This window comes from Malus sylvestris, chromosome 9 (assembly GCF_916048215.2).
Source record: "Malus sylvestris chromosome 9, drMalSylv7.2, whole genome shotgun sequence".
Classification (NCBI taxonomy): domain Eukaryota; kingdom Viridiplantae; phylum Streptophyta; class Magnoliopsida; order Rosales; family Rosaceae; genus Malus; species Malus sylvestris.
The window spans coordinates 6,429,582-6,551,477 of NC_062268.1; the positions used below are offsets into that span (position 1 = coordinate 6,429,582).

Consider the following 121,896-nt stretch of genomic DNA (forward strand, 5'->3'; position numbering starts at 1 on the left):
ACCTTGAAATTGGTAAAGATGTGTTCTTCTAGTTATAAGCTTTAAATTGAGACTAATTTCATGAGTTTTGATTAAGAAATGACTGAGATATAAGGATTTTAAGATTTTTCAGTTTCCAGCAACGGCGACTGTCGCCGGAGTTCGAAGGTAGGGGATGACGGAATATTCCATCAACTGTGACGGAATATTCCTAACGGTAACTAACGGCGTTGGTTGATTTTAACGGAATATTCCTTAAATTTAACGGAATATTCTTAACGGCAGTTAGGCCTCAGTTAAGGTTTGGCCGGGCGTGGGGGTACGTAGGGCCGTGCCTCCGTCGGTGCGTGGGTGGTCGGAAAATTTTTCTAAAAATATGGGGATGTTCGTGAGGTTGTGTAGATCACGTTGGTATATTCAAACATCCTATTTGAACATTATATGAGAAGTTATTAGCTAGTATTGGTTATGTGTTTTAAATTAACGTTTTTATAGTTGTTTCACATATAGGGGAGACTTATCCCGAGGAAGAGCGCAGTCAAGGGCGACTCGAGGGCTACGACCCTTCGACATACCAGTGAGTGGGCTTTTGGTTTTAAGTAAATATGTATATGCTTGGTATTTTTCCCAGAAAATGCATTTAAATGAATTATGACTTAAATTGCCATGCCAAATATTTTACATTTAGAATATGCATATGATGTTTGCTTATATATGTAATTGTGGTGCTGAGGATGGTCAGGTAAGTCTCAGGTGAGTTTATGAATTGTGAATGTGAATAACGGTTATGATTAATTGAGTAACATTGAGCTCATAAACCTGTACTGTGGTGTTAGTGATTTAGCCAGAGATAGGGCACATGCCTGTTTATAATGTCACCTCCCGCACCATATGCTCACATGCCTGTTTATAATGTCACCTCCCGCACCATATGCTCACATTCGATCCAATTTAGGTGCACAGTCTTGTCGTAAAGACCATTATAGGTGGTTTCGACTCGTAGGTGACTAGCGATTTATCGCACAGTTATAATGAAAATGTAGTAATGAGCATAATTATATTACACCAAGTCATGTCGTACAAACCATTACAGTGGTTCCGACTTGTGTGCAGTGTAGTGTCGTATAGGTCACTTGTAGTGACTCCGGCTAGATTAACTAATGAGCTATAAATTCAGCCATACAGACTTCTGCAGGGGTTCCGGCCAATATGTTATTTTCCATGAATTTATTTTCACCTGAGTTACTTATTCTATTTTATATTTTGGCATGACATATTTATGTTTATGATTATGTGAAGTATAAATTGATTGATATATATATATATATATATATATATATATATATGTATAGTTATATTCCATTTCTGGGAAAGTTATACATGTTTTATGGCAAGGGGTTAGAGCATTTGATAAATGAAATGGTTTTGAAAAGCTTTGTTTTTGCCTACTCACACTTTCTGTTTTACGCCCCTCCAGATTTTAGGTAAGCTTGTCCGTTGGTGGCTTGCAAGGATTGAACGGAGGTTTTGACAAAATATCACAATGTAGGACATCTTTGGGTGTCGTTTAATTAGTACTTGTTTTCTGGACTGAACTTAGGCTATTTATGCTTTGATTGTGAATTCACTCATATTCTAGCACTCCTCTTAGTTAGTACTCTTATGAATTTGTTTTTATTTATTCGTCTTCTCTATTATTATCATTGTTTCCGCACTGTGCACATGGTTACGTCACCCTCACGTGACGGCCATCATACCCTGATTCGGGTCGGGGTGTGCTCGCAATGCTATAAATGTTTTAGATCTCAAGGATCCTAGGCAGTGTTTGCTTTGAAGAAAGCTTAGGGTTGTAGCTGAAGACCTGAGAGAGTTTCTGAAGAGCAATTGGTTTGTGTTGAAAAGCAGTTAGATTAATTGAAGAACCACTTAAGGTTTGTAAACATAGAGATTGACAATTGACGAAAATGCTTAGTTTGAAGGCCTTTGGTCTTATTTATAAGCGGCTGGGGAAGAGCAACCTTGATCATATAATTGAGCTGGTGCAAGGGTAGATCAATCATTTGATGCTGACAAAAATTGCAATTCTTGGTTGCTGGCCTCCGCTGGGAATCTGGGACTAACGTGTCTGGTGGCATTTTCCTGGGGGACCAGCGTGTCTGGTGACTCGTTGTTGGCCTTGTTACAATCATTGCACGCTTATTGCGCATGACACCAACGTGTCTGGTGACACATCCCTTGTTGTTTAAGGAGACGAGAGATTATCAGGATTGGTCGTCCATATGATAGATGCGCTTCGGATGGGTAAAGTGCGAGCCCTCAAACAATTGTGGAATAGTGAAAAGCGGTATCCAGAGCCTTAGGGGATTATCCTACGTTGGGCCTTAAAGTCGGTGGGCAGTTGTCGCATGACTCCTATAAATATAAATAGATTGATTTCATAGTAGCCTTATTTTTATTTATAGTCCAAACAAGAAGAGTCAAAATTAAGACATCTTGCTTATCACTAGACTAAATTGAGAAGCTCCGAAGGGATCTAAACCTAAACATCACACAAAATGGAAGATTTAAAACAAAAACGAACAAAAAATTCTCAAAATTAGGATTTCTTATTTGTATTTTTGGATTTGGCTACAATAAATATAAGTTTGTAGTATGTCCCTAAATTTTCATCCACTTTATTTTAGTGTCATACTTGATCAATATTATCTTTTTCATACTTAATTTTTTATTCTAAATGTTTGAGCCAATGTCGGTACTTGATCAATAATGCATCAAATACCGACATTGGCTCAAACATGTAGAATAAAAAATTAAGTATGAAAAAGCTTCCGGTTGTAAATTGTCAGAAATGAAAAAGCTTTTGGATTTGCAGACATGATCTTCATTTTCAGAAGAAAAAGAGGTGGGGTGTGAATTAGTCATGTCCCATGTGAATGTAACGTGCTCTTCTCATACTTTCAAAGAAAAAATATATCTTGAACGATATTATTTTCTAAAATACGTAGAGGTATATTTTTCTAAAATATGTATACGTACGTCAACAGTGATCATCTCACAAAATAATGTTTTATTTTTCAGACGAAATTGTGTATTGTTTTGGTAAAATGAAATATGATTATATATATGATTTTGTGTGCATCTGTAATTTTAATACCACTGAATGTTTGACATCCGTTTGCAATTTTTTTTGTAAAGAAATTATAAAGGAATATAAAAGGCCTATTCCTTTTGAGCTGGGTTGCCTGCCCTTCATTATCATTTCCAGTTCCACATGATCTGGTTTAGAGTAGTTCCAGCCTTGCTATTCACAATGAAGGGGAACACAATTTAATTGGGTCACAGACTCACAAACGACCATGCAACTTGCAGGCTAGATGTATACAACTACAAGATTTGTGGTTATAGATTAGGGTTTAAGTTTGAAACTGAATTGTAGGGTTGCAGTACTAGCTCAAATGGATAACATGTGAACAAAGCACAAGGAGAACGAGAAGTTCTTAGGTAGGGCAACTCTACACACAGGGCCATTGGGTCTTATGGAAGAAATGCAAGAGCAATCATCATAGCGGGAGAAAGTTGTCTTATGTGACATGGTGAACTTGCATGCCATAGAAGTATATAAAGAAGCAAAGAGGATATATTCATGTTTTAGGAATTTTTTTTTTTCATATGTGACAACTCTAAAGAATTTTTATGAGTGAACAAGCTTTTTCTAGAGCCAATGCAGATGAACTTTTTCAAGTGACAACCAAATTTCTCTAATTGACGTTCATCCAAAACTCACTATTAACGACAATGATCAATGGTGCTTTATGTTATATGTACCATCATTTTTCAAAAAAAAAAAAAAATGCTTATCTTCTCTTCAACATCATATTGAGACAACTGCATAAGGAGTTTAAGTAACAGACAAGTTTGGTTAAAGCCTAATCTTATGCCATGATTTGTGTTCTTAGAAAGAAATCTTAAATCCCCACACTTTTAAAAGTTTTAAGTAGGGTTGCTTTCATTTTTGCCAGAATTGTCATTGCCAACCGTAGCTTAGTTGTTAGCTTATCCCCATCTCCTTTACTTTTTCCCTTCCCTCTCTTCATTTAAATCATCATATTTGTGATCGATTCATAACGGAACGAGTAGAGTATGTCTATGCGTCTAGAGTTAGATTCAACTACATCATACAACATACGCCATTAGGCTCAGCAAATCACAACACTTTAAACTTGATATTTATATCAAAATAAAAGGATAGAGATCCCTGCCGAATTTCACCCCACCAAATCCTAAGGATCTGGAGATCTGGATTCTTGAAATTTGATCCAACGGCTACAAATAAGGAGCCTTATAAAAGTAATAATAATTGTAACCGTTTGATCAAATTTCAAGAGTCTGAATCTTCGGATCCTTAGGACTTGGTGAGGAAGATCCCGCTGGATCTCTGTCCAAAATAAAATATATAGGAAGAGAAAAAGAGGAAGGGAAAAAGGAAAAAGAAGGCGGACAAGAAAGATAGCACGGACGGGGAGGTGAGTGTGTGTGTAGGGTTTGTGGTAGATGGGCAGAAGAACCGAAGGACAGAGGGGGGAGGGAGGGAGGGAGGGAGGGAGGAAAGTTGGGCAAGTTGGCAAATTTTATTTACATCGTCATTACTTTGAGGGTGGGACATTCGGCCAGGGCACGTGTCCCGATTTTGTGTCAGTTTGGTGTGTGCCTTTCTGTCTTTTCAACTTCGAACAGCAACACCGGTTCCAGGTTCACACTCTTTCAGTCTTCACTCCGTAATAATGGACTTGATTCTCTTCTTCTTGTATCTCGCCCCTCTCATTGTTTTTTAATTTAGACCATTCAAAAATAAATTTAATAACTTAGAGCTGTGTCACATATTTAATGAGTTTTAAATTTAAATTTTTTCTAGTTAAAATAGTCATTAATATTGATGTAATTTTTTATTTTGATTTCTGATTGGTAGAAATGATATTGGAGTTTATCTACTGTAAATTATTTTGATTATTCTACAAAAAATCTATTAATATTATTGTTAAATTGTCATGTGAAATATCACGTGACCCACCTTTTTAAGCATATTTTTACCAAATCAACTTATCCACTTAGCGAGGATATTGACATGTTTTTTACGGAATGACCCATAATTTACGATAAACAGACTTAAGATCACTTCTATCAAATTTCATTATTATGAATCAAAGTAATGAGTTATACCAATTTCATAGACTATTTTAGTTAAAAAGTTTTTTTTTTCCATGTGGTTTTTGTTCAACAATCTTTCATCTTTTCCACCATTATTCACATCGGAAAAGGATTCTCGTCGGATCTTTTTCCTAAGGATTCTAGGAATTCTGTGATTGTATATGTTCATCGTATATCGTGCGGTTAGAAATTATTTAAAATTAAATATAAATAGTACTTAACAAAAACTGATCACGTATAATGAATATACACGATCCCAAAATCCCCAAGATTTCATTCACATCATCGCTTACCCTCCTCCTCTTCCACACATCACTCATGGTACATTTGATGGGATTTGGATCCTCTCCTGAGCTCAGCCTGCTGAGCTTCATGATCAAATCACACGAACTATTGGATTTTGATTCAATAGTTACAATTATTATAACTTTTAGAGGAGTTCTTTTTTTTTAGCTGTTGAATCAAAATTCAACTGTCTGTATGATTTGCTCAGGAGGCTCATAAGGTTTAGCTCAGGAGAGGATCCAAATCCTATTTGATGGAAAATTTTGATGTTCGTAGTTTGTGGATTCAATTGGATTTGACCAAAAGCATTAAAAGCAATAAAATAATTAAATATGAAGCACAATTTCAAGTCCTTAGATTTTTTTTTTCTTTGTAACAGTCTAAATTAAAAGGAAGGGGTGAGAAGAAGAGTAGTGAGAGAGAAGGGAATCATCCTCCCATAAAAATAACATGTAAAAATAAATGTATTTTTGTGATATTTTTCGTGTTTTTTTACCGTCAGTAAACATGTTTATGAACTGGATGATAACGATTAACCAATAACCAGGTCAAAGTCTTGAAAACAATGCAATATAACATAACTTTTGAGACAAATAAGAGCACAAAGTTAACTAATAAAAGATAAAACATTTGATTTAATTACCAAAATATACTTACTGCTAATACAAATTTATTCTACAAATTGACATAACACAACAAATAAGAAAAACACCCTTAAAACAACTTGCATGTAGCGAGACTACAAAACACAATAAACTCATGCAGAGTTTTTGGAATTCTTATAAAGAAGGCAAAAATGGGCTAACCAAAACAAAAACCACAGACGAAGAACACCACTTGTTGTGATTAAGAGCTGCCACCAGAGTCGACCACGAAATAGACACTATAGCTAAATAAAGCACACCACAATGGTGCATGCGAACCAATTGCCCCAAAAAACTTAAAAGGTCAGGGTTGTCACCAACTCAAAGCCAAAGTATCAAGGGTACGGGAGATTTCTCTTTTTCCTCTGATCAGGATTTTTTTTGGGGTGTGCTATCCACACATCCTTGATAATTTCTGTCCGTTGATTTTCTTCAATTCATCTGATCCGACGGTTGGAAATTAAAAATGTGTGTAAGAAGTAAAATGAGGTATGTGTATATCACATCCTTTTTTTTTCCTCTAGGTTTGAACGTATTCTAATCATGATTATGATGATTACAAAATTTAAATATTTTGACTATAACTTTCAATCAAAATATAATTGAAGGGATACTAAGTTAAGAAAAATAAGTCATATATAAATCAGGGTTCAATGATACATTATAACATTGTACTTTTCATTATTTACATTTTAATTAAAAATTTAACTTATTTTGATTTCTTACAAACAATTTTTTTGTTGAAGACTTATTACAAGCATAAAAATTTGAATTTCATTTTTCCCGTTGAAGTAACAAATTGTGCATCATAAAAAGAGATTTTCATTATTTCAATTTTTTAGCCTTTTAGGTGGGAAGAAGAAAAAGAAAAAGGAAAGAAGTGAAAAGAAAATGGGGATAAGGATGATTGGACGCGCCATGAGGAAAGGGTCATGAACAGTGGAAGTTGCATCATGAGGTTGATTTCAATCATCGTTTCACTCGGGAGGTGCACGGCTACTCCACAGTAAACTTCACTCTCTCTCTCTCTATCTCTCCTTTCTGTTCTGCCCTGCTTTTGCAATTAATGCACCACCTTCCTTCCGATAAATTTTTTAGGAAGATCAGTACACGAGATAGTACATCACGTGTTATTATATAAATAATAGGATATGTATGCTAAAAAGTTTATAATTTAAAAAATAAAATTTTCCTCGACTTCTATTAAAACACGTAATGTACTACTTGTGTTCCGTCCTAATAAAAAATTTCTCTTTCCCTTGAGATCCCTCCAGTCTCCACCATATTAGGCCATCTCCAACCGAAGGCTGGCCAGATGGCTCATTTGAGCCCTCTAACCCTCCAAGATTCTCCAAGATATTAATATTTTAATGAATAGTACATGACCATATTTGCCTCCGTCTCCAACCGAGGGCCAGAGGGCCAAAGGGCTCGTTTTAGCCCTGTCACAAAAAACCGTCTCCAACCGAAGACCAAAGGACCATAGGATCAAACATAATTTATTATTTAAAAACTACAATTTAATGTTGTATAAATGACCTAGGAAGTTCTACGAAAAAAAAACTACATAATTTATTAGTAATCACCTCTCTCTCTCTCTCTCTCTCTCTCTCTCTTTGTTTCCTTCTGTTCTGCTCTGCTCTGGTTTTCGTTACTCTGATCCCAAAGCTCCAATCTTGGCAAGCAAAATTCAAACAATAAGGTAAAAAATTTACTACCCTTTTCTCAGTTTTTCTCACACACTCTAATTTTACTTCTAATTTTGGATGGTTTGTTTGTTTCATCACTAAACAATTTGCTTTCCATTTGTCTCTGACCATAACGTTCTTCTTTATTTGTGTTTTTTTATTTATTTGAATTGAAACTTGAGTGATTTGGGGTAATAATCACAGAGCAATCAAACATCTGCATGTGCAACTTCTCTCTCTCTCTGTGCACTCCAATCCATTTACTTAGATATCTCATTTGAATTCTGATTTCTGCTGGGTAAAAATTCAGGGGGAGAGAGAGGGAGGGAGAGGGAGAGAGAGAGAGACAGTTAAACATCTTAAATTTCATATTTTTGCTGCTTGGCTTTGTAAAAGACTGAAACCTTCACTGCATTCTCATAGAAAACTAAACATACCATTGGATTTTGATGGTTGTTTGTGATTTGGGTTTTACTGCTCTGTTTGCCCCCTTTTAATAATCATGTAATATTTGAGTGATCTCTTCTGCTCAAAAGTTTAAGGACTTTCCTTGATCTTTTCTCAGGAACCAAACAAGGATTAACCCTGCGTATGCTTGTTTGTTTGTTTGCTTGTTTGCTTGATGATGATATTTGGCAAAAGATCATTCCTCCTCGTCTTTTTCCTGCTTTTTCGAAATTTGCTTTCTCTCTCTCTCTCTGATTTCTCTCTAGTGGGAAAACAACAGTTCGTACCAATTTCATTGTTGCCTTTACCTCTCTCTCTCCCCCCCCTCCCTCCATCCGAAACAGGTCCGTTGACCGGACCCTATGCTTTGTTTGGTTGCTGTGAAAGTGGAGGAAAATTTAAAATATACTAAAAAATTCCAAGTTGTCAAGAATATCTCGTTCTGGTTTTGCTTAATTAGTATCCAATTCAAGTCAGATAAGCTTGATTGTTTCTGCATATGTTTGTGGGCACATATAATTGAGGTAAGATTTTCAATAGTCTCAGTGTTCTTCTGGTTTTTTGCATCTCTGTGCAGTTCTGCTTTATTAAGAATCTTTTAAGCGACATATGTTTATTTTACTTGTATTGTTGAATTTTGATGAGTCCGAATCGCATAGCTGGCCGAATACAGGGTATTTTCATGTTGTATGGTGCATTTCTTGGTTTCTATCTATCCGATTTTACGTGGTGCGTTTTTATTTTGGGGTCTGAATCTCATAGTCGGCAGAATACAGGGAAAATTTCGTGCTTTTGTGGTGCCATTTCTCTGTTTTTCTGTCTCCGTTAACCTCTGTTTTTTATCAAGCGATGTTCGAATCTAATTTATATTATAATCTACTGGTCTTTGCTTTCTATTTTATTGGATCAATTTGCTCAAAATCCTAGTTTATTGAAGGGCAATAGGATCAGGAGAGGATAGACTTACTAAGTATATTCTATTCCTTGTTTCACATGGAATTGTGTTTTTTTAATACATTTCGTTTGATTTGTTTAGTTCTTTACATGCAGCCATTTTTGCATTCTGTGTTGCCAGAATTAAACAAGTAATTAACTAATGTCTTCTTGTTCGGCTCAGCTGGTTTTATCATGGATTCGCGTTACATCCACGGATTTCATTTGACCAAGATAAAGTGACCTCATTTTTCTACATGGGCTTGTAAAGTGGCTGGTGGTTTGGATGTGTGGGAATCTTTGGTACTTGGATAGTCATTTGCTCGGTTGACCATTTGTGACGAATTCCAGAATTTCATGTGAGATCTGGTTGGCAAAAGTAGGACTTATCCCTCGTTAATGTCTTCTTTGTTGAGCTGAGGAAATGGGGGGTTGTGTTTCGACTAGTAGTCGGAGTACTCGTAGTAGCAGGAGCAATGGAGAGAGGGTTGCGCAGACAGGCCTGGGGATTGGATTTTGCGGCCAAAAGAGAACGAAGAAGACATTCTCTGACCATTCATATACTCTTCAGAACTTACACACCTTACCCAACCGCATTTTTACCAACGGAAAGAGTCAGACTTCTTGCATATTCACACAGCAGGGCCGCAAAGGCATAAACCAGGATGCCATGGTTGTGTGGGAAGTAAGTGTTTCTCCTCTGCAATTGAAATACTAATTGAACATGATGGTAGGTAATTTCTGAACTCTTGATTTTATAATCTTTTGAAGGATTTCATGTCCGATGATGCGATCTTTTGTGGTGTTTTTGACGGCCATGGTCCGCATGGCCATCTTGTTGCTCGTAAAGTAAGGGATGCATTGCCTGTGAAGCTGCTATCCTTCTTGTATTCATATCAATCGAGGTTAAAAGGGTCCAGTACAACATGTTTCAAAGGGAGCGTGAAGAAGTCAGATGGTGGAGATACTGAGAAGGATGGTTCGGCTGAAGAAAAATTGAATTTATCATGGAGAGACGCTTTCCTGAAGTCATACAAATCCATGGACAAGGAGCTGAGGTCCCATCCGAATTTGGATTGCTTCTGCAGTGGTAGCACTGCTGTCACTCTAGTCAAACAGGTACGGCTGCTAACACCTTCTGCACTCTTAATTTTTTCCCATTTTGTTTGCTTTGTTCTTGATTGCTTCACTCTGCAGGGGTCAAATCTTTTCATGGGTTATATTGGGGATTCTCGAGCAATCCTGGGATCAAAGGACAGTAGTGATTCCATGGTGGCAATTCAGTTGACTGTTGATTTAAAGCCCGATCTCCCAAGTATGAATCATATATATTTCTCCTCATCAATGTTTTGTTTGCCTGCTTGTTTTTTAACCTTACTTTGCTGGTGTTATGTAAAATTTGGTAGGGGAAGCTGAAAGGATCAAACGATGCAAGGGTAGGGTGTTTGCTTTGCAAGATGAGCCTGAAGTGTCTCGAGTATGGTTGCCTTTTGATGATGCCCCTGGCTTAGCAATGGCTCGAGCGTTCGGTGATTTCTGTTTAAAGGAGTATGGAGTGATCTCAATACCTGAGTTCTCACACCGGATACTTACTGACAGAGATCAGTTCATTGTTCTTGCTTCTGATGGGGTAAAAATTTCGTCTTATATTATATCCTCCTGTATTCTCTACAGTTTTTTTCACTACTTTTGTTCTTTTTGGTTCAATGTTTGTAGATGATTTCAATGTGGAAATACTGGCTTTAATAATGGCCTATGGGCCTCCTTATAATCTGCAAAGAAAACTAGAAAATCATATAGGAATCATACAACAATGAGGAATATCAATTTTTGCTCGAAATGGCTTCCAGGAACCAACCGTGAAGTGATAGAATTACAAACATGTCTCATTTTAAGCATGATCAGGGAATTGTGGATAGATAACGTGAGATGTAAAAATCCAGTAAGAAAGTCTTAGGCATCTTGATTCTTAAAACATGAGTGAGAAAAGAGTGCTCACGTCTAGTGTGTTCTTGCTACTTTACATGAGAAGGCGATGATACATGTGAAGTGGTTCCAACCTACGAGGACTGCATTGCTTGTTACTGTCCTGATTCCCTGCTAGCTCAGGGAACCTAGGCAAGCCGGAGATAACATAATTGACATTTAAATGATTGCTGCATGTCGACGAGTACTGCTCTGCTTATTCATGTCCTGCTTTGCACGTAATTTTTAACCTTGTTATGTCTTTCTTAATATAACTTCTCTCAAAGACGTTTAACTTGTAACGTTTCAGGTTTGGGATGTCTTAAGCAATGAAGAGGTTGTTGAGATAGTATCCTCCGCCCCAAGCCGGGCATCGGCTGCAAGGACTGTGGTGGACTCAGCTGCTCGTGAATGGAAACTCAAATACCCAACTTCGAAGATGGATGACTGTGCAGTTGTTTGCTTGTTTTTGGATGGGAAAATGGACTCAGAATCTGATTACGAGGAACAGGGTTTTTCATCTGCAACCATTCAAAGCAATCACTCTGGCAATGCAGTTGAATCAGATGATGGCCAGAAGTCCGAGCCATCTTTGCAGAGGAATTTCACTGTCAGATCATCTGATGAAAGTGATACTTATGGTCGACTACCGGTTGAGATTGAAGGGAATGAAGAAACAGTGGCAGCTGAAGATCAGAACTGGTCGGGTTTGGAAGGCGTGACGCGCGTGAACTCCCTTGTTCAACTTCCTAGATTTTCCGAGGAAAGGCCTTAGAAATTGTGATTCAAATATAAACGAAACCGGCCAGCGTTTGTTGTATTATGGGATATTTTTTGCCTCATTAAAATCCAAAAGAATGATAAATCTTTCTGGGTTTCCATTTCCTCAGCATTTGTTGTAGAAGGCACAAAAAGTAAGGAAACTGTTCTTATCAGGCAACTGAGGCAAATATAATTGTCTCTATGTTTCTAAGTTTTATGTACATTCTTTAGTCCAGATCAGATCTAGATGCAGCCTAGATTTTAATGTTCTACATGTCTTCTGTAAGTGTATGCAATACATTACTCAACCGAACGTCTACTTATAAATGTTTTTAATGAAACGATCATATCTGCCGGTGTCAAGGATCCCGCAGCATCATGTACGCAGCACGTTGATGCATTGTAGGATTCAGCTTTTGAACTGTCCAGACCCATTGCTGCCTATAACAAGATGCACATCTTGAATAAAGCCATACTATTATTTTAGGTGATCAGGTAACCATTTTCAGATAATGTGCATTTAAATTGTGAAAAACACCCTGCTAAAGATAAGTGGTAGAGGGCAACTGGTAAAAACACCACCTCTTTCCTTTCTGTGAACTTTTAGTCTAATGTCACTCGAAACTTTAGGCCTTGTTGCAGCTTTTGTCACCTACAAAATAATGGAAGCAATATGCCAAGTTTGAGATGCACATCAAGTTTGAAAGGTATTTTGAAGTCTGAAATATCAATCCACGTCAAGTTTGAGATGCACATGCAACCTTACGGATGAAAAAATAGACGAAGTTGGTCATAAGTGGCAATTACAGCATCAAAATTGAGGTGACAAATTACTCAATTTTCCAATTCAGTGGCATATTTTTGCAGCAATACCTTGCGTAAAGCGGGAGCCTTGTGCACTGGGTACGACCTAACATACAGGTGATATTTATAAAATTTGTTCTATGGCAAATAACTGATACAACAATAATAAAGGAGTAGATTGGAAATTGCAATGTGGAAAATGATCCCATTAAATACCTTGCCAGTGAAGAAAAGAAAAGGAACAAACCAGAAAGACGAAAAAAAGGGCAGTTCTGCAAAAATAAAGATGAAACCTTAAATTGCAGGCTCTTTGATTCACATTCACAGAGGAAAGAGGCGGATCTGCACATGATTAATGGCCGCAAGAGTTGCTGGTACGTATTGGCAGATTTTAATATGTTTAATGTACACCTCAATCTTGGTAACCAAGAAAACACCCCCGAGTTCTTGCAATCACTATTCATCAACTTTTAAGCGGACCACATTCTTAAGAATTATAATCATTTTAATTTTTCAAGTTTATTTGAATATTAGTTTGAGAATTATTTTACTCCTTAGTTTTTTTCCTTTGTTAATAAAACAAGAAATTGAAAAAGTGTGGGTTTCCTCTTCAAATTCGTAATCAAATATCTAAGGTTCAGGATTCAAATAATTTATTCGATTTCGGTTCCTTTCTTCCTCTATTTCAAAGTTCTTTTATTCTCCGATTTCCGTTAAGTAAACATATGCCCAATAAATTTCTCTGAAGTTCTGAGCGCAGATGTTAAATATAATAAGGAAGGGCATCTACATGTTGTTTTCTGGAATTTTTGCAAGACCCCACAGTCCTTTAAGTGTCAAAATTATCGACCTAAGAAAAACCCAACTCATCACTTCTCTCTCCATGCACGTGTACATTTGTATACATTTGTATACGGGTTTTTGAACTTTAATCTCTCAAGAAGATTAAAATAAAATAAAAACCTGGTGTTATATTAAATATTGATTTTAGTCCCTAATGTGCCCTTAATTCAAAATAATTAATGTGCATTTTATTTAATGTCTCCCATTAAATATTTAAATTTATTAATACACAAATTTTAATTTATTTTTTGACCAAAAAAGAGTTTTTTAATTTATTAATTTTATTTAACATTCTTCAAACTTGAAAGACTCAATTAATGTACATAAATGCTAGTACCGAAATATATTATATTGAACTAATATATTTAAATGTTAGTACCGAAATGTATGTACCTAAATATATGCACCGAAATGTATTAATATTAAATTAATATACCTAAATGTATGTACCGAAATGTATGCACTGAAATGTTAGTACCGAAAATGTATTATATTGAATTAATGTACCTAAATGTTTGTATCGAAATGTATGTACCGAAATGTATGCACTGAAATGTTAGTACCGAAAATGTATTATATTGAATTAATGTACCTAAATGTTTGTATCGAAATGTATGTACCGAAATGTGTGTACCTAAATGTATGCACCGAAATGTATTATAATGAATTTAATATACCTAAATGAAGAAGATAAAGTACATCAAAATATATTGTATAACAAAAATTAGTTTATCTAAATGTTCACAACAAAATATATTACGATAAATGAAATGAAAATAAAAATTATAATGAAATAAAATTAATACATTAAAAATTAGAAAGAAAAAGATAAATAATTAAAAAATCAAAATATAATTAATAAATGAGGTTATTAAAGTATCAAGGGACTAAAATTAGATTTTGATCTTACTCATGGTTTTAATCAAAAAGTCATCTTTGCCGAGGATTAAAATGAAGTTTTCTGTTTGTATATCTCCTCTCTATCCATGGCTTCGCCTAGAAACTCTGGCAATTAACTCACCGCTGACAGTTCACCCAACTTACCAAAAATCCTCGGCTATAAGAAGAGCCCTTCTTTCTACATTCCAAATCACCAAGCTAACTGCAGCAAGAACTACCCTTCTCTCCCATTTCTCTCTCCCCGGTTTCTGCAGCATTGCTCCGATAATGGCTTACAAAACCCGCTCTTCGGTTCTCACTCTCATCTCCATTTCCGTTATCCTTCTTGCCCTAGTAGGTAGAGCAGTTTCCGGGCGAAATGTCCCGACAACCTCCAACAAAGATGACAAGAAACAACCTCAGTGGTTTCTTGACCATGACAGAAGTTTTGTCATTCCCGGCATTGGGCGTGTGATGCTACCACCACTGTATAATGTATCACCTTATGCTCCACCCCCTAGCATCGGCAGCCCTGGTGGAAGTGTGGGAAGCCCTAGTAGTGACGACTATGTTCCAGGCGGTGATGACACATACATTCCAAACCCCGGTTATGAGGTTCCAACCCCCGGCAATGGTGGCGGGAGCCCTACAGGTGCTCCAACTCCCTGAATTCGTTGGGCAATGAGCTTTGAATGAGCGCGCTAGGTCATGATTCTGTATCCGTCGACTAGTTGTATGTGTCTTTTTCTTCTTCTGTCTATTCAGGTTGAGAGAGCTAGAATCTTGAGAGACCAGCATGCTGCTTCTCTAGCTTCAAATAATAAAGTAGTTAAGTAAATAAATCTATGTTTTGCTGTTTTTATTCGGTAGTTCCACTTCTAGTGTGAATCAATGAATGCTGGTCAGCAGCTGTTATTCTCTTTACTCTTTAAACATGTTTTTGTGTTTGCAAGTATGCGTGTGAGAGAGAGGGAGCTTACTTTTTCGGCAATGATTTTTTCACGCTAGTGTTTGCAAGGTTAGGAAGTGAGTGCGGAAATCACTTCCCAACTATTTTTTTTGTGCAGACCAAATATTTTTACAACTAGACCTAAATTACACCAGAAAGCAAAAAGGATATGTTCAAATTCGACATTAATTCCAAAGTCAATCAATATCTAGGTTTGTCAAGGAATTAGTAAAGCTAGAAAAAAAATTCGTCAAATTAATAAATGGTTAGGTGAGGAAAGCCTTGGCACAACAGAAAACTAACTCTTTTATGACCCAAAGGTCACAGGTTCGAGTCATGGAAGCAACATCTTTGCAAAGCAAAGGTAAGACTGCGCACAATACACGTTCCCCCGACCATTGCTAATAAATAGTTAGGTGTGCCATCAATCAAAGATTAGATAAAGACCCCACTTGTTAACTTCAATTTGGTATGAAAGCAATTCACAAAACACCTTCTAGTTCTTAATAGAAAGACATAATCCATCATCTTAATTCATATATGAATGTTACACTTGTTATGTGATGTTCCCAGAAGTTTAGCCATAAAAAACAACTGTTTCTAAATTTCATTGGATCAAAAGGGAACAAGATTTTTTCGATTCACCCGGAAACATCGTGAATTTAAGTTTGTGAAATCTGAATTCAACCAAGCCAACACCCGTAAAGTTATTCCAGCTAGGACCTGAACCTGTTACATAATCCTGCAGAAATGTTACTAAACGAAACAGCTGCAAATGCATAAACAACTGCTATAGTTACTAATCAATATCCTAAAGTGAAGCCTGTATATGTTTCTAAGTTGGAATCACAAGCAATCTTCATTTTCTCGATCGAGCCCTACGAACATTCAACAACATTATACTGAAAAATGTTCAGAAACTAAAGACGCATTGGTTTAGATATAACCATAAGCCAATTGACGCGAAACGGCATTTAAATCTGAGTGCATTTCATTAATCCTAGTCAAGTAAGTAGGGAAATGACCAGTTGAAAAAAACTGGTACACAGGACCAGCTCCTCTTGAAAATAGTCCACCTGAAATTGATTTTCTTCGTCCTCGAAAAATCTAAAGAACTGACAAGTTTATTGTTTACTTGGATTCATAACAACATGTGCACAAACTTACCATATTTGGCATTCATTAGCCGTATTTATGCCTAGAATAAATACCAGCACCAATCACAGAATTTTCACATTGAACACCAGCCGTCAAATTCAACAACTACCCAGATGAGAACAAATTGCAACTCCACAGATACCAAACTTCATTTTAGTTTCCATGAATTCAAAGTCCTATTGATACCTCTACCTATCCATTCAATTACAATTACAACTGCCGACCTCGCCTAACCAAGTTGGCTAAAGCAGTGTGCTTTCTCATCTCCACCCAAATTCAAATTCTTTAGATTATAATAGAATATCGCTCCCATAAAAACAACATTACATTTTGCAACTAAATACAGACGCAGTTACTCAAGCTACATCCAATTACATCATGGATACAAATTAAAGTTCGACATTTATTAAATTAAGCTATCTATTTAGCTGCTCCTTCAATTAATTATCACAAAAAAAGAAAAAAAAAAACTTTTGGGTACCCAAATCAACAAAATGGGTCGGACGGACCCACGACAATCAAGAAATTGCAGGAGGAACCCATTACACAAATTGCATTCAGAATACCAAAAATTGAGGGAAAAAAAACATCAACGAAATTGAGAGGAGGGATCGGAGGATCAACCTGCATTCGAAACAATGCCGGTGTCTAGAGAGAGAAAAAATCGGATGCAATCTTGAAGATGAGGAAGCAGAGGAACGCGAAGAAGATCGAGAGGAAGAGGTAATCCACGAAGACGAAGAACTCGGTGGAGCCGTGGCTCCTGTTCTTCTTATTCTTCGCGACGCTGGCGTCCTTAGATTCTTGGCGCAATTCTTCGACCTTCGCCATTGTTGTTTTCTGACCCGGTTCAGGCGATATCGGATCTAAAAAGGGGTACCGGGATCGAGGTGCAAGAGAATTTTCAGATCTGGGGTTCGTTCTGTAATTTCAAAAATTTGGGGGTGCTGCTACTTGTTTGAGGGAGGCAGAGGAAGTTGGTTTCTGTTAACGGCAGTCGGATCCCGCGCGATTTGTGAAATGTTGGGTGGTCACGTGCACTGCATGTGATGTACCAAGGAAATGGCCCTTTTAACGCCACATTGGATTAAAAAAATGTTCGATAGTAATGCCCGAATGAGATCTATTCGGTAAGAACCACCGAACATGTGAAGGATTTCGATGAGGACTAGATTTCTCTACTTTGGAAGGGGATATTCGAATTTAGACCTAGGTTGTAGCAGAGAGTGTTATTTCACAAACTGAGCTACAAATCCCTTGCTAAAAATAAGGACGAAACTTGGCTACTTTCTTTGTGCAATTTTTTTTATGGTGTGTTTTTGATGAGTTATCTCTACATGTGTCAAATTATAAATTGCTAGAATGACAGATGGTTATGTTCAATTTAAAATGTCCTAATTTAAAACTCATAAGTAGCAATTCTTATTTGAATGGTAATTACAGTTTGACACGTGCATAAAAATATTTGTCTTAATATTTAAATAAATCATTGCAGCATATACGTGAAACTGTGATTTGTAAAGAAGATGAAGCTCATTCCGAGGAAGAAGCCAAAGCAGTGGTCTCAAAAATCGCCGAAAAAGGCAGTCATTTCAACATCAAGAAACACAAAGTAGTTACAAAATCTCATCAGTCATTTCAACATCAAGAAACATCAAGTAGTTACAAAATCTCATTCTTCTTACTCTTCTTTATGGCATTATTATTACAAGTATACAGTTTCTCCAAGCTACAACATGAGTTGCAGTACCTGTTGAAATTTACAGCTACTCCAATGAATATACATAGCACGAGATCGCCAGGGGGAGCTGACTGAATTTGAGAATGAATATAGAACACATTTGGCAGAAAAATTATTCTTCGTATCGTATATGTTTGGTTAGGATAACCAATAATTGCTTGTCTCCCAAGCTGCATAGCTCATGCTGCTTCCTATTATATTGTGGTCTGCACAGCCATTGAATGATGATCTCCCCTAACAACTACTTTCCTCGCAGTTCTCGTATAGAAATTTTACGCTTCCAAACACTAATAGGGTGGAAACAGTGGTTATTGCGGTGGCTGTAGAAAACCGTCTCAGTACCATGCTTTTCAGAATTTAGTCCTGCACACGGAATCATGTATTCATTATTTGAAGATTTCATTGTTGGACCCAAACATGTATTAAGATTCTGAAATAGGCCCTACAGTAACAGCTAACGTGATGTACCTTTGAAGAACTGCTTGACGAAGAAGCAGAATCTGCACCAGAAGATGCCTCGGATAAACTGGAATCTGCATTCTCATTTGAATAACTGCCCAAAGAAAATTTAACCAGTGAGAAATGATATTACACATATCGAAATTAACAGGCCTACAAAATAGGGCAGCCTACCCTTATCAGGGTAGGGGTTCCCACACAGAAATTCTCGCCATATAAAAGAAACTAAGATTGGAGGCTTACGTTGAGAGAATAGTAACCCAAATAAGCTCCACACAGTCCACCCAAAGAAGCCTTTGTTCAACAGGGATCAGGCCATACGTAACCACATGAGCAAATGGCCAAAGTTTCCATCCCGCCTGTCATGCCAATTTACTCAGGAATATAAGTAGGTTAACACTTACAATATACCAATCAAACCCGTATTCATAGAAACTCAAACCACAAGAAGCATTTAGATCAAATATCGAAGTCATAATAATTTCTGCTTAATTTTAGTTGCTAGGTTCAAACATAAACTATAATCTGAAAAATTATATTCATGTTTTTACTATCCACCCTCGACCCTTGTCTATACTTTTTTTAAGGTATCACGTTAACCTCTGCTGGTATGACTGTATGCATACAAGTGAAAGAAACAATTACTACTTTTGGAGACCACATTAGCTCAAAATTCAAATGTTCTCTTCTTTTAGATATACTTTTGTACTTTACCGACGTATGGAAGTTCTTTTACCTGTTATTGTTACATGATATATTAATAAAATCAGCAGCATATGAAGCAAAACAAGCTATGATAACTGGGTCAGAGAACTTAAATCAGGTATAAGTGAAGAGATCCTCCTCAAGTGTTTTTACAGAAATCCAACTCTATCTGGTAAAAAAATAATCTCCCAATCCATTCAAAACAAGCAAAATACAATCACAAAAACAAAAACAAGACATTTAAAACTGATAAGGAAGATTTAGAAGAGTTTCTTACTGTCAGCATTGGCACAAATGTAGCCCTCAATTCATCAAAAATCTTGGTTGGGGACTCAAAACGCAAGAACCCCAAAACCACAAAATAGATGCTGTTCCAAATCGCTGACCAGACTGTTTGATCAAAGGCTATTTTGGCAGGGACCACCCACCAATCCTCCAAAGGAAAAAGAGCCTGAAAATCGGAGTCAATAAGTTTAGCAATTCATAGAAACTCATCAAACAAGCCAGAAATAAGCAAATATAGACCAGAATTCTCACCTCACAAAATTGGTAATAAAAATGGGAAAGGGATCCATGGAAAGTAAACCCAACAAGGCCCGATCTGAACATGCGTTTCCGGTCAAAATCCAAAAGTGGCTTCCCTTCAAAACACTTCACATACAATAGGAAAGAACTAAGAAACCATAAAAACAAGCCATGACTGAGACGAACTTTATCCAATCTTATCTGAAGACGGTGAAGAGAGACTTACTTGGGCAATCCAATCTCCTAGAGTATAGACAACCCCACTTATCACCATTTTGGCAAAAACGGGATTTGCTTTCAGAGCCTGTTCATATGCAATCCAATTGTGTTCCGGTACATATCTTAGTATCTCATAAAGTGTCCATCCCTGAAATACTTCTCAAAAATTAAGCCTTGACATCCAAAATACAACAAGTTACAGAGACAACCACCTTATTCAATATAGAGAAGAAAAGAACTCGATTTCGATTCAGCTCATCATTCAAACATGTATAGGTTAACTTAAGAAGTATTAAGGATCAACCCATTCCAAAAACAAAGCTGAAGACTTCAAGCAAATTAACAAATTAAGCCAAACAACATAACCCTTTAAACCTTCTTCAGCTTACTTGCATCAAAATCCATGAATTCACAGATACCAATTTCAATTCGGTTCATCACTCTACTAAAAGATGTTCCAAATCCAGCAGAGAAACTTAACTAAGTATCATTAAAGTATTAAGAATCAACCAATGCGAGAATTAAAGCTGAAAACTTTAATCAATTAATCAACAAATTAAGATAAAACCCTTCAAAGAGTCATATGAGCATCATTATCCATGAACACACAGACCAATATATTTACATATATACATACACACACACATATGAATGAGATCACTTACATGCCAATAATCGTGGTCGATTGTGAGCAACTTAGAGACCGCAAAGGTCCCAAATCCCAGAACAATCAACGCATTAATTGCTCTGCTCGTCAGCTTATCCAAATCATCCCCCTCTCCTTTCTCCTCCGACGATGTCGAAAGAGCCTGAAACTCTTCCGACCCATTAACCAGTAACCTGCTATCTTGCTCCTCTGCAAGTTTTTCCTTCAATGGAACCACCTCTCTGTCCTCCGTGAGCGACCCCACAATCCAGCTTCGTTTTTTCCGGGTCGGGAAGCCCGAAAGCCTTGGTGGGTCGGGTTTGCTGGAGGCTTGGGTGCAGAAGAAGAGTGAAAGCGAGTTGGGTTTGTGAGATTGAGCAGCAAAGGAGGAGGTTGAGGGTGAAGGGAGGTTGTGAGCTGCGATTATGTTTAGAGTAGACATTTGTCGGGTTAATCGACAGAGCTTTCGGAGAAATTGAGGAAGTTCAACGTAATGTAATGTCTATGATTTTACGTGGGAGTTTTTGGGACTGAAATGTTTGCTTCGTTGATCGAAAAACATAACACGAGTCCTGGATTTCTGAGTGGAACAGAGAAAAGGATCGTGCTTGCTTTCTTTACCATACATTTACACATGCTTCTACTGTTTTCCGTTTGACTTTTGAAACGCGAAAGTCTAACACGATCAATACGAATTTTGACACAAGAAACAAATGTTAATATTATACCATCGGCAACTTTCAATTTAGTTTCATCATACATATCTAAATTCTTGATTAATTTATTTTATTTTTCCTTTGCCGCAATAAAAGATTAAAGAATATAGACTCAGCATGGTTAGTTCTCTGTACACGTGACACGAGTTTGGAGGAGAAGAACAGCTATTCTGAGTTAGAAGTGATACAACAAATAAATTTGCCTTGCTAATTTATTTCGTCTTATTTATGGCATGATACAACAAAGTTCATGGAGTTCTGCTACATTCTTCAGGGCCAAAACGCAACGTCCTTCTATCGAGATCGTATATGAAACGCTGATTTGTTTGCTGGTATGCACCTATTACAGTATCATCACTTTCGTTGAACATTGCCGGCAAAAATACTCTCGCCTGTCCGACTGCCCGGTTAGATCAACAAAAAACGCTGCCTGAGGCTGCAACAGAAGATCAGCACCTCTCAAATGGAATGTGATTGTTGGAAGGTTTATATATCCTTCTCTTTTAACCGTTGATCTTTGGTAGCACAAATTGAAGTCTTCTCTATGAATCCTTGTTAAATTACGATACCTAGAGAAGTAATTCACGAGTGCTTGTTCCAAGATTTCGTAGGTGGTTGAATAATTCCTGAGTAAGCAGTTCCTGTATCTATTAGTGTCCCACCACGAAACTGCGGCCTCCTAGCAAAATGTTCGGGTGGGATATGTAGACGCGAACTTGCAACACTAATGTCTAGCATGTTCAGAAAGTAAGGAGTAAGTCTACCAAATTTTACTAACTCAGTCTGTTGAAAAGATGGTCTATTGGGTATGTCTGCACCAAATCTCAAATATGTGTTGCGACTGTGATGGTCATAGGGGATTCTTTGGAGGCAATGTGAGAACCAGCCTTCGGAAATAGAACCAAATTGGCTGACAAGAGAATGAGGTGACCATCCCAAGCCTAATATTCCAGCGACATTACCTCTCTTCACCATAAGCACCCATACCTATCTGATTAATAATTTAATACCACAACTGAAAATTATATTTGGAACCCTTTCACTCCGCTTTGAGTTTGATTCAAAAGTAAAGGTTTTGGACGCAAGATAGCCTTCGGTTGTAGCCTCATTGTCATACACTATATGGTATGAGCAAAAGTTTCCGATACATTTTCCAGGAAAGCAAAGGGGATGACGATCACAAACAAGTTTTCTATGAGAAGAGGATTGCGATTGATTGAAAACAGGTTTGTTTTGGTGAAAGCTGTGGTGCCCTGGATCTTTACATTCTTGGCATTGTAGCCACATAAGGTCACTCCCCGTGTCCATGTCAAGAAAGTAAGAAATGGGCTGTGACATCCTGAATGCCTATGCTCTGATGCTCACTTGCACCATGAACGTAGCGCCCTTCTGGTAATCAACTTTCGGACGCACAAAATTAGTACCTGAGTTAAAATTGATGGGCTGTAAACGTTCATTCCTTACACGCGGGCTTTTGATTGTAGGAGGTTTTGTGTTCTTTTTTGCTGGTGCGAGGTTAGGTTGGTAAAGAGGTGACTCCGGGGAGTCGCGATGGATGAGCTTAATAGTCAACCCCTAGTTTTGCATTTTCGACTCCTGGAAACAAAATAATTGATGACATAATGTATAGATAAAGATGTTAACCATAGTACAAGATCATTGAGAAACTTACAGAGAAGATGATAGAGGCGTAGAGAAGAAGATAATAGTTTGAGAGAGAAGTCAAAGTTTAGAGAGAGAAGGAAATCTTTTCATATATTTCACTTAATGTTTGTGAGCAAATACAATCCCACATATATTGGATGAGATCTTATTACATGATCTTTATCTTCTAACTATATCTCTTATCCGTACAAGATAGACTAACCAACTCTTGTAATCTAACCTTTGATATTATGAAAAATGTCATAATCCTGATGGTTTAGTTATATACTCTAACATCCCCCCCTCAAGCTCAGGTTTGGATAAACCAAGCATGAGGTTTGAACAATGTGTACTGAAAAGAGGTGCACTAAGCCCCTTAGTAAGGATATATGCAAACTGTTCTTGGGAAGAAACAAATTGTACTAGAAGCTTCTTGCTTGCCACCCTTTCACGAACAAAATGAACATCGATCTCAATATGTTTGGTCCTCTGATGTTGAACTGGATTGAAGGAGAGTACAATGGCAGACATATTATCACAAAACAGAATTGGAGTATAGGAATGTTGATCTGCAGAAATGTAAGCAACTGTTGAATCCAATCTAATTCTGCAGCTGTGGAAGACAATGCTTTATACTCAGCTTCGGTTGATGATTAAGATACAGTTTGCTGCTTCTTTGAAGACCAAGAAATGGGGTTGTTTCCCAGAAAGACAACTAAGCTAGTAGTGGATCTCCGATCATTAGGATCCCCAACCCAATCAGCATCACTAAAGACTTTAATTATCAACTCACCTCTGCTATAAGTAATCCCATGTGACAGAGACCCTTTAAGATACCTCAAGATTCGTTTTACTGCAGTGAAATGAGATATCATAGGTGCTTGCATAAACTGACTAACCTGATGCACAGAGAAGGCAATGTCAGGTCTCGTAAAAACAAGATATTGCAGAGCACCAACAACACTTCTATAAGGGGCATGATTATTAAAGGGATGTCCATCATCCTTAAGAAGCCTATTGTAAGGCAAACATGGAGTTGCTGCAGGTTTAGCATCCATCATCTCAGTCTTCTTCAACAGATCAACAACATATTTCTCTTGAGACAAAAACAAACCTTTTGAAGATCTGGAGATTTGAATACCCAAGAAAAAATGTAAAGAACCAAGATCCTTGATATCAAATTCCTTAGTAACCTGTTGTATTGCAGAAGTGGCACTCTCAGTAATTATAATATCATCCATATATAGGAGAAGAATCACAATTGAGCCATCAACATGTTTGACAAACATTGAGGAATCAGAATAAGTGTTTGTAAAACCCAAGTATGGCAAAAACTGAGTAAACCTGTCATTCCAAGCCCTTGAAGCTTGTTTAAGTCCATAGAGAGACTTATGTAATTTACAAACCAAGTAAGGATGTTTAGAATCCACAAATCCGAGAGGTTGAGACATATAAACCTCATCTTGCAATATGCCATGAAGAAAGGCATTCTTCACATCTAGTTGTCTCAAAAGCCAATTGAATTGAGCTGAAAGAGCGAGAATCAATCTGACAGTTCTCGGTTTTACAACTGGGCTAAAAGTTTCCCCATAATCCAACCCCTTTTCTTGACTAAAGCCCTTGACAACTAGCCTAGCTTTATGTCTAACTATATTCCCATCAGCATCCTTTTTAACTTTAAACACCCATTTACACCTAACCAAATTCTTGTGAGGTGGAAGATAAACTAAACTCCATGTTTTCTGTGAATAAAGAGCATTGAGTTCTTCTTGCATTGCATTAAACCACACTGGAACCTTCAAGGTAGACTTCTATGTAGCAGGCTCGGTAGTAGTCAAATCTACCACTGTTAAACTATTTGCAGAAGCAAAGAGAACCTTTTTCTTCATAATCCCACTCTTAGATCGAGTTTGCAGAGGATGTAGATTCAGTGATGGAATTTCAAGAACAACTGGAAGACTTTCAGAACTATAATCAGGTACCATAGGAAGTAGAGAACCTTGTATATCAATAGACTGTGGTGGGATGGGTAGTGGAGGTAATGAAATAGGTAGTGGTGTTGAAGGATGAATTGTTGGTGGTGTAACTAGGACATTTTGCAAGTTAGGGAACATAACAGGTAAAGCGGTAGGAACACCAGCTTGTGTTGGACATCGTGATTTAGAACTAAAAGATCCATAAGGAAAATCAATTTCATTGAAAATGACATGTCTTGGTATGTATATTTTCCCATGGTTTAGTTCATAACATATGTAACCTTTATAAGTGGACGAATATCCCAAAAAAATACATTTTGCAGACTTAGGTTGTAATTTGTTGCTGTTATAGGGTTTCAAAAGTGGAAAGCAAGAACATCCAAAAACTCTAAGATGGTGAATTTCAGGAATGGCATAATACAAAAGTTCAAATGGTGATTTACTTAGGAGAATTGGAGATGGCATTCTATTTATCAAATAAATGGCTGTTTGACATGCAAAAGTCCAGAATTTAGAAGGCAAATTGGCATTTTGTAACAGTGTTATAGCAGTTTCAACTATGTGTTTATGTTTTCTGTCAGCAAAACCATTCTGTTCAGGGGTATAAAGGCATGATTTATTGTGAGAAATGCCTTGTTTGCAAGAAAAGATTGCATAGGTTTACCAATGTACTCTCCCCCCCCCCATCACTCTGTAATATTTTTATTTTTTTTTAGAATTGAGTGAAGACAAATTGATAAAAAGAGACAAATACTGAACAAATGTCTGATTAATTGATTAATGGAAAAAGCCAACAAAATCTTGTACACTCATCAACAAAGATAGCATAGTATTTGAAACCATCTACAGATACATTAGGTACAGGTCCCCACAAGTCACTATGCACAATTTCAAAAGGTATAACAGACTTTGCAGAAGCAGGAGAGAATGGAAGTTTACTAAATTTGCCTTCTAAACAACTTTGACAAACAATAGGAGACACATCTTGTTTAACAGCAACATTAGACTTCCTAAGTATAAGAGAAGTAATCGGATTTGAAGGGTGACCTAGTCTGCAATGCCATAAGGTTGAATTCACAGTATGTCCAAGGAAGGCAACAACTTGATTGGCTTGAAATTGAGGTGATTGGCTTGATTGTAAAGCAGGGAAAGAAGGAATTGGATATAATCCATTGTTGCAAAGCCCTTTATACAAGATTCTCCTTGTGGCCTTGTCCTGAATCCAAAAGCAATACGCATCAAAGATCAACCAACAGTTGTTGTCAAGACATATTCTTTGAATTGACATTAAATTATGAGACAATTTTGGCACATAAATAACTGAATTCAATTTAATAGGCTGTAAAGATGGCCTAAGAAGTGAATTCCTAATGTGAGAAACTTGCAAACCTTCACCATTTGCAGTTTGAACAGTCTCATTTTGTGGATATGGAGATGCAAGAGAAAGATTGCTGAGATCATTGGTCATATGATTGGTTGCTCCATAATCAGTCAACCAAACTTATGGAGAGACTGGATTGGACATTGCATAATGCATGGAGGGCATGGCATAAGAAGTAGAGGCATTCATGGATGGAGAAACATTTTGAGACATCATATTCATCATAGGAGACATGTTAGACGGAACCATATTCATCATGGAAGGCATATTGTTCACATCCTGAGACTGCAGATAACCAGGAAAAGTAGTGTGCATTGCTGTCATTTGAGATTGAGGAGGTCTGTTTTTATTTCTATAGAAACAAGTCTTGGCTGTATGATTGTCCCTATCACAAATTTGGCAATTTTCAGAAAATGAGGAAGATTCAGTATTTCTATAAACACATGTGGCAGCAGTGTGACCATGTTGAGAACATAATTGGCAGCTGACATTAGGAGATGATACACCATTATTACTCTGAGAAGGATTGCCAAGAATGCCAGGTGCATAATCATAAAGAACAGGTTTAGAATTATAGTATCTTTGTCCCTGATGATTATAAAATTTTGGTCCTTGAAAATTCCCATTTTTACCTTTGCCCTTGAACTTAGACTTGAAACCTCCCTGAAATCCAGAAGAAGAAGCACCAGAATTGCCATGAAACCCATTTGTATTTTGAAACCCAGAATTGAAACCTCCCTAAGATCCAGAAGAAGAAGCACCAGAATTAGAATCATGGTTCTTTGCATACATTGCAGTAGGAAATGACAGACATTGGCTACTCTCAATAATGGCTTCCTCTGCAAGTAATTATGCACGAAATTCTTTAAGACAGATCACATTTTCCCTTCCACGAATTACACATCTGAATGTATTATACTCTGCAGACAAACCATTCAAGGCCAAGATAACAATGTCCTCATCCTCAAAATTAACCCCTGCTGCATCAAGGTAGTCTCTTGTTTCTTTAATCCTTTGGAGATATTGGGTTAAAAAATCTGCACCTTTTTTGATAGTCTGAAGATCAAACTTGAGTTGAAAGATTGAAGTTTTACTAACAGTCGAGAATCGTTCTTGAAGTCAAACCCATAAATCTCTAGCACTGGTACTACCAATGACACAAGAAATGGCAACAAATGACAGTGTTGCATTGATGAGTTGCATAATAGCCTTATCATGCATCTTCCAGACTTTGTATGCATCCGATTCGATTCTTGAATTAGAACCAGTGCATGTAACCTCAAACTAAGTTGAAGCAGGAGATGAGAATTGGGAAGGACATGAATTTGTACCATCAACAAAGTCCACAATCCCATAGCCTTCAAGCATTAATTGCATCTGAAAATGCCCCAAATAATATATGCAAGTTCAAAGCACAGTCCTCACAACCATAGTAGTAAGGACGCAGATTGCTGTTCTTTAACAAACAAAAAAATGTGGGAGGTTTCAGATTTGATGCTTCAAGCCGGTAAATCTACTTGACTATGATCTCGAGCAAATTGAAATCCCTCATAATCTCTCCAGATCCAGAAGAGGTAAATAACTTTGGCTTGCCATCCCTTTTTTAAAAAGAAAGAAAGCACAGTACTCACGATAATCTGGAATTGTTATCTGGGAATGTAATCTTACTATCTTTCCTTCCTTGTCTAACCCCTTCAATCAAAAGAGGCAATCAAACATAAGAACTAGAGTTGAGGAAACAGAGTGAGAATCGAAGAAAGCCGAAAAGTTAGTAAAACCATGCATATATTATTGGCTTATTTTGAGCATTGGAACTCAATTTCGATTCCATTTTACTCTCTGAAACTCAAAAATCAACACTTTACTCATTGAAACTCAAAACTTACAATTTTACTCATTGAAACTCAAAACTCATCACTTGACTTCTTGAAACTCAAAATTCTTTGTAGATTACCTTGTTTCTATTTTTTAAAGCAAGTTCATCCATTTAAACTTTAGAATTGGTAATATGCTAAATTTTCCTCTGAAATAAATGAACAGTAAAGAAGGAAAAAGAACCATCTTCTCTTTTGACCAATCACCTCCATTAAGAACATAAAAACATAAGAAATAATGAAATCAATGAATCTAATGAAAAGGTGGCCGAAGATGGAGGGGGAATGGGTATATGTATGGACAACGATTAGAGAGAGAGAGTGGTCAGAGAGATGAAATCCAGGAATTGTTTTTGCTATTTTTCTTACTTTTCCTTTGTTTCAATATACAATGTTTGAAAATAAATTTTTTTTGGTTTTGATCTATGTCACACCATTTTATTGGTCATGTGAGCTTTTATAGTTGTGCCACGACAACCATAAGTGGACCTTAATTGTGTCACATAAGTAGACTTAACAAAATAAATAGAAACAAGCCAAAGTGGAGTGAATACTGAATTTCAAGGGCAAAGCGAGATCGAAATTCAGTTCTGCAAAGTGGCGACTTTTGAGTTTTATGAGGTAAAGTATGATCGAAAAGCTAAAAATAAGCCTATATTAGTTTGTAAACAACCAGAAACAAAGCCCAGCACACGGTAACTGGGCTTATGAATATTTGAAGGTTGAAAAATAGAAAGTAAAAAGCCCAAATAAATATCTGTAAGCAACCAACCCCAAAAAAAATAAAAAATAAGAAAAACACAGCTAGAAATGTAAAAAGGTCCCACCGAGATTTGAACTCGGGTTACTGGATTCAGAGTCCAATGTCCTAACCACTAGACCATGGGACCGTTGCGAGTATAATCTTTGAACTGGATTTTAATATACATTCCGACTTCAATCTTCACATTCACCGTTTCAGGCTTTCAGCTCCACTCGCTAAGCACACGGGCGAACAGAACACCGGAAACCCTGACGAGAAGAACCCTACTGAGACCTCCCCTTTCTCTCTCAGCAGCCCGTATTCTTCCTCCAAGACCTCCCCGTCCGTATAAAAATGGCGGGTCTTCATCAGAAGCTTCGAATTCTTACTCGGTGTCAAGTTTCAGCTCAAATCCGAGATGGGTTTTCACCAACTCTCTCCCTCCTCCCGAATGGGTAGAACCTTTCAATGACGTCTCTGACGTAGTGTCAAACAGACAAAACTTTGATCCATTTCCTTGGGTCGCTCAAATTCTCAATCTTTTAGATGGGTCTCCAACGATGGAGGCTAATTTAGACTCTTACTGTCGCACATTCTTGATCAAATTGTCTCCTAATTTTGTTTCGTATGTATTGAAATCTGTTGAGCTTCGTGGGAAGCTCGAAACTGCCTTGCGATCTTTTCTTGGGCTGGTAGGCAGAAGAAATATCATCAGAAGCTTGAATGATATGAGTCTTTAATTGAACTTTTATATGTGTGTGGTGATTTGGACCGCATTCGATGTGTTCTTGTTAAGCTTAAAGAAATGAACTTTTTGGTGACTTCTCTGGAATCGAATTCTTTGATTAAAAGCTTTGGATGTCTTGGGATGGTTGATGAGCTGTTGTGGGTTTGGTGTAGAATGAAGGAGAATGGGATTGAGCCTAGTTTGTATGCTTATAACTTTCTATTGAATGGTTTGGTGAATTCGATGTTTATTGAATCAGCTGAGCGGGTTTTTGAGGTTATGGAAGGCGGGAAAATTGCACCGGACATTGCGACTTATAATACAATGATCAAAGGGTATCGTAAGGGAGGGAAAACCCAGAAAGCAATGGAGAAGTTTAGAGCTATGGAGGGGAGGAATGTGGAACCTGATAAGATTACTTATATGGCTTTAATACAGGGGTGTTATTCAGAAGGAGATGTTGCTTCGTGTTGTGGAAAAACTGATGAAGCATTAGCACTCTTTAAGAAAATGGAAGAGGAAGGTTGTGATCAGATGGTTTATACATACACAATACTCATCAGCGGACATTTTAAGGGCACAGAAATGAAGAGGCATTGAAGCTCTGGGACACGATGATTGATAAGAGCATCACACCGAATGTTGCTTTCTTCAGGGCCCTCTCTATATGGGTTTGTCTCTCAGGGCCCAGCCAAGGTAGCCAGAGCCTGCAAGATTTTGGATGAGCTAGCGCCAATGGGTGTAATTCCTGAGACAGCTTTTGAAGATATGATCAATGTGTTATCCAAAGCTGGCCGTGTCAAGGAAGCTTGCAACTTGGCCAATGGAATTGTGGACACAGGTAGGGAAACACCAGGACGAATCCGAACTGTTCTAATCAATGCCTTGAGGAAAGCTGGCACTGCAGATTTAGCTATGAAGTTGATGCACAGTAAGATCGGTATTGGGTATGACCGAATGGGTAGCCTCAAAAGGAGTGGAGTTCCGAATTCTCTTTTACAGTTAAGTCTTAGCAAATCTGTATTTCTACGAAACTTTGTTTAGCTAATTCAAAGATAGCACCATATATCGCTTACCATCAAAAGATGTAGAATTGATGTTCATTCTCCAATCCTCGTATATTATACCCTTCAATTTATTGCAGAGTGAAGATTTTTAATTTCATTTCTACTATTATATTCAAAGTTATTTTATTCAATTTTTCGTCAACTTAAATCACTTAACATACTTTAGAATGTAATACTGTCATTTTCTTGCCTGTAAGCCCTGAACATTTCATTAGACCAAAGTTAACTCCATACACTATTTCTTTATGAAAAACTACCAATCTACCCTCCAATGTGTATCACATGCAAGTAATACGACTTAAATTAATGAAAAATTGAATATAGTAGCTTCAAATATAATGTTAGAGATGTAATTGACAAATTTTTATAATTCAATGACTGATTTTTCTAAAAAAAAATATAGTTTAGAGACCTAATTTTCACTGAGGTGATAATTCAAGGCCTAAATTAGCAGTTCACCCTAATAAAAATTTCGCAGGAAAAATCTAATCCTTTTTCCTTTTTGATCAAGGGCGAGAGGGGAATTAAACTTGGAACCTGTTTTCACATTTTGAAGAGAAGTAGCTTAGTAATATGTCAAACTATTAATTGGTAAAAGCTGTCATATTCGAGAACTTCGGATTGGTCCTTAGGTAGCTTTACTCTGGACTCTGGAGGCAATCAAAGATTAAAATGACCTAATATTGACCAGCATATTCGACAAAGTAAATAATGAATCGAGTTGTTATCCTCCTCCTCACGGGGGTCTACCACCCACCCACCCCCGAAAGTGTAAAAAAAGAAGAATTGTAGGTGATTTTCAGAGTTCCATCAATGACTGTTAGAAACTTTAGCTCCTCAAGGTTTCTTAAATAATAAAATTGCAGAGTGAAGATTCAACCAGACGGGGATAGTATAAACTCTTAAATAAGCAACTTGATAGAGATTTTTACCATATGTAAAAGTAGAAATAAAAACACTTAAAAATACTTGCAAGAAAACAAGGTAGTTGTAGTATAAACTGCTCAAACAAGGTCGTTTTTCATAGAGATTGATTGAATAATTTACGTAAATACCAAATCTTAATTAATTATTTGAAAACAAAGTTTGGAAGAGGTTGATTTTATGATCTAAAATATTAAAAATGAATTTTAAATTAAAACAATTAAAGAAATTAGCAAAGTAAAGAAAACAAAAGAAAGCATTTTGAAAACCAAATTATAAAAACCTAGGGTTCTACCATCACCTTAACAATTCTATGTAGATTTACTAATTACTTATGAATTACCTATGCAACTTTGAAGGTTAGGTTTTCCTAATGCATATTCTACTCGTGGTATTCAAGCTATAACGTATATCAAACATGCAATCCGTTTGTGTTATTCATATCAAATATAAACATGCAAGACTCATTACGCTTTGTGAAAACCCTTTGAAAAACCATGCAACCCCAAAGACGTGGTATTCATCCTAGGTGAAATTGAAATTACAACTATCAATCTCAAAAAGCAATATTCAATTCCCCGGTGGTATTCCGACCGAATTGCATTCGATTACTTATCTAAACATCCTAATGGTCGCGAATCATTAAAACACAAAGATAGTTTAAAGCACAGTCATTAATAATTCAAAGCATGCATGCATAATATCATAAGCAATTAAACAGAAACTACATATTCATGCTAAGGCTCAAGGAATCGTCCTAGCAAATGGAAATTAGTTACGAGCAACCATAAAACAAAAGGAATTTTATTGAAATAGAAAAAAGGATAGAAAACACCTTGAAATACAAATTGTCAAAGTCTAGATAAGTTTTCCAAATTGATGCCCCTCTTTCTAATGGCTAAATAGCCTTATTTATACTACTACAAAATAAAACCCTAAAAAGTCTTAGAATGAAACTAGGAAACATAATAAAATAATATAACTAGGAAATAAAAGGTTTCCTATTTAAATCGAAATTCGAACTTCTCAGAAAATCATACTTTTGACCGACCAAATCAACTCCGATTTGGTTCCAAAAGGTCTCTATTTAAATCTTGAGATGTCCCCTACAAATCCTCAGAAGGAATCTTCCTCAAACTATGCCATCTTGACCTTCAAAATACCCAAAACGTCCAAACACGTCAATCTGGGAAAGCTGCGCGCTGGGTCTTTATTTCATTACCACGGTCAAACGTCTTGGTAGAAAAATTTAAAAATTCGATACAATCATCTTGAAAGATTCACGAACATCCTTCAATTGAAATCACTCCAAAATTCATCCGTTCGATCATTTTTTGCTCTAGAGGAAGTCAAATGTCATACATTGAAAATATATAACAATATCAAAATTCTACCAAAATAACTAATAAACTATAACTAAAATTAGAGTAAAATATATGGTATAATATGGACTCATCACAACTCAAATGAGTGATATTCAATATATTACTTCCTAAGTTTTATCTATTCTAAGAATTATATTTCCAAATTAATTTCTTGTCATGGTGTTCATTCCGCCTTGGTGCCATTTCATTTTCAGGGTATTTTATAGATAATCGCTTTTACTGCTAGTGCTAGAAATCTTCAAGCTCACAAAATGCACAAATATGAAGGTTCTCATTCGACTTAATGTAGGAGTTCTTAAAAAGTGTATAGGAACCTTCATATTTGTGCATGGGTATTTTATAGTTAATCACTTTTCCGTTATCATCCATTTTGAACTACTAAAGAACAATGGATAACGGAAAACTCAAAAACTGCATGAACATGGTAAAGAACAAAGTTATCATCCATTTTGAACTAGTGAAAGAGATGGCAAGTTTGTATTGCAAGTTGCAACTGTACTGAAGTTATGAGACTTATTGTTCCTGCAGGTGAAGGTCCATACCCAAGGAGTGGAGTTATCGATCTGTGTTCCCCTTTGAATGCCTGTCAAAATCAAACCTTCAGCCCGGATATTTTTGTGGCTATGTCACAATGAGCATCTACACTGATGCTTTGATGAAACCGGGATAAAGGATGGGTCCCCGAGAGCAAGTTGAAGGCGGTGTAGAGATGCTTATAGGCAAGGAAGAAAATATCGGTGATATCGGAAATATCGGTAGTCCGAAAACACGGAAATATCGATGGAAATATCGGTAAAATATCGATATCGATAAAAATTACATGGAAACCACGGAAATTGTAAGAAAAACTTGGAAATTTTTATTGAAACTTTGCAGGATGTTTATTTAGTCAATTATCTATTAGTTTATCACAAAAAATTGGAAGGAAATGCATTGCATGATGGATTTAACTGATTTAAGTTGATTATATAGCAAGCTGGCAAACATTGTAAGTGTAGAAAATATGTAGTAATTAATAAAATAAGTTTAAACACACCATAATCATTTATATATAATGAATTAGTACAATATTTTACACTTTATACATTGTATGGTAAGATACATGAGTGACTTAGCATCACATAGAATGAACGTGGTGAGTAGTTCAAAAGTAGATACTTGAAAAGAAATTAATCAAATTTTAGTATGATGTAATTATTTGGACTTGATTTAAAATAGAAATTAATCATATATAATATATGTAACTGAAAAAAAAATAATCAAATTTTAATATGATGTAATTATTTGGATTTGATTTAAAATAGAAATTTATCATATATAATATATGTAACTGAAAAAAAATAATCAAATTTTAATATGATGTAATTATTTGGACTTGATTTAAAATAGAAATTTATCATATAGAATATATGTAACTGAAAAAAAAATTAATCAAATTTTAATATGATGTAATTATTTGGACTTGATTTCTCTTTATACATATATTCTTCTTCCTATTTTCTAGTATTTCAGTTTAGTAAGTAATTTTAAATTTCGGAGACGAAATTCTTTTAAGAGGGGTAGATTGTTACACCCACCCCCAATTTAAATTGTATTTTCATTTATCTTACTTTTAAAATTATTTTTTGATCTTAATAGGTGTGCCCAGGGCCCACCTTGCTTTTGTGTCACCGTCTCTCTTTTCTCTCAGATCTCTCTTTTCCCTCACTCTCTCATCTCTACCGTGCTCTCTCTCTGCACTCTCTCTGCACTCTCTCCTTCTCCCCGTGAACCAACCCACACGCCACACCCTCACTTTCACACCACTTAAACGGCGACACCCCCTCATCGCTCTCTGCACTCTCTCCTTCTCCCCGTGAACAACCCTCATTCTCCCTCTTCGCCCTCTCTGCACTCTCTGCACTCTCTCCTTCTCCCCGTGAACAACCCACACCCTCACTTCCACACCACATCAACGGCGACACCACCTCATCGCCATCTCCGTCTCTACGTCTCTGTCTCTGCCTCGGTCTCTCCGTCTCCGTCTCTCCCTCAGTCTCTCCGTCTTCGTCTCTGCCTCGGTCTCTCCGTCTCCGTCTCTCCGTCTCCGTCTCTCCCTCGGTCTCTCCGTCTCCATCTCTGCCTCGGTCTCTCCGTCTCCGTCTCTCCCTCGGTCTCTCCGTCTTCGTCTCTCCCGCGATCTGGATCCTTCTTCTTCGATCTGGTTTCTGGATCCTTCTTCTTCGATCGGGTTTCTGGATCCATCTTCTTCGATCTCTCTTCTCCCAAACACACACACACACAGAGATCGCCGTTGATCGTGGCTCAGGCGAAGTCAGAGGTGCGCCGCGGAGCAAGGATCGTTCGTATTCCGCTTCGTCAGGTGAGATTCCATGAAACCCTAAACCCTAATCTCTCCGACTTCACCTTGCCTTGAATCGTTTGTATATTTGTGAAATCTGATGTATATTTGTGAAATTAATGTTAAGATTTGTGTTTTTGCAAGGTTTTTGGGACGAAACCGGCCCGGGAATCGCCCCACGGTCTCCGGCGTTCTTCTCCGACGTCGCCTCGGATTCCGATTCCACCGTCCATGGATATTTCGCCGATAATTTCCAAATATTGCGATATTATCGATATTATCGATAATATCGCGATATTTGGCCGAAAACCCCACGGAAACCAGTTAAAATATCGCCGACCGGAAAAATCGATATTATCGGCGAAATATCGCCGATAATATCGATATTTAAATCTGTGCTTATAGGCCAAAATCTGGTATACCCTACATGTATCAGCCGTTACTTTCATCATTTGCAAAGATGCTTCTCTTTCTAAGCCTCTACTTTGTGCAATTGTCCTTTGTTGTTTGAATGTGGCTTTTTATCTTGATGTCCTTAGACCATCTCCAATCCTGACCTAAAATCTAAAAATATTTAGCCTATAAAATTTAGGTTTTAGCCCAGAAACAGCTTTTCTACTCCAACCATTTTGGCCTAAAATTTTAGCCCCAGATTATCAAAAAATGAATTAAGGCTATTTTTTTTAAATTAACTTTAAAAAAAAAAAATTATGTAGACTATCCAAAATTAATTTTATGAACATTTTAATCTAAAAATATTTAAATTCCGATAAATTTTGAAAAATCACTAAATCAATACATGAAAATCATGATAAACCACATAAACTTAAAAAAAAAATTATTCTAGCCGTTGGAAAAAAATATTTAAATTCCGATAAATTTTAAGATTATTCTAGCCATTGGATTTAAACTTGGACCGTTAGATCTTTTTTTTTTACCGTTAGATTTGATTATATTCGATTTAAGCCGTTGGATTTAATAAATATATAAATATAAAAAAAATTGAATGTGGACCGTTGGATTAACCAACGGTCCAATTACCACCACCACCCGATGAAGAAAAGTAGTCGTTGGCTACAGGACAAGGCCCACTTTTCACTCTCATCCATGGGTCCTAACAGCTTTTGTGGGCTAAATTTGTGACCTATATTTACCTTCATTTTAAGTTTTAGGTTTTAGGTTTGGTTTAGGTTTTGGGTTGGAGTGGATTTGGGGGGGGGGGGGAAGGGGAAAATTTAGGTTATAAGCCACTATTGAAGATGGTCTTAGAATTTTGGTCATCTGGTTTGAATCCTTTTCAAATTTGGTTTTTTTTTTTTTTTTTTTTCCTGCTGTTTTCTTGCACCGAATTTGAAGTTTAAACTGCTAACTGAAAAACTTTGCAATGTTATAACTTTCGGGTTTTGGAATGCAGAGGGATTCACATACAACATAGAATGGAGCTGAACTTGTAGTCCATTTTTTTGTTGACTAATGTCATCTGTAATAAGGTACATTTATGTAGACTTGGCACAAAGTCAAGCGCAGTGACGTTCCAAGATTCATACAACCGACCCCACATAGTACGATAAGACTTTGTTGTTGTATCTTTTGTTCTGATTCTTCTTATTGGCAAAGATATTGTTTCTTCTTCGTTGTCATCCTCTTTGTAGCACCCACCCCCTTTTCCCTTGGAACAAAGTGCCCCTTTTCCTTTGGAACAAAATGACGTATCAACTCTTGGAAAAATAAAAGTCGGTGCTTGCTAGTGACATCTCTGGACAATAGCATACAACAAGTGAGTCACCAGCTAGTGGCAAATTGCAAATGAATAATATCAGCCATACAAATGGTCACGTTAATTTTGTGTATCTAATTGATGATTCTCCCATCAGTAATGTCATTATATTAAAATCTAATCATTCTTAATGATGTTCTTGCAGAAAACTAGTTGAAATTGTCCTTTTGTTATTGCAAGAGTTTTCGTAATGTTCTTTCGTATGAATTTGTCCTAATTATTTACTGATACAAGATGATTTCACATACATGTTATGAGAGGGAAGTTAGAACAAATCACTCTAATGCTCTACTTAATTACTAATGATTTGTGATTATAACATGATAAGACCCTTCATAGGGTCGGGGAAGCCATATTACAGCAAAGCTAAAGGCAATATGCTTTGAGCCAAATCGTAAACGAAGAGATAAAGTGAGAGGGAACAAAGTTAAACATCACATGTTAAATCACAAAGCGACTTTAAGCAGAGTATTACATCAAGAGATTTTATCAACTAATCAAAGTTCATTAGCACCTTTTTAATTAATCATTGGGTTTATTATTATATCAAGTGAAACCGTTCCGGAATCAAATAAGATTTATTTTTGTGAGAATGATTTTACAGATATCGTGATTTGAGTGATCCTACATAAGTTTCTCTCCAGCAAAATTGAAACCCCCATGATCTAAAAAAGGATTCTGGCTTCTGATTGAGTGGCTCGTAAACTGACACTCAGATGCTTGATTAAATTCATTCTTCAAAAATAATAATCTTCTGGACAATATCAATTGCATCAGCTTTTAACAGGTGTGCACATGACCACAAATAGTGATGTGACATGGAGAAAATGAAGCTACAAAATTTGTGTACGTTGATGAAGATATAAACGGTCATAAGCACTAAACACATTTAGGAGGCAGGGACCAACTGAGAATTGAAGCTTTAACCACAGCCAATTATGGATTATCCACCAAGAAACGTGGGACACTTCACCATAATCTGCACTAATGCGGGAAGTGTTCGTATTTGCAATTTGTTATTTCTCCACTGTCGTTATTTTATTTTATATTTCTAGTTTTGGGATGGATAAATCAAAGGATAATAAAAAAATATAACGAAAAAAGATTGGGACCCTAAGTATACTTTAATGAGAGTACGATTTTCATGCTTATCAATTTTTTATGTTCTAGTCTTCAGTGGATAATTTAAAGAAGAATAAGAAATAAACTAGATGTGTGAATATAACTATTTTCCATTCCATGATTTTAAATTGCATTGTCTTGATCTTCCATCCTAGTAATTGTGGGTTGTCGACTAGCTAGTCTGGAAGGGAACCCTAAACCCTAGATTTGTAATATATACTTGTTTCGTTTGAGTGACATTGATTAAACTACTTGACTATAATAGATTTAAGTGACTTGTAGATTTGATCAATGGAGTTGTCATGGTAGTTAGGCAGGGTGTTGATCGTTTAACCTCATGTCATATTGTAGAAAATCTTCAATATCATCGTTATATATCTTCATGTCAGTATCTCACTTATAGCAGTACCTCACTCATTATATTATAAATAAGACATTCACATAAAGATATATTCGCTGCGAGATAATTGATTTAGTGTCCACCTACATCTGTGCCACAATGTCATAAAATCCTTATAACAGAAGGGAAAATAGCTAGAGCATGGTGCTGTAAGCCAAGCTGTCAACGTTGCTGATTGACTTGGTCCCCTGCAACCCTTGTCCCCATATCTTATCATTCAAATCTCTCTCTCTCTCTCTCTCTCTCTCTCTCTCTCTCTCTCCTGAAAAGGATGACACTCTGTATGCCTTGTGGTTTACAAACCATCGTACAATTCTAAGATCGATGGAGTAGAGAGAGAGAGAGTTGTGCAACCAACATTAGAAGGTTGGTTGAATTTTTGAATAAAGAGGTTGGTTGAATTTTTGAATAAACGACAGGTTCCATAGATAGATTGGTTGGTTTTTGAATATATTTTGTGGTCGTTTCTGAATATATGTTGTGGACTATATAATCATACGCTACATGCTACAAATTTAGTAGACCTCCAATAAAGATTGTAAGCTGTAACGACTTTGTTCTTTGTTTTTTATTTTTTATACATTATTTCCTCTTCTGAAAACCCAGCAGCCACAAAAACTTCTCCAATGGAACCATCTGTATGTGGAGAAGACGACATCGTTAGGTGGTTTGAGGACGTGACGGAGAAGGCAGGTTCAGTTCAAACGCAGACGCTCTGGCGGATACTTGAGCTGAATTTCGAAGTGGAATATCTCAAGAAATGGTTGGGGGACATCGAAATCCAAGAGGTAGATCCATGTCTGTTGGAATCACTCTACACTTCTTTGGTGCCTCTTGCTTCACATGCAGATTTAGAGCCTTACATTCATAGAATTGCAAATGGGGAATCAGGCCCCATTCTCACAAAACAACCTATAACTACTCTCTCCTTAAGGTTAGCTTCTTAATTATATTCATAAAAGTTGAGATGTGTTTCAATTAGTCCTAGTAAATATACTAACTAGGATCAAATTAGAATATTGCTAGAATAAAATAGATTTTTTTTTTTGTTCTGTTGGATTCAAGGAATAAAACCATTACCTGTATATGTTCACACTTTGTAGAAGGGTCTAATGGTCTCCTTTGGTTACATTTTCCCTAGTTCTGGAACCACAGAAGGAAGACAAAAGTACGTACCGTTTATGCGCCACAGTTCACATACCACTCTTCAAATTTTTAGGCTGGCTGCAGCTTATAGATCAAGGTTTAAACTTTGTCTCTTAAATTTCAGTCCAGTATTCGAATTCATTAGACTGTCATATATGAAGGTAGCTATTTTTACAGCTTTTCATATTTATATGAAGTTAAAAACCTTTATATTTACAATTATATGTCAAAAGCACTAGTTAGAATAATATTCCAAAAGTATTAATTTAAACTTGTTTAACCGTGACTCTTTAATTTTACTTTCTTCGTCTTAATCGTAGGGTTTATCCGACGAGAGAAGGAGGGAGGATCTTGGAATTCATATACAGCAGTAGACAATTCAAAACCAAGGGAGGATTAACAGCAGGAACAGCCACAACTCACTACTACGCCAGCCCAGAATTCAAAATTAAACAAGAAAAAACCAAGTCATTCACTTGCAGCCCCGAAGAAGTCATTTCGAGCGGTGACAGCAAGCAATCAACATATTGTCACCTTCTCCTCGGCCTCTTCTTCTCCGAGCAAGTAGAGTTCATAACCTCCACCTTTGCGTACAGCATAGTGCAGTCCTTTATCGCCTTCGAAGAGCTCTGGAAGGAGTTGTGCATTGACATTCGAGACGGCACTCTTAGTAAACGAATCAATTTCCCCAAAGTGCGAAAAGCTGTCTTGGATATCATCTCCCCAAACCCAATTCTGGCTTCGAAAATTGAAGCTTGTTGCGAGGAGCTGGAGGATTTGGATTGGTTTGGTCTGATTCCAAAGCTTTGGCCCAATGCCAAGTATGTGTACTCTATAATGACAGGATCAATGCAGCCGTATTTGAAAAAACTCCGGCGATATGCAGCGGAAGTGCCGCTAGTAAGTGCAGAATATGGATCAACTGAGAGTTGGATTGGAGTGAATGTGGATCCTTGTTTGCCTCCGGAGGATGTGACATTTGCAGTGGTGCCGACTTTTTCCTACTTTGAGTTCATACCACTTCATAGACAGAAGCAAGATTACAATTTGGTCATTGATGATTTCATAGAAGATAAACCAGTACCATTGTCACAAGTCAAGGTTGGACAAGAGTATGAGATTGTCCTCACTACTTTCACTGGTAAGCAATCACTGGTGTTTTTCTATGTTTCTCACATTCTTTTCTTTTTCTTACACAAACCCGTAAAAAAAATCAAATGACAAAAATACATACTGGTGTCCATAAATTATTTCTTATAGTCTAATTCTACATAGTAAAACCCTAATACCCAAATAGAAGCATGTACTATTTAGATCTGCATGAATTTTTCTTTATCATCCTTAATAGTCTAATTCAACTTGTTGTTTCAACAAAAGTGATCACGTGCGAGAAATTGAATTATCAAAATACTCTTTACAAGTGGCGACTTTTCATTATATAACAAAATCACTTCTTTTTGTTTTGTTTTTTTGTTTTTTTTATAATTTGGTAAACTCTATAACAAAATCACTTTATACCCTTAAACTGCACATTTTTAGGCATCGATCATTGGTACATGCCATCCTACAACAAACCAAAGCTTAATGAACACACACATGTGGACTGTCGATTATTTAAATATCAGCGCCAATCGTAGAAAAATCTGGTCCCCTTCCCCCCTTGACACGTGGGCCACAAGTTGCAATTTGGAAAAATTAGGCACTTATAAACTTATAGGGTACGTGGACAAAATTAAGTCCACAATATCATGGACAAAATAAAAATGCTATTGATACCAATATTTTAAACCATTTTTTTCAAACCACATTGCGAATTCTAGATCCCTAGTGGGATCTTCATGATGATGGAAATAAAAGCAAAATTTTGTTTTTTTCTATACCTCTAAAAAGACTTGAAATTTGTTAATGTACGTTAATTATTTCAATTGGTTAGGATACTGTGTTTGTTCTCTTTGTATTCAAGTTCAAATTTAGTTTTCTATAAATTGTTTTTTGTATAACATTGTATTTTTGCTCTCTATATTTTTCAGGACTTTATAGGTGCAGGCTAGGAGATGTGGTGGAAGTGGCAGGTTTCCACAATGGAACTCCAAAATTGAACTTTATATGCAGGAGAAAGCTTATATTGACAGTAAACATAGACAAAAACACTGAAAAGGACCTTCAAATGGTGGTGGAGAGAGGGTCTCAACTATTGAGCAAGTCCAAAGCAGAACTGATTGACTTCACAAGCCATGCTGATGTGCTGACCCAACCAGGCCACTACATAATATACTGGGAGATCAAAGGAGAAGTTGAAGAGAGGGTTCTTGGTGAATGTTGCAGAGAAATGGATGCATCTTTCGTGGATCATGGTTACGTTGTCTCGAGGCGAAGTAATTCGATCGGACCTCTAGAGCTTCGGATTGTGGAGAAGGGAACGTTCAAGAAAATTTTGGAATATTTCATAGGAAATGGATCGGCATTGAGCCAATTCAAGACCCCTAGGTGCACTAGCAACAAGGTGCTCTTGAGCATTCTCAATTTATGCACCACTAAAAGGGTTTACAGCACTGCATATGCTAATTAGCAACATTATTGTATTTGGCAAACGGATATGGAGGGTTAAATTCTTCCGGATCAGATAAGTTACATGTCAAAATCATGAGTTTGGATCAGAAATAAAGTTTAACTTTATCTAATGTCGCCAATTTATTTGTAAAGTTTTTGTGCACATTCAATGTATAGACATTCCTATAAGTGAAGGATAAAAACGACAACTTCTTCAAATTATAACACATAAAAGTAAAACCTTTTGTTAAGAAAACAATAGAGGATATATTAGTGTTAGTCGCGGATTTTGACAAAGTTACCATTCAAACTTGTATAGTTTCTTAGGATTTAAATATTAATGGACCCCTTCGTATACAACAAGCACAACCACTACCATGAATTTTGAGGATGAGCTAGGGGTGTTCGTGGCAGCAAATTGTGGGAATTTTGAGGATGTCTTCTCTCCTCTTCAGTCGGAAGCTATGGCTTTCAGGGAGGGTTTGGCTTGGGCAGTTGATAGGGATTTTCAAGATTTATTTTGAGACTGATTCCCTTCAGATTGTGGAGGCGTTGGGGGATCCTACTCACAATTTTTCATCAATTAGACAAATTGTGGAGGACACCAAATCGCTACTCCATTCAATCACTGAAGCTGCTATCGTTACCATACTCGCCGCAATGCAAACTTAGTTGCCCACCGACTTGTACGGATTGGTCTCTCTCTCAGAGGCAAAGCTGTGAATGGAATAATTCTCCTCCTACTCCAAGTGTAGTTACTGACTTACTTGTAGAAGAAAGTGTAAGGCCTTGGAACAGGCTATGGATGAAACGATGTATTGCAACTCTTTGATGAAATGAAATTTGCTATCGTATCTTTTTGAAAAGAAAAAAAAAAAACATCAGCACTAATGTGTACTAGTGTTTTTTCTTCATTTTAATGAATATAAACTAAAATTAGACTAAAATGATAACATAGATTTTAGCAAAACTATATCTTATGTATATTGGAAACCAAAATGGCCCCATCTAAAACAAAATGTACCTAAAGCGTATTGATCAAGGTTCTAAAAAACATTAGGCGCTAGTCGGGCGGTGGCTAGCTGGCCTAGCGCCTAGGTGGCTAGGCGGCGCCTAGGCGGATTTAAGTAAATCTATTGTATTTCGTGTAAATAAGTGTCTATTTATAATTAAAATATATATAATTTCATCATAAACTAGAAAATAGAATGACATATATATTATGAATTATTGGAACATAATGAAAACATGAGGAGCAAACATATAATGTGTGTTTATTTAAATGTTCAATAAGTCTCTTAAAATTTATTGGAAATAATAAAATGCAAAAAGAAAGTTATCTATTTTCTATCTAAGTGAGTCACAACTTAGACAGGTGTCTAGGCGGGTTTGGGTGGTCTAGGCAGGCACCTCAAAAGGTCTAGACGCCTTTTTTTAATTTTCATACGTCTAAGCATTAATCGGGATTTTGGCCAGCTGCTTAGCACCTAGGTGGAGCCTAGGCGGCACTAGGCAAGGATTTTTAAAATAGTGATATTGATACATTTAAAATCAAACGTACCGCAGAAACACAAATGTAAGTAATAATTGTTTAAAAAAAGAGTGTGATATCTACACACCCCTTTTTACTTCTCCCACATCTTTTTGGTTTTCGGTCGTCACATCGGATGAATTGAAGAAGATCAACGGATAGAAATTAACAAGGGGTGTGTGAGAAGTAAAAAGGGGTATGTGGATAGCACAACCCTTTAAAAAAACATACCTAAAACTCATTGGTATATGTTTAAAACTAAATGCATGTCTCTTTATAAAAACAAAGGAAAACTAATGAAAATGACTTGAAAACTTTGAGTTTTAACGTTAAGGACAAAATAAAGGGTAAAGTGAATAGTACCAAGATTGATTTTTAGTGTAAAAATATAGTTTTTCGTTAAAATGAACAATATCGGAAGTTTTTTGTTAAAGTTCCTTAAAAACACAAGTGTACCCATATATATACAAACCAAAGGTCATATATTAAACAAATGCATAGTTTCTGAATTTTCACCATAGTTAAGTTTTGGATTGGTCCATAAAAACGGAAACAGATCCTCTCTGGATTTGAGCCTAAGGATCAATAGATCCGGGTCATTGAAATTTGATCAAACGACTACAAACAGGGAGCTCCCCTAAAAATTATAATAATTATAGTCATTGGATCAAATTTTAATGGTCCGGATCTATTGATTCCTAAGCTCAGATCTAGAAAGGATCTGTGTTCCCTAAAAACGTAGTTAGATTGGATATGCGGGACTCACATGAGTCACATCATTAGATTAATAATACATACATATATATATATATCATATATGAAACAAATGCATAGTTTCTGTATTTTCACGATATATTAGTTTTGGTCCTAAAAACATAGTTAGATTGGATATGCGGGAGTCACTTATATGTCACATCATTAGATTAATGGTAAAAAAAATATATATATATATATATATATATATATTTTTTTTTTTTTTTTTTTTTTTTTTTTACATAAGTAAACGGTGGAGAATATCAATAGTGCACATTTTGTTAAACTCATGGACCTCAATGAACAAATGTTTAGAGCCACTAGCCCTCTCTCTACCACAGTGATGGAGAGGAGTGTTGCTCTTGCATCATGGTTTGGGTTCGAATCTCGTTGACTCTTTAATCTAACATTCAATCTAACAAATCTATCTATTGACACAAAAAAAAAAAAATAGTATAAGGACAAATTGAAAATTAAGGTGAAAGTTCAAGGGACATAAAGAAGCATAAAAGTGAAGGAGAAACAAGAGGAGTGTGATATCCCGTCTCAAAATTATTATTTATTTATTTTACAGTTTTGGAAAAATGTTTTCAATGGTATTTTGTCATTTTAATAATTACTTTGGTGTTTGGAGATGGGTTTAGAATATATGGATAAAACTTGATTCCATGAGCATTTAAACAAAAAATCGTTCACAAATCGAAATTAAACGAAGAAGTTACGAGCCTTGAAAGTGAACAGTCTTTACCGACAAAATTGGCCGTCTTCCGTCCACTTTTAGACCTTGTAGTAGTACAAAAGTTGTTTCTCATGTTGAGATACATATGGCTGTAAAACTTGGTAGGATTTGGAATTAGTTGGAAAACTAGGTTTCTATTCGTCGAAAACCAATGCGTGCATGCACTGCGATGCGTGGGAAATTCAAGTGACCTAGATTTTGGAAATTGAGGCATTTTCAATGTTCTAAGGAGAAATTTTTAGTTGTGACGAGAATACAAGTGGTACACCACGTGTTTTAATAGGAGTGGTGGAAAATTTTATTTTTTAAGTTATTAACGTTTTAGCACACATATTCCACCATTTGTATAGTGACATGTGATGTATCACCCCGTGTACCGATCACACTAAAAAATCTCTCTGTTCCGAGCCCATATATATTATCCGTTTATTCAAACAAATGCGACGATTTGATTATTCAAATTTTTAGTTCGTTGTACCTTCACTATCCAATCTACTTGTATCACAGATGAATTGAATTACCAACCTACATCAACAAGTTTTTTGTTGTTATAAACATATATTTTTGTTTGTGATTTTTAAATGTTTTTTAGTTCACTTAAGTCATGATTTTACACTCATATGCATATTTTATGACCGAAAGGTCACTGGACCAAAATGCTAAGGATTCTAGTAGTAGAACAACCTTTTGCAAAGCAAGAGTAAGACTGTGTACGGTAGACATTTCCCTCCCACCACCCCACTTCCTTTCCCCTGATTCTTGCAAAGCAAGGAGCTTTGTTGGTTCGGGGTTGCTATTTTTAATGCATAAATATTACATTTTTTTTCTTAGGCACTGGGTAAATTCAAGACATTTACAGATTTTAAAATTTAATTTTGAGTAAATGATGGATAAAATGTAAATATATTTTCTTTTTTATTATAAAGAGCAAAACGGGAATAAGAAAAGATTAACTAAACCTAAATTGATAAGAACATGGATTTTTTTTTTTTTTTTGTCAAAGATAAGAACATGGAATTGGACTCAATTCAAAAGTAGAATGTTTTTGTACCTAGATCTAAATGTCCCTTGTGATTCGGAAGAAGTTGATGGGTTTGAAAATCGAATTTAATAAAAAAAAAAAAGCATAAAAGGTACAAAGACCTCAATTACTTGACTCCTTATGTTCCTCATCTCTTACGTTGAAAAAATACACACTACACTACAATGCTCCTCCAAGTATCACAGAGATGGGCAACGGGCACCAGGCAAGAAGAAGCTAATCGCAGGAAGAAGCTTCCAAAGTATGCCTGGCTACATGGTGTTTGATGTAAAAATAGCATACGATCATGTGATCATTTCTATTTTTGAACAGTTGTTTTCATATATGCTATTGAATTTATTAATAAAACCTACATGTAGGTTACAAGTTCCATAGTTCGACCTCCTCATTTTAGCCAAACAAATCACTTTGCCACTCCCCTCACTTAATACCACCACTGAGAAGCGAAGTTCCTTCGAGCTTCAAAGTACTTCGTCCAAAAACACACACTTAAAAGAACATTCAAGTTCTATGGCTGTACGATTAGCGTTTTGTATTGCATTTTTGTGGTGTTTTAGGAAAATAGATTTGTAATGATTGAGTAATTCATTTGTAGAGTTCGTGTGGTGCATTATTGACAATTAAATATAATGCTAGTCCCATCTCCAAACATAGGGCTTTCAGCTCACGTTTTTTTTTTATGGGGCTCGCATTGGCCTGCAGTACTATGATCAATAATGCTAGTCCCATCTCCAAACATATGATCATTTATATTGACATTTGGCGTGGGTAGTGAGTTATTTAGTGAGATATCGATGCCAATGAGTATTGGTTGCTAATCTTGGTACTGCATTCAATTGATGCTGCAGCTTGAAATTATTGTTGAAATTAATTATATAATGCTTTTCCACTTGAGTTTGAATTTTCTTTCCCAAATTTAGTTGCAAGTGATTTTTGAAAAATAAAAATCTCACTATAGAAAAATGTTAAACCAATTTTAAAGAACAAAAAATGCAAATTCTAGGAATCGTTCATTAGACCACGTAACTGTGCAACCACTCATGAAAATAAGGTTTTCTCTCCCGTAACTGTCTATTCGACTGATTTTGATCATCCTCGGCCTCTTCGTACACAATGGTCTATTTGTTTGGACAGCATTAAAAAAGATAACTTTCTACGCCTCTCACATATATCAGAAGGAAATGTTGTCATAGAAAAATTTGTTAATATGGGTTTATTTTCTCCAACTATGGTATGGCATGATTCTCCTCCACCGACAGTTCGTGCTGTTTTGTTTTTGGATTATGCTGGTTTTCATGGCTTCCTCCTCTCAAATAAATGTGCATCTGGACGTACAAATTTGTCTCACATTTTTTTCCCTAACCTTGTGGTGTTCCTCAACTGGTTTTGTAGGTTTAGACCTTTAGGTTTGGCTTTAGAGAGGTTAGATTTTATGTCCCCCCCCCCCTCCCCCTTTCCTTGTACCTTTATTCATTTTGATTATAAAGGAGGTAAGGTTTATGTTCCCCCTTCTTTTTCATGTTCTTTTTCTTCTCTTTTTCTTGTATTATGAGGGGTAAGTTTTATGTCCCTCCTGACTAGGTGAACTTTTTTTTTCGTTATCAATAAAATTTCTCTGGTACCGCCGAGGTTTTCTAAAAAAAGAAATAGTTTTTCTCTCGCATATGGCCTATCTTCTCTTCCCAACCTATGATCCCACATAATTATCTATTCTAAAATTGAGGAGGAATTTGATTATAGCTTAGCTACAGTCAAATTATTGTCCCTTAATTTTGCCTTATTTACACTACTACCACCAAATCTATGGCTGGGTTGGGTTTAGGCTGCTTTTTTTTTTCATAGGCTTCGTTGGTTTTCTGTAAAAGTCCAGCCCTCAGTCGGTTAATGACAATTCAGCCCATCAAAGGTTAAAATTCGACGGTGGGGATGATGTGTTTGGAAGGGCAATTTTGTCCTCTAATGTTTTGAGCGAATTAGGGGCAGGTTTGGCTTCGTTGTCATTCGATGAGGGTTTCGGGGATGGAGGATATGCCGCATCTGAGATAGAGAGAGATGGGAGACAGAAAAAGAAGACATACATATCGCCATAGGGGGAGGGATTTGTGCGATTTGCAGAGAGAAAGATGTGGGGTCCGTTGCAGAGAAAGAATTTGGGATGATTTCTACAAGTGATTTTAGGGATTTGCAAAAAGAGAAAAGAGATGGGACAACAAGCTATAGAGAGAGGTGTAGATTGAGGCACTGTTTCTCTTCTTCTCCCCATTTAAAACCCCATCCATCTTTCTCTTATTCTTCTTCTTCCTTGCTCTTCAGAAAATCCCACCTTCTGGGTTTAATCCTTATTTCTTTCTCATCCTAAATATGTGCATGTCGGAGCTCCGGATTTTGATATGAGACTTTTAAGGTATGTTCTCGGTGCTTATCTAGTGGGTTATCATATAACACATACACACAACCAGGGATGTAGACGTCTATGGTCATAGGACACAATTGAGGATATTTATGACATACCCCTAGCTTCACTAGCCTGGGGCTAATGTCGGTGTGATATGTTATATGTATATGTTCCTTCTCTGACGTAACCCAGAGTCGTACAGCTTTACCTTTAGGTGATGGACCCTATGTTTCTTCTCTGGCGTAACCTGGAGTTGCACAATTTCACCTTCGGGTGATGGACCCACTGCATATACATATATCTCTTATCTGGCATAACCTAGAGTCATACCGTTTCACTTTTGGGTGATGGACCATGATTTCTTCACTAACGTAACCCAATGTCGTACAGCTTGACCTTAGGTGATGGTTATGCCTTTGGGCCACTATGATACCCTTAGTTGAGTACATCACTGATGAGATTACAGAGGTTTTACGGATTTGCCTTCAGGCGGCTATATTTCCATTACTGAGCACTGGTTTATACATATATGTTTTACGAATGATTTTTATGGCATGCTAGAGTTTTCAGAAAACCTATTACGTAGTATTATATGTGTGAAACCCCACCCCCAAATTCTATTGTAATTTCACAATTCACTTAAAGGTATTTTGAACTTTACATTTTCACCCCTCGCTATTCTACCCAATCCGAATCCACTTTCCAGATTCTCTCCACTCCCCCAACTCACCCTATCTCTCTCTCTTTCTCTCTCTCTCTACCCAATCCGAATCCACTTTCCAGATTCTCTCCACTCCCCCAACTCACCCTATCTCTCTCTCTTTCTTTCTCTTTCTCTCTCTCTCTCTCTCTCTCTCTCTCTCTCTCTCTCTCTCTCTCTCTCTCTCTTTCAGCTCTCACTCTCTCCCCGATCAAACCCATATACCTATGCACGCCCTTAAAGGCACCTCAACTACGACACAGCAGCAACACCACCCTCGTGGACCTCCCCTCACTCTCCCTTGTCTCTGTGAAGCCCTGAGACACCCAAAGAGCACCCAAAACCAGGTCCGGTGAACCTCCGCAATTCTTGAGCTAAACCTAGCCACCTTCGGCCATCCCACAATGAATCGAATGTAAGAAAACGTTTCCCCTCACCTTGCACTTCATTTTCGTACCTAGATCGTAGCCTAGGGTTGAGTTTCGACGGCGATCGGAGCTCAAGAGGCTCCAGCCTTCTTCCCTGACGAGAAATGAGCCTTTTAGCCCAAACCTAAAAAGACCAAACCCTTCGGGCCTTGGCTTGTTTAAACCCAACCCAAATCCTGTTAGTTTATTTATTTTTATTTTAGTTTTATAAAAACCCAAAACCCTTTTATTTTGGGCCAGACCTTCAAGCCCAAGGCCCAATAGAACCTAAACCCATAACCTTTTAGGCCATGTGTAGCTTAGGCATTTGGCCCAAGGAACCAAGCCCAAACCTAATCAAAACCCTAGCCCAGCCACGTGGGTGCTTACCGATGTTGGTGCGTGGAGTACACGCGTGGCGGCGATGGCAACGACACCAGCGACGATGGCACCGGCAAATTTTCCAACAACTTTTCCTGCCACCCACGGCGGCGCGTGGTGGCCCATGAAGGTACCCGAGGTCCTCATTTGTATTTTTCGACGTCCCGAATCCGTTTATGGCATCCGTTTTTCGAAATTTAATCGTTTGAGTGTAGTTTTGTTAATTGTACCCTTTATGTGCCTAGGTGTGAATATTAGCGACGATTTCGTCTTTCCTATTTGTATGGCTTTTCGACAACGGAGTATCTGTGAGTGAACCCCTTCTAAAATGCATGTTTTAATAGGAGAAATGCATACATGAAAAACATGATTTTAATGATTATGTTTTATGAGATATTATGCTTACTGAGAATATTTTAGAATACCATATTTTATGAGAGCCTCCTCTTGCTGGACAAGACCGATGCGGTCTCTCACTAGGAAAAAAAATTAGATTTTGTAAATAGATTTTGTAAGGACTTTTTGTGAGATGTTTGAGCTGCCTGAAGTGTGTGGGTGTATGTTTTTTGGCATGGAACATTTTATCTGAAGCTCCGATAGTTTTTCTTGAGTACTTCTATTATTGTTGTAAGCTTGAGCTTTTTGAAAACTAATAAAAACTGAAACTTTGGAAGAATCTCGTTACAATTTCAATTCGTGTTGCAGCTTCAAATTATGATCCTCCGTTATCTTTGGTAGTATCTATGAAATGCTTTTGCAAACTACAAGAACCAAATACGGCACAATTTAATACTTGTCTCGGCTAAGAATTAGGGCAAACTTTATAAAAACTTTTTCCGGACTAAAAAACGTGTTTTGGCTAAGAAAAAATTATAAATTATAGAGTTAGTTCATCGGACTACGTCGTCCTTCAAATTGGCATAACTCCTCACTTTAGTCTATGAGATTTAAAATTGATAAAATTGGTCCGTGAGTTTGTCCACAAAAGTACTTTTTTTTTTATCAAATCATTTTGGCTTATTGTTTATTAAATTGAGTGTTTTTTGTTATTTTGGTTCTTATTTAATAGAATTTTTCACCAAATAACCAAAGTGATTGATGATGGACAAATTTAGGAACTACTTCTATCGATCTTAAATATCGGGAAAGTAAAGAATTATGCGAATCTTAATAATTATTTTGGCTTGAAAGTCCACACAAAAATAAGGCTCCATATGACCATTTCTCCCTTCTCAACCTAATGGTCCCATACAGTTCTCTCTAAAGCCGTCTACGGCCGGTCGGACACTTTTGAAAAGAAATAAAGAAATTGTATCCTCTTTTGTATTTTATGAAGGTGACTCGGAAGAAATTGATGGGTTAGAAAAAGCACAAAAATACAAAGACGGATGTTCTTATGTTGCTCATCTCTTGCATTGACAAAATATGCTTTGTGCTAATGCACCTCAAAGAATCACAGAGAAGGCACCGCGGAAGAAGAAGATCAAAGTTGGAAAGAAGTTTCCAAAGTATGTCTCGCTGAAGGTAAATATAGCATGCGATCATGTGATCATTTCGATCTTTGAAACAGTTGTTTGTATATATTTGCTGTGAAATTTGACTAATACGGACCACATATAGATTCCAATTTCCGTAGTTCAATCCATTCATTTGAATATAAACAATACACTTTACAACTCCCTCACTAAAACCTGTCATTGTGGAGTAAAGTTCCATCGAACTTTAAAGTATTTCATCCAATGACTCCAAACACACACATATGGTACATTTGGATGAAGGACTTTAAAGTTTCATGGGACTTTGGCTAAATTAATTAGGAATGCAGGGACTTGAATATGACTCGATGCTCTATATTTAAAAGAACTTTCAAATTACACCGTCCTTTATTCTAGTAATTAGCAGCATGGTTGTATTACATCTAGTCATTTTGAAAGAACTTTCGAGTTCCATGGCGTTATGATTAGTAAATTTGGATTGCATTTGTAGTGTTTAGTTAGCTTTGTAGTGCATGAGTAATTAATTGGTAGTGTTCTTATAGTAATTTAGTAATAGCTTTGCATTTCTACTCACGCCTTTCTCTTACTTCACCACCATTTACTGATCCATAGAACTGAAGTCTATCTCTCACTGCCGATTCTTGTCAAGCAAGGAAACTGAAATTTGAAGCAATGTTCGACTCCCTTCCTCAGGAAATCACTCATGATATCCTATTTAGACTACCCATTAAATCTTTGATCCAATGCACCTCGGTGTGCAAGCCATGGAGGTCCATGATCATAAACCAAAGCTTCATTCAGTCCCACCTTAGGCGAAAAATCAGTTTCCATAAACAGAATGACATTCACCTCTTCCTAGTCCACAGTGTTTCTGGTCATCTTATAACTTCTGTTAGAACCCACCGCCACAGAACGGTTGTGTCCAAAATAAGACAAGAGGTATTTTCTGTGCATTATGATAACCAGGATTTTGACAAGAACTTCGAGATATAATTTCCAAGTGCTCTCAAGGAAGAACTGAAGAATGAAATTCTTCGCGTTGTTGGTATTTGTAACGGTCTGGTATGCTTTGCAGATGATATGGCATGTTATGGTAACAGCTTCATAATATGGAACCCATTAATTAGGAAGTCAGTAACCCTTCCCAACCCTGGTATTACTTTTCCCATGTATAACAGCATTCCCAATTATGGCGGGTTTGATGCTGCTATTGGATTCGGTTATGATGCGATGACATCTGACTATAAGGTTGTTAGAGTTGCCACCCCTAAAAATAAACTTCAAGGTCCAACCATGGCTGAAGTTTATTCACTAGCCACTGGCTCGTGGAGGAGTCTTGGTTCGGTTGCTCCTCAATGTGCAATATATGGAAGAGAAAAACACCTTTTTTTCAATGGGGCTCTTCATTGGCCTGCAGTAAGTAGGGCAAAGGATGATCATTTCATATTGACTTTTGACGTAGGCAATGAGTTATTTTGCAAGATGTCGATGCCATCGAGTGTCATATGGAGTTACATATTGGGATTGTTGTTGTCTGTTTCGGGTGACAAAAAATTTATAGCTCTATTTGTGATGAACGCCGATTCTAAAGATTCTTATCTTGAAATATGGGTGATGAAGAAGTATGGCGTGAAGGAGTCATGGACCAAATTGATTAATCTCGGTCCACAGGGTCCCGAAAGACTTTTTCCTCGGGCGTTATGTTTCAGAAGGAACGGTGAAGTATTAGTAATGCTTCTTAAAGGAGGCAGGCAACTTGGGTTCGAGACCAATATATCAAAGCATGAACTTGTTTCCCTGGACCTTGTCAGCAAACAAATGGAAAGTCTTGAGATTTGTGGACCATATTGCTCTGTTGATTCTTATGAAGAGAGCCTTCTCTTACTGGACAAGACCGATGCAGTTTCTCTTTAAGAAAAGAAACAGATTTTGTAACAAGTTTTTGTGAGATGTCTGAGGCGCCTAATGTGCTGATGCTGCAGCTTGAAACTATGTACATGTTGAATTATCTATCAAAAGCTAATTTTATTTTTTATTATCAATGTATTTACATCAACTTAATATCAGTTGTTAATCTTGGTATAAATTGCAATTGGCATTGCAGATTATGTACCAGTATGTGTTAAGTATCTATGAAATGTATTTGCACTCAAGTTTGAATTCCCCTCCCCGTAATTTAGAATAGAATAACGCTCGTTTGAAAAGTTTCGTTTATCGGGTGACTCGAAGGGAATTGCTGGGTTTGAATAACTAATAAAATACACAAAGATACAAGATCAAAAACTTTTGGCCCAAGACAAGTTCAATATATAATAATTCTATACAATAACTATCCCATAAAACCAAACGAGTCCTTAGGCATTTCATCCTCCAACCATCTCCTTGTTTCTCTGTATTTTTCTCTCTGCTCTTCTTGTTTACATGTCACTATGAAATGAAGAAACGCGCAACCGAGTTTCCCTCTTTTTTTCATCGGTTTCTCTGCGAGGCTTCGGTCAGAATCTAATGGGCGGTGAAGATAGGTGGCAAGGCATTGCTCTAGCTCCAGTAAATACAGACAGAGAAGAGGAGCAATGGAGGAGCTTCAACAACTCAGTGAATGCAGTTTCTTTAGGTTTTGTAGCAACTGCTATTCTCATCTCAATGTTTCTTGTGATGGCTATTTTTGAGAGATTTTTCAGGCCCAGATCATCACAGCTGCCCACTTCAGCTCACACTACTACAACTACTACTCATTTGGATCTTCAGCCACAGATTACCTACAATGATTCCAAGCTTGATCACCACCACTCTCACAAAGTAAGCTTTCCTTTCCCCTTTACTTGTTATTACTACACAGATGTGCGTTAGTCCAGTTAGATAGGGCTATTTACTTAGCATTTCCGTTTGTTTCTTTGTGTGCATTATTAACATTTAGGCACTTTAGCTAATTGAAGAGTTGGTGGTTTAGTTTAAGGACAGGTCACAATGATTTAAGAAACAAAACATCAAAGATGACAGGGTGTTATTTGGAGTTTTCAGTTTCTATAGTGGCTGCATTATATGTAAGATTTCATAGGATCTGCATAATTATGCTTTACTTGATTAATGATTAATATCCAAAATCTTATGATTTAATTTTTAAATCACTGAAAATTTGTCATATTTTAATCCATTTTTCATTACTAGTGTTTGTAATGCTTTGTCCACTCTTCTTATTTCTTTGCTTTTGTCTCTTTGACATGACATGTCACATGAGAAGAGAGATATAATACATCTTGTTGCACCTATATGTCTCTCTTTACATGACAAGAAGGAAAGAAATAGGCACAATATGAACCCGCTTGCACCTAAGTTTTAGCCATGATTCACACCCTTTGCATTTTAATTGTGGGCAATAGAAGATGGTGTTAACTAGCTTAAGCCTTCCACAGTAGACCGAAAAAAAGTAGTGTGATACTTATATATTGAACTCATACAAGAATTACACTTTTACATATGCCGGAAAATTTGAGTGTGAAACTAATTTGTTGAACTCATTACTGTAGTAGTAGTGTTATAGAAATCAAATTTAGACTACCTAATTTCTATATATAGGTCACACTCACTCAAACTACTATGAAAGATCTTACTAGAATTCATCAGTTAGCAACAAGTACTTTTTTTCCTTTTAAACTATTACCATTTACCCCAAATTTAAGCATTGGAATGTCAAACTTAATCACATGCTACAAGTACCAATGTTAGGAAATATTTTAATTTATCACACTTTCAAGTTACCATGTAATATGTGTCGAATATAATGTTTATGCCTTCTATGATCTCGAAAACAACATGCATGCTTAATCTTTTTGTTAATCTATACATTTTACATATATAATCTTGAGTAAGTTATATCTTAATCACTTCCCGTAGACCACGTGTTCACACGACATTGAGCGATTAGGAAATTTAAAATTAAAAAAAAAAACAAAAATTGGATATTGTTTATGTATAACAGTTGAATTTGGTGTGTGAGGAAAGCTTGATTTGTGGAGAAGGTTACGCTACTCTGCTGATAGCTTAGTATTTTGGAAGATATATAATTGAAGGAATATTTTATTTATTTACTTTTTATTAAACTGCTCGTGAAGGGATGATTATAATATTAGGATTTATGCTCTAATCTTGGATTAAAAAGCTTGTTTTTATAATAATTTTGATTAAATTATCAACAGCATGCTGCATTTGAATCTTTAAAGTTAAAAGCCACCAACCACGCCAGAAAAGTATCTTCCTCATCAGAACCCTCCTTGGTTTTAGCGATTAATTTGGACATTTCTTCTCATTCAAAGTGTCTGGTACTTCACGTGTCATAAAATAATTGAAAAGACACAAACTTATATTATGACATGTGAAATACCGCTTAAATATCCGGCATTTGAAAATATTAGCATTATCGTTTTGCTTGCTACAATGTGATAGAAAATTATTTTTGCTCACTTGGGTTGCTGCCATGGTAGCTTCCCAAAGGACGAAAACCAACACATACTCCAATTTATATGTTTTGTATCAAATTTGTGCAGATGAGAATTTATGCCAGAGAAGTATCTGTGATGATGCCTGGGGAAGATATGCCTACCTTCATTGCACATCCTGCTCCTGCACCGTGTCTGCCGGAGCGCATTGCTTGGCCTCTCCATCAAACACAAACCGTGCCTTGATCCTGCTTCGAGCTAAATTTCAAGCTGAAACAAGACAGGGATATCGACAAGAAAAACCTAGTTTTCGTTAGTCCTTTTGGTTTCGGACATGATCGAATTAGGGTTCGTTGACGATCACATTAGTCTTTTGAACGTAGGAGGAAGCCAGGAACCGAGACTCGTCAGCAGAACAACAATCATACGTACATATTCCGTTTTATGTATAAAGCTTTGGCTGTCATCTCAAATTGATTTTCTTGGTGTTTAATATCTAAATATCAAAATAATCCTCTATTGAGTAAACCCGAAACAAGGATTAGTAATACATTCGTCCTGAAAACGATGACTGAATTTCCTTCATTGTTTGAATGCACTAAGTGCAGTACATGGTGCGAAAAGTGGTAACGTTTATGTTTGCAGTGGTAGTGCTTGAAATAGTAGTGTTGTGCTTGGTGTAGACCATTCCACTCCGATGGAGCAACGCTGCAACGTACCACTCTAACGATGTGAAGTTTCACTTGGTATGGACACGTAACGAAGAAAAACCGAGAGGGACGACAGGAAATTTCCTAGAAACAGTGGGATGCCGGAAGCTTGTAGCCCTCGAAGGCTTACACCAAAACCAATTTTGAAAAGGAAAGTACTGAGATGTCTTTGTCTTTCCCATCCCATCCCATTCCAAGAGAAGATACCGATTCCAGGACAAACATATCCCTGCACAATTTTGCAAATCTCAAACATTTGAAAGAGAAAAAAACCACCACAAACCACAATTTTGCAAATCTCAACACAAACCGTGCTTTAATCCTGCATCGAGCTACCAAGGTTTGTCAGTCGGAGCACGCGCTGTGCAGCCACGCATAGAAAGAGAGACCTTTATATTCCCTTTTCTCCCGTTATTGCCCATGGTCTCATCCGATTGAGGGAGAGGCCGAATGCGGCGGCTGCCGTAGGCTTACACAAGATCCTCTCCAAATGAAGGGTGCTCATAACTAATTCACACAAATTACGAACAACATTTAGATAAAAGACTCGATCTTTATACCATTTTCCAGATAATTTACATTGTTTCAGAAAGCAAAACATGTTTTGCCAACATTTGCTAGGAAAGTGCTTGATTCCACAGTACTTTCAGAAACAAGAAAAGCACTTTTGTTTTGACAAAATGCAACCAGTAAAGAAGCAACTTTAGACAAAGATGAAGCACTCTAATGAAACCAGAGGGTTGTCGATGGAGGACTCATTCCCCTGCTGCGCAACGCCGCCGTGTGATTCGTCTTCCTTTCTAGTTTCACCTTCATTCCCCAGCTGCGAAACCCCGCCGTTTGGTTCCTCCTCCTTTCTTGTTTTACCCTCATTCCCTTGCTGCACGACGGCGCCTTTTGGTTCCTCCTCCTTTTTAGTTTTGCCTTGCTTCTCAACTCCTCCCACTCCCAGCTGCGAGGAACTGCCACCAGCTGGTCCAGTCACCTTAGATGCCGACGGGCTTCTTCCCCTGCCCCCTCGACCCACTCCACCGGCCGTCCGGGTAGCCGGTGACCTCGACCTGGACGACACCGTATCGCGCCTCACTCCAGTGGGGCCACCACTGCGCTGCTGCATAGTACTCAGCTGACCCGATTCCCTCCCGCGAAACGAACTCGTTTCAGTTCGATTCCTCTTCCCCATCGAAGGCTCCGATGCCCTCGCCAGAGGTCTGGCTGCTCTTTCCCTCCGGGCGGCGAGGTCGCCGGAGTAAGGACGCTTGCTACGCGCCGCCGTTGAAGAAGCGCCATGCACTCTGGGACCCATATCTCTCTTCTGCTTACTCGTAACCTCGTCGTCTCTGGCGTCAGTTATGGTGGTGGCGGTGGTTGCCGTCGAATATGAGAAGCTCTCGCTGAGAATGACCCCACAAGGCTCTGAAGCCTGGGAAGGCTCGGCGGAGTCGGCGATGTCGACGGCAAGCTCTTTGGGCGGCTGCTCTGGTTGGAGCTTCGGAGGCGACTCTGGGGTTATTTTGGGGATTTGGGGTTTGAAAATTGGGGTTTCGGAGAGAACCTCTTTCACCGACTCTTCTTCGATTTCAACAACCGGCGGCCGTGAGTTCGGCGGTGCTGCGGCTCTGAGTTGGGGTTTTGGGATACGGGTCGGGTGGGGTTCCGCGAGGGAGGATCTGGCGTGGAAGTGGCTGTTGTTGGGGCCATTTGGGTGGTGGTGTGGTGGCGGTGGGTTTTGGCTCTTGGCGGTGCCGAGACAACAACCCATTTTATGATTTTTTTGAAAGCAGAAACTTTCAGCTTTCAGAGAGTCCTTTTGTGCCAGTGACTAGTGAGTGAAGTGGAGGTGGGAAATTAAGATTTGAAAATTTAACGGTCATAAATTGGAGAGAGTCTGAAATCTGAATGAAATTGAAAGGGATTGGGGGTGACAGTGAGAGGAGAGCTGCTCAGCTGCAGGTGGACTCGGTTACACTCGTCAATATTATATAAGTGGACACAAAAGTAACCCAACACGCTCACGAGTTATAATAAAAGTGGTTAGACTTTTTTTTCTTCAAGTTTTTAACCATTTATATTATGACAGTTAATGCATTGCGTGTATTTCTACCACATTAAAAAGTATACCCTTGCTCAATTATTATATGGTTTCTTGAGTAACCATAAAAGATTTGCCCAAAAAAAGAGTAAATTTAAATTTTTTGTTCAACTACAATATTCCGTAATATTAAGTGTATCAAAATATTAATGTTTAAAATGAATCATGAATGTGATGTAAATAATCTGTTCTTTTAGGTACCGTTTGGTAAATAATTCGTCCTGTTCCGTCCCGTCCCATCTGCGTACCAAACAGTACTCACCCGTTTATTTTACATTTTATTGAATACAAGAGGTGCAAAACTTGATATTAGATATCATTAAACTCAATAACCATATCGAAGCATAATCATATATTATTGATAACGAGTCGATACTTCAATCACATAAATGTCAATATGGTGTCGATACGTTTATTGCTGAACGTTTACCTAACAAGTAACATCTTATTAGTTGGCCTAACCAAGTTTTTAAGAAATTTCAAATGGAAGAGAGAGTTTTAGTACGGACATAAGTTTAAGAAAACAAAGCAGAAAGATCAGATACCCCACACGCCACCACCTTCAATACTCAATATGGTCCCCAGAGCAGATGCCTGTGAGCTTGTGACCTACAAATTGAAGACATTAGGCTTGAAAGCCCCCAGAAATTACAGAATTTAGGACCAGAGTAGGACCGGCACTAAGTACTGCTACCAACAAACAGGTGGGACTAATAAGCAAGGAATATTTAACTACCCTGCCCATTCCTTCATCATGATACTGTATTAAGTTTTATAAGATGGATCATCGGAAGGCAGCTTCCAGCAATCCGCGTTGGACATTTCGTGCGTGTTTAGCGCCAAAACTAGAATCCTAAACAAAAAACGGAGCACGTATACATGATCTATTATCGAAGAACGGGCAATGATTCTTGTTATTAAGTATTAATTAGCTGATTAACAGCAACAATCACAAGAATATAAGACCTCAACACCAGAGGGATATCTGATAATTACAATGAATTGAGAACACAATTGGAACCTATATCGTAACAAGACCAGGTAAGCTTGGGCCCTCTATAATCAGCACTTGTACAATACAGAGAATGAGCAGGAGAGAAAATAATACAGACTGAAACCTCATGGTAAGAAGACATGAAGATTTTCTGTGTAGGAAACAAACCCACTCATCACGAGGCAGAAACATGCGAAGATGAAGCCCGGTCTGATTCTATCATAGATTTGATGTAGTATTCACCAGCTTTGTATGACGACCTTACCATGGGACCAGATGCCACATATCGAAATCCCTGTTCCATTCAAAATATACAGTTACTAAACTGTTATGCATAAAAGAGGATCATATGATAGTAAGCTTGAGACGGTGAGATGGTATTGTATTAATTCATGCCATGAGATCCTTGTGAACAAATTTATATAGGTGAGGCGGGCCAGTAGATCTTTTGTTTATCATGTTGAACTCCCAATATAAATAGCTTAACCTAAAATTCGGTATCCTATCCGAGTGATACGAAGTGAATACTAATAATGAGAAAAGGAAACACTACATATCAAGTCAACAGGGAAAAGAAAAATATGGAGGCAATACTGCTACCCTAGCCAAATAAGACATTCCCATAGCCAGCTTAGTTAAAAACAAAGGGATAGAGGAATACCATTTCCATGCCAAGAGCTCGGTATCTCTCAAAGGCCTCAGGAGTAATGTATTCAGACACAGGCATGTGGCGCTTCGAAGGTCGCATGTATTGACCAAATGTCATAACATCAACACCTGCTGCTCTCACCTTCTCCATCGTCCTCACAACCTGATCAGGTGTCTCCCCGCAGCCTAACATTATTGAAGTCTTTGTAAGTGTTCCCGCAGGAGCATGGTCTTTGGCCATCATTAAAACATCTAAAGATTGCCTGAAATTGGCACGGTGATCCCGCACTGCCCTCTGAAGCTCTTCAACTGTCTCAATATTGTGAGCAAGGACATCCAATCCGGATGTTGCAACTTTCTCTACGCAGCTCGAGTCTCCCCGAAAATCAGGAACTACAAGAAAACATGCAAAATCAACAGCACATATGAACTCTAATCACATAATTGCCAAACTTCACATCCATTAGCTTAATACTCACAACCTCTTACTCACATAAGCATAAAAAGGCAATATTTCGTCGACTCAATGTAAATGTTCTGAATTCCATACCGAGCTGACTCTATCATCCTAATTCACACATTATACCAAAACAAATTCATTAATTAAAGAACAAAATCATACCCAAAGCCTCAATGAGCATGCTGGGTTTGAGCACCTTCAACTTTTGCACGGTCTCTGCAAAATGTCCGCTCCCTTGATCGGGCAAATCGTCCCGGTCCACGCTAGTAATCACCACATAATCCAAACCCCAAGACGCAATCGCCTCCGCCACATTCGTCGGTTCATTAGGGTCCGGCGGTGGCGGAGTCCTGGAAGTCTTCACATTGCAAAACCTGAAAATTTCAACCCAAAACCAAAAAACTCCCATCAATGCAAAATCCATTAGACACAGCAATTATCTTATACGCGCATTTCATCAAACAACTTACCTGCAACCGCGCGTACACGTATCACCAAGAATCATAATCGTGGCAGTGGCGGTGCCGGTCTCGCCGCCGGACCAGCACTCGCCGAGGTTGGGGCACTTGGCCTCCTCGCACACCGTGTGAAGCTTCAACTCCCTGAGCTTTTTCTTGATCTGAGTGTACTTTTGGCCGCCGGGGATCGACTCCTTCATCCATTTCGGCTTCGGGAGAGGGTTCTTCTTGGTTCCGACTTCGACAGAATACGGGCCTTCGCCTTCCACGAAGTCCGTCAGAATCGGAGACTCGGCGGCAAGGCGGGCCCGCAGGCCCGCCAGAGTTTGGGGGAATTGGGAGGAGGAAGTGGCGGTTAAGGGCGGGGTTTGGGTGGAGGAGGAGAATGACCGGGCGGTCGATTTTACGATCCGAGCCGCTAGGGCTGTGAACCGGGTCTGCATCTCTCGTTGGGTTTACGATAATGCGATCGGAGATGGAGAGAGATTCAGATGGTTCGACGATGGTGGGGACGAAGAAGTTGATGAGGATTTGGTGGTTGGTTTGGTTGGCGCAGACAATTTTGGATCTGAAATCACGGCCCACGTTTGATTTAATTACGGGCCTTGTGGTTTGGACAGTTTTGTGTCACTGGGCCTGAGAAATTTACAATCAAACATTGTGGGTTTTTGACAATCACTTCAACTCTAACCAAAATGTTCATGAGAGGTTTTGAGTTTGAGTTTCGTAGATTGCTAGTTCGATATCAATTTGATATGAAGGTACAGAAGGAAAAAAAATGTATGAACGTCATTTTTTTAACTAAAATGTAAATAATTGTCCAAAAATCATAAACAAAATGTAAAAAAAAAATGTTTGAATCATTGTGTAATGTGTGATTAACAAAAAAAGGAACAAATCAACGAGGTTCAACCAAAACATGAACAAATGGAATGTTAGAAGCATAGAATATAATTTGAGATAAGAGTTGGTGCCTCTAAGATTATTTTTAAACTCTTTTAGAAGTTTATTATGCAAACTCTTCAAGGTACGTAACACAATTTTGATAAAAATCATACCATTTTGAGATTTTTATACCCAGTGGATTGTTACGAGGGACTTGTAGAGATTTAGTTTAGTTTCGCTCTGTCAATATCGCTTGTACAAGAAAATGGAGTGTCTTGTCGACAAGGAAAAATAAGACTTTTATTGAAGTACTGAAAATGTTGAAACAAATAAAGGCCCTTGTTCCTTAATTTGGAAGAAAGGAAAACGATGGGATTTCATGTGATTGGAGAGGATGGGATAAATTAGTCAAAGTATGTAGATTGGTCCCAATATTGAGAATTGATCCTATATTTTATAGTAGCTTGATTATGCCGTGATGCAGCAGGAGAGATTTTTTGTGTGCCGGGAACAAAATCTGATACACCAAAAATAATAATACAATTGGTTAGAATCTTAAAAAAAAAAATTCAATTGTATTATTACACTTGATATATTAAACCGTGTTCCCGAACAGTGAAAAATTAGAAGCTGTGTTTGATGGGGGAGTTCATGAATTGAGCTACTTTTTTTCTCTTGGTCTGTATAAATTTAGCTACTTTAATGTGATGAACATAACGCTTATCACAAATCCGCACTTGCATGCAAATATGGTTATGGTTTTCTAACAAGTGGACCCCTAAATTTTGTTTGCACCAATAATTATTTTTATAAACTATCACTTAATGTCATTGATTTAGCTATTCAAATATAAATAGATGACAAAATCTTAAGTTTACAACATATCAACATATTAGTAATATCATGAGACGCGGTAGTCGCCTAAAATAAGACAGATTATTGTGCCGACATTTAATTCAATCGTGTCAACTTCCGATTTGTTGATTTGAGCATCAACCTTTAGTTTTGAACAAGCATCTATTCAATTCAATCGAAAGGTGCAGTTGATTGCGGAGGGCACCACCGAGGGTCCTATAAATAATAATAAACACTCTCAAAGGGTAGCAGTAACGGTTTGGTGATGTCAAAAGAAGGATTTGGATTAGGTAATGCATGACATACATGCATTCTTCGACCTTTTGATAAATTGACAACACGACGATGATATAATTGTTGAAATATTCTACGTTGGCCTTTATTTTTTTTAAGAAAAAAAGAGTTTAAATTCTTAACCTTCCTCAAACTAATACCTAGGCTTGTTGTTATAAAACTTCACATATGTGGGACTGTACATGTGATAATTAACAAGTTAAGGATAATATCGACGTTGTTGAAAGTAGGTATTTGACTCGTCTCTCTGATAATTTGACAAGAACAATAGATGATGTAAGTTAAAATATGTTTATTGTAGCTATCTGGCCTATTTAATTAGCTTAGTTTAACATGCAGTCGATATTTACTTGGTCTAGATTAACATGCACAAATATTTACTTAGCTGAGATTAACAAGCACTCAATATTTACTTAGCTTAGCTTAATAATTAGTATGAGTGTGACTTAGATAGCCTTATTAACAACTAAAAATCAGTTATAATGTTGCTTTCTATGTCTTTCTCCTCCAACTCCATTGCCAGATATGCCCATTCATTAACATCATCTTAATTTGAACCCTCCAAATTTATGTGCATGACCTAATTTATTTTGTTTGAACAAAAGGAGATTTCAACTTGCAATCTTTCCGACCATTAGAAATAACAACAACACAGTATTTCTGTCACACTCGCCCTTTCTCAAGTTAAAATGGTATTAAAAATATTGCACCAAATCACTATATCGAAGACAAAGCTTTGCTTCCTTTTTTTTATTTTTATATATTGTATATAAAGAAATGGAGTGTTTTAACTTAATCTAAATTTCAAGACAAAGGCTGCTTTATCATCACCATAAATTGAGCAATAAAGGGATCTCGCACAAACGCGTGAAACGATCTTAATTATCAAGCATGAATGGTCAGAATCAGCTCACGCGTGCATGCACGACTATTAATCATAACATTTTTGTATGTAAGTTTTATGAATAATGAGTTAGATTAGAGAAATCATATTATGGTTGTACATTGTGACATGTCATACATTGATCAATAATTGGGCAAAATTAACTAATATAATTAGTAGATAATCACCTCTTAGTTACATAATATAGTAAACCAACCATCACATTTGAACGTTAGCAGACAAAAGAGGCAGCTGCCAACCTACAACACAGTACACACCAATTTCAGCGGTGTTATCGCCGTGGCACGTGCCGTTTGCCTTGTGGGGCTCTGTAATATACTATTTCTTCCGGGGACAAAACAGACAACTACAAAAATATGATCAAATCGGATGACGTCAGCAAAACAACGCAGGCGTTGGCGTATTCGGTAATTAGCATCTTGTAATTCAAACTTTATTATTTTTTTGGATATTTCATTTTAATTAAAGAAACTTAATTTACAGTTTGTGATTTTATAAAATAAATAAAAAAGGTCAGTAACTCACTTTATGCATGCTTTATTTTCTTTTGATTATTTTACTAATTTGTCTTTAATTAAATTAAATTATTATTTCACCAAATTTGTCTTTTTTGTCCGCATTCTTTTCATGGCAATACTAAGAATTCCGTGATCGTAACCGTACATCGTATATTGTGCAGTTAGAAATCATTTCAAAATTTAAAATTAAATATAAATTGCACTTGATAAAAACTAACTACATAATATACGATAAATGATCACGATCACAAAATTCTTAAGATCCTCAAGAAAAGAATCCAATGAGGATCCTTTTCCATATATAGAAAAATAGTCGGTGGGGCTTCATTGGCAATTGCCAGATAGATTCCAAGAAGAATTGACAGCTAAAAACTGCTTTCCATTTTTCAGATACCCATTTTTTCTTCAATTTTTCTTACGACTCGTGACTTTTTTTCTCCAATTTCTGCTTTTTCCAAAAGCCGCTTTTCCTCACCTCCAATTTTATTCCACACTAACATTTATGACAAAGAAAAAAATGAACCGGATTGACGCTCCACCTCATGGGCTTCTGGGAAAGACCAAAATTTATGACCGTTTTCGTAATTTTGTTTTGCAGCGGATATTATTGATATCTATACTAAATTTTACTTTTCACACAAGTGTATTCAATTTATGCTGTGAATCAAATAAATTGAACAAGATTAACGACTAAAAATCACCAAAAATATCTGAGAGGCAAAAACACGTGTGTAAATAACAGTATCTTATGTCACTGAGTACTACTATCTTGTATCACTCTTTGCTTAAAAGTGAGACGTTTTAAATACGATTCTCATCAAAAGTAAATTTAAACTACATTATTACTAGCTAATTATAAGATAAATAATATCATTTTCTAAATAAAAATAAGAGTATCCTACGTAAATGTGTGGTGTTGCATTTTGTGGGCTTTTAATTGGCTGGACGAAAAAGCCCATAACAAGTTGAGAAATCATTTCGACAAAACACGTGAAGGCAATAGAAAACTGGCGGGTATTATTGACTGTACGGTATTTTATTGTAAGAAAAGTTTTGAAAATTAGTTTTATCGGTTTCTCTTTACTGACCACGCTACGCGCGCGTGGGAAGCGTGGCGACACATTTACCGGGTTGAACAATGAACTAATTTCAGTCCAAAGGAAAGGAATCGGATCCCCTCCTAAGCAAATGGTGGGGATTCTCATGACCACACAACACGGGTCGTTGAATTTTAATTCAACAATTACAAACAGATAGTCCTTCTAAAAGTTATAATAATTGTAATCGTTTGATCAAAATTCAACGGTCCGTATTATGTGATCATGAGGATTCCTACCATTTCCTCATGAGGGGATCCAATTCCCAAAGGAAGCAAACATCTCAATGAATTTTTATTATTTTTTTCAGTTTATTTCTAATTTTATGGAGAAGGATGGAAATCTGGAATTAAAAGATTGTTTTTTAAAGCACGTTATCTTCAATTAATTCAACTTTTAAAAACTTCGTGCATGACCATATAGTCTAATGACATTCAGTCTGTACTTTGTTGAAAAAGATCTTAAGTTCAAATTTCGCATTTAACTGTCGTAAATAAAAACTTTAGAACAAGAGTTATTAAAAAAGAAATTCACGATACGTAAGATGATATATTTCTCCAATAAGTTCAATTGATTTTCTACTTAACTTGAAAGTATTTTAAGATCACATAATAATTGAAGGCATTGAACATTATATTTCAAAGAAGGAAAATTTCTTGAATAAAGCATATGAGTAATGCGCTCAATCTTCACAAAAATGACATGATAATCATTAGGTTTATCATTTTTTTTTTTGTTCAACCGTTGAAAATGCTCTAATAACAATCATCTACCATGTTAAATTAATTAGATATATCATCAATCGAACATAATGATAATTACAAATTTAGATATACTCACAAGATTCAAGCATCCTCACAAGATTTATCTTCCTTACATAGTAAAGAAAAATGAATTTGAATCATATGATTTATCTCCAAATTCATGTCTTGCAGAAAAGTAAAAGTATTTCAAAATTTTATTATATTTAGAAGATAAAAACAAATTTAACACGCGCTCCACGCAGAGCGTGGACTTGATATTTATCCTTTTCTTACAAAGAGATAAGTATGACTTACGCACACACTTACACTGTTCCTCAGTTGAAGTTTAGAGAGAGAAAGACAGAAGCTTCACAGCACCCCCCCCCCCCTTCTCCCTCACTCTTTCTCTCTCTCTCTACCTTTCTGCATTTTCCTCTGCCGTTTTATCCCACCTTTTCTTTTCTCCCAAGGCTTAAAAAACAATTTCCGGTAATTACCAATCCAAATTATGACGCAATAATTCTGTTGACGTCCCTCACTTCCATGGTTCCATTGCTTAATTCATTGAATCTTAGCTCTTAAGGTTTTTTTATTTTCTCTTTTCCTTCTAAAATATTCCCGGATAAACAAATCACTACCTTTTCCAGAAAGCTCTCTGCATTATTTACTTCAATAATCTCCATTGATTTCACTCAGCATTTGCTTGGTTATTATTTCACCTCTCCACTTTCTCTGTAAGTTCATCCCGTTGCTTTCTTTTTACCAGAATGACATGCTTCTGTATTTGATTCTCTTGTGAAGTTGTTTGTTTTTGTATTTTGGCAATTGGGTTTCCATTTTCTGGGAAATTAAGATCATGGGTTGTTTTATTTTTGTATAATTAATAATCATGTTTTAATTGTGTGGTTTTTGTTCTTGGATTAGTTTTCAGATTGGAAGATGATTTTTAAGTGATTGGATAGAGAAAAGGAGAATTGAGAAGTATTCCAAAACTTGGGATCAATGGGAAGGAAGAGATCTGTCCTGGAGCACAAGAGCTTGAAGATCTATGCTGAGGTTTCAGTGGGGTTGCTTTTAATCTACTTTGCTCAAGTTTCTCTTGGAGCAACTAGTTCTAGTGATGGTATTTCTCTACTTATTCGATAGGTTTTTCGCTGTAATGTGGCTTCGGTGTGGTGTTTTTCGGAGTTCATATGCGTTGGTTTAGTGTAATTTTGTGTGGAAACATGTTTACTTGATTGTTGTTCTTAATTCTTATGGTTAATTGGAGATGGAAACACTTATTGTTTGTGTTTTACTTGTGGTTTGATCAGTTGCTGCAATTAACAACTTACACGCTGCGCTTGGCACGCCTGTGCTTCCCGGGTGGACTTCTGCTGGAGGAGACCCGTGTGGTGATGCATGGCAAGGTGTTCAATGCAACGATTCTGTAATATTGGGAATGTACGTTAATCTCTTGCTCGCCTTCTTTTATTGATAGAAATTTTTAATCGTAACATGTAAATTGTCAGTGGCTTATGGTTCTAATGATTTTATAGAGTTCTTAATGGCTCTAATTTGGGAGGAGAACTGGGTGAAAACTTGGGAATGTTTGCTTCAATACGGGCTATGTAAGTTGTACTCGCTCACTCTCTCTCTGGTTGAACTTGATGTGTGTTTACGTGCGTGAGGTTGTTGGTTTGTTATATCTTTTGATTCAAGTTATTTTTTCATTCACTGGCATTAAAATCCTTTACATTGTTCTTCATTTCAAGATAAAACTGGCAAAATGGGAGTGATATGCAAGAGGGGGCGATTGCGAGTAGATTTTTCTGTTTAAAGTTGGCTGCATGTTTTTTTACATGAGGTTATTTACTTTGGATGATAGTGTGGGGTGCCAAGCTCATTCCTAGATGGTGTTCGACATGGCTCATTAGGATGATAGTGCATTTGACAGTGTGACTTGTTTCAATTGTGCATGTGTGCGCCGCATATAGAATGCAAACTGGCGGGGAATGATCGTAGAATACTTGCCTCACATCATAATATGTAGCTGACCTTATGTTTTTTTTATACATTTGTGGATTATTGACATTGGTGTTTGTGTGCAGAGATCTAAGCAACAATCATATCGGAGGAAGTATTCCATCCAATTTACCTGCCACCCTGCGAAGCTTGTATGTTCAACCTCTTTATGGAATTATAATGTTGTACTGCAAATAATTAAATACTAGCCCGAGACTGCTGAAATATTTCTACCTGTTGTGCTCACATCCTTGTGCAAAAGATTTGATAGTCTTTACCTTTGTCAGTTTTCTTTCAGCTAACCAATTTACCGGAAGCATCCCAGATACTGTAGCCTCGTTAACTGTGCTCACAGCAATGTAAGTCATCAATTTGCTAGCTTTTGGTACAGCGCAGCAGCTCCCAGTTTTTTATATGATTGTTTCTAAGTTATGCTATTTCGCCAATCAGGTCTCTTAATAATAATCAATTAACCGGAGAAATACCAGATTCCTTCCAAGGCATTCCAGGGTTGACCAACCTGTAGGTTCTTATTCTGAACTTTTTGGAATTATACTTTCCGGACTACTATTGTTGTCTATTAGGGGCTGATATACATACTTACTGTTCGCAGAGATTTTTCCGGTAACAATTTGAGCGGCCAACTGCCACCCTCTCTAAGAAGCCTAATAACCCTGACCACTCTGTGAGTATCTTGTGTCTGAGGTTTTTCAATAAGCATACTTTATCTCGATGAGTTGAGCTAACTCCTCTATTGGCAGACATTTGCAGAACAATCTGCTGTCTGGAACCCTCGAAGTTTTGCAGGATCTTCCCCTAAGTGACTTGTAATCCTCTAAACAGTTCATTTTATTTGTCATATACAGTACTCAGAAGTTTATAGTATTATCTTGCCTTCTGATTAGGTCTGCTGTTTCTTTCCCATCGTAAATGATTTTCTGCCTTGTTGAACAGGAATATAGAGAACAACCTTTTTGCTGGACCCATACCTGAAAAGTTGCTCAGCATCCCGAATTTCAAGTGCGGTTTCATACACTGTAGACTTATCATTAAATGAAGCATTAAGTTTTATTGTTATCAAGGAAAGAGATTCTCCACATAGCTAATTCTTATATTTGTAATGCAGAAAAGATGGGAATCCATTCAATTCTTCTCTTGCTCCAGTCGCTTCACCAACATCCCCGTCGACTCCACCCACATCCGCATCGAGCCCGCCAGCACCTCCACTGCCATTTTGGGAACCACCTACTGGGAAAACACCTGGCAGAAGTCCTCCAAAAAATGGGACGGTTGATGGACCGTCTTCACAAGATACATCAAATTCTGGAAAGCCGAAGAAATTTCTAACTAAGAAAAGGGTGGTTGGAATATCAATTGGAGGGGCTTTAGTGTTTATTATTTTTATACTAGCGATTCTGTTTTTTATGCCAAGACGTAGTAGACGAGGAGAAGAGGCTGATGGAATTTCCAAGCAGCATCAAATAGGTGCATATACAGGTGACAGGGAAAATGCTCCCAGGGACAATGGGTCCTTGGTGGTTCTACCGGCCAATCCAATACAAAAAGGTAACTTCTCTCACTTTTTTCTTCAGTTTAATTTCTTTTTCAGCCGTCCAATTTTATTCATCTTATTCTAAGAAACTCACTAAAATCTTGGTGAACAGTTCCAAAAGAAGCAGTTGTGACGCCCAAAGAGGATAATGAACCAGAAACCAGAAGAACATGGGCAATTCCAAAGCCAAATGACGAGCAAGATAGAAAGGTACATAAAATTGCTGCAGCACCAAAGCGAGAGGATAGTTTGAGTGCACTTGATGTGTATTCGATGCCTGCTCCTCCTCCTCCTCCACGTCCCCCTCCTCCACCACCGCCTGTTCCGAAGGTCATTGTGAAGCCAATTGTGCCTACGGAACTGCCTACACAGAAGCCTGCCACCAAAAGTCCAAACCGTACAATTTCTGCAAAGCGGTTTACCATTGCTTCCCTTCAGCAACATACAAACAGCTTTTCTCCGGATAACCTTCTAGGATCAGGCATGCTGGGAAGTGTCTATAGGGCACAGCTACCTAGCGGAAAGGTCTGTGTCTTTATGATGGGTTTTGCTTTTATTGCATATACCTAATGGCTGAGTCGTTGAATGAAATTTATGTTTGGTGCTTGTTTTGTACCATTTTAGTAATTTTGTTATGCTAGGTCCACCAGCATTGCTTGATTGCTTTCAACAGCTTTCTTGTTTACAGTTTATTTATTATCTGCTATGTGTACTTCAAACCTGAGAGTTCTTTCTGAACCATAGGATCGACAAAATAACCATGTGGCATGGGTACGTCTAATTCTTTATATAGGGATTCGGTGCTTCATGTTCATTATGTGATAAGTTTTTAGCAAACCAAAACCCATTTTTCCCTTCATTCCAAGAATATATGAATTGACACATCATATGTCAAATTTGATAAGCAAGTTCAGGACGATCAAAATCAAGCTGTCAAACTTGATAAGCAATTTCAGGGAGACTTCATAATATCTATGAATTTCACTTTAAGCAGATAAGATGTGGATATTTTAGTTTATAAAGACTAAAGTTTAAATGAAGTCTTATCTACATTTGCAAAAACATCAAGGCATAGGACAGAGTTGCATGAAGAGAGTTATTTCATTTTGTCAGGTACTTTTGTATGCATGAAGAAAATCTTCACCCTTCCCGCGTCATGTGCTTCTATCTCTTGTGATCGAACAGTTTCTGTTATATACATAGAATAGTTTAGAAACTGAAACTATTCTTTTGGGATGCTTTTGCAGCTACTTGCAGTCAAGAAATTGGACAAAAGAGCTTCTAGTCAGCAGAAAGATGACGAGTTTCTTGACCTGGTAAACAGCATTGACAGAATCCGGCATGCTAATGTTGTCGAGCTTATGGGTTACTGTGCAGAGCATGGTCAAAGGCTTCTTATCTACGAGTATTGCAGTAATGGTTCACTGCATGATGCTCTGCACATAGATGATGAATTCAAGAAGAAACTCCCGTGGAATGCTCGTATTAGAATGGCACTTGAAGCTGCAAGAGCCTTAGAGTGAGTATAATTTCCAAACATAGTCGTTACACTTCTTTTTCCCTGATCAAATGGTAATCGGAGATACAGTGAGTCTAATTCATTTTTGTTTTGTTTGAGAAGGTATTTACATGAAGTCTGCCAGCCACCTATTGTACACAGAAATTTCAAGGCTGCCAACCTTCTCCTTGATGATGACCTTTCTGTGCGTGTTTCTGACTGTGGCTTGGCTCCCTTGATATCATCGGGATCTGTGAGTCAGGTGCGTCATTGTTCTACATTTTTTTTTAGTTGCCTTTTTTTCTACAAAGGGTCACGAGTCATAACCAACATTGATGACTTAAGTGTTTTGGAGAAATTTATTTTATTTCTTCTTCGTGATTAGCCATTGAACCGATGATACTACCTACCGTCATCGCCAATGCTACTTACTAATACTAAATTGTTTCTTACTATCAGTTGTCAGGACAGCTTCTATCGGCCTATGGTTATGGAGCTCCAGAATTTGAGTCAGGAATTTATACTCATCAGAGTGATGTTTACAGCTTTGGGGTGGTAATGTTGGAACTATTAACTGGCCGGAAGTCCCATGACAGGTGAAAAGAATGAAAATTTCAAGTTCTGAATTGCGTTCTCACCCCCTTCCTCTCGACTCCTGCTTAATTTGTTTTGTATTTGAAAATTTTGAATTTACAGCACAAGGAACCGAGGGGAGCAATTCCTGGTTAGATGGGCCACTACCCAGCTTCATGACATTGATGCACTATCGAGGATGGTTGATCCTTCTCTAAATGGACAATATCCTACAAAGTCTTTATCGCATTTTGCAGACATTATATCTCGATGCATTCAGGTGAGTAACGCCTTTTTGACTTCTTAAATTATGCAGTTAAGTAAGACTTTGTTTTATGGAGTTTGGGACATAATATTCTTCAACACGGGCATCAATCGGTTGGTAGACATAAATTACCTGATATATCTATTCGGTCAAAATATATAACATGCTTTAAATGCTCATACGCATAAGTTTGATTTACCATATATGTTGTTTTACTACCTCGACTTCAAAGCAAACCATATTCCTAACACGGATTGTATTCTACAGTCGGAGCCAGAGTTCAGGCCACCAATGTCTGGAGTTGTCCAAGACCTTTTAGACATGATACGGCGAGAGCCTAATGGCAGTGGATCAAGTGAAGACTCACTCTTATGAAAAAAGACCCTAATGACCACACTGTTAATGATGGGGATGCACTAGTTGCGGCTCCTACTAAGAAGAGACATCCGCGTAAACATGCAGTAGATGATGGCCGGAACTATCACCACCAACGTTTGCATCACAAGCGTTTCCAGAAAACTCACTGCAATCAACCACAGTAAGGTTCTGGAATGTGAATAGCCCAACAGTCCGATTCTGGTGTCGATATTTTGTGGTCATTCTATTATTATTTTAACTCGTGCAGCGACGTCTGTCCTGCAAAAATTAGCCAACCAATTGTTTGGCAATTTGTCACTTAAATTTTTTGGTAGTGAATGATTTTCAGCTTGTGTATATCTGCGATGCCTACAAACTTGATTTGCTACCGGTTCAGGCGTTCTATTCCATTTCGTAACTGATCTGCACTGCGAATTTTCGACGGATTGAAATGCCGAACACCCGAATCACTCGTAAAGCACGGCAGGAATTTGATTCGTTCTGTCATTAGGCTCTTCACTCACAGGCTGATCTGATTGTAGTTTTAGCAACATCTTGTGAATGCATGAGTGAAGATGAAGTTAAAACTGGTTTTGGTATGTCTTTCAACCTAAACGTGGTGCTAAGATGGACACTACGTTGACATGTTACAACCAATTTGGCTGCATGTATTCCGATTTCCGTGTATTTGATAAATTGCGTACACGTGAGGAGGTGTATTGAAATATAAAGAAGTTACGTAGGCAATTTAGTAAAAGTGAATAATAACTAGGAGGTGTATTGAAATATAAAGAAGTTACATGGGCAATCTAGTAAAAGTGAATAATAACTAGCGGTTAGTTGAAACCATTTTGATAGGTGTCGAATAGTTAAAACAAATTTGATAGCTTAGTGATTGTGGTTGTACATAATCACCGCTATTTTCGTTCCCTTAATGCAGGACTAGAAGAATTCGGAAAATATATATGTGAAGATCTTTCGATGACTGTCCAAATGTTTTGTATGAGTCTCTTTTGTACCTACCAAGTATTTGATGTAATGCCTTTTAGGTATGTTTCAACAGGTTGTGTCGACAACACAGACAAATTCTGTTGATATCACTCATCAAATTGTTTCGGCATATGTCGATATCTGTGGACAGGTGCGCGACATGGTTTGACTGACGACAACACCTAGTGCTCGACAAAATGACTCAGTGAATAAACTAAATGTTTTTTAGCGCTCTTTGCACTCTATTTTTATCTAAACTTAAACCTTGAACATTGAAACCTCATAAGATTTGAATTATGAATCAGCCACTGGATGCAAATAATCCATTTGAGTGGTAGCCGAATCCAATACATGACGATGTTACGCCCCTCTTACATTTAAATTTAATTTCTATCAATAAATCTAGTGAGTGTGACAGTATTAATTAAATAAATAGGCCTCCTAATCTTACTGATAAGGAAATGACTAAAAATATACGATTTTTTTCTTCCCATTTTTAATGTCTAAAATATGACACGTCGGATCAAACAGAAGGCCCCACACCACGCTTCCCCGCCAAACGGTTTTATATAAATATTTTCTCTGATTTTCGGTTTCAATTTTCCCAGGAAACAAACGGCTCCCACTAGAACCAAGGCCGTACGTACACTCTTTTGTCTCACCAATCAACCGCAATAACCTCTCTCTCTCTCTCTCTCTCTCTCTCTCTCTCTCTCTCTCTCTCTCTCTCTTCATGATCGACGATTCCGATTCCCAAAACCTGTAACCCTCGCATTCCCGATTAGGATTCCCATTGTTGTTGCAGTCGCCAGAGCGTGGATCTCCTGGTTCGCCCCCATGAATCGATACGATCCGAACCCTTTCGCCGACGAGGAGGTCAATCCCTTTGCGGTGAGTGCCGTTACAGACCTACATTTACGTATACGAGTTTTCGGGATTGGAATTGCTGAAATGTTGCGCGAAATCTTCAATCTGTTTCCGCTTCTCTTTGATATTTGATTGCAACAGGAATTTGAAATCCGCAATGTAGCTTCCGTTTAGGTTCTTAGAAAAGGAAGAAAAGGAAAGAAATAAAATGTTTTTGGGGTATGTGAAATTGGAGAATTTGATCTGACTGGAGGGGATGTTCCCGCCCCCTTGATTCCGAGTTTGTATTGCTTCCCTTCCCGTAGATTAGAGTAGTTTAGAATATCGCATTTGTAAAGAACATTCCCTTCGTTTGTAACTTTCCATTTCACTACGTTTTTTGTTTTGTTAAATTTGTAGAATCCTGGAGGTGGAGGTGTTTCCCCTGCAAACCCAAGGCTTTCGCCCCTTCCTCCGGAACCCTATGATCGCAATGCAACAATCGATATTCCTCTTGATAATTCAAAGGTAGGTCAATACATGCAAGATGCTGAGTCACATTGTCAAGGCTTTTTTTCATCTGTTATTAACTTGTTTTACAAGCAATTAATGGTTTCTGTTTCCTTGTTATTTTTTGTTGCTTTAGGGTTTACAAGCAAAGGAGAAGGAACTCAAAGCTAAAGAGGCTGAATTGAAAAAGAGGGAACAGGTGCTTTCCCACAAACAAATTTCCCAGACCGTTACACGTAATTGTTGCAATGAGAACGAGAATAATCAACCACTTTTGATTGAATGTTTCGGTGAACAAAGTATTTGATCCAAGTTTTTTTGTTTGGACACCATTATACAGTCCTTGCAACATTGATTTGAATGAGATTTTTATGCTTTTAGACAAGTTACTCTTCTATTTGGTAAGTGGAGTTTATGATGTTATTATCCATTTCCAGGAACTAAAGCGGAAAGAAGATGCCATGCAACGAGGTTCATCCTTTTTCTGATATGTGCTTGTGAAAAATTATGACACCCAAAGTCCAAATCTGTGATTCCCTTGTTTTGTTTGGCAGCTGGAGTTGTTATAGAGGAGAAGAACTGGCCTCCATTTTTCCCCATCATCCATCATGACATTGCAAACGAAATCCCAATCCATCTACAGAGGATCCAGTATGTTGCGTTCACAACATATTTGGGTAGGTTAAGTTTTATTTAATTTCTTTTGTGATCGTCCACACAGGTGCCTCAGTTTCCACATGATATTTGATTGCATAGTTTTCGTTGATCGCTTTTTTTGTTGTATGTACTTTAGTAGTTTGAGATTAAAACTGCTTAAAAAAGTTATATCATTGCCAGAAAACAGGATCTGGAGGCAATATGGATCGCATGCTTTGTTCAAACTTACTTACAATTTTCAGAGCTGAGATTTGCTTTTGCTTTATTTGGTTGGGTTGAGGCGATCTTTTGAACTTTTTACACCGTACCTTGTTTTGGTACCAAAAGATCTTCTAAGTTCAAACTATTAAATCAAATTGTTATGTGGTTGCTTAAATTGACAAAGTTCATGGCATCGTTCAGGTTTGATTGTGTGTCTTCTGTGGAATATTCTGGCAGTTACCGTAGCCTGGATCAAAGGAGAAGGTTTGATCTGTGACTTAGTGTAAACGTATTAACCATTATAAATAAAGTCATAATTTAGTCTGAACTTGTATCCCCTTGCAGGTGTAATAATTTGGCTTCTGGCTATAATCTACTTCCTAGCAAGTGTTCCTGTAGCCTATTTCGTCTGGTATCGCCCTCTTTATCGTGCTATGAGGTAATTACAATTCCATGGATATGACCTTGTTGTACATCACTATGCCAAAATTGTATACGAGATTCAAGGCCTATGCATTTGATGATTGTGCACTTCTCGGTCATTTGTCCAACATATCTTATATCTTATACTTTTTTTTGGTTGTTTTTTCATCCTAACATATTAGATCTCATAGTTGTAATTGTGTACCATCTATTACAGGACTGATAGTGCTCTGAGTTTTGTTGGGTTTTTCTTGTCTTATCTGGTGAGTTTATTTTTGTTCTTCCTGCAGTTACATTTTCTACATTCAAGAAGTGAAAATTAGCTCACTTTCGTGCCCTGATTTTTTGCAGCTCCATATTTTGTTTTGCATTTACGCTGCAATTGCTCCTCCAATCTTCTTAAATGGGAAATCTATCACGTAAGTTAAGTTTTCTTAGCCGTGCAGTCTACAAGGTTTAGTAATGGCTCAGTTACATTCATTCTTTCGTTTAGGGAGGAACGAGGCAGATATGCAAAATGAATAAGGGATGCATCATTCAAAATCTTACTTTTCAGCTTGACATTGCTCTAGTGTATAATTTGCATCCATGTGTGGGCTACTCCTATGGTTATGATTTCGTGCAGATCTTGTTAGTTAAACTATTCTCCCAATATTTGCTTCTTCTAGTCGTATTCCCTTTGTCGTAATGAAATGATGTATATTAATCATATTTCCTCCTGAATACTGTTTTCTTTCTGTTCTGAAGCTGTTTTTTCTATGGTGTGATCATGTTGACAGGGGTATTTTGCCTGCCGTAGAACTGCTGAGTTACAATGTTTCGGTTGGGGTAAGTTTCGGGCTTTCAGTATCCTAGCAGTGTTACTCATAAGAATTTCAATACAATGGAAAACCTTGAACTGTTATTCTGCTCTGTCAGTGGTTTGAATTTTTCTTTTGAGTTGATGACCCGGTGAAGACTCAGTCTTTGTTTCTTCCTTTCAGATACTTTACTTGATTGGATTTGGGTTGTACGTCTGCGAAACCCTTCTCAGCATCTGGGTTATTCAGGTTCGACGATTAACCAACTTGCATTGTTCTCTTGCCCTTAACTCTGCATTTCCTCCCCCTCCCCATCGAAACTAATTCTTCGTGTGTCGCATTTGCAGCAAGTATACACGTATTTCCGAGGCAGCGGAAAGGCAGAACAGGTGAAGCGGGAGGCTGCACGAAGCACCATGATGGCGGCAATGTGAAGTGGCGAAAACCTATGGATTTCGGGTAGTAACTTGTTAGGATTGTATTTTTTTTTTTTTGGTCAAAGGTTTCTTCAAAAACCAGAAGATTTTGGGGATACTAGTAACTTGTTAGGCTGTGCAGTCAGATGGATGTTGCTCTTTGAGTTCCTACTTTTGTTCATTGAGTGGTAGTTCATGATTTTTAGTCACATGGGCTTTCCTTCGATTGTCTTTACAGTTTTGAATTTGCTTCAACTTCAGTCTCTGTATTCATATATAAATAACTGAAAACATTAACTTGTTTGGTAATTGTTTTCGCTTTCAAGTGGAAACTATTTCGAAAGTTGTTTGATGGACGTTTTCGCTTTATGTATAACTTGGAAATGATTTTTTTTCTTGGGATCAAATTGTGAATTTTGTTGTCGAGAACATGTGACATAGAGTCTGTGACACTTTTCGAAGTAATGATGGATTTTAGTTGAATAGTAATTATTAAATTCATTTAATTTAATTTTCATACACTTTTATACTTCAAAAGTAAATATGAAATTTGTACTCATATTTAATGTTGAATTAATTTTGTAAGCGTTCAAACGCTTATTGACCATCAAAGCACTTCTGACTCTAGTCGATAAAATATAACTCAGAAGTGTTTCTATCTCACAAAAGCACTTTAAGAATAAGCCTGTGTCAAATGCTTTAAAAAAAAAAACTCTTTTTTAGGTTACAAATTGAATTTCTAATAAAAGTTTCAAAGTATCTGGTCGGTTTTGGCCCTGAGGCTCATCTGGTTCCTACATGAGAGGACAAGCCTGCAGGGGTTGCGGCAGGAAAAACCCTAATAACACTCTCTGAGCTGAAAAAACCGGCGAGCCCCCACCGCCGACGAGTCAGAGTAGAAAGCAGGCAATGATGCTCCACAGCCAGAGTTATAGCTCCATGGAATTAGGCCAAGAAAGTTTCCAGAGCTCAATTCACAGCCGCACTTTTTCACCAAGTAAGCTTCGCAACCTCCATCATCATCAATGTCTTTTCGGAGCTAGGAATTTTCTAAAATTTAATTTACCCAATTCTCCGAATGTCGAAAACATTGGGAATTCACGAGCTCAGAAGCAGAATTTGAGAGGTTCTAGGGTTTTGGTAGGGTTTAAGCTTCAGTGTCATTCTAAATCGTTGGTTTTTCCCACGAAAGTTTCTTCTATTAATGGTAAGAAGAAGGGGTATGGAGGCGTGTTGCCTTCGATTTTGCGGTCTCTAGAGTCCGAAAAAGATGTTGAAAAGACACTTAATTCGTTAGGTGAAAATTTGAATCCGAAAGAACAGACTGTTATTCTCAAGGAACAAAGGAGCTGGGAGAGGGTTTTGCGCGTTTTCGAGTGGTTCAAGTCACAGAAAGAGTATGTTCCCAATGTAATACATTATAATGTGGTGCTTCGGAAACTGGGTAGGGCTCAGAAGTGGGATGAATTGAGGCTTTGTTGGATTGAAATGGCGAAAAGGGGTGTTCTGCCAACGAACAACACATATGCAATGCTCGTTGATGTGTATGGGAAAGCAGGCCTTGTGAAGGAAGCACTTTTGTGGATTAAGCACATGAAACTGAGGGGAATGTTTCCGGATGATGTTACCATGAATACAGTTGTTCGGGCATTGAAGGATGCAGGAGAGTTTGATAGGGCAGACAAGTTTTATAAAGATTGGTGCACTGGGAAGATTGAGCTCGATGAGCTCGATTTGGATTCTATGGGTGACTCTGTAAATGGTTCTGACTCAGAGCCTATTAGTTTTAAACATTTCTTGTCCACTGAACTTTTCAAGACAGGTGGGAGAATTCCCACGTCAAAGATTACGACCTCATTGGATACACAGAACTCTGATCGAAAACCACGACAGGCATCTACATATAATGCTTTGATTGATTTGTATGGGAAGGCAGGGCGTCTTGATGATGCTGCTAATGTGTTTGGAGAAATGATGAAGTCTGGGGTGCCAATGGATGTTATAACTTTCAACACTATGATCTTTACTTGTGGAAGTCATGGTCATTTGTCGGAAGCGGAAACTTTGCTTAGTAAGATGGAAGAACGTGGAATTTCTCCTGACACGAGAACTTATAACATTTTTCTATCTCTGTATGCTGATGTGGGGAACATTGATGCTGCTCTGAACTGTTATACAAAGATCAGACAGGTGGGTCTTTCCCCAGATATTGTATCTCACAGGACTATTCTTCATGTGTTATGTGAGAGAAACATGGTCCGAGAAGTGGAGAATGTGATTCAGGATATGGAGAAATCTGGTGTGCGTGTCGATGAGCATTCTGTTCCTGGTGTCATCAAGATGTATATTAATGAAGGACAGCTTGTTCGGGCAAAGTTGTTTTACGAGAAATGTCAGTTGAATGGTGAGCTGTCATCAAGGACATGTGCAGCAATTATAGATGCATATGCTGAAAAGAGATTTTGGACTGAAGCTGAGGCAGTATTCTATAGGAAGAAAGACTTGGTAAGACAGAAGAAGGATGTTGTGGAGTATAACGTCATGATCAAAGCTTATGGCAAGGCAAAGCTTTATGATAAAGCATTTTCTCTCTTCAAAGGCATGAGAAATCATGGGACTTGGCCCGATAACTGCACATATAATTCTCTCATTCAGATGTTCTCAGGAGGTGATTTAGTGGACCAGGCAAGGGATGTTTTAACTGAAATGCGGGAAATGGGTTTTAAGCCGCACTCTCTAGCCTTCTCTGCTCTTATTGCATGCTGCGCTCGCCTTGGCCAGCTTTCTGATGCAGTTGATGTGTACCAAGACTTGGTAAATTCGGTGGTCAAACCAAATGAATTTGTATATGGTTCTTTGATCAACGGATTTGTAGAAACTGGCAGAGTTGAGGAAGCATTAAAGTATTTTCGGCACATGGAAGAATCTGGGATTTCTGCAAATCAAATAGTTCTTACTTCCCTCATAAAGGCATATGGTAAGGTGGACTCCCTTGATGGAGCGAAAGTACTCTATGAGAAGTTGAAAGATCTAGAGGGTGCCCTAGATATTGTTGCATCTAACAGCATGATCGATCTCTATGCCGATCGTGGGATGGTGACTGAAGCCGAATTGATTTTTGAAAAACTGAGAGCCAAGGGTTGGGCAAATGAGATAACATATGCGACCATGATATATCTTTACAAGAGTGTGGGCATGCTTGATGAAGCCATTGATATAGCAGAGGAAATGAAACTGTCAGGTCTAGTGAGGGACTGCGGTTCATTTAACAAGGTAATGTCATGTTATGCCATTAACGGGCAGCTACGGGAATGTGGCGAATTATTGCATGAGATGGTAACTCGGAAACTCTTGCCAGACATCGGGACTTTTAAAATATTATTCACGATATTGAAAAAAGGTGTTTCCATTGAAGCAGTAACGCAGTTACAGTCATCCTACCATGAAGGGAAACCTTACTCTAGGCAAGCTATCATCACTTCTGTCTTCTCTATGGTGGGTATGCATGCTTTGGCGCTCGAGTCCTGTGAAAAATTCACAAAAGCTGATGTAAAGCTTGATTCTTTTCTCTGTAATGTTGCAATACATGCTTATGGGGCGGCTGGGGAGATCGACAAGGCTCTGAACATGTTCATGAGAATGCAGGATGAAAACTTGGAACCAGACGTTGTAACGTATAGTAACCTAGTACGTTGCTATGGAAAAGCTGGTATGCTTGAAGGTGTGAAGCGAATATACAGCCAGCTGAAATATGAAGAGACAGAGCCAAATCATTCCTTGTACAAAGCCGTTCTTGATGCCTATACAGATGCCAACAGGCATGACCTTGCCAAATTGGTTAGCCAAGAGATGAGATACGCGTTCTACTCAGACCATCAGACGGGTTCCGAAACTAAAGACGAGTCTGCTGAGGCAACTTCAGAGCTAGAGGATTTGTAATTATTTTGATGTGATAAACTCCATGTGGTGTCACACTGTACAGAAACACATTTATTCGTGCATCTAATACTGTATCGTTTAAATGGGCCAGGTTCGGCGGAACATGTACTGTATTTCCCAATTTTATTGAATTAAATCTCAATACTCCAACACTAAGCGCAATTTTCTTTTCCGATATAGTAGGGCAAAAAGGGAACATTCATATTTCATGGAATGCGAGGAAGAACATGTATTGACTTTCAGATAATACCCCTAAACAACAGGAAATCTGATTCTACTACGAATTTCCACGTCTCCAACATGAAGATTAGAACCTAATTGACTGTTGGATTCAATCCAGCTCTTAGCCGGCATCTTTTTAACCCCTCTCTGTTGCATTATCCTCCCAATCTCCGAGGCGTCATTCCATCGGCCTACTGTTCTATACACATTAGCTAGAAGAACGTAACTCAGATGGTAGTCCGGTTCTAGTTCTATCATTTTCTTCGCTATGCGCTCTGAGGTAGCAAGGTTCGAACAGGTTGTGCTAGCACCTAGAAGAACCGCCCAAAGAGACGAATCGTTCCTGCAATCTGCATTCTCTATCAAATTCTCAGCTTCTTCCAGTAGCCCCGCACGGCCTAGGAGATCTACCATACAACAATAATGTTCAATGCCAGGTTTAATCCTGTACTCTTTGGTCATCGCAATAAAGTTGCTTCGTCCTTGGTCAACCAAACCTGCATGACTACAAGCAAAAAGAACCCCTATGAAGCTGATATAATCGGGCTTAATCCCCTCGTTAATCATCTCATCAAATATTTTAAGAGCTTCTTCACCTCCCCCATTCTGAGCAAACCCACAAATCATGGAGTTCCATGTTATCAAATTCCTAACTGGCATCTTCACGAAAACTCTACGGGCAAAATCTATGTTGCCACACTTTGCGTAAAGATTAACTAAAGCTGATTCTACAATAACATCTCTCCAACCACACCTTCTCACATACTGGCAGTGAACCTCTTTCCCGTGTTGTACAGCTGCCAAACCTGCGCATGCACGAAGGACAGTTCCAAAACTGTAGAGGTCGGCCTCTTCCATTTCCCTGAAATGCTTAACGACAGATTCAAAGTCTCCAGCTTGACAGTACACCCCTAGTAATGCAGACCAAGAAACTGAGTTCTTCTTTGACATCCTATCAAAAACACGCCGGGCATTCTCTACTGACCCGCATTTTCCATACATGTCAACCAAGCTACTCTCAACAACCACATTCCCATAAAGTCCATATGTAATGACCTTAGCATGCACTTCTCTACCTTGCCTCAGCCTCCCCAAGTTGCCACAAGCAGTCAATACCGTCCCAAACGTAAAACCATCCGGCGACAACCCATGATTTCTCTGCATCAAATAAAAGAACCCCAATGCTTCCTCAAACAAATCGCTTCTCGTGAAGGCAGAAATAACTGATGTCCAGCATATAGGACCTGGTTCAGACATTTCATCAAACAGCCGGCGTGCATCTTCCGACCTACAATTCCTCCCGTACATGTATATCAAAGCACTAACAATCACATCATTCGAATCGAACCCACGCCGGAAAACAACTCCATGAAAGCACAGGCCAAGCCTCAAGTCCCCAATCTCCGAACAAGCTTTAACCACAGCAGACAAAGTGAAGGCATTTGGCTCAATCCCAAATTTCAACATCTCCCAAAACGTTTCAATCGAATTTCCGGGCTTTCCAGCCCGAACGTACCCGGTGATCATCGACGTCCAAGAAATCACATCCTTAACAAAAAGACCATCAAACACTCTCCGAGTCTCGGACATCTTCGGAACCAACTTGAAATACAGAGCAAGCAAGCTGTTCCCAACGAACCGATCGGTTTCAAGGCCGGACTTAACGACATGGGCATGTACTTGGAGGCCATGGTTGAATGAAACGGCTTTGGTGCAAGTTTGTAAGAGCGAAGCGTAAAGGATCGGTTTGAGGGTGATTTCGCCGGAATCAATGGAGTTGAGGACCCTAATCGCATCGGGGAGTAAGCCCAACTTGCAGAGTTGGAGGATTTTGGATTGTTTGGGTGATGGGGTTTTGGTGTTTTGAAGATTGAAGGAGGTGAGAGAGCTGCAATGGCGTTTGAAGACGAGCTTCATGAAAAAATGGGGACGACCGGCGAAAACGAACTTTTGAAAATATATGGCCGTTTGGAAACTCTATTCGTCCATGGATTGAGCATGTTGGGATTGTTTTTAAAATAGCGCAAAGTATTTTTATTTGTAAATATTTAGGAACTAATTTTCGGTAAAAATGTTGGTAGATTTACAAATACACTTGGTGTGCTTCCTCCATTTACATATCTTCAATCTCTTGAAGTCGAACATAAGATAATGTATATACATATGTTAGTTTACCAACTTAATAAGTCAATTATAATTCATTCATCAAAATCGAACATAAAATCTTTAACTCACAAAAAGAAAAAAAAAACATCACTCGACTGAAACGTCAATGAAAACAAGAAAATTGAGTGCGATAGCAATTTTCCACATCTATCACCATCTTTCTCACTTGGTTAAATTGATTTTATAACTAAAGTTATAAATGCAATTTGATGACACCATAAAATTAAAGTGGACATCATTTTTTAGTTGTGAGTTGCTACATTTGACCTAATAAGTCATTTAATTGAAAGGATGGATCATTAGACACATTAATAATGTTTCCAACCGCCTCATGTGTAAAGTCAATTTTCCTTTCCAATTTTCTCAGCAGCCAAACAAAAGTCAACTCCATTTTTTTCCCACTTGGAAGACGGATGGCCGTTGGATTTGAACATTTAACTCGGCCAACCGAAAGACCTACTAACCGCCACCCACATATTCACCGTCAGACCCCATATTAATCACCAGATCATCGTCAAGCCACCACATGTACGGCCAAGATCTCATCTCCCATCACTCCCAGCCAGCTGGCAAAAATATAGTGGCCTTGTTGCATGATCCGTAACGCTTAAACCCCGAACTACTCTATTCCCCCAAAACCAAACGATCCATCATCCCCCACTCATCCAACGGTCAAAAGCGACGCAATGCCAACAAAATTTGCTCGATGTATAACTTGTCTGATGCATATATAAGCAAATTTTCATTTCTTAATTTTCAGCTGCAAAGCCAACATCTCACATTTTTTATTCTCTCCTCAGAAGTTAGTTAAAAACCGAAACTGAAAGAGGATGGTGGTGTTTTGTTTTCTGGTGGATCAGAAGAGGCAAGTGCAGGGGAGCAAGCCGGCGGCGGGAATATGCTCGCGGTGCGGCGGAGGAGCGAGCGTGGCGGACATGAAGACCGCTACAAGATTCTGCTACGTCCCGTTTTATTGGAAATCTTGGAAAGCAATCATATGTACTTTCTGTGGAGCTATTCTTCGATCTTACCGATAGATTGTTGGCTATTTTTCATGTTTCTTCTAGCAAAAAGGGTAATTCGTACTCTCTTGCTTGTTACGGTTGCTTTTCATATCTTTTATTTTGTGTTATCCACGTTTCTCAGTGCAGTTCTTGCAAGTTCAATCCAGCATACCAAATGCCGCTTAAATTTCTTGTTTTAGAGACAGTTTCTTACGCTTAGTGCAATGCGTCGGAATCTAACTCCGCCTAATGACTATACTTGCGAGAATTAACCCAATGCGATACCTATAAGCAAATCTTTATTTGGTTAATATTTTTCTTTTTATGTTTTATTGCATCGGTGTATTTATATTTGGTTTGCGGGTGGTTGCGTTCATGGTGGGGAATTTAAGTAGAGATAGAGAGGTGAAGGCAGAGGCCAGTTGGAACTTGGAAGTCGACATTCAAATTCGGTTAGATGAAATGAAGGCAAAGTTTGGTGTTAGGTTGAGGGGTGAAAGTAAAACCATAAACCTTGTGCTACTCACTCACATGGCCCCTCATTTTCAGCGTAATCTGGCTCCTTCTGAATGCAATAAATACTATGCAAGATATTTTTTGGTGTGCCGTGAACAAGGCCTAACTCACTAATTATCATATTATAAGTCGTTGGATACTTGACAAAAAAAATTTCCAATCATTTATATTATGACACTTGGTATAATAAACCGTGTTCCGGGCACACTAGAAAAACTTCTCCAAATATATAAGGAAAATGCATACTAATCTTTTGACTTTTGATAGTGGGTAAGTGTGTGGAGACTCCATAAAACAGTTGCTGAGGTATAGGTGTTCCAGTTTAATAATGCGTTGTCATATTAATGAAACTTGCACATAATAATGCATTATTGGACAAAAACATCGACAATAGATTCGTTCGGTACATTTTAAATAAGGCATCGCAAAATGAAAATGGGTGTTTAAGATTGTCATCACACTAATTTAAATGGGGTGTGTGGAGAAGTCTTTTGGAATCAATGATGCAAGATTATTTCTTGGAATATACAAGCATGAATTTGGAAAGAGAAATGCTAGGAAGACCATCTATTTTAAATTGTATTATGTAAATCATATGACATGTTTGTGGATGATGAAATTATTATTTAAGTGTTAATTAACATATTTATTTCCTATTGGTGACACAACACATAGTTTAAATTTGATCTAAAAGGTTGGTTTTCGGTGGATGCTTCAGATAAAATGACGCCTTAGGAAGAAAATTGATGATGCAAGTTGTGGATGGAATCAAATGGATATGAAGAAAATTGATTCTACATTTTCACTACAATTGATTTTAAATGCAAATTGGATCACCGTCCTATGAGAAGTTTAGTATTAAATTGTCGTGCTCTTATGCACTAAAGTTAGCCTTGTGAAATTTGACATATTTATCATGAAAGGAATTTTCTCACGAAAGGAATTTTCTCACTAAGATTTGGCTCATTTGGGTTATCATACAATTTGAGTTCAATCTTTTGCAGCAAGCTCCTCTTTGTTGATGGTTGTTAGTTGCAGATATAGCTAAGGTCTCGTGATTTTGTGATGTTCTTATGTATGTAATCTTTCATTTTCTTTCGGATTTATGCTTTGTTGCCAATAAAAAGAAAGAAAATTGCTTCGGTGGATGCTTGCTTTTGGTAGAGCAAACTAATTATACTAATAAAGTACACAAAACTGATTCTACAAATAGTTAAATTGATTTTACTGATAAATAATACAAATTGATTCTACATATAGTTTTGAAAGTGCTCTTGCAACAATGGTCGAAAAAGGATTGGGCTAATGGTAAGGGGTGTAAATTCGTTGACGTTTATACTAAATAGACTTTGTTAAGTAACAGGTATATCAGGGACATGAATTGAAATTTCAAAATTCTAATTTGTTCGTTTTTGGATTTGGTTTGTTCGGGTTTAAACTTTTGTCTCTCCATAAAATAACTCAAAACTAGTGAAATTTTATGAAATATAAGTTTTGTTTGTGTGTCTAAAGCTCTCATTCTTTAACCCATATTTTAATCTAGGACTTTGGCTTTTCACGAAACCATGAAACGTTGTCGTATGAGCTCCTTCAAATTTTTTATTTTTTGTTTAAATAACTAATTTACCGACCACTCGGCCATCTTTATACTCTCGTCTGAAAAATGTTCAAAACCCTAGCTAGGGTTTAAGCGCACCTGACCGTTTCCAACCCAAAACCCCAAATTCTATAAATTCGCTCTGCTTTTCAGTTCCCATGGATTTTCACTCGTCTATTTTCCCCACCCAATTCCTTCTTTCGTACTCTCACAGATGGTAGGGCTCATCCCTCAGCTAACACTCGAAGACCTCGAACGAGCTTCAAAGCCCAAGAATTTAAAGGACCCGCCCGATCCCGTTGATCCCCGAGACTTGTCGGTTGCAGATTCGTTCTTGGATTTTGATTCCATAGAGGATTGGTTCAAGAATATTCCGAGTTCTGATATGGCCGAAACAGGGCAGGTTAAGGCTGATGCTGTTGAAGCAGAGTATCTTGGAGGTGGGTTAGAGCCGGCAGGTGGTGGGTCTGTGCCGATTGATTGTGGGTCTGGTTGTGTGGTGAAGTTGGAGGGTCAACTGTTGGAGAATTCGGGTTGTTCGATTGCGGAAGAGTTGGGAAAGGTTAATTTGCTTGGAGGGTGTGAAGAAAGTTCGGTTCTTGATGGTCGGAATGGTGTGAAGAGTGAAATAGTGACGCGTGATATCGTGGAAATGGACCCGGTGAGTAATGAGGATGAGAGTGAGGTTTCAAAGTCGAGGTTCGAAGGCGAAACTAGGGTGGGGAGTGAAATGGTGAGTGGGAATGGTGGGAAGAGTGGAGCAGGGAATAGTGAGTCCGAGAGTGAAAGCTCGGAGTCTGAGAGTGAGAGTTCGGGGTCATCATCATCGTCGTCTGAGAGTGGTAGCTCTAGTGATGATGACAGCAGTGATGATGATGAAAAGGAAAACAGGAAAGGGAAAATGAATGTGGAGGTGGAGGAGAGCGACGAGGGTGGTGAAATGGAAGAAGGTGAGATAAGGGATGCTGATGGAGGGGAGAAGGAAGATACGACATTCGATAAAGATAATGAAATTGTTGATGATGAAGATGAAGATGAATTGGTTGCTTGGACCGATGCTGAAACTTTTGATGAGGGAGACGGCGATGAGGATGATCTTGGAGATCTGAAAGGACCCATTAGGTCCAAGAATGAGCTTGAGGTAAAAGAAAGAAAAAAAAAAGAATTGTTCAATTCTCTCTTACTTAGGAGAACTTAATGGATTTGTGCATATTTCAATTGATAAGCTGCTATGAACAATTGGTGAGAGGTAGACATAGAGTCCCTATTCGGTTTTGTTAGGTCGTTACTGATAGGCTTAGGTGAGGAGTACAGGTTTATTTCGTTTTAGTGCAGATAAGAAGATAGCCAACCTCAACTATTATGGTGGATGCTTTTCCGACTTTGGTTTGGGATCGGGGAAAAGAAAGGGTACTTAGGATCATCTTTAAGCAAGCAAGGAAGTCGTATTCTGGATTTTCGGTATTTTGGTCTGATATATAGAATACCCTTTAGTGAATTAAGTAGCTTGTTTGGTTGCTCTGGAATTAATAACGCATGACAAAAAATCAACTTTTTCTGAAGTTGCATTACTTGCAAATCCTCGGTGGAATTAGCTTTCTATATTTCTGTTTGCCATTTTCTTGATTCTTTGATATCTTAAAACATGCAATGCTTGCAAAACCTTTAGTAAAATTAGCTTTCTGGAGTATATATTACTGCTTCAAAATAGCTTGACAGGATTGTTTTGAATTTTGCAGGTGCTTCCCCCAATTCCTCCAGTGGAGGTGACCTTGCAACCACATCATCAGACGCAACCTGTGGGAGTTGTCTTATCGGTAAGTTCATAATGATGTGAAACCTATTTTTTTTATCTTGATTGTGCAAGTAAGCCTGTATCAGAACTTGAACTTCATCAATCTCTGGTGTCATTGAAAATTTAGAATCTAGGTGACACTCCAGAAGGTGCATATTGTGATTTGTGGTATTGATGCCTGCAATTACATCAGTTTGATGACAATTTGAATTTTTACAGGTTCTTGGTACCCAAGTCATTGTAGAAGGGGTCAAGAAGCACAACCCTCTAAACGAGGGTTCAATTTTGTGGATAACCGAAAGCAGATCTCCATTGGGATTGATAGATGAAATCTTTGGACCTGTGATACAGCCTTATTATGTGGTGCGATACAATTCAGAAAGTGAAATCCCTAGTGGAATACAAGTGGGCACTTTGATCTCTTTTGTTCCGGAGTTTGCAGATCATGTGCTGAATAACAAGGATGTTTACAAAAAGGGTTATGATGCATCTGGTGCAAATGATGAAGAGATATCTGATGGGGCAGAATTTTCAGATGATGAGAAAGAGGCTGAATACAGGAGGATGCAAAAAATGTCAAAGAGGGGAATGAGTGACCAAAATGCTGGCAACAAGAAATACAACAGAAAGAAGGGTAAAAATAAGCCGGGACCTTGGAATAGCAGTCAACCTTCACCCCAGAAAGCACCAACGGATGCAGGTCAGCAGCCTCCCAATCAACACCATCTTCATTTCTCTCCAGCTGCACCATCTTCTTCTGCAGTATCACAAGGATTGGCTAGTGGGACTGGATTAGTTCCACCATTTCCAGCTCCTACACCGCCTGCTCGTATCAACACAACTTCAAATGGACTGTGGACAAATGGAACGTCGTTTCAACCACAAAATACATCCTTCCCTAACGGAGTTATGAATAATAGTTTGCCATGTCTTCCACAGTATAATCCTCAATATTCGTATCAAATGTCTATTCCAAACAGAATGCCGTTCTATCAGCAGGCTGGTGCTGTCCTACCAGGTCAACAGTTGAACGCCTTTACAGGACCTGCATATTCACAAGGGATGGTGGGTCAACACGGCTTCAATCAGGCAGCATTTGGGATCGGTTTACAGGGCCAACCCATTCCAGGCCAACAATTCAATGCCTTTGCAGGACCTATGTATCCACAGGGGCTGGTGGGTCAACTTGGTTTCAACCAAAACTCATTCGGGATGGGATTACAGGGCCAACCTACTCACCCGATGTTCAATGCAGAACAAGGAATGCCGTCAAATGGATTACGTGCCGAACAGAACCATAATATGCCACTACCTGTTGCAAATGCAGGCAACTTGGACAGCCAGCAATTTAGTCGGGGCGCATCTTCTAATCGTGGAAGGAGACCCTCCCATCGAGGGGGTCGTCATTTTGGAAGGGGAAGAGGTAGGCAGCAATCGAGGTGAAAGTTATGGCATGCTCTGCTGCACCAAGCACACTGAATTTACAAATAGGCTTTGAGAAGAGCCATCGTTCGAAATTGCTTGGTTTTTTGTATTCGGTTTTTATCGTTTTTGTATTTGCTAGTCCAGTATATGGAAGAACAGATGGTGAACATGTTCTCCATTTAAAATGCCACATCCGCCTTGGTTGCAGTTAATTTTTAACATTGACAAATTTTGGTTTAGTAAAAACGTAGAAAATTTTCAGTTAATCCTCTCAAGAGTACTCATTTTGTTGTGGAGTGGAAGCAAATTTTCAAGCCCCAAATTTATAAGAGCAATGGAACCAGTTCACCGCCAAATAATGTCTCAATCCAATAACACATTGCCATGCGAAGAAAAACTTGCACATGACAATGCATTATTGAACAAGAGACGACGTATAGCGGTAAACTTCACCAAACTTATACTCTTGTTAGTCGGTAAGAGTACGTTACAAACACGTACAGTACTTGAATGCAAGGATCTGTGTGTCTTGGGCGGATAGGTTCAAGTGATAGTAAAAAAGGGGCATATCAATCGAAGTATACATCAATTCAAGGAATCTTAAATAATTTAAAGAAAATATAACGGACATATCACCAAGTAACAAAATATTAATGATGAGAATAAATTATCAAATTAGAAGGTTCTAATCAGTCAAGAGAACAAGAGACATTGAACTTGGGAAACAGTCATTGGAAGTTGCTTTTTAATGCTTTTTTTTTTTTACCCCTTGAAGGTTTTCCAATGTGGGGCTGGTGGAGGTGCTTCCAATGGGGCGATAAGGGTACAAGTAACCCATATGATCAAAAGAGAATATCAGGACTGCAGACTGGTAATTCAAGTTTTAGCATTCCTTGTGAAGTCGGTGCAAGTCTGGCAGCCGCAATCCGAGAAACGACAGATTTCGCACCCAAAGCACACACAAGAAGTACAGCCTTGGCATGTCGGAGAACGGGTGCAGCCTCTGTATACCCTTCGACTTGCTCGTTCTTCTTCATCATCACAAGTTATCCTGAAGTACAGAAACAACCGTTCACATTATGATTACTGAACCTTTAAGCATATACGTTAACGACAACATATCAACAGTGTTTTGCAACTGGGTGTGCGCACTGGTTTACAACCTACCGTCTTAAGCTAAAATGCCTACTGGTGTATGTAATGGAATAACATCGTTATTTACATTTTACTCCCCCAATCGAAAAGTCCCTATCTGCTTCCTAGTGCTTTCTTAAATGCCTATTTCTTATCCTTGAGATGAATGGCAACAAACTACCATTAGAAGATGTGTCTATAAGCACAAACATCATCTACTCTACCCTAGAGAGTAATAACTAGAGTCAATTTTCCAGAAACGATGCTGCAATCCATCTTTAAACAGCTAGTCCGGCTAATTCCCAACTAAATCCATGAAGCTGGATGAACAGTATACATAAACATAAAATAGGCAATCACAATAGAAGCTACAACATTCAATTGTTCAAAAATCTGTTGATAGCACAGCATATTAAAAACCATACTAAACTATAAATCCATTAGAATAAGGATGGAACAAATAGGTTATTCATGTATTTCACATCTGTGAGATAAAACTAGAATCAGTGCATGGTTCATGAATGGTTCATGGCCTCTAGTATAAGAGAGAAAACAACTTGATCAATACCGAGTAGAAGTATTTGTTCAGTGTAAGAGAGGAACATACTTGTCATACGGCACATCAGCACATTTCCAATTCACATCAGCCAAAGCGTCATGGTGAACCCGACACTCCTCTTTTGTCCGGAGGCGAAACCTGCGCTCCTTGTTGCATCTAGTACAGGAAACAAACTCATCGTGGTGACAAACACGTCCATTGTTGGACCTGTGGGAACCATTAGCACTTTTTGATGCCTCATTATGGTACTTGAGCAGCACTGTTTTACACAGCGGAACCTTCTTTCCATTATCAATTATCCAAACATTATTTTTCCATTTTCTAGCTGTCTCTCTTCCAGAATGTTTCTCAAATGCGGCAGGAGTCAGTTTTCCTAGTGATTGAAATACAAAGGGAAATAAATAAGATGGTTATAAGCACGAAACCTCAATCTGAGCTTTCGTCATGACCATTAAAGTAGTTAAACAATACTTAAATCGCATGCATACCAACTTCTACCATTTTTTCTTGACACTATCAACAGATCAAACGAACTACATAAATAAATACTAATGTTTTCACCTCTAACTTGTTAGAACCACAAAAAGGGCTGACAGTACACAAAGGTTGTAAGCAGGTGGTCTCCATTATTGGTCAAGACTACGTCTTTAAAGGCAGCAATTTGCTCTACAGACAGAACAACTGTCCTTGATGGACTAAGTTGTTTTATATGAGAAAAAGATACTGGCAATTCAATGTACATAAAGACATAAGAGTCTTGTTATGAGATGCTCTAATGTTTCGGGTGTGTGCCAAATTCAGATTCAGGAAGCAATCTTGTGGAATTCTCTCATGAACTATATTATGGAAAAAATGAGATATGGCACACCCAATATCTGCAACTAAGTGAAAGAAGATGCACTACTTTCGGATCCTCGGTTGTCAGAAAAGAGGTAATCTTAAAATCTCCATGCCATATACTCAGTGCTTATTGATAATAGCACTGTAGAAACAAAACCAGATGCGCATAGAGACATCAAATAACATAGCCAAGCTTGAAAAGTTATAAGCTTGGTTGCCCATGAAATAACACATGGGATTATCAATGCCCGTAATCCAAGGATGAAAAAGCAATTCCATCAACCACATAAACACATGAAAGACGAAAGAAAGATATGAAAAACCCTACAATGACTAAACCAAGCTATGCAACTTTACAACATCTTACTCTGTAGAAGAGAAAGAACAGAACTCAGGACATATTCGAAAGCAAAACCTCGAAAACCAATCTAATTACGAAGTTGTGATCGCCACGAAACTGGCAATGTAGGTTTCATTGTCAATACACCAACTTAAAGAAAAGCTCTTGACTCCACAAACAAGCCAGAAACCATCTGGACTCCACCATATGAAGAGTAGGCAAACATATAGCTACTGTATACCCAGCAAGGAGAAGGCATTCAGTGAGACAAAACAACATACACCTCAACTGTATACCCAGCAAAAATACAGTGAACAGCTTGCAAAGCAAAGGCAAAAGCAAATGCTCGTCGTCATCAAATACAAACCCAACAGATTAGGCAGACCGGAAAGGGACAGACAGACTGCAGCCATCAACGTCAAAACCCAGTCCACGATGAACTAAAAGAAGCTCAAAACGCAAACAACATGCATTAAAAATAAAAACCCTTTTTCCCAAAAAGCAACAAAGTGAGAGAGATCAAAACGGCAGAGAGAAAGACCTTCCTGACAGCCAGGGGTGCACTCGCAGGTGATTTCGAGGTCACCATTGACGAAAACCCTAAGCCTCCCGACTGCATCACCGTATCTGTGGCTGGTGCAGCCGCACGTGACCTCTATATGGTCCGACCCTCTATTCACCCCGCTCATCTCTCTCAGCTCATCGTCGCTAAACAGCACCAACCCACTTTCTCTCTCTACCCCATTCGCCATTTTCTCGATTCTCTCTAAAAAGGTGAAGTCTTGATAGAAACCCAGAAATCCCAGAAGGTTAAATCGAAGGAAGAGTCAGAGAAAACGGAAGAAAATCAAAGAAAATAACATGGGTTTTCTGGGCTGTATTGGGACCAAGAGGTAAAACTCGAGAAAAATAAGCCCAGAAAACCACAAAGAAAGAGAGGGAGGGAGGGACGGAGAAGCGAGTGCGGTAATTAAAGGGGTTTCAAAGGGGCACGCATCTCCATGGATTTATTCCGAGAGATCTGGTGGAGGAAAACGTTGAAAGTTGTGGTCTTTTTGTAGGTAGAAAGATAAAAATAATGAGGAAAAAAATGGAAGCGTTAAGAGTTTGATAGAGAGAGAAAGTGTGGGTGAGATGAGAGAGATAGGGCGAGAGGTTTGTTGGTAATGGGGTTGAATGAAATATGAATGAACGAAATATGAGCTGGCTGTCGTGGGGTGGAGTTCAGCCGAGAAGAGTGAGAAGGGGTTAAAGGCTTAAAGCCCTCTCTCTCTCTCTCATCACTCTCTCTCTCTCCTCTCACTTTCTCTCTCTACTAGCTGCCAATTGCGAGAGATGCATGATATGACATGAAAGAAAGGAAAAAAAATTGAGTCTTGGGGTCGGGAGCTTTTCGTTTATGGAAAATCCCTCTCGTGGGAAGCAGACGAGGTTTTCGGTTTCTGTTTAAGTCCTTTTTTTTACTTTCTTCTTTTCTTTTTACTCATTCTCGGAGATTTGCACTGTTTTCATAAAAATGGTATCTTAAATTCGAGCGATATTCTACACCAAATTATAAAAAATGAATTTAAGATTGACAGAGAAAAAGAGCATAATGGTCTAGTCAATTTAGCGTATAAAATAAAGCTAAAACTATTCTCCATATTTTTTTTATCTGTCATACTTTTTTTTTTAATTTTCGACCGTTAAATCTAATAAGTTGAAGAAAATCATTAAATAAAATTTAATAAAAATGTGTGAAGAGTAAAATGGAGTGCGAATAGCTTTACCTTAAATAAAGTCATAAACTTTGTTACTGTGGTGGTGAAGTGAGGTGAGAGGTGCTGGCTGACGCCAGGCAACCTGAGAGACAGAGGTGTAAGGATTTGATGCAGAAAGTGTTGGGAAGAGATGAGTTTGGTGTTGGACTTTTATCAGTTAAGTGGTCCGCAGACCCAAAATTGTGATCAGAAAATGGAGGTTTATACTTGGTATTCTCGAGAATCGGGATCGGAAAGCTGTAACAATGACAGTGATTTTCAGTTAGCTTTAGGCTTTAGCAGCGTTTGGTTTCTGAGAAAAAATTCAAATATTGAAACCGAAACCCAACCCAAACCTAAATCCTTTTGACTCTTTTGTCATACACATGTCTACATGAGTCAAATGGTTTAATATATGTGGAGATTTTTGACCGTTAATTCATTGATCGCAGAGTACGAGCCAAACTAACATTTTAGACTTTTTTGGTGTTGCGAAGAAACTTTGGCATAACTATCAAGCTAATGGAACTTTCACATTAATGAGTGTGATTAACATGTTTTTGGAATATGCACGCATAGATAAGTTGCCAAACAACTCTATTCAAATTGTTGTTAATCTTGAACGTAAACTTGAATAAAGCAGCCTAATTTATGCGTGTATAAAAGAAAAAAATATTCATTTAGAGAATATCAAACTATAATGATGAGAGATCATTTTAATCAAATCACACCATTATAAGATTCGCATTCATTGGCCATAGAGATAATAGAATAATATGCAATTTATAAGAGGAATGTTCAGTTTCTAATATTACTAAGACTTTTTATTTGAATGGTCATAATTAAATTACATCAACGTCTCATGTTAACTTCTTTATAGAGAGCGAAAGAAAAAGAAGAAAGTTAGAGATGTGTGTACGTGGATCACCAGAATTGGCGTCCCGGGCTTCCAGGACGGTAGTCCGTCGTACATTTGGTACATCCATCTTTGCAGGCGTATTCGCAGCTGGAATATGTGATCTTGTCACGCGCGCTAGATCGGTGAAAGCATCTGGCATGCTCTGAGCTATGCTCTGGAGATCTAATATGCGCTGCACTTCAGCTTCAGACTGAGCGGTGCGGGGATCTAAATGAGACAAAGTGGGAGTCGTCCACGATAATTCGCGTCGTTCATTAGGAACGTTGACGTTCTTATCTCCCCCTAATGACGGGAAGACTGTCTCATAGAAGTGACAATCAGCGAAACGAGCGGTAAACAGATCGCCTGTCAAAGGTTCTAAGTAACGAATAATCGAAGGAGAATCATATCCGACATAGATTCCCATCCTTCGCTGAGGCCCCATTTTTGTACGTAAGGGCGGCGAGATCGGCACATAGACCGCACAACCAAAAACGCGCAGATGCGATATGTCGGGTTCGCATCCGGTGACCAACTGAAGGGCACTAAATGGTTGTGTCGCAACAGGCCTCAGGCGGACCAACTTTGCTGCGTACAATATTGCATGGCCCCAAGCAGCGATCGGGAGCTTGGTATGTATGACCAACGATCGAGCAATCATTTGTAAACGCTTAATGAAAGCCTCTGCCAGGCCGTTCTGGGTGTGAACATGGGGTACAGGATGTTCAACTTCAACCCCAACCGACATGCAATAGTCATCAAAAGTTTTAGATGTGAATTCTCCAACATTATCCAATCGAATAGATTTGATCGGATAATCAGGGTGGTGAGCCCTGAGCTTGATAACCTGAGCCAACAGTTTGGAGAATGCAGCGTTCCTTGTGGACAACAAGCACACGTGTGACCAACGTGTAGAAGCGTCAACCAAAACCATAAAATATCTAAATGGTCCGCAGGGAGGTTGAATCGGTCCACAAATGTCCCCCTGAATCCGTTGTAGAAAAATGGGAGGATTCGAACGAATCTTGTCATAAGAAGGCTTAGTAATAAGCTTTCCCATAGAACATGTTTGACATGCAATTTCATGGATCGAACCTAAGCTTCGGGTAGGATACGGCGCATCGCTATTCGTCCAGGATGTCCCAAACGATCATGCCAAAGTGTAATTTCGTGCACGGTCCCTGTGGTAGGGCCGGCCACATAGTGGCATTCTATGGGGCGTATGGTCGTAATATACAGACCACTCGGGTTACGCTCCATCTTCTCTAGAATACGTTTCTGGCCATATTCATAGGAAGTTACGCACATAAATTCAACTCCGTTTTCTACGTGGGTTTCAGCGTGGTAATTGTTATCTCTAATGTCCTTGAAACTTAGTAACGTTCTTCCGGAACGTGGAGAATAGAGTGCCTCAGCAATGGTCAAGATTGTACCATTGGACAACATTATACGTGCCTTACCGTATCCTTCGATCAGGTTGGATGGGCCTGAGAGGGTTGTCAGAGGTGCATTCTTAGGTACGAAGTTAGTGAAATAGATGCGTTCACGCAAAACAGTATGCGTGGTTGCACTATCTGCCAGACAACTAACTTTCCCACTAGTCATACCTAGAATGAAAAATTAATTTGAATCGGTCACATGCATAAAAGTTTATAAAAACAAGTATCAATTCAAAATAATTTCATTTATTCAAGGATTAAAAACTTAATATCCAAAATAAATCGCCAACTAATAATCCAAAACATAAAGGAAAATTGTTCAAAATCAACCAAAAAACAAGGTGGGGTTCGGCCACTAGGTGGAATTCGGCCCCAATTGTCTTATTTTAACTGAAAAATAAGTCTATGTCTAAGATTCTAATCTTCCATAGGAGTGGTATCCTCCTGAAAATCAGAAACCTCCATCTTTGTAGTCTCCGGTTCGTCCACTTGCAGGAAGTTTGATTCAAACTTCGTACGACGAGAATGATATGCATCCACAACCTTCTTGGGAGCACGGCAAATACGGGACCAATGGTCCTTGGAACCACAACGATAGCACATATCGTCATTCATTGTGGCAGGTGCTTTGCCCTTATTCTTGAAGTTCGGGGCCTTGGGAGCGAGGTTTGGGCGCTTCTGGGCTTTGTTTCCTCCCTTGGATGGGCCTTGGCTCTGTTGACCTTGGTGGGATGGCTTCTGGCCGCCCTTACCACGCCTCTTTTGGCGTTTTGGGTGCTGATTAGTGCTATAATGTGCTTCAGGCACAGCAGTAGCCCCAGTAGGTCGAGCTTGATGATTCTTCATCAACAGCTGGTTCTGCTTTTCAGCAAGAAGTAAAACAGAGATCAAATCCGAGAACTTAGTGAACTTATGAGCTCTATATTGTTGCTGCAGGACAATATTAGAAGCAGAGAAGGTCGAGTAGGTCTTCTCCAGGAGATCCTCTTCAGTCAAAGTTTCATTGCAAAACTTGAGAAGTGATCGGATTCGACAAACTTCAGAATTATATTCATTCACAGACTTAAAGTCTTGGAAGCGCAAGTGCTGCCAGTCGTGTCTTGCTTCAGGCAAGAATATGTCCTTTTGGTGATCGAAACGATCAGCCAAAGCGACCCATAATGCACGTGGATCCTCCTCAGCAAGGTACTCAGTTTGTAGAGCGTCATGAATATGTCTTCGGATGAAGATCATAGCAGTGGCTTTTTCAGCCTCGCCAACAGGTTTATCTGTTGCTTCTGCAATAGCAGGACGTAAGTTCTTTGCAGTGAGGTGGAGCTTCACATCTTGAACCCACTTGAGGTAGTTCCTTCCAGAAACCTCCAAAGCGGTGAAGTCGAGTTTGTTCAAATTCGACATGTTCCTATCACAAAATGGATGAACAAGATGTGGTTAGTGTAATGGAGAAAAATCAATTCATTCACATAGGAGTAGAACATACAGGTTCTAATAGACATGTATTGGTTTAATTTTGCATGAAAAACTTCGGGTTTTCATGGGTGATATATTTAAGTGAAAACTTCGGGTTTTCAAACAATGCATGTGTATAAGAAACTTCGGGTTTCAAAGTAATTATGAACTTCAGGTTCATATATTCCTGCAGGCAAACACAAATATATATGCAAACAAATATGCAAAGAATATATGCAGAAATATTGTATAATGATAAGTGAATTAATTTATTTTTTGGTCTTCGGGGCCAAATTAAAATGTGGGTGAAAATATAAAAACCCATATTATTTTAAAAAAAATTAAATAATAAAATCTCGGGGCCTAAAAATATAGGCCGAGGACCCTTGGGTGGGATTATAGGCCCACGGGGTGAGAAGAGGGGAATGGGCTGCTGTGTGCAGCCCAAAATTTTTTTTTTTTTTTTTTTTTCCGGGCCGTTCCAGGCGAGCCCAGATTTTTTTTTTTTAATTAGATGCATATATAATTCAATGAATCACATATTTACTTTGATGCATATGCAAATAATAGTTTCAATGCATGTACATATGTAAGATTCAATTCATGGCAAATATCAAATTCACATAATTGTAGCAATTTTGATTATGAAGCATACACAATTTATGTAGAATCTAAAATACGTTAAACGTAAAGTTGGGTCATGCATCATGGTGAATGTTCATGCTATCAGGGCTTGCAAAATATCGAGTTAAAAGCCGTTGTTTGGAAAGAACCTGATTGCGTGATGATACGGATGAACTGGTTTGATGCAGAAAAAATCTCCAACGTCAGATTCCTAAGCGCAGCGGTAGGAGCGTGCTGATAACGTGTTGTGGTCTATTTTATCTGACAGAGGGACTAGGGCCGGCGGCAGAGAGAGAGAGGAGAGAGATGTGTGTTTGTAGAATTGTAGGGGAATGTGTGTGTTGTTATCCCTCCTACATTGTGCCTTTATTTATAGTAGTAAAGGGAGAGAAGATATTCCTTCTTCTCCAAGTAATACAAGTTGTAATAGGAAAGGATAACTAGAATCAAATCTTATCTAGGATTTACACAATCATACTTAAACTAGGAATGTTTACAACAGAGAGACCATTTTAATCAAATCACACCATTATAAGATTCGCATTCATTGGCCATAGAGATAATAGAATAATATGCAATTTATAAGAGGAATGTTCAGTTTCTAATATTACTAAGACTTTTTATTTGAATGGTCATAATTAAATTACATCAACGTCTCATGTTAACTTCTTTATAGAGAGCGAAAGAAAAAGAAGAAAGTTAGAGAGGAGAGAATCTGGAAGAAGAGAGAATCCTACTCAGTGTGTTTGCTAGAGAGATCAATTATTTAAACTATATTTTATAAATTATATGACGTTTTTTAAGAGTGAACTAAATGTTGATAAACGTATTTTTTTAATTTTTTATAACCCATCTCATGATTTGTAAAATTTTACATAAGTGCTCATATATACTTTATATTATAGGGTATCTCACCAACCTTGAATTTGTGGAGATAATTTTATATAATTTTAGTGTGTGGAGCCATTCAGTAAGGTACGTCATCGTTTCATAATTGGCACATGCATTCTCTGTTTTCCATACAGAATTAAGCTACTTAAAAACAAACTTAAAGCTTTGTTTAAAGATGCATTATTGACACTGAGCTGGGAATCAGCTTCCGAATTTGTTGACAAAGTTGGATACCACTAAACATCATCAACTGAGTTCTCAGTTGTTGTTGAGGTTAATCATCAAATTCATATATTATCCTTGTACAACTATAAAATTACGTTTAAAATTGATCGATGTAGATGTGTCGATTGTTTAAATAAATTTTATATATACTTAATTGATTACAAGTTTTCGTACCGTAATCGTTATATTATGCACAAGTACAAAAAAGTGGCCTGCTTTTGTAAGTTGGTTTAGACATGCTTCCCGTGGTGAATCTAGTATGAAAATTGGTATTTCATCGAGTTTTGGCAAATTTGAGGTCATTTTTCAAGTTACACGTCTGTCGACAGATGTTAACAACTTTCAAACGAGCATATCAACTGATGTTAATAATCTTTGAACGAGCATGCCGACAGATACCAACATATATCGAGTGAGCATATTGAAAGATGTCCATAGCAAAGAAGGCATGAAGCTAGCAACTCCCCTGCCCGGTGCCGCAGAGGCAATTCGTCGAATAGTTGGAGGCCAATTTTCAAATGCATATCATATTTTCAAAATGTAGTACTCAATTATTCCATAGAGAATTTCTAAGTTTTGGATGTTAGCTGACCCACTTTGTCCCAAAGTGAATTCGCCTCTCTGCATGCTTCAGATACACATAAGAAGTTATCTCTCCTTATAAGTCTAAATTTTTGTTGGCACGCCATCCATGTAATTTAATTCAGAGCCACATGAAAGCCTCGAAGAACTTTGATCCTTTGTGAAGGGTTGTCTTGGACTTTCATGGTGCCCAAAAGCACAATGGTGGGAGTGATGATGGTGGTGGATGTCTATGTCGGACCATATCACAAGTCATAAGAAAGCCATTGCGGCGGGTGATAGTGAAAGAGATTCTGGACTAGTAATCAACACAATGTAGCATAGTAGGACTGTAGTTAGTTTGGTTTCATCAATCGATACCTTCAACAATTTCAACTAGTTGATTCGTACCCCTCATTAGGTCATGACACAGTGCAGCCACTAGGCAACACCAAGCCAATTGGGATAAATGTGGGTATCTCAATTTACAAAAGATCAGACGAGTACTACAAGATGAGCAGAAATATTTCGGTTAATCTACATGACTGTGACAACACTCATACTAAATTAGATTGAGCTAGAGTCGGATTAAAATAAATACATAACGTCTTATAGTTGTGTGAACACAATGCTAAATGACTGAGTCCATTGTATGCAAGTTGTTGTCCTCAACGTTGTATGATGCCATCATCATCGTCTTTGCCAAAATGTACAGGAAAATTTTCAGCGTAGTCCCGTTGTAAAATGTATTGTCACTGTGGCATGCGATTCGGCTTATAATTGGTTTGATATCCATTTAAGTGACTTGGCCGCATAGTCACATATAGAGAAAGGATAATGCTAACGATGCTCTCATGAACTCTTTAACACTTTACATTTTAACTTTAATTTTAATACTAACATTATAAAATATTATGTCAAAAATAACAAAAAATTCATAAAAAATCTCATTTTAATAGAATTCTCTTAATTAATTTCTCATAACATATTGCTACGGCAATGACCTTCATCTCTCTCTGCATTCAAAAAGTTGTGCAGACAGCCAAACTCTCAAACATAAAAATCATTAGGCCTTTAAAATATAATCAAGGAAAAGTACACATGAAACACTGCCCTGAACACATTTTATGCAACACGCAATGATTAACTATAGGATTTTCTTATTCCAAATTGTATAATTAAATTTAGGGGCTATGATTAGGTCAAGCCCTCCGACGGAAGAGAAATTAAATCATATTTTTTTCGTCAGGTAATTAAACCAACAGTATATTTTTTCATCAGGTAATTAAACCAACAGTATATCTCTTTCTTCAGGTAATTAGATCGAACATATAATTAATAATTAGGAATCTTTTAGAGATTCGTCAGGTAATTAGACAGCTTAACTTTGTGAAGGATGTGTGCTATTGGTGCCCATTTTGACTTTTGGATAGCTAACTAACTACGGTTGCAATTGGCACAAGCCATGTTCCATTGGATTCTCCGAAAGGACTGCTTGGACTTCAAACTCTATACGAAGTAGGCCTACCAAACTTGAAATGAATAATATAGAGACATACGTACATAGTCGATACACACACATCCTTCTCCATTTTTTTTTTAAATGGAGATTTGTTGTGGGCTCATACTACATTAGACTTCAACGGCTAAATCGTGTATTTTTCAAGTTGCATCTTATAGATCATATTTGCAAAATATTAATCAAACTAGAAATATTGGAGGCTTTTCATTGAGTTCAAAGAAAATTGAAGAACATTATGTTCTAAAAAAAGGTAGGAATTGACAAAGTAAATGAGAAAATGGTTTCGAATTGTATTGAATTTTTGTAAGTAAGACCTATGAATCAAAACTTACAAAATAGACGATTTGGATCGTTAAAATTTAATTAGAGGTGACGCTTATACGAATCAAATCTATGAGAGGTAAAAAGAGTATGTAGATAACACCAATTATATATTAATTCGGATTTAGAGATACACATTTTGATCTAAGTTTTTGTAGGATTCACTTTGTAATTAATGTATTTCAAGTATCTAACATTTTGTCTTTTATATCTTATCTTAAAGATCATGGCTATCAAAAATCACCAAAATCCAACCATATATGTATTTCTTGTGCCGCAGTCAATTGTCGTTCACATTATTATTCATGGGTGTTTTTCTTAATCTTGCCTAACATTTTTCTTCCCGTAATTAGACTTTCATTGGCAAGTCCAAAACTTCATATTTTTGGTCCAAATTTGCCTAACTTACGTATATACTGAGACCTTTGGCGGTGCCTACTAACCACCAACTCCTGTAGAACAAGTCCAAAACATGAGATGCAAGCAAACAGAATTTTAGGTCACCCATATGGCTAAACTTAGGTCGGTTACTACAAAGATACATAGAATATTTATATGCACCGCAGCAATATAGCCTAACCATGTGTTGTCACTATGCCCGTAACTGTAGCCAAATTTAAGGAATATGCATGCTAGGTGATGCATGTCCTCTCTCATGTGCAATAACAATGCATGCAGTTTTGGGGGGAGAATTTTACAGAAACTTGGAACGAAATATATTCTCATCTTCTTGTGTTTTTTTTTACGTGACAAGAGAGGTATGAAGAGGAGAATATATTCTAACTTGGTTATAAGAAATTTTCGTTGCTTTACTGCATGAATCAGTAATTTAGTAAAAAGAGGATTGTAATTGCCATTTAGATTGATAGACTTACACTTTTATGTTTGAATTGATATAGCTTAATAGCAATTCATTGGACTAGAAGATTTCTTACCAGAGGCTGAAAGCATGAAATTGATAATGAAGCAAAAATACTCGAGTAGACTAGCTCTTGTCGTAGTTCAAAATTCTTAATCGTTAATTTTTAACGATTTTGTCCTCAATTAACAATCTCATGATTAAAAATTATGAACCACAGTATGAGTCGATCCATCCGTAAAAATGTAACATCCCACATCGCTCAGGGGAGTGATCCTTAAATGTATATTTTTATTCCTACCTAGCACAAGGCCTTTTGGGAGCTCACTAGCTTCGGGTTCCGTAGGAACTCCGAAGTTAAGCGAGAAGGAGGCCAAAGCATTCCCAGGATAGGTAACCTACTGGGAAGTTGCTTGTGAGTTCCCAGAAACAAAACCGTGAGGGCATGGTCAAGGCCCAAAGCGGACAATATCGTGCTACGGTGGTGGAGCGGACCCGGGAAATGGTTCGCCCTGGGCCAGGATGTGAAAATGGTATCATAGCCAATCCCTAGCCGGAAGTGTGCCGATGAGGACGTCGGGCCCCTAAGGGGGGGTGAATTGTAACATCTCACATCGCCCAAGGGAGTGATCCTTAAATGTATATTCTCATCCCTACCTAGCACGAGGCCTTTTGGGAGCTCACTGGCTTCGGTTTCCCAAACCCAAAAACAAAAACCGTGAGTGAGGGCTTGGTAAGCCCAAAGCAGACAATATCGTGTTACTGTGGTGGAGCGGATCCGAGAAGTGGTCCGCCCTGGACCGGGATGTGACAAAAAATCCCTAAATACAATTTGAATTAAATATATAAGAATAAAAAGATTAATTCGTTTGGTCCTTATGAAAAGATTCTTAGTCATTATCAGCCCTATATCGATCGATCACTTATCAGCCCTAGCTATGAAGCTGCACAAAATCCAATGTTTTTGTTTATGTGAATATATACCTGATACATACATACATACATACATACGCAGTAGATTGGAGGACATCATACATATAAGCTTTTGACGCCATCTGATCCGATCTACATACATACATACGCAGTAGATTGGAGGACATCACACATATAAGCTTTATATAAGCTTTTGACGCCATCTGATCTGATGATCTGAAGCTTGCTAATTTTGGCAATGCATAATGAAGCTGCATGCATTTACCATTTTACAATTTTATAGGGTAAGTATCATTCACAAAATATCAATACGCTCTCACGCTTCAAAACCTTTAAGTATTATAATCTCCATTTTTACCGCAACCAAAAGTAAAAGTCCTACTCAAATTAAGTTTATGGATCACTGTAAAAGTCGGTCAGTGTGTAACAAAACTCTACCAGCATAATTTGGGTTAATTATTAGTAAAGAATAGGGATGAGCATAAAAACTGTGGAGTCGTTAAATCAAATCGAATCACGACAAAATAAACCGTAAAAAACCGTGTTGACAAAAAAACGTCAACTTAGGTTCAAGACTGAACCAAACCGTTAAAATCGGTTCCAGTCCCAGTTCATGCATTGTGAAAATTGTATGAAGCAAACCGAACATGTATTAGTTCTTTGTTTTTATTTTAATATTCAATTAATTTAAAGGAAAACTAATAAAAATGGTTTGAAAACTTTGAGTTTTAACAATAAGAACAAAATAAATGATAAAGTGAATAATACCAGGATTAATTTTTTAGTGTAAAAATACAATTTTTCGTTAAAGTAAACAGTACAATAAACTTTTCGTAAAATTTCCCTTAATTTAAACCCATCTTATACCATCATTTTAGGCCTAGTATCAACAAAACTCAATCTAAGGCCCACAATCCATCTTATACCTTCATTTTATTTCTCCACTACCCCTCACTTTTCTTTTATTTCTCCTATCTAGGAGAATCTTTATAGTGTCTCAGCTCCACCAGCATCCCAAACACTTGGTCTCTAGTTTCCTTTTGTTTGTTCTATTTTTTGTTATCAAATAACCTTCTAACTATGTATATATATATATATATATATATATATGTTATACTGTGCATGTAATCCGTTAACAATTAGTCAAATAAGTCAGCATATTATCAAATCAATCATCAATTTATTTATTTATCAAATGACGATAAGATTACATTTTTATTTCCTTCTTTTCTTTTTGTGGCTGAATTCTTGTTTGATGGTGTTTCCTTTTCCATGATTTTCAGATAATACTGACTTGTAGCAACGTATTCTCGTTATGGGGAAGTTTGATGTCGACCGCAATTCATGTTTGGTTATAACTGTAAACCTACATGAAATGAAACAAAACCGTCGTCAAATAAATTGTACGCTTTTAGTAATAAATTTAAACAGAACCGCATTGAACCAAACTGTTAATATTTTCCAATTCGAATTTGAGATTGGAATCGGTCAGGAATCGGACCATGCCCACCTCTAGTCAAGATTGTTCTTTTGAAAATTAAAGAAGTAGCCACGATAAACTGTTACGAACACTAATACAAATAAGTGATCGGTGATATTGAAAGATAACATATTATCAATACACAAACCCATAACTAAACCCTAAACTAAAGAAGAAGTCGAATGAGCCCACAAAACTTTCTAATCCAGTTCTAGTGATCATGATTCATAACTCGTGTTTAAAGCTGCATGATAGATGGAGGGCAACTTGTGAGGGAACACACACACATACAGAGAGATTAATGTTATAGGGTTTCTGTTGTTGAATGTCAGTGACAGAGTACCTTAAGTTAAGAGGTCTGCTGAGGTCTAATCCCATCTCTCCTCCTCATACTGCCTGCTGCCTGCTACTCGTACCATCTCTCCCCGAAGACGACGCCGTACTCTATGAATATTTTCACCATAAAGTCGACCTTTAAACATCTCTTTATTTATCGACAAAAAGAAATTTCTCTTTCGTTTATGCACATCAATCTTCACTACGGCTACTCTTTTTTTTTTTTAAAGAATCGATGTGATGTACACAATTATTACTTTTCATTAACGCCCAATAAATTAAGGAGACAGATTTTCTGTCTTCCCACTTCCTGTGACATTCCGTACCCTTTTATTTTATATGGTCACGGTTAAGCCACGTCAATATTTTATATAATAAGATAAAAAAGAATAGTAATATAAAATATTGACGTGACTTAACCATTACCATACAAACAGAAGAGCACGGAAAGTGGGAGGGCAGAGAATTTGCCTTCATAAATAAAATGTTTTGTGAGAAAAGTGTTGCTATTCACATATTATTTTTTAATTTTTAAATATTTTTTTTAATTTTCAATCATCAGATCGAATGAATTAAATATAATCAAATAATATAAATTAATGCGTAGTGTGTGGAAAATAAAAAAATATATGTGGACTCTTGTGGAAATCAAGCATGTGATTTATCACTTTAAAGTAATGTTCTAAAAAACGCTAAATGCTAGTTGGGCAACAAGCTGGGACGTCTAGGCCGGCTTAAGCTGACTAGGCGAATTTAAATAAATTTATTATATATTTGTATAAATAAATGTCTGTTTATACTTAAAAAATACACATAATGATATTGGAACACATAAATTGCAAAATAAAATAACATATAAATGATAAAGTAATAGAACATATTGAAAACATGGAGAACCAACATATAATGTGTGCTCATTCAAATATTCAATAAGTCTTTTACACTTTTATTCAAACATTAAAATGCAAAATAAAAGTTATAGATTTTCTGTCTATGTGAGAGTCACAACCTAGGCTAGCTAGACGGATGCCTAAGCGGATCTAGTGACACTTTCTTAATTTTCAAACACCTAAGGTCTAATCGGGATGATGACCAGATGCCTAGCGCCTAGTTGGGACCTAAGCGAGGATTTTTAGAACAAAGCTTTAAAATAAAGAGAAATACTACAAAATCATGATGCTAGTGGTGGAATCAACCTGACAAATTAGGACTTGGATTGTCTACCCTCCCCATGCCCTCCTATTTTTGTGGTCACGATTAAGCCACGTTAATATTTTATATTTCCATTACTTTTTGTCTTATTATTTCTATAAAAAAATCAATATAAAATGTTGACGTGGTTTAACCGTGACCACAGAATATAGGAAGGCATAGGAAGAATATGGGATGGGAATGGCAGACAATCCAAGTCCGACAAATTAAAGCATATTTGTATTCCTAGTTCAAAGGTATTTCCGGAAAGACACTAGTTGGCTTCTTATCAAATTTGTTTCTATTAAACTTTCAAATTACAATTATACATGTTTGCATAATAAATTTGTTAATATAAAATAAAATAAAAAAGTTTCAAAACCAATTTAAACTATATATAATGAAATCATTTTTGTCAACCAATAATTCATACCACAATGTAAGTTTCATGAACTAACTAACTTAGTAAATCATCATATATTACATGCATGCAGAATGAATGTCACGTGTAAATATACTGGAGGAATGGAAAGAAATATTCAAAGCACATGAACACAGAAGTGCTAACTACATAAGAGGTGAATAGTGATAGAGGAGGAAAGGTGGTCGTAGAAAAAGTTTGATGAGGTGCAATGGAAGTTGGTTCAATTGGATGAGCTGTGGAATTGGAAACGATTTAAGATATTGGAGGAAATTAAAAAAACTATAAGGACGTCATTTAGTACTACGGTTTAGGGGTTTCCTCTCCAGTTATAAGTAAGAGGTCTTAGGTTTTAAGGTTTTGGAGTCTAGGGATGGCAAAGAATCCATGTCAAGAGTCGGATCTTTTGTGGCGGCGGTGGTGTCAGTATGTGGGTTGGCAGCGGTTGGGAATTTAGCATGTGGTGGTGGGGTAGAAGGCTAGGCAACGGAGAAATTTTTCAAATTCTACCCACCCCACATCGTATACATACACAAAGCTTTATGTCTCCCCTATTATTCAGTTACGCAACCAATCTTCTCCTCTAAGCTACCAAATAACAGCCAAAACTTTATCTGACCAAATAAAAAAAACCAAAACTTATATGGTAACTACCTATCTTAACCGTACAGTGGGCTAATTGTCATGATGCCACCTGGCATCATAACAAGTACAACAAATGAAAGGATTTACTTACCTTATTTGGAATGTAATGATGGAAAGGTTGAGTTTTAGTGTGAGAGCCTTACGAATTTGATACAGCCATTTGTAATTGAGACCTAAAACGTTTTTGAAGAGTGAATTAAATTTGACTTTATCAATCACAATGAGATGGAAACATTGAGTTTTAGTGTGAGAGGTTTACGAATTTGATAGAGCCATTTTTAATTGAGACCTAAAATGCTTTTGAAGAGTGAGTTAAATTTGACTTTATCAATCACAATAAGACTTTCGACAACATTTACAAAATGACACATGACATCATATAACAGTTGCACATTCAATATGTTAGTATAACAATATCTCAACCAGTTATTGAAGGGTAATGACGATTGGAAGGCAATGGCAATAAAATTGCCCTTACTTTTTGCTCTAAAGTAATTGTCATTGTGTGAGGAAGGACAATGATAAAGGCCAACTATTCACAAACAATTTTTTTTTTTAATTTTTAATGTTTTCTTCATCTTATCCCCGCATCCTTATTGCTGCAAACTTTTGGGTAATTTTAAACATTTAATTAGTAAGTGTATTGAACTTTCTAAGGTTTATAAAAAAATTTAATTTTTTAGAGTTGGATTAATCCTAAGCATTGAAATGAAATTTTTTTAAATCAAAGGCTCACAAAGAGCCACGTGGGTGGGGAAAGCTAGTGAGCAGCTCACGGTTGGAACAAATCTGGGCTTCACATGGTGCCACCTGTCTGTTGGGCTTCAAGTAGGTGCAAGCCTTTGCAACTGTGAATTACTGAAAAGAAAACTTTTTTTTTTTGAGTGAGCAACAAACAACCGAATTGCCAATTACAATGACAATTGGGTGACTATGGACAATCGAAGTTGGTCTTGTGTTCGTCGTTGCCATGCAGTTGAGTACAATTGATTGAGCATCGGGTCATGGCCTCCTTGGCTTCTTAGGGGTGGGTTCAAATAACCGAAAACCGAAAAAAACTGAAAACCAAACCGAACCGAGGCCGAAAAAAACCGAACCGAAAAAAAACCGAACCGAAACTGCCAAACCGAACCGAACCGAATCTGGCTGGTTCGGTTTCGGTTTTTAAGGTTCGAAAACCGAACCAAACCGAACCGAACCGAACAGATATATATATTTAATTTTTTTTCAATATTATAAATAATTTAGTGATACAATCATAACAAGATATATTATAACCTGTTACCAAGTTGGTTTGCTTGAAACTTTTCAAGCCCCTGCGCATGGGTTCGAATCCTCATGCCTCCAAGGTTTCAGAAAAGTTTTTTAATTTTTTTGAGCAATCAACAAACCTTTTAAAACTTAAAATTAAATTTACTTAAAACCTGGTGCTGTGAGGAATCGAACCCCTTCAGTCCAGGGGGGATAATTCCTTCAAGCCAACTTGATTGTAGGCTTGTTGTTGCTATATCTGTACCAGTATATGATTTATAGGTATTGTAATCGCTAATGCTTTATAAAATTTGTTAAGTTTACAAACCCTAGCAGCCGTCACTCATTTTTGAGTTTTCATTCTCAAACACTCTCGCTCCTTCCTCAGTCTCTCTCTCCCTCATCCGCTGCTCTCTCTCCCTCATTCCTCAGTCTCTCTCTCCCTCATTCCTCATTGCTGGAGATTTGTCGCATTATCTGCTGCCAGGATCATCAGGAGCATACCATCTCTGCCATAATCCAGTATTAGAAAGAAGGGATGTGCTTAGTAATGTTTGGTTCAAGCACAACAGTAATGAAATAACAGGTGTGTAGTTCGTATGTCCTCTGTGTGTGTGTGTGTGTGTGTAAAATTCACTTCAGCTATGAAACCACTGATCTTTATCAGGTAGGTACATGTTCACAAGTTTTTTTAATTATTATTTGTAAGGCCATTGATCTTTTGTTTTTTTGTCCGAATGCCATGGATCTTTGGGAGTTAAATTTCAGCTGGTAGAGCAAGAAGAAGATCAAGAAAGTGAATGCACGCTTGTAGAACATGAGGAGAGCAGCAGTAGCAATAGCAATAGTATCGATAGCAATGGTGCAGGCAGAGGTCTGAGTATAATGACCAGGGCCACTGTCTTCTTGAGATGCTTTCAGTTGCACAAATGTTTCTATTTCTATATTATGTTGTGCTTGTTTAGCATTTTTTGGAGGAAAAAAAAAAAACCGAAAAAAACCGAAACCGAACCGAAAACCGAACCGAAAAAAACCGAAAAAAATTTGGGCCGAACCGAAATTTCGGTTTGGTTTCGGTTTTAGCAAAAAACCGAACCGATAAGAACCGAACCCAGCCCTAGCTTCTATATATACACTTTATCTTATTTTTTGAGAGATTGAGAGTTTGTTTCATTGAAATTGCAGATCTGGATCTAATTGATCCTTTGATTAGAAAGCTCTAGAGAAGAAGAGATTGCTAGTTTGTTTGTTTGTGAATTGCTTCTGCTGCTTAGAGCAAATTCACTCCTAAAGACTCGGCGCCATTCTCAAAAAAACGCACGCTAATAGCCCGGTCTCTGGCTCTGTCAATTCTAGGCTGGTCTGGAGACCAGCTTGGACTGGATGGCAGGCAATTGAACGGGGCTGGAGTGGATTGATTGAGTTCCGGTCCCTTTTTTTTTACTGGGTGCCGGCCTAATGGTGTTCCGGTGGAACTGCTCTTACTGATCGATCTATGCTATGGATTCATCCATTTAATCAGTCTCTCCATTAAATTGAATCTCCGTTAATATCAAATGATCCCATCCCATCACTTCAGTTGATTGGTTGTTCAAAGTTCATACATACATATGTGTACCCGCCAGTTTTTTCGTTACTACGTGGCCCAAGTACAAGTTGACGGACCGAACACGTAACAATAGGCCAGGATGATCTTCCCGTTGTCGTATAAGGTTATTCAAGAAAACCCAAAGTCGCTCCCCCGTTGACGATTCAGTTTCTGTTTTGGAACAGAACCTGGTAGATTCAAAGGCATTTCTTTGAAACTACTCACATGTTAAGCTACTATACGGCAGGACATATTATACAACATTTTTAACCGATACTCTTTCCAGTCTTGGTGTTCCAAAAGTTGAGCAGCCCGCTATTGTTCAAAAAATTTTCCCCCTGATCGATGAAACGGCGGTCTCCGAGCCGCATGTTGACATCTGCATATCTGACATCATTGAGTACTTTTCCGAGAATAGTATTAGTGTTGCTGATAATGAGTCTATCCTTATCGATACGGTTGCAAAAGTCATCAATTGTGGGTTTGGAGAAACTGAGGCTACTTGATCACAGTTTGGAACTACAAGCTATCATTGAACATACACCGGCATGCCCTATCTGTATGGAACCTCTTGATTGCCTTGATGCAGAAGAGGATGATGAAGAAGAAGAAGCCAGACCACAGGAAAAAGAAGCGGTTGATAACGATCATGCAAGGATGAGAATGATTACACGCTAGCCTTGGCATCAAAACCCTACTGAGTCCTTTATCTGCGTCAGTGCCTGCCCGTTGCGGTTATGCAGGGATGCTTTGCAACCTTTCCTGATTTTTCTCATTGCAGAGTCATTGCAGAGTTTGGAAGTTCTCTGGAATCAAGTGGTTGTGATAGTGAGACGGAGAATCCAATGGACTTCCCTTCTCAGCTCGCATAACTGAAGCAGCTGCTGAGAAAGCAGCTCCCAATAGTAAATGCTATTGAGAGTTGTCCCACATTGATGTGGGACAATATTTGCTATGTGCTTATATATATTGTCTGTGATAGTGAGACGGAGAATCCAATGGACTTCCCTTCTCAGCTCGCATAACTGAAGCAGCTGCTGAGAAAGCAGCTCCCAATAATAAAACCAATTGGCAATATGGAGAGTAGTTCAAGACCATAAGCACATAGCAAACCTTGTCCCTCACCAATGTGGGATAACTCTCAACACTTAATACTGATGTGCCTGTCATCTAGTATTTCCAGCCTCCAGCCTCTCAGGGGCAGAGATAAAAACCTGTGTTAGCTACTCCTAAGGGACCCATTATCAGTTGATATCATCCTTCAGATAAGGTAGCATGCATTGTTTGTCGGGAAGCTGCTGGATCGGAAGATGCAGACCTGGAACGTTGTGAAAGAAAGTGCTGTTGAACTCATGGAACCGTGTACCGCTTCTCAGCCTGGAAGTCTATGCCCAACATCTGGTCAAGAAGAAGAGTCTTGCAAAGGCGATGCTATATGAACTCTTTTTTTTTCCAGGAGAATTGCTCTAGGAATTGCGTAGATCAGACTGCTTTATCCAAGTTTATATTCAAGGTTGACAACAATTTGGATAGAGTTGCCCGCCATCTCATCTATATGCACCTATTCCAAAAATATGTTATCCCACTCATTAATGTGAGAGCTATCTTAGCTTGATAGTAATGCCTAAATCTCTTCATGACAGCAAACTTTCTTCTGGGCAGCGTATTTTTACGCTGAGGAAATGGGTTTTGAGACTTGGGCACCATCGTGGTTTCCATGCTTTATGTTTCGGTTAGCGTGTATATACAGTGTTAAAATATCCATGTTAGTGGAAGTATCGATAGGTTTGTGGAATTATTATTGGATATATCGAAAATCGATATTAATATCGGTTGCTTTGGATCAAAACGATAAAAATTTAAAATGAAACTTTAGAAGTTATCAAATATTGGTATGGACGAAATATAAGAGTTTCCTTGATATTTAACATATATGTTAGAAATATCGACGATATATATCAATTTCAACCTAAATTTACAAGTTTCTCCGATATGAGGTGAAATTTAGACTTCACCCATATTTTCATATATTTCTCTAATTTTTTTTAATATTTTCATGAAAATATCAACTGTATTGAATAAATTTTAAAAATTGAGATTATGATTAAACAAAGGTAACGGTTAGCTAAATCATTTTGTGAAAGGAAAAAAAAGACGGTCCACTCGTTTGGGCTCAAGTCCAACTTGATATTTTTTAAACTCAAGCCCAACTTGATTAAACTTCATAAACTTATTTGTTTCAAAAAAAAAAAAAATTGGAAAAACTAAAAAATAAATAAAATTTAATTGGTTTTTATCACAAATTGTTTTTAACATTGATGTAACTCTTCATTTTGGTTAATGAGTTTTAAAACTGATCAATTTTGGCTCTGACTTTCACTGTCACACCAATTCCTTTTGTTAGAATTTCGTTAAAAATTCTGTTAGTTCACTTACATGGCATAGAAGTGGGGGCCCACTGTCGAATAATATGGTGCCACATCGATTATATATACTTCATATTTAAAAACCCTTATCATTATACTTACTTAGTAATAGGGTCTAGTGGTATTCCTTATCACTTGTAAGTGAGATGACTTAGGTTTGATTCTTACCAAAAACAATCTGAACCAGCCCATTGTATTAGGCAAGAGTAAGAGCGATTACTATTCATAACCATATTTTTTATTTTCTAATGTTTTCTTCATCTTATCCCCCGAGATTTTTAGGTAAATTTAAACATTTAATTTGCAAGTGTGTTGATCTTTGTAGGTTTTTCTAATTTTTCAAATAATTCTTTGGTAATTTTTATGATTTTTTATTTTTATTTTAGAATTGGAATAATCCTAACCATTGAATTGAAACTTTTTTAATCAAAGGCTCACAAAGAGCCACGTGGGTAGGGAAGTGGGAAAGTTGGTGAACAGCTCACGGTTGGAGCAAATTTGGGCTTCACGTGGTGCCTCCCTGTCTGTCGGGCTTCAAGGAGGGTGCAAGCCCTTGCGATTGTGGACTGCTGGAGGAGTTTCTTTTGGGGTGAATGGCAACTAACCTAATGCCCTTCCAATTGGGTGACTAGAGAAGATGCTCTAACAGACCAATATGGACAATCGAATTTGGTCTTGTGTTTGTAGCTGGCGAGGTATGCAATTTGAAGAAGCAATCAACTGAAGTGATGGGATGGGATGGGTTGGGTTGGGTGATGGGTCAGTAAGCAGCAGCAACAATTCACAAAACAAACAAACAACTAGCAATCTCTTCTTTTCAATGAAGCAAACCCTATATCCCTTTTTAAAAGAATCCAACCCCAGCTCATTAGAGATTCTACACAAATCTAGAGAATTCTAGCACCAAAGTCGGTGCATCTTGCATGCAAATCAAAATGCTAGATAATTCCAGCATTATCTATCTATAAAGCCAACACAAAAGGTGAATGGTACTTTTGGTGTCACCATGCTTCAACAAAAATATTTGGATAAAAATGCCCCCAAGACAAAAAACTTCAAAGGCATCCCAATATAATGCATCAAATAAGTAGGGGTATTTTTCATCATTTTAACAGTTTTTTTAATAATTAATTTTTTATGCAGTTTTTTTTTTTAAATTAGTACCTCACAATAGGCTAGTAATAATGTGATTCAATTTCTCTATTTTTAAACACATTCAAAGCATCTTAAGAGGCATGTAATGCCGGTTATAAAAAAAAAATTTTGCATTTGCATAAGGCATTTTTTGAATTACGGCGTGCTATGCTCGACTTACACGTTTTAAATATATTTATATGCGTAAATTGACAAAAGGAAAGTCAAATATTTGAAGTAAATGAATAATCTTAGATCATGCTAGAAGAAACCCCTCATAAACCAATTAAAGCAGTTGAATCCACATAATAAAATCGGTCTCTATAGAATTTACATTAAAAAGAGAAAAAATAATATTGAATAAACAACTGATTAAATCACATTATTGCTAGTCCATTGTGGGGCTAAGCTCACCCCCTTCTCCCTTAATGTAGATAATATCGTTTGTTAAATAAAACAATCATTTGACAACTATTTTAATCACGTTATTATCCGCGTGCAAAATACTTTTTTTATAACCGACATTACACGCCTCTTAAGATGTTTTGAACGTGTTTAAAAATAGAGAAAATAATATTTAATGAACAACTGATTGAATCACATTATTACTAACCTATTGTAAGGTACTAATTAAAAAAAAGGTACAAAAAAATTAATTATTAGAAAAACACTATTAAAATGACGAAAATACCCCTGCATTACATGCCTCTTAAGATGTTTTGAACGTGTTTAAAAATAGAGAAAATAATATTTAATAAACAACTGATTGAATCACTTAATTGCTAGCCCATTGTGCGGTTAAGTCTATCCATTTCCCCCTTAGTGTAGACAATATCGTTTGTTAAAAAAAAAAACAATCATTTGACACCTAATTTAATCACATTATTATTCGCGTGTGAAATACCTTTTTATAACCGGCATTACACGTCTTTTAAGATGTTTTGAACGTGTTTAAAAATAGAGAAATTGAATCACATAATTGTTAACCTAATCGTCAACCTCTTTCTCAAAATGACAATCATATCCCAATTTTTCTTCGTTTACCCTTACTTTTAACACACACTACTTACAATATGAGGACAAAACAGTAATTATATACTATATTAAAAAATAAAAAATTATGCCCACGTTAGAATAAACTGCCCCATCATCATTGTCCCATTTTTCATAACTGAATTTTTCTTTTTTAGAATGTTAAAAGCTAATCACACTCCTTAATCAAAAATAAAAAATAAAAAAGAAAATGAAATTAAAAAAATGATTTTAAGTCATAGCATTTCTATTTCTATGAAATGAAATGTTCATGAACTTTTGACCGTTATTTTATGGTAAAAATCCATGCTTTTTGTGTATATATTATTTTTACAATTGCCTACAGATTTTTAGGATACATTCTTCTTTTTTTTTTCTCCAAACATTGAATTTTTTTTTTTTTGAAACAACCATTAAGATATTTGAGTAAACTAAAATATATTGGGAAATTTTATTTGAATCCATGTAACCTCTCTCTACACTCAACTTACTCTCTTCACCCATATTGTTTTTTATTAAAGAATTAATCTCTCTTTAAACCCAAATTTATTACCTAAACTACCATCTCAGACCCAATTCAAAATGTTAAGTTATCTTTACATCCATTCCCTTTATAAAATAACATCTGTAATTGAATTTAAAAAAAAAAAAAAAAAAAACTCTCTTCCTATAGCATTTTCATGGCTACTTTTTGTTTTTTGTTTTCTTCAAACCCAGACATTTGCCTTTTTTCTTTCTACTGATGTGCATAAGTAACAAATCAAACAATTCATCCCCTTATATTTACCAACAAGCAAGGAAGTTTATAATCGAAGAACATTGGTTAGAAGCTTTTCCTTAGAATTTTCCAATTGCAAAAAGTTTAACAAACTATTCAGGATTGATGAAAAAAATTGAAACCCAAATAATCATCTTCTAAACTTTAAAAAAATTAAAATTGAACGAACAAAATATTCATAAATTGAGTCATACCTTAGTTGGAGGATTCAAAACTTCAAAATCACCATCCATCAATAAAAAAGCTCGTTTTTCTTTATAAGATCTATTAGGCTTTTAGCCAGAACGAACGTAGAATAAACAAGAAGTGATGGTAAGGTTTAATGGGTTTATTGATAAATTTGAGTCTTATTATTATTTTCATTTTGTACTTAACAGTAATTATGCAATAGGGTAAAATAGACAATTTACAATTTAAATTTAAGTTGGATGTAGAAATAAGTTGTATGAGTTCAAATAAATTTTTCCATATTTTAGGGTATAGAATGCAGCTCCATACGTTATTGTTTTACTAAATCTATTTGTCATCAATTAGGTTTTTTGGATGATTCTTGATTCTTGCATGTAAGAAAGGAGTCCACCAAACAGTAAACCCAAATCTTTTATTATACAAATTAATTTAATTGGTCAAGCACGAAGAAGAAAGGAATCCACCAAACAGTAAAACCTAATTAATTTACTAGTTATCTTATTAAGTCGGTTAGGTTTGTTGCAATTAGAAAAATTTAGAATCATCAAAACTTGTGGCTAAGATGAAAAGAACCTAATTCAACCAACTTACTAAGTTGGCTGTGCTTTTGTATAAATAGGTGAGGTGCTAAGCAAAGCATTAAGAAACCAAGTAATCAAGTAAGTAGGCAACCAAGTGAGAGTGAGAAGCAAGAGTAGTCTTATGAGGAGTGCGAGTGGTCTAGAGTTTATCTCTAAAAGTGAGAGAGTGTCATAGCTTCTAAAGTGTGTCCTTAAGATTGTGTTGTAATATTTCGTGATTGTAATATAAGTAATTTGTTTACTTATTTTGTCTCTCCGACACTTATGTTAGAGTTATGTACTCTAATTTTCTTCAACATCCCTAATAGATTCAACGCACATAACCAACAAACTAACGAAGGGGAGTGGAAGTTGGTTGAGATTGGATCACCTCAAAGCTAAAGAGGAGATGCAGATATGCGGAGATGAGATCGGGCTTCGGCTTTGTCTTTGCCCTTCTGTTCCTGCATAACTCTAAGCGGCGATTCTCTCTTTAAAATATGTAGATGTTAATTAGCAATTACCGCGTCTGATGAGGAATCTTAATTTCATCAGGAATCCTACCACGCCTAGGAATTAGACGTAACCGATTCCCATTTTTTTAATTCTTTTTTCTTTTTTTTTTAGTGTCTTATCAATATAACTTTTATATAATACTAGTATTTGCCTACACACTTTGTGTGTATGAACATATTTTTTTAAGAAAATAAGAAGGAGAGAGAGAGAACGTGGGGGGAGTGTGAAGTTTTTGTTTTTGGTTTATTTATTTTTATTTTTAATTTTTAATATTAGAGATATTTTAAGATCATATGTACATGAGACTTCAATAAAAAACAGTAAAATTTGGACTTGTGAAATTACATTATTGCCCATCATTTTTTTGTGTGATAGAAGACTAAGTTGTTTTTTCACACTCTTTTGGTTGACAAAGAGGGTTTCATTAATTAATAAAGATTTTATTTGTTTTTGTATGAAACTGAATTTTATTTTGTAATTGAAAACTATTTTTAAAAATTGAATTAATCAACTTTTGTAACTAATTTTTATTCTTGTTTTCAAATAAAAACAAACTTTTGTAACTAATTTCTATTGATCCCATATTTCGGGGCGGCAGGTTGCACTGGTACGGCAAGCTGCATTGATACTGCGGGGTGCATTGGGGCAGCAGCTAGGGAGGCGGGCTGAGGCAGGGCGGAGGAGGCGACATTTCTGGGGTCAAAGGGATCGGGATCGTAAGGCCAGCTCCGTGGATTTAAGTACTCATCTCTTCATCTTTGACCGGCAACAAGATTGGTTCTTTAACAACCAAGGTTGGATCTTTAGCAGTCGATAGTTGTTCCGGCAGCAACGGGGGACCCGAGACTCCAATGTGGTCAAATCCATGTCAAGAGTTAAATCTTTCATGGTGGGGCGGATGGGGCGGCGAGGGAGATTGGAGATTCCAACTGTGATAGTGGTGGAGGTTTTAGGGTTTTAGAGTTTAGGGCTAGCGGATAATCCATGTCGACAGTCAGATCTTTTGTGGTGGTGGGCTGCACTGGTACTACGGGGTGCACTGGGGCAGCAGCTGGGGAGGCGGGCTGAGGCGGGGTGCACTAGGATAGCGGCTGGGGAGGCGAGCTGAGGCAGGGTGGAATAGGCGACCTGTTTAGGGGTTTGAGGGATCAGGATCGCAAGGCAACTCCAGGGATGTAAGTATTCATCTCATCATCTTCAACCAGCAACAAGATTGGTTCTTTAACAACCAAGGTTGGATCTTTAACGGCCAATAATTATTCCATTGAAATTGCCGATTGGGATCAGATTGATTTATCGACAAATTAGAAAACTCTAGTTAAGAAGAGATTGCTCGTTTGTTTGTTATGAATTGCTGCTGTCGCTGCTTACTGATCGATCTATGCTATGTTATGGATTTATCCATTTAATCCGTCTTCATTGAATTGAATCTCCATTTATATCAGATCACCCAAGCCATCAGTTTAGTTGGTTGCTTCTTCATATTTCATACATACATATGTCAACGGTGAAGACTGTAACTTGCTAGTTTTTTTGTTCCTACATGGACCAAACAAATATTAACCCTTCAATTTTACAGCAACCAAAAGTTTAAGAAGAATCGATAAAATTGGGAAAAGGAAGCCATACCAATCAAAATCAAGTTCCACATCAAGCCCAGTAGTAAAAAAAGTCTCCCCAATCCTAACCCCCAGAGTCAGAATCGGAATCTGACTCTAAGGAGGCGGGCTGCAGAAGAGCGAAGGAGGAGCCAGCACAGGTGTACGAACTGACCTCGGTGATGGGATGTTTATCGAAATCAGATGAAATGAGGTTTTCAGCAGTGGGATCTTTATCGAAACCAAGCGAAAGGGGGTTTTTGGAGACGACAATCTGATCTTTATTGAAATCAGAATGAAGCTGTCAGCGGCGAAGGTTCTTGGAGATGGCGACAAGATTTTTAGTGTAATCGGACGAAATCGTCCACAACAAGGGAGTATCGGAGACTGGTAGGGGGCTTGGGTTTTTCGGCGCCTTCGTCGGCAAGGGCAAGTTAGACATGGCGTGCAGCACAAAAACCCTCCACATTTGCCACCAGGGTCCGATTCCCATATCCTTCTTGCCACCCCTGCAGCAAAATCACACCCTTCTAACCCTCCGACGCCGACTGCCATGCCTCGGCCACCAGAGTCCGATTCCCCGATCAGTCTTGCCACCCTAGCCATGGATCCTCTATCAGCGATTGACTATGAATCTAATCCCTCCCATAGTGCGAAGGTCGATTCTGGTAATGCCGTGTCTGACATTCCCTTGCCGATAACGGTGCGAGAAAACCCAAGCCCCCTACCAATCTCCGATACTCCTTTACCGTTGACGGTTTCGTCTGATTACGCTAAAGATCCCATCGCCGTCTCTAAGAACCCCTTGACGCTGACGGCTTTGTTTCGATTTCGATAAAGATCTGATTACCGTATCTGAAAACCCTATTTTGTCCGATTTCTATAAAGATCACATTGTTAAAAATCACATTTCGTCCGATTTCAATAAAGATCCCATCGTCGAGGTCAGTTCATTCGCCCGTACCAACTCCTCCTCCGTTCTTCCGAAATCTTCCTCCTCGTAGTCAGGTTCCAATTCTGACTCCGGGGGTCAAGATTGAGGAGACTTTTTTGACTAATGGGCTTGATGTGGGACTTGATTTTGATTGGTATGGCTTCCTTTTCCCAATTTTATCGTTTCTTCTTAAACTTTTGGTTGCTGTTAAATTAGAGGGTCAATATTTGTTTGGTCCATGTAGGAACAAAAAAATCGGCAAGTTACAATCTTCAACGTCGACATATGTATGTATGAAATATGAAGAAGCAACCAACTGAACTGATGGCTTGGGTGATCTGATATAAATGGAGATTCAATTCAATGGAGACGGATTAAATGGATGAATCCATAACATAGCATAGATCGATCAGTAAGCAGCGGCAACAACAATTCACAACAAACAAACGAGCAATCTCTTCTTATCTAGAGCTTTCTAATTTGTCGATCAATTAATCCGATCCCAATCGGCAATTTCAATGAAACAAACCCTAAACCCCTAATCAATTCAACACACTGAACCAACGAACAAACGATGAGGA

At 37.6% G+C, this 121,896-nt stretch overlaps 16 protein-coding genes, 3 long non-coding RNA genes, 1 other non-coding gene and 2 pseudogenes across 25 annotated transcripts; 12 read left to right on the forward strand and 10 right to left on the reverse strand.

Moving 5' to 3' along the window:
- Positions 1 to 7,686: 7,686 nt before the first annotated feature.
- LOC126582762 (probable protein phosphatase 2C 52) lies at positions 7,687 to 12,255 on the forward strand. 2 transcript variants are annotated; one of them, XM_050246948.1, is made up of 6 exons: positions 7,687 to 7,815; positions 9,366 to 9,866; positions 9,953 to 10,300; positions 10,379 to 10,496; positions 10,588 to 10,811; positions 11,457 to 12,255. In XM_050246948.1, exons 2-6 carry the CDS (start codon positions 9,606 to 9,608, stop codon positions 11,919 to 11,921), a joined length of 1,416 nt encoding a protein of 471 aa, XP_050102905.1. In that variant the 5' UTR covers positions 7,687 to 7,815; positions 9,366 to 9,605; the 3' UTR covers positions 11,922 to 12,255. The 2 variants fall into 2 exon arrangements, with proteins under 2 accessions (XP_050102905.1, XP_050102906.1); XM_050246949.1 differs by lacking the exon at positions 7,687 to 7,815 and adding an exon at positions 8,126 to 8,772.
- Positions 12,251 to 13,094, reverse strand: LOC126582764 (uncharacterized). The gene is made up of 3 exons (XR_007609582.1): positions 13,006 to 13,094; positions 12,491 to 12,560; positions 12,251 to 12,349 (listed from the first exon to the last, which is right to left on the reverse strand). It is a non-coding gene; the product is annotated as an uncharacterized LOC126582764 (long non-coding RNA).
- A 1,544-nt stretch (positions 13,095 to 14,638) lies between these two features.
- LOC126582835 (putative cell wall protein) lies at positions 14,639 to 15,358 on the forward strand. Its single transcript, XM_050247059.1, has one exon. It carries the CDS (start codon positions 14,723 to 14,725, stop codon positions 15,101 to 15,103), a length of 381 nt encoding a protein of 126 aa, XP_050103016.1. The 5' UTR covers positions 14,639 to 14,722; the 3' UTR covers positions 15,104 to 15,358.
- Positions 15,359 to 15,864: 506 nt separating this feature from the next.
- Positions 15,865 to 17,788, reverse strand: LOC126582836 (uncharacterized). The gene is made up of 2 exons (XR_007609601.1): positions 17,166 to 17,788; positions 15,865 to 16,125 (listed from the first exon to the last, which is right to left on the reverse strand). It is a non-coding gene; the product is annotated as an uncharacterized LOC126582836 (long non-coding RNA).
- A 412-nt stretch (positions 17,789 to 18,200) lies between these two features.
- LOC126582834 (uncharacterized) lies at positions 18,201 to 21,429 on the reverse strand. Its single transcript, XM_050247058.1, has 7 exons — positions 20,856 to 21,429; positions 20,198 to 20,338; positions 19,984 to 20,097; positions 19,724 to 19,897; positions 18,985 to 19,100; positions 18,751 to 18,835; positions 18,201 to 18,645 (listed from the first exon to the last, which is right to left on the reverse strand). Exons 1-7 carry the CDS (start codon positions 21,276 to 21,278, stop codon positions 18,640 to 18,642), a joined length of 1,059 nt encoding a protein of 352 aa, XP_050103015.1. The 5' UTR covers positions 21,279 to 21,429; the 3' UTR covers positions 18,201 to 18,639.
- A 4,930-nt stretch (positions 21,430 to 26,359) lies between these two features.
- LOC126582148 (uncharacterized) lies at positions 26,360 to 26,877 on the reverse strand (annotated as a pseudogene).
- Positions 26,878 to 29,245: 2,368 nt separating this feature from the next.
- TRNAQ-CUG (transfer RNA glutamine (anticodon CUG)) lies at positions 29,246 to 29,317 on the reverse strand. Its single transcript has one exon. It is a non-coding gene; the product is annotated as a tRNA-Gln (tRNA).
- Positions 29,318 to 29,435: 118 nt separating this feature from the next.
- LOC126583244 (pentatricopeptide repeat-containing protein At1g03560, mitochondrial-like) lies at positions 29,436 to 31,094 on the forward strand (annotated as a pseudogene).
- Positions 31,095 to 39,052: 7,958 nt separating this feature from the next.
- On the forward strand, positions 39,053 to 42,739 carry LOC126583419 (indole-3-acetic acid-amido synthetase GH3.10-like). Of its 3 annotated transcripts, none has more exons than XM_050247764.1 (5): positions 39,053 to 39,303; positions 39,522 to 39,846; positions 40,054 to 40,155; positions 40,379 to 41,199; positions 42,089 to 42,739. In XM_050247764.1, exons 2-5 carry the CDS (start codon positions 39,539 to 39,541, stop codon positions 42,625 to 42,627), a joined length of 1,770 nt encoding a protein of 589 aa, XP_050103721.1. In that variant the 5' UTR covers positions 39,053 to 39,303; positions 39,522 to 39,538; the 3' UTR covers positions 42,628 to 42,739. The 3 variants fall into 3 exon arrangements, with proteins under 3 accessions (XP_050103721.1, XP_050103722.1, XP_050103723.1); XM_050247765.1 differs by having other exon boundaries at positions 39,053 to 39,278; XM_050247766.1 differs by lacking the exons at positions 39,053 to 39,303; positions 40,054 to 40,155 and having other exon boundaries at positions 39,310 to 39,846.
- A 9,194-nt stretch (positions 42,740 to 51,933) lies between these two features.
- Positions 51,934 to 54,085, forward strand: LOC126583139 (uncharacterized). 2 transcript variants are annotated; one of them, XM_050247433.1, is made up of 2 exons: positions 51,934 to 52,080; positions 53,673 to 54,085. In XM_050247433.1, the coding sequence occupies exons 1-2, from the start codon at positions 51,982 to 51,984 to the stop codon at positions 53,964 to 53,966; spliced, it is 393 nt and encodes a 130-aa protein (XP_050103390.1). In that variant the 5' UTR covers positions 51,934 to 51,981; the 3' UTR covers positions 53,967 to 54,085. The 2 variants fall into 2 exon arrangements, with proteins under 2 accessions (XP_050103390.1, XP_050103391.1); XM_050247434.1 differs by having other exon boundaries at positions 53,724 to 54,085.
- Positions 54,086 to 54,399: 314 nt separating this feature from the next.
- Positions 54,400 to 57,038, forward strand: LOC126634184 (uncharacterized). Its single transcript, XM_050304678.1, has 2 exons — positions 54,400 to 54,851; positions 56,597 to 57,038. Exons 1-2 carry the CDS (start codon positions 54,558 to 54,560, stop codon positions 56,732 to 56,734), a joined length of 432 nt encoding a protein of 143 aa, XP_050160635.1. The 5' UTR covers positions 54,400 to 54,557; the 3' UTR covers positions 56,735 to 57,038.
- Positions 57,039 to 57,731: 693 nt separating this feature from the next.
- On the reverse strand, positions 57,732 to 59,156 carry LOC126634183 (uncharacterized). Its single transcript, XM_050304677.1, has one exon. The coding sequence runs from the start codon at positions 58,958 to 58,960 to the stop codon at positions 57,902 to 57,904; it is 1,059 nt and encodes a 352-aa protein (XP_050160634.1). The 5' UTR covers positions 58,961 to 59,156; the 3' UTR covers positions 57,732 to 57,901.
- A 1,021-nt stretch (positions 59,157 to 60,177) lies between these two features.
- LOC126583270 (lipoyl synthase 2, mitochondrial-like) lies at positions 60,178 to 62,388 on the reverse strand. Its single transcript, XM_050247604.1, has 4 exons — positions 61,863 to 62,388; positions 61,555 to 61,766; positions 60,946 to 61,325; positions 60,178 to 60,579 (listed from the first exon to the last, which is right to left on the reverse strand). The coding sequence occupies exons 1-4, from the start codon at positions 62,291 to 62,293 to the stop codon at positions 60,460 to 60,462; spliced, it is 1,143 nt and encodes a 380-aa protein (XP_050103561.1). The 5' UTR covers positions 62,294 to 62,388; the 3' UTR covers positions 60,178 to 60,459.
- A 5,136-nt stretch (positions 62,389 to 67,524) lies between these two features.
- LOC126583197 (protein STRUBBELIG-RECEPTOR FAMILY 3-like) lies at positions 67,525 to 73,752 on the forward strand. Of its 2 annotated transcripts, none has more exons than XM_050247514.1 (17): positions 67,525 to 67,880; positions 68,071 to 68,269; positions 68,460 to 68,589; positions 68,685 to 68,756; positions 69,237 to 69,302; positions 69,438 to 69,509; positions 69,601 to 69,672; positions 69,764 to 69,835; positions 69,912 to 69,977; positions 70,105 to 70,170; positions 70,277 to 70,716; positions 70,815 to 71,227; positions 71,950 to 72,221; positions 72,324 to 72,462; positions 72,660 to 72,796; positions 72,897 to 73,053; positions 73,306 to 73,752. In XM_050247514.1, the coding sequence occupies exons 2-17, from the start codon at positions 68,149 to 68,151 to the stop codon at positions 73,411 to 73,413; spliced, it is 2,403 nt and encodes an 800-aa protein (XP_050103471.1). In that variant the 5' UTR covers positions 67,525 to 67,880; positions 68,071 to 68,148; the 3' UTR covers positions 73,414 to 73,752. The 2 variants fall into 2 exon arrangements, with proteins under 2 accessions (XP_050103471.1, XP_050103470.1); XM_050247513.1 differs by having other exon boundaries at positions 68,078 to 68,269.
- A 1,244-nt stretch (positions 73,753 to 74,996) lies between these two features.
- Positions 74,997 to 78,547, forward strand: LOC126634303 (secretory carrier-associated membrane protein 1-like). The gene is made up of 12 exons (XM_050304799.1): positions 74,997 to 75,276; positions 75,652 to 75,759; positions 75,878 to 75,940; positions 76,179 to 76,212; positions 76,296 to 76,418; positions 76,801 to 76,863; positions 76,945 to 77,038; positions 77,240 to 77,285; positions 77,374 to 77,441; positions 77,802 to 77,850; positions 78,006 to 78,071; positions 78,170 to 78,547. The coding sequence occupies exons 1-12, from the start codon at positions 75,223 to 75,225 to the stop codon at positions 78,254 to 78,256; spliced, it is 855 nt and encodes a 284-aa protein (XP_050160756.1). The 5' UTR covers positions 74,997 to 75,222; the 3' UTR covers positions 78,257 to 78,547.
- Positions 78,548 to 78,974: 427 nt separating this feature from the next.
- On the forward strand, positions 78,975 to 82,327 carry LOC126634648 (pentatricopeptide repeat-containing protein At1g73710). The gene has a single exon (XM_050305181.1). It carries the CDS (start codon positions 79,148 to 79,150, stop codon positions 82,175 to 82,177), a length of 3,030 nt encoding a protein of 1,009 aa, XP_050161138.1. The 5' UTR covers positions 78,975 to 79,147; the 3' UTR covers positions 82,178 to 82,327.
- A 27-nt stretch (positions 82,328 to 82,354) lies between these two features.
- Positions 82,355 to 84,399, reverse strand: LOC126634650 (pentatricopeptide repeat-containing protein At1g03540). Its single transcript, XM_050305183.1, has one exon. The coding sequence runs from the start codon at positions 84,314 to 84,316 to the stop codon at positions 82,430 to 82,432; it is 1,887 nt and encodes a 628-aa protein (XP_050161140.1). The 5' UTR covers positions 84,317 to 84,399; the 3' UTR covers positions 82,355 to 82,429.
- Positions 84,400 to 85,330: 931 nt separating this feature from the next.
- On the forward strand, positions 85,331 to 85,756 carry LOC126634653 (uncharacterized). The gene has a single exon (XM_050305185.1). It carries the CDS (start codon positions 85,396 to 85,398, stop codon positions 85,600 to 85,602), a length of 207 nt encoding a protein of 68 aa, XP_050161142.1. The 5' UTR covers positions 85,331 to 85,395; the 3' UTR covers positions 85,603 to 85,756.
- A 1,955-nt stretch (positions 85,757 to 87,711) lies between these two features.
- Positions 87,712 to 91,168, forward strand: LOC126634649 (H/ACA ribonucleoprotein complex non-core subunit NAF1-like). The gene is made up of 3 exons (XM_050305182.1): positions 87,712 to 88,823; positions 89,422 to 89,499; positions 89,697 to 91,168. The coding sequence occupies exons 1-3, from the start codon at positions 87,897 to 87,899 to the stop codon at positions 90,918 to 90,920; spliced, it is 2,229 nt and encodes a 742-aa protein (XP_050161139.1). The 5' UTR covers positions 87,712 to 87,896; the 3' UTR covers positions 90,921 to 91,168.
- A 364-nt stretch (positions 91,169 to 91,532) lies between these two features.
- Positions 91,533 to 95,136, reverse strand: LOC126634651 (protein ULTRAPETALA 1-like). Its single transcript, XM_050305184.1, has 3 exons — positions 94,317 to 95,136; positions 92,644 to 92,968; positions 91,533 to 91,953 (listed from the first exon to the last, which is right to left on the reverse strand). The coding sequence occupies exons 1-3, from the start codon at positions 94,525 to 94,527 to the stop codon at positions 91,779 to 91,781; spliced, it is 711 nt and encodes a 236-aa protein (XP_050161141.1). The 5' UTR covers positions 94,528 to 95,136; the 3' UTR covers positions 91,533 to 91,778.
- A 2,939-nt stretch (positions 95,137 to 98,075) lies between these two features.
- Positions 98,076 to 100,084, reverse strand: LOC126583175 (uncharacterized). Its single transcript, XM_050247487.1, has 2 exons — positions 100,074 to 100,084; positions 98,076 to 99,253 (listed from the first exon to the last, which is right to left on the reverse strand). The coding sequence occupies exon 2, from the start codon at positions 99,247 to 99,249 to the stop codon at positions 98,269 to 98,271; it is 981 nt and encodes a 326-aa protein (XP_050103444.1). The 5' UTR covers positions 99,250 to 99,253; positions 100,074 to 100,084; the 3' UTR covers positions 98,076 to 98,268.
- Positions 100,085 to 110,908: 10,824 nt separating this feature from the next.
- On the forward strand, positions 110,909 to 111,527 carry LOC126583061 (uncharacterized). Its single transcript, XR_007609655.1, has 2 exons — positions 110,909 to 111,146; positions 111,329 to 111,527. It is a non-coding gene; the product is annotated as an uncharacterized LOC126583061 (long non-coding RNA).
- Positions 111,528 to 121,896: the final 10,369 nt, after the last annotated feature.

Coding starts and splice junctions, on each gene's coding strand:
- LOC126582762 (XM_050246948.1), top strand. CDS start 9,606: ATGGGGGGTTGTGTTTCGACTAGTAGTCGGAGTACTCGTAGTAGCAGG. Junction 9,867..9,952: donor ATGCCATGGTTGTGTGGGAA/GTAAGTGTTTCT, acceptor AATCTTTTGAAG/GATTTCATGTCCGATGATGC. Junction 10,812..11,456: donor TTGTTCTTGCTTCTGATGGG/GTAAAAATTTCG, acceptor GTAACGTTTCAG/GTTTGGGATGTCTTAAGCAA.
- LOC126582835 (XM_050247059.1), top strand. CDS start 14,723: ATGGCTTACAAAACCCGCTCTTCGGTTCTCACTCTCATCTCCATTTCC.
- LOC126582834 (XM_050247058.1), bottom strand. CDS start 21,278: ATGTCTACTCTAAACATAATCGCAGCTCACAACCTCCCTTCACCCTCA. Junction 20,098..20,197: donor TAGGAGATTGGATTGCCCAA/GTAAGTCTCTCT, acceptor TTGTATGTGAAG/TGTTTTGAAGGGAAGCCACT. Junction 19,101..19,723: donor CATTTGTGCCAATGCTGACA/GTAAGAAACTCT, acceptor TTGGCATGACAG/GCGGGATGGAAACTTTGGCC.
- LOC126583419 (XM_050247764.1), top strand. CDS start 39,539: ATGGAACCATCTGTATGTGGAGAAGACGACATCGTTAGGTGGTTTGAG. Junction 40,156..40,378: donor GCTGCAGCTTATAGATCAAG/GTTTAAACTTTG, acceptor TCTTAATCGTAG/GGTTTATCCGACGAGAGAAG. Junction 41,200..42,088: donor TGTCCTCACTACTTTCACTG/GTAAGCAATCAC, acceptor TATATTTTTCAG/GACTTTATAGGTGCAGGCTA.
- LOC126583139 (XM_050247433.1), top strand. CDS start 51,982: ATGCTTTGTGCTAATGCACCTCAAAGAATCACAGAGAAGGCACCGCGG. Junction 52,081..53,672: donor CAAAGTATGTCTCGCTGAAG/GTAAATATAGCA, acceptor TGGGTGATGAAG/AAGTATGGCGTGAAGGAGTC.
- LOC126634184 (XM_050304678.1), top strand. CDS start 54,558: ATGGGCGGTGAAGATAGGTGGCAAGGCATTGCTCTAGCTCCAGTAAAT. Junction 54,852..56,596: donor ATCACCACCACTCTCACAAA/GTAAGCTTTCCT, acceptor AAATTTGTGCAG/ATGAGAATTTATGCCAGAGA.
- LOC126634183 (XM_050304677.1), bottom strand. CDS start 58,960: ATGGGTTGTTGTCTCGGCACCGCCAAGAGCCAAAACCCACCGCCACCA.
- LOC126583270 (XM_050247604.1), bottom strand. CDS start 62,293: ATGCAGACCCGGTTCACAGCCCTAGCGGCTCGGATCGTAAAATCGACC. Junction 61,767..61,862: donor ACGTGTACGCGCGGTTGCAG/GTAAGTTGTTTG, acceptor TGAAATTTTCAG/GTTTTGCAATGTGAAGACTT. Junction 61,326..61,554: donor CATGCTCATTGAGGCTTTGG/GTATGATTTTGT, acceptor GTTTTCTTGTAG/TTCCTGATTTTCGGGGAGAC.
- LOC126583197 (XM_050247514.1), top strand. CDS start 68,149: ATGGGAAGGAAGAGATCTGTCCTGGAGCACAAGAGCTTGAAGATCTAT. Junction 70,171..70,276: donor CTCAGCATCCCGAATTTCAA/GTGCGGTTTCAT, acceptor TTTGTAATGCAG/AAAAGATGGGAATCCATTCA. Junction 72,222..72,323: donor GAAGCTGCAAGAGCCTTAGA/GTGAGTATAATT, acceptor TTGTTTGAGAAG/GTATTTACATGAAGTCTGCC.
- LOC126634303 (XM_050304799.1), top strand. CDS start 75,223: ATGAATCGATACGATCCGAACCCTTTCGCCGACGAGGAGGTCAATCCC. Junction 76,419..76,800: donor TGCGTTCACAACATATTTGG/GTAGGTTAAGTT, acceptor GGCATCGTTCAG/GTTTGATTGTGTGTCTTCTG. Junction 77,851..78,005: donor GTTACAATGTTTCGGTTGGG/GTAAGTTTCGGG, acceptor TCTTCCTTTCAG/ATACTTTACTTGATTGGATT.
- LOC126634648 (XM_050305181.1), top strand. CDS start 79,148: ATGATGCTCCACAGCCAGAGTTATAGCTCCATGGAATTAGGCCAAGAA.
- LOC126634650 (XM_050305183.1), bottom strand. CDS start 84,316: ATGAAGCTCGTCTTCAAACGCCATTGCAGCTCTCTCACCTCCTTCAAT.
- LOC126634653 (XM_050305185.1), top strand. CDS start 85,396: ATGGTGGTGTTTTGTTTTCTGGTGGATCAGAAGAGGCAAGTGCAGGGG.
- LOC126634649 (XM_050305182.1), top strand. CDS start 87,897: ATGGTAGGGCTCATCCCTCAGCTAACACTCGAAGACCTCGAACGAGCT. Junction 88,824..89,421: donor GGTCCAAGAATGAGCTTGAG/GTAAAAGAAAGA, acceptor TGAATTTTGCAG/GTGCTTCCCCCAATTCCTCC. Junction 89,500..89,696: donor CTGTGGGAGTTGTCTTATCG/GTAAGTTCATAA, acceptor GAATTTTTACAG/GTTCTTGGTACCCAAGTCAT.
- LOC126634651 (XM_050305184.1), bottom strand. CDS start 94,527: ATGGCGAATGGGGTAGAGAGAGAAAGTGGGTTGGTGCTGTTTAGCGAC. Junction 92,969..94,316: donor CACCCCTGGCTGTCAGGAAG/GTCTTTCTCTCT, acceptor TTCAATCACTAG/GAAAACTGACTCCTGCCGCA. Junction 91,954..92,643: donor GCTGATGTGCCGTATGACAA/GTATGTTCCTCT, acceptor TCTGTACTTCAG/GATAACTTGTGATGATGAAG.
- LOC126583175 (XM_050247487.1), bottom strand. CDS start 99,249: ATGTCGAATTTGAACAAACTCGACTTCACCGCTTTGGAGGTTTCTGGA.